This window comes from Homo sapiens, chromosome X, assembly GCF_000001405.40.
Source record: "Homo sapiens chromosome X, GRCh38.p14 Primary Assembly".
NCBI classification, from domain to species: Eukaryota; Metazoa; Chordata; class Mammalia; order Primates; family Hominidae; genus Homo; species Homo sapiens.
In genome coordinates, this window is record NC_000023.11 from 136,140,065 (window position 1) to 136,261,960 (window position 121,896).

Genomic DNA, 121,896 nt, shown 5'->3' on the forward strand with positions numbered 1-121,896 from the left:
TGTAATTTATGTACATATTTGCATTGCAGAGATGTATATAGAGTGATGAAAAACAGACTTACACGTGTAAAATATATTACATTAGTACAAAATTCTGTGAAAGAAGTGAAGGAGATATGACTTAAAGAAGAAAAAAGGAGCAATGTAAAATTTCCAACTGTTAATGAAGTTAATCATGTATAATATTTAAATGGCTAATGGTGGGTATGAAACAACTACTCTATTTAAATTTAATTGGATAGAATAAAAAAGTGATGTAATCATTTTAGAATGTCAGTATATACTATATGCCCCAAATAACTTCGTTTTGTAACTATTTAAACATTGGATGAAAAAGTTTAGATACCAGCTTGTAACGTGAATGGTAAGGTAAGTAAAATGTCTCACTCACTATTGTGTACCTAGTGCACCAAGCACAGGGCCTTTCTTATATTAGACAACCACATAAATTATTTCTAAACTGAATGGCGTGGGGGCACACAGGTTTTCAAAATTATTTTAGGGAGCATGTGAACAAAAATGTTTGAACACACCTGAGTTTATAACTTACCCTGGGCCACACCACCAACCAAGGCCAAGCTTAGACTTGAACCCATGTTTGCAAGATTCCAAGACTCCAAGACTCATGGTGCTTAGACTATACCTGAGGGAGATAAAGGATGCTATGAATGTTGGTCTTAATTATTAACTCCATTCTGCTTAGAAATAATTTATTTGGTTGTCTAATATGAGCAAGGCCCTGTGCTTGGTGCCACTAGGTATTAGGTTGGTGCAAAAGTAATTGCGGTTTTAATACGCAATAGTGAGTAAGCATTTTACTTACCCTCAAGAAGCTGAAAACTTTACATGAGAGATAAGCTGCCTTCATAAAATCTTTAATATAAGATTAAGTGTAATAAGGGCAAGAGACATTTATGATACGTACTACAGAAAAAGAGAGAGAAGAGAGGCATGGTGGTGCATGCCTCTGGTCCCAGCTATTCAGGAGGCTGAGGTGGGAGGATCACTTGAGCCTGGGAGGCTGAAGTTGCAGCGAGCCGAGATCGCGCCACTGAACTCCAACTGGGTGACAGAGTGAGACCCCGTCTCAAAAAAAAAAAAAAAAAAAAAAAAAGCAAAGAAAAGAAAAAGAGAGAGAGAGAGACAGAAGGGTTTGAGCAGGTTCCAACATCAGATAGACAGATCTTTGTAAAACAGGTAAAATTTGGACTGTGGTAGAAATGGGTGAAAGAAGGTAGAGAGAATTCATTCACCCATCCCTCCATTCACCCAAGAACCATTAATCAGAGACATAGCAACCAAATGTAATAAATGGGCCTTTAAAATTCGTGGCTGGCACAATGAGATGTCTCCTCACCCCAGTTAGAATGGCTATTATCAAAAGGACAAAAATAACAAATTCTGGGAAGGATGTAGGGAAAACTGAACTATTGTAGATGGTTGGTGGGAATGTAAATTAGTACAACTATTATGGAAAACGGTATAGAAGTTCCTCAAAAAGCTAAAAATAGAACTAGCCTATAATCCAGAAATCCCACTACTGGGTATATATCCAAAGGAAACAAAATCAATATGTCAAAGAGAAATGTGCACTCCCAAGTTTTATTGCACTATTCACAACAGCCACAATATGGAGTCAACCCGTGTCCATCAACAGATGAATGGATAAGGAAAATGTGATACACACACACACACACGCACACACACACACTGGAGTACTATTCAGCCATAAAACAAAAGAATGAAACCCTGTCATTCACAGCAACATTATGAGCTTGGAGGACATTATGTTAAGTGAAATAAGCCAAGAACAGAAAGACAAATACTGCATATTCTGACTCATATGTGGAAGTTAAAAACGTTAATCTCATGTAAGTACAGAGTAGAATAGTGGTTACTAGAGCCTGGGAAGGGTAAGGGGAAAGGTAGTAGTGATAAGATGGTTAATGCAAACAATGTTACAGCTAGATGGAAGGAATAAGTTCTGGTGTTGTATGGCACTGTAGGGTGACTATCGTTAACAATTATTGTATATTTTCAAAAATCTAGAAGAGCCAAATTGAATGTTCCCAACACAAAGAAATGATCAGGCCAGGCACAGTAGCTCACGCCTGTAATCCCAGCACTTTGGGAGGCCAAGGCGGGCGGATCACCTGAGGTCAGGAGTTCGAGATCAACCTGGCCAACATGGAGAAACCCCAAGTCTACTGAAAATACAAAATAATTAGCCAGGCATGGTGGTGTGTGCCTGTAATCCCAGTTACTCGGGAGGCTGAGGCAAGAGAATCACTTGAACCCAGGGGCAGAGGTTGCAGTGAGCTGAGATTGCGCCACTGCACTCCAGCCTGGGGACTCCGTCTCAAAAAAACAAAACAAAACAAAACAAAAAAAAGATCAGCATTTGAAGTGATGGGTATGCTAATTATCCTGATTTGATCATTACACATTGTATACATGTATTGAAATATCACACTGTACCCCATAAAGATGCACAATGATTATGTGTCAATTAAAAATAATAGTAAAAAAAAAGATTATTTCTTGACATGGAAAGATGCTTATCATTAAACAGATTACCAGGTCGCCAAAATAGAAATTGTTTGTATCAGGGGTCAACAAACATTTCCTGTGAAGAACCAGTAAATATCTTCAGCTTCGTGGGCCATATGATCTCTGTCACAACTACTCTGTTCTACTGTTGTACTGAGGAAGTAACCACAGATAATATGTAAACAAATGAATGTACTTGTGTTCCAATAACACTTTATTTCTTGACACTGAAATGTGAATTTCATATGAATTTTACATGTCACAAAAAATACCCTGCTTGAAATAAATGAACTGTAAAAACATTTGGGAGACATCTGGAGAATTCAGAATCCTGACTGGGTATTTTTTGGTATTAAGAAATTTTCGCTAACTGTTCCTAGGTGTGATGATGATATTGTTCTTATGTTCTAAAAAGGAGAAAAGCATCTTTATCTTTTAGCCATATGCACTTAAGTATTTCTGGATGGAATGATATGATGTTTTGCATTTGATTTAAAATAATCCGGTGTATGTGTGTTGGAGGGAATTGGTAGGAGAACTACAATTAAAACAAAATAAATCATGTGTTGATAATTTCTGAAGTTGGGTGTTGGGTGCATGGAAGTTCATTACATTATTTTCTCTATTATGTATATGTTTATATTTCACCACAATGAGTTTTCAACATGGCGAAACCCCATCTCTACTAAAAATACAAAAAATTAGCCAGGCGTGGTGGTGGGCTCCTGTAATCCCAGCTACTCGGAAGGCTGAGGCAGGAGAATCGCTTAAACCTGGTGGGTGGAGCTTGCAGTGAGCAGAGATCAGGCCACTTCACTCCAGCCTGGGCAAAAGAGTGAAACTCCATAACAACAACAACAACAATAACAACAAAACAACAACACTATTATAATTTAATGCTTACCATGTTCCAAGAAACTGGAAGTATAAACAAGGAAAATACATTGCTTGCCCTCAAGGAGCTTATGATCTGCTGGGGAAAACAGACACATGAAATGACCAGGTATGTCACGATTACCTATCGGCATGAACCAAATGACCAAATGCCACGGGAGAACTGGATTCTGCCTGAGTTGGTCAGGAACGGCTTCAAAGAGACGGTGAGGTTTCACTATTTCAGAAGTAGAATTTCTAGGACTTGATGACCTACGGGATGTGAAAAAGATGGAGTCAAAAGTAATAGCTTTTACTTTGCCCACGTGGGTGGGTGGTGTGCCATTAATGGAAACAGGAAATACGGGGGGGGGCGGGGAGGGGGCGGGAAGAAATAGATCAGGGTGGGGGCAGGCAGGGGAGAGTTCAGCCTTGGACCTACAGGAAGTTGTTGAAACTGCTCTAGGCAGAAGGTTACTTAGTTACCGCAGTAACTAAGGTTTCAAGAGGGGAATGCACAGGATGTTTTTGGAGATCCTTCTAGATCCCGGACTAAGAGCCTACAGGCTGGGGAGAGGCAGGAGGTAAGGCTGGCTGGAGAAGTAGATGTGTTCTCTGAGAGCTGTTTTGGGCTCCACCATTGACAGGACACGTGATGATCATGAAATGGAGCCACTGTTTCCCTGTGGATTCCATTGACAAAGTCAGATGAAGGTCTTAGCACCACTTTGGGGGAAAAATAACTAACCTGAAAGAAGCAGCCACTTTGGATGACTGTAATAAAAGTGATGAACAGTCTTTTTTCATTGTTTTGGAAGTGGAGTATACAGGTTTGGATTGTGGGCTCTGGAAATATGCTGCTTGGTTTTAAATCCTGGTTCCAAGGTTGCTTAAGCCTCGGTTTCCTCATCTGTAAAGTATCTCATATAAGAGTAAATAAAATGATGTATGCAAACTGTCCATTACATAATACATTTTCAATAACTTAGAATTATTAGTTCTAATGGTACTTTTTGAAGAGAATGTAAAGGACTTGATTACTTTGTGTGCTGATAAATGCTCCATATTTCCTTCCAAGGAAATTCTTGGAAATTCTTGCTTAAATTCTATTGAAATTGAAGGCCGTTTTCCTCGTGCTCTGTTCCTTGGAAAGGCAAGAAGGAAGAATGAATAAAGGAAGAGGGAGAAAGGAAGGAGTCTTGAGAAGAATGAATCACAACTAACACTGATTGAATGCCAAAGAATAGCCAGAAGTTTCCCTGAAAGAGGGTGCTCTGTCCAGAGCCTTCCATCATGGGTGCCTCTTGGCTGTTTCTTTTGGGCTGGGCTGTTTCTTTGGGCTGGTATGGGGTGGGGAGTTGTCTGTGGCCAAGCTAATTGTTCAATGCCTTTCCATGATGGAGTGGGGGCAGATTGGCTTCCTCTTCTCCTAGGCAGTGTAGCGGGACTTCTCTTGCCATCTAGAAGGACCAAACTTCAGTGCTTCTGAGGGCTTAGAAGGGGAAAAGAGAAAGCCCAGGCCCCTGGTGCTAGGAGCAGAGAAGGGTACTTTGTAAGCGCTTATGCTGCTGGTTCTCTGGTAAGGGAGACCACTAGCCAGTTTGTGCGACATGGGGCAAATAGGAATCATGAGGATCTATTTGCTAGATCTGTGTATACCACACCATCCCTACACCCGCCCCTGTCATCATCATCTACCTCCATGGTCTTCTGTACAGTGAAGAATGACTTTCGGCAGATGGAGGGCCAATTCTCCCCATGAATCCAGCCCTTATTCCATCTCACCTAGGCAGGGGACTTGACTCCTTTAGTAAACCCTCCTGTCATGCCTCACCAACCCCTCTCTACTGATTATCCCTAAACTGTTGACCAACAGGCTCTCATCTCTCAAATCACAAAGAGAGAAGAGAATCTTTGCTTGTCCCTACTCGCTCCTCCAGTTCTGCTCCATTTTTCTTCCCATTTACATTGGAAAGTCTCAAAACAGTTGTCTACCCTATGCTGTCTCTACTTCAACTCCAATTCCCTCTGCAACCCTGTTCCATCAAATCCTTCCACTTTCCTCCACTAGCACCACCCTAATCTAAACCACCATCAGCTTTGATAGGAACTATTGAGAAAGCCTCCTAACTAATCTCCCTATTTAAATTTTTAATCTCTTCTGAACCATTCTCCATATAGTAGTCAAGGTGGTCTTTTAAAAATGTAAACCAGATCTGGAATACTACTCAGCAATAAAAAAGAGCAAGCTATGGAAACACCCAACAACTTGGATGAATCTCAAGGGACTCAAAACCGAGTGAGAAAAGCCAATCTCAAAATGAATATTGTATGATTCATTTACAAAACATTCTCAAAATATCAAACTTACAGAAATGGAGGACGGATCAGTGGTTGCCAATGGTGAAAGACTTGGGGAACTGAGGAGATAGTTATTGCTGTTTTATAATTACAATACAACAGGTAAGATCCTTGCAATGATGAAACTGTTTTATAATTGACCATGGTAGTGGAAAGAGGCCACACGTGATAAAATTGTATAGAACACACACATACCAGACGTGCACGCGCGTACACACACACACAGTAGAAGTAAAACTGAAGAAATCAAAATAAGATTGGTAGATTGTATTAATGTCAATATTCTAGTTATCTTATAGTGTAGTCTTGCATTGGGGGAAATTGGGCAAGGGGGACCCCAGATCTCTCTGTATTATTTCTTACAAATGCATGTGAATCTACAATCATCCCAAAAGACAAAAGTTTAGTTAAAAGAAATATAAGTCAGACCGTGTCACGCCTTGGGGTTAAGCCACTCATTCAATGCCCTCCCATTGATTTTGGAATGAAGTGGCCTGCCCATGGACTGCACCTGCCCATGGACTAGTATGCAATCCACGATCTGGTCCCTGCCAACCTGTCCAGCCTTACTTTCTGGTACTCTCCCCAGCTTTCCTGGCGCCAATCATGATCACCACCTTTTAGTTCCAAAGCATCAAGATTTGGTCCCTCCTTCTGACTTGTTTTCTGGAAAGCTTTTTCCTGGCTCTTTCATATCTTTCAGGGTTCAGCTTAAATGTCACCTCCTCCTTTCCTAATCACACTATTTGTACTTTTCCTGCACAGGCTTTATCCAAATTTGATTATTTTCTCACTTCTTTATTGTCTGTCTCCCCCACTAGATTACAAGCTCCCAGGGCAGGGTGCGTACTGTCTGCAGACAACGCTGTTATCACCAGAGCCCGGCACTGAGCTTGGCACATGGCGAGGGCTCAGTAAACTGAATGCTGAGTGAATGAGACGCCACGCGCCGCTTTGCCATCGGTGCTTTCTGAGTGACGTTAAAACGCTCTGGATGGTGGCACTGGGATTATGGATGGGGCTTATTTAGCTCCCTCCGGCTTGCTACTAAGGGGAGGGGTCGTCGGTGGGCCTTTCGGCGCCGCTGCAAGCCACCGGGTTCCGAAGTCGGAGGCCGAAACGGCGTGGGCCCCGAAGCGGGGCCGCTTTTCAGGGAGTGCGCAGGTTAGCGAGGACCCCGGTGAGGCGAGACGCCACCCTCACTTGGCTGTCTTTGTTGCTCCCACCTCCCCAGCCCCAGCCGCCTGCAGTGATTCGTGACTCCCGCAGGCCTCTAAGGACCGCTGCGCGAGGGAGGGGGCCCGAGGCGCCCCCGGCCCGCCCTCCTCCCGGTCTTCGGATCCGAGCCGGTCCTCGGGAAAGAGCCTGCCACCGCGTCCCCGCAGCCACCCTCTCCGCGTGCCCGGCCCTCTCCAGTGGCGGGGGCACGTGGGCGCGCGGGGTGCGTGGCAAGCCGCCCCTCTCCCCACGCCCGTCCGGCCGTCTCCCGCGCGCGCGCCCCGCACACAGCCTCCGTGCAGTGGGCAGAGCCCGGCCCCGCGCGCGCCCCGCCCCGCCCCTGGCTAGCCGCGCCCGCCCCCGCGCTCCTGCTTCCTCCCCTCTTTCCCTCCCCGCCTCCCAGGCGCGCACCCCTCCCCTCGCGCCCCTCCCGCGCCCTACATCCACCGCCCGGCGGAGGGGGCTCAGTCCGCAGCCGCCGCCGCCACCGCCGCGCCTCGGCCTCGGTGCAGGCAGCGGCCGCCGCCGCCGAGACAGCTGCGCGGGCGAGCATCCCCACGCAGTAAGCCCGCTTTCTTTCCGCTTGTGCGCGCGTGTGTGCCTCCCGCCCGCCGGCGTCCTGGGTCCCGGGGGAGCGGCTGCCCTTCTGCCCCGCCGCCGCCGCCGCTCGGGGCTGGTCCCTGCGGTCCCGGCTGCCTGGCCTTCCAGGGCTGGGTACTGCGGCTTCGGCGGCCTCGCTGAGGCCGGGGGCCAGGGGCCGTCCCGGGCTGCGGGGTGCGGGACGAGGGACTGCGAGTGCGAGGTCCCCCCTGGTGCGTGCCTCGGCCTTCCCTGGGTTTTTGGCTCGATGGGGACTAAGAGGCAGTGGGGTGGAGGTGGGGGGGATCGGGAGTGAAATGGGGGCTCTCCATGTTTTCCTGTGCGGGGGATGGTGGGGAGTGAGGAGGGAGTGAAGGGGGGGCCCTGGTTTTGTCACCAAGGATGGCGGGCAGTGGGGGGTGGGGCGAGGTGGGGACACCTCTTGGTTCTTTCAGCCAGGATAGCTAGCAGGGGCTGTGGGGAGCGGGTGAGGATGAAGCGGTGGGTCGACTCCCTTGGTTTTCCCATCAAGGATGGCGGGGATCGTGGAGGGGGGAGATGGGAGACCTGCCTTGCTTCGCTCAACGAGGATGGCGGGGGTGGCGACGAGGAGTAGACGTGAGGGGGCCCGCCTCGGTTTTCTTGACTGGGATGCTTGTGGGGTGGTTGGAGGATGGGGGTGGGGTGCAGAATAAGGAGGGAGGGGGAGGGCCCGCTGTGGTTCTTCTGTCCAAGGGGGATGGCGCGGGTTTGGCGAATGGGGGTGGGGAGGGGGTATTTCAGCTCCAGCGTGGAATCTAGAGAAGCACGAGGAAGGTTCTATCACGGGGGTTGAGCCTTAGAAGGTGGGTTTTCAAAACTGCAGGGCGTGACCTCTCCCGCCTCGAAAAACGTGAAATCCTTACAAGGTGCCGTCTGTTCTAGGCTCTGGGACAGAGGTTTCTGCTTTCGAAGTTTCTCTTCCTTTCCTCTCTGCTCTTAGCGTCCAGGACTAGGTAAAGGTTAAAAAATCATCAAGGCTAAGCGACTGTTGTGTCGTTCGTGTTGAGCGCTGTATTATTTTCTGCATTTGGGAATGTGCGAGTTTCTCAGGTTTGTTTTGATTGCCTTTTACAATAAAAACCCCATACTAGGGAGATCCCTTAGGAAAAGAAAAGGACAAGGCTTATTAATGGGATGCCAGGTTTGGATTTTGAATTTCCTGAAGGGCAGGAGATACATCCTTGTAGCATTTCGCTTGGTTTTGAGAAGAGTAGAAGTAGTAGAATAAGCGTATGTATTTGCTGGAAGTCCCCTTGTATTCATTTAAATTATCCCTTCGGGATTATCCGAGCCCCCTTTGATTTGGGTTTGGAATAGATCCAGTTTTCCTAATTGGAGCCATCATCTTGTAATTGCTTGTAATTCTTCTCTGGGTTATCAAGTCTATGGCAAGCTTATAGAACAGCAGGAATAATTTTTTCCGTCATCTTAAGACAGTTTTAATGTAAACGTTACGGTGTTCCTTGCAAATGTGAACATTTGCAGAATAGCACAAGTTTAAATTATGGGCCCCCCTGGAATTTTGTAAAGCCTTTCCTGCCTCAGCTCATCTCCAAGAACCGGGCCCTCCCGATCCTTACACTGAAGAAGCAAGAGCTTCTGGGATGGTAGCTTTGCCTTTACAAACTCATGTTCATGTTTGCTTAAGAAGAATACGTATTAAGCAGGCATTTGCCTTTTATGTGGTGAGACTATAGTGTTTTCCCATTTTTGGTTACATAAGGTTCCGATCAAGTCTTTACCTTCAGTCTTTAAAAATGCTTATTTAACATTTTTAAGGGCAAATATAATCTTTATGCAACAGGAAATTGGTCAGATAGGCCATGATTTGTGCAAACCACCTCACGATAAGTACATAGTCTAAGACTATCATATAGATTCTGTAACCATATATGGTTTTTGAAATTCTAGGCTACCATTCCCATATTTAATTTTCAGAAAAGGAAAATATTTTTTTCAGCCAAGTCTAGATTTTTGAGTGAAACTAAGAAAAATTGTGTAAGATTTAAATTGATAAAATTCCTCCTGTATAATACCAGTGCATTGGAGGTAATTTAATATATATTAAATGAATCGACCGCTAAAACAAAATAATTATTTTTTTTCCTGGAAGTGTTAAACTGGAAATGTTTAAGGGGAAATAGATTTTTAGTCACAAAGACCGACAAAAATGCATTTATTTACACTATTGTATTATAATGTTAGTATGGTATTCATTCTGTGCCCCCAAATAGCAATTGAAAAAATAGCATATTTTTATAATAAAATTTAAGCATAATGTTTTTTTCTCTGAGGAGTAGAATGCAGAAAGTGGTAAAAAATCTTTTACAGAGAGAAGCATGTTGATAGGAAGTGGGCTTTAAGTTTCTCTCTGGACAGAAGGTGTAAATGGCGTATCTTTTACCTGGCTTTTTGAGAATCTGTTGCCCTCTAGGACATGAAAGACATTTCAGGAATTAACAGAAGTCGGATCAAATTCTCTTGCTAGATGTTCTTAAAGATTTTGCTGATACGCATTTGAAAATTTGTAAATCACGTTTTCATGTAAGAAATTAACCCTCACCTCTAAAGTTTGAGCATTAAAAAAGTTTGTTGAAGGCATGGAAGGTAATCTCCTGTGACTGAACCCTGTTTTCCCACTCTCCACCTCCTAGTTCCCTTCTTCCCCATGCCTCTCCTTTCTCCCCCGTCCGGTGCCAGCAACATTGGCTTTTATAACCTTATGGGAGTTGAACCAAATATTCCTGCTTGCTCGAACTTGAGGCCTTATCTTTTTGGCTGCTTTCCCCAGCTTTTGCCTACTGAACTTTTTTTTGTTAATTGAACTATCTAGTTGTTTGGATTTGGGGTAAAAGGGAGTAGACTGTAATTGTTTTTTCTTAAAAGATCTTTTCTTTTAGCTCCTGTGGGACAAGAGCAGAGAAAGGTTCTTTTTTGGTCAGTGGTGTACTTAATTAAGCAGAATATATGACTTTTCGTTTATTCAACAAACATTTGCCGAGTTACCTCCTCTGTTGGAGGCTCCATGCTAGGTGTGGAGTTATTTGGTTGATAAGAAATGGCTTCCACCTTTCTGGTGAAGTTATGAAAATGAAAAATAGACAGTGAATCTGTTGTGAGTAATCAAGAATTGTCTGGAGTTTTTTGGACAGACAAAAAAGATTTCTTGATGTTTACATTCAGCTTTGTATTACTGTATAGAGTAGGGAGAAGTGGATGGCCAGCATCCCTTCCTGCGACTTAATGCATCTCTGATGGCAAATTGGGCCTCCCCAAAATATTTTTCTGGGGTCAACTTTGAATTATGGATAGTAATGGATGATGGAGCCCAGAAGAGTGGATAGTCCTAAATAGTAGCTCGAATAAACCTTTGACCTTCTACAGGGTTGCTTCCTGAGTGCCTGGAGAAATCCCCTCTTTGTGGATAGTGCCACACTGGTGGTTTTCAGCCAGGGCGCTTTTGCCCCCCGGGGTCACTCAACAATTTTTGCTAGATGCACTCCACTGGCATCCAGTTGGTAGAGACAGGGATGCTGCTTAAATATCCAACAGCGCATAGGGCAGTGCCTGGCGGCAAACAAAATTATCCAGCCTGAAATGTCGATATGCCGAGGTTGATGTAATTTCCTCTACATAATGTAGCAGAACATAATTCCAGGAGAGTAGAGAACAATAACAGCGTCTTGAGGTGACTGAGTAGTTGGCGGAGCTCACTTTATTCGTCTCAAAAATGACTAGTTTCAGCCAGGTGCTGTGGTTCACGCCTGTAATCCCAGTACTTTGGGAGGCTGAGGCAAGCGGATCACTTGAGCCCAGGAGTTCGAGACCAGTCTGGCCAACATGGCAAAATCCTGTCTCTACTAAAAATACAAAGAATTAGCCGGGTGTGGTGGTGTGCGCCTGTAGTCCCAGCTACTTGGGAGGCTGAGGCACGAGAATCGCTTGGACCCAGGAGGCGGAGGTTGCTGTGAGCTGAGATTGCACCACTGCACTCCAGCCTGGGCGACAGAGTGAGACCCTGTCTCAAAAACATAAAATAAATAAATAAAAGTGACTAGTTCCTGCATACCAACCTGAAGAATTAAAGAAAATAACAGCTACCATTTATGGCACTTACTCTGTGCCAGAGGACTTGTATACATTATATATTCTCTTCATTTTATAAATGAGGAACCACACTCAGAGAGGTAGAAGATCTTGCCTGGAGCCTCACAGCTGGTCAAGGTTAGAAGTAGAAATCAAGATTAAGATTATTACTCCTTTTAAGTTCATGGTTTTAAGCACAACTATGCATTATCTCCCTTGCGGCATGCATCATTCAAAATCTTATGTAACAAAATGAAAATTACTATATGTCCTATATACCATTGGGCTTGCCTGAGAGTAATTAAAACCATGAATGCTAAATGTGATCATACTTGGAGTAAGTGACAAGGAGTAGGGGAAAAGGGAACCAACATTAATTGAACACCTACTAAAATTTCAGGAAGCACGCAAATTAAATATATACTCATTGTCTAATTTGATTCTCAGAGCAACTCTGCAGTTATGATGCACATTTTACAGATGAGAGTGGGAGATATTTGTTAAGTAACTTGTCTAAGATTGCACAACTAATAAGCAGCAAGGTTGGGATTTGAGATGATGTCCCACAACCAAGCCACTCTTTGCTGCTTACTCTAAAGGTAGGAAGTAAGTTGAGCCTCTTGGAGAAAGGAAGGTAACTGGCTCTGGGTAAAAAGTAACTTCAGGCAGAGCGCAGTGGCTTACGCCTGTAATCCCAGCACTTTGGGAGGCCAAGCCGGGCAGATCACCTGAGGTCAGGAGTTCAAGACCAGCCTGGCCAACATGGTGAAACCCCGTCATGGCTAAAACACAAAAATTAGCCAGGCGTGGTAGTGGGTGCCTGTAATCCCAGCTACTCGGGAGGCTGAGGCAGGAAGAATTGCTTGAATCCAGGAGTCGGAGGTTGCAGTGAGCCGAGATAGCGCCACTGTATTCCAGCCTGGGCGACAGAGCTAGACTCCATCTCAAAAAAAAAAAAAAAAAAAAAAGTAATTTGAGAGGTAACACGTAGTAGACGTTGGATTATATTCAGGTAGAGAATGGAGAGATGAATTGCTATACCTTCCTCATCTGATAAGAATCGAATTCTACCTGGAATTTGTTCTAGAGATCTACTCAAATTGAAACAGTGATTGTCATTTTGTCAAACTTCATTTTCTATCTCACCTGAATTTTCCAAGCTGTGCTTTGATAACCATGAACCTGGAAGTTATGGAAATCTGTGCTTAACCTTTCGGTAGCTCACCTTCCACCTTTCTTAGGGCTGTCCTGTAGAACTTAGGAGTGACAACATTTGGTTTTTGTCTTCTTTTTACACAATTTAAACATTTGTGCTTGCTATGGAAATTGTTTTTATAATACGCGGCATCAAATTCATTCTTGTGTTTTTCATATGGGGTTGTTTTGTTTTGACAACTAAATATTTACTTTAAGTTTTAACGTGTTTTGTTTCGGAGCACAAAAAGAGGAAACATTTAAAAAACAGCCCAATCACAATCATTTTGTCTGAAAAGCATTTTTTTGCGGGAGGTGGGGGGGGGCAGGAAAAGGACCACATGTTTAATTTCATTTGCTTCAATTGGAAAGGAATTTTAACCACGATTCTCAAGGGCCAGGATGCTGGAAAAAAATGTTATTTAGATAAAATGCCTGTTTTGATATCCACATAGAACTGTGAGCCATAGATTCTGATTATAATAATAATGTCCTGATTCTACTACAGCAATCAGCCACTTGAGTAATCAACCACTGTGTATAGACAGACATGCATGGTGGTACCATCTGATTTGTCCCATCACCCATTGATTCATTCTAGAGTAGACTTGAGAGATCTGATAGAACTTGCAAGAATGAATGATCCTTTTGAAAATCAAATTTTTCAATAAGAATGGTACATTTTATTGTAGGAAAATGCAGAAAATATAGAAAAGCTTCAAGAAGAAAACCAAAATCAGTCATAATCCACCACCCCAAAATTAATGACAATATTTTGTATGTCCTTTAAAAATGGAGTACTTTCTAAAAATGGTGGATTCAAGCCCATTGCAAAACCTCCAACTTATATAGTGTGTTATTTTTTTTTAAATGACTAGATTTTCTGAACGACTGCTACATCTCTAGATGGAAGTCATGGTCATAACCCATGAAAAGGGAAAGCTGACAGGTAGTTGGAGAACTATGCTATAGCCTCTTCCTGGCAGCTATGTAAAGAAGCTTAAGGGTAGCTCCTTCAAATTTCTCCTCTTCCAGCTTGAATGATCAAGTTTCAATGCTAAAAGAGGCTGTTAGTACCCACCCCCCATTATTTTACAGATGAGGAAACTGAGGCTCAAAGGGGTCAAGCACCTAATGTGCTAACGTCAGAGTTCCAGCTTGAATTTTTAGATTGTCTTCATAGGTAGGTAAATTTTTTATTTCCTAAAGATTCTTCACAGTCAAAAACTTTTTCATGGCCTGACCCTCAAAAGAACAAGCTATTGTGGTGGGAGTATACTATAAAGGATACTAAAAGGCCAAGTATAATAACTTGCTAATTTCAGAATATGTTCCGAACAGCTGTGGGCAGTACAGGAATTTTTCATGTTATTTGCTTTATTGTAATTGAACATTTAGTGATGGGGAACCTCTTGGATGGGTCTAGCTCTCAGTTTAATTTTCTCTAGCCTATGAGGCAAGTGCCAAGGCATATGAAGTATGCCTATAGGTACAAAAATGAAAGATGACATTGAAAGAGTCTTTAGACATGGTAGCCTGGAAGATCGCAATTAGGGCTTTTGCTCCATGAAAGTATTTTTTTCCTTTATAAAGGGAGATATCTGTTGAAATTGTGGGATAGAGATTTTAAAGATTGCATCTGCTTCCAAACTAAGGTCAAAAGTTAAATTGTAGTAAATGTGTGCAGTGTGGTATCATTAAACTGTACACACATACGTGAAATTGTTGTTTTAATCTGGCATCTTTTTTTTTTTTTTGAGATGGAGTCTCCCTGTGTCGCCCAGGCTGGAGTGCAGTGGCGCTCTCTCAGCTCACTGCAACCTCCGCCTCCTAGCATCAACCGATTCTCTTGCCTCAGCCTCCCTACTAGCTGGGATTACAGGCACGTGACACCACATCTTGCTAATGTTTGTATTTTTAGTAGAGACGGGGTTTCACCATGTTGGCCAGGCTGGTCTCAAACTCCTGACCTCAGGTGATCCACTCACCTCGGCCTCCCAAAGTGCTGGGATTACAGGCGTGAGCCACCACGCCCGGCCTTAATCTGGCATTCTTAAAAAAATCAGTTATTTAGCTTTCTTCCCCCTCTTCTCCTGCCCCATTTCATTTCTTTCTGTAGCTGTGAGGGTCATTCTCTCTTTGTATCTGTTTCACTCTCAGGGTGACTCTTTTTTCAGTCCACCTGACTGCACTCACTTTCCTTTTTCCAGGCTCTCCGTGGATCCATATCCTTCTATCACATTCATCTGCCACTGCATCTTGCCCTTGTCCCCGTTTGCCAGTGTTAACAATTACCCCACCCTGGGCTGGGCCAGGGCTGTTTTTCAGCTTAGGCCGGGCAGGGAAGCTGATCTCCAGGGCAGATGTGGAGTGAGAAGAGTTGTTGTCACTCTATACAGAAATGTCATTGACAGAATAGGATTAAACAAAATATGTACAGAGATTACATAGGCTATGTATACATGTAAACTTGTGAACACAAAATCATTCCTTCTTTACAGCTAGGGTCCCAGCAAATGCTACAGCTACATGAAATAATGAGTATGGATACCTATTGCCGAGGGCTTACTATTTGAACAAGTGAGAGAATTGTACTCTTGCCTAGGGGTGTATTTTTAAGTAGTTTTTGCTCCTGTTCCTTATTATTGCCTGCTAATGGATACGTATATTGTCAGTAAGTGACCAACTCTCCTAGCTTCCTGTAGTACACTGTATTTCTCTTCTGAAAATGGATTTTCCTCTGTATTTAAACCACAGATTTACTTGTGCCTCATTTTTGAACTACTATAGATAAAAACTCACAGATAGGAAATACCTGTGGACTGTTTGAAATGCAGTGAAACCTAGAAAAAAAAAAACAATCAAAATAATAAGTATCTCCTGTCGGCATTTTACTGCTTGTAGAATTGATATTCTATTTGCCCACATAAAATCTCTCTGGATGTTATTCCTATTGCAAGACATAGTAGCTTTTCTTCCTGTTCCTTATTATTGCCTGCTAATGGATATGTACATTGTCAGTAAGTGACCGGCTCTCCACAGCTTCCTATAGTACACTATTTCTCTTCTGAAAATGGATTCCTCTGTATTTAAACTACTGAGATTTATTTGTGCCTCATTTTTGAACTACTATAGATAAAAAAGGCACAGATAGGAAATACCTGTGGACTGTTTTTGAAATGCATTGAAACCTAGAAAAAGAAAATAACAATCAAAATAATAAATATCTCTTGTAAGCATTTTACTGTTTCTTTTTACCCACATAAAAACTGTCTGGATGTTATTCCTGTTGCAAGACATTAAATGTTCTATAGCCTTTTTTTTTTTTTTTTGAGACGGAGTTTCGCTCTTGTTGCCCAGGCTGGAGTGCAATGGTACAATCATGGCTCACTACAACCTCTGCCTCCGGGTTCAAGCGATTCTCCTGCCTCAGCCTCCCAAGTAGCTGGGACTACAGGCACCCACCACCATGCCCAGCTAATTTTTGTATTTTTGGTAGTGACGGGGTTTCACTGTGTTGGTCAGGCTGATCTCGAACTCCTGACATCAGGTGATCCGCCCTCCTCGGCCTCCCAAATTGCTGGGATTGCAGGCGTGAGCTGTTCTGTAGACTTTCTAATAACAAGAATTTGTAACAGTCACAAGGTTTTAAATTTCCTTTTCAGTACTAAGGAAATGATAGCTGGGAATGCAAAGGCTTTATTGGCAAGATTGTTTTGACAAGGATGGCACAAAACTAAATTTCTATACTTGATTAATTTATAAGTCTTGTCACTCACTTTTAGTTTTAGAGTGTGGATAAAGCTGTTTGATTCTTGTCAGATTTGAAATGTATGATTTATGAGACATTAAGGATTGGTTTTTCAGTGCACTCTGCCAGGTCTAGTTTTATGCGTCATTCTGGTTTGGGAAGCTGAGTGCAAGTCTGCCTACAGACATAATCAATCACCTGCACTTTCGGGTGGCCAGGTGGACTGAAGTAACAGGTTTCCCCCCAGGTTTCTCAGAGACTAAGGAATACACACACACACACACACACACACACACACATAGGCAGACCTGCAAATTATCGGTCCAAAAATATTTATATCACTAAGCCAGAGCAGTGGATTTAGACATTTGACTTAACAAAATTTGTTTTTCAACACGTTCTAGCAACTACCCTGTAAATGATCGTCATTTCACCTACAACAATGAAAAGATAAAGTCCTCAGCCGCATAGCTTCTAGAGGCTAAAGAGGCACGTTAAGTTGCTTGTCAAAGACTCCACACCTTCAGATGCCAGGGTCAACACAAGTTTTCAAACCCTAGACCCAATCCCTTCTAGGCCACAGAAGGTCTGCCTCTTGTAAGGAAGGAATTTTCCAATGCACTAAGCACAGCTAATCACACTAAGGAAAGAAACCAAGCAGCCAAACTAATATGAGGAAGTGAAAGTTTATACTTGCATCTTATAGCAGATGGCCTTTGTTAGAGCCACTTTTAAAATATCAACTTCACCGAGCATGATTTAGGTACAAAAACCGGCATCCAATTAAAGCCTCCAATTTGATGAGTTTAGACAGATGTATATACCCATGAAACCACTGCCCCAATCAGGATGTGGAATGTTTTTATCACCTCCACAAGTTTATCCTTGCCCCTTTTCCAGTAACATTCTTCCCCCAGCCCCTTTCCCCCAGATATCCCGTTATGCTTTTGTGTGAGAGCCACTTTCAAAACTCAGATTTGAAAGTTTGTGGATCTTCCTCTATAAAAAGACTATATTTATGTCCAAAATGCAATTGTCTTCTCTATGTTTAAAATAATACTACAGAGAAATTCTAGGTATTGATTTCCTAGAATCTTTCCCTCATCCTCTGCAAGTAAGCTACTTAGTAAATAGTTTCATTATGTACTTGAATTGAAGAGAAATTACAGCCAAGAGAAAAACAATTCTGATAGACAGAAAAGCAGTGTATGTTCTTCTCAAGTAGTTACAGTGAGGTGTTAAATCCCTCAAGAACCAGAGAAGTAAAATTTGAATTTTGCTTCGTACTTATTTGTAAAGTAAAAATGAAGACTGAGAATAAAGGTTTTATATGTATCTATCTGTCTAATCATTCATCCATCCACCCATCCCTCCAGCTAGTGTGTGTATATATGTTTCTGTATAAAATTACTATGTATTAATAACCCTATCCCTTGAGGATTACAAAAGATTTGAAGGCTTCAGAGGGAATTTTCTGTGCATGAAAGGTGTACTGTCTTTACACACTTAGGTGCAAAGCAAGCTTTTCATATGCTGTTATTACTCTCATTGATATATTTAATTGAACTAATAATTATTGAGCAATTTAAAGGCTGCTGCATTGAGATGGAGTTTGTCCCTTCGTTTGTCACCTTCTAGAAAAATCCAAGTGTCAAAAAATATCTCGCTGGCTCTCTGTTCTGTTGCTATTACTTCGGCATGCGTCGTCTCCTCTTGCCACTCTCGATTTCTACTGTTTCTGCCCTATCTTCCTTCCCTGATTTTCCTCCTCCATGTCTTTCCCGTATCCTGATGCCACTTCTCTTGCACTGCTCTGATTTCTCATGAGAAAGCCATTTTTATAAACATCTCCAGACCGAGAGGGCAGCAGACTAATTCCAATGTGTCAGATAGCATCTTGGAGGCTGTTTCTCCTGTGATCCAACACTTTTTTCACACTCCTTTCCAGTTTCGAGCTGTACTGGAAATTGGAGAGTTGTGAAAGGATGGTTTTTGGATAATCAAAGTTGAATATACTTGCTGGGCTGTGTTATGACCGTCTTTGAAGCCACGAATCATTAAAAATAAGTGAATAGTTTACATTATAATATTCCTAGGAAACTTCCTTTGATAATTGTAAAGCAATTAAAATTGTCCTGAGATAAGGTGATTTATTGTTTTTCAGAATGGGCCATAAAGATATTAAAGAACCCATTCAACATTTGTCAAAACCCATAAAATGCACAACGCAATGAATGAACCCTAATGTAAACCCTAGACTTTAGTTCATTATAATGTATTAACGTTGGCCCATCAATTGGGACAAATGTACCACATCAATACAAGATATTAATAATAGGGGAAACTGGGAGATGGATGCTAAGGAGGTATACAGAAACTCAGTACTTCCTGCTTAGTTTTTCTGTAAACCTAAAACTGCTAAAAAAAAAAAAAGTCTACTAATTAAAAAAAAAAACTCTTCAAATGTATGGGTTTCAGAAATACAAAGACTAGATCAGGAGCTTTTTATTATTACCGTGTGGATTAAAGTCTACTGTTTGTGGCCAGGTACAGTGGCTCATGCCTGTAATCCCAGCAATCTGGGAGGCTGAGGTGGGTGGATCACTTAAGGCCAGGAGTTTGAGACCAGCCTGGCCAACATGATGAAACCCTGTCTCTACTGAAAATACAAAAATTAGCCGGGTGTGGTGGCATGTGCCTGTATTCCCAGCTATTCGGGTGGTTGAGGTGGGAGAATCACTTAAACGCGGGAGGCAGAGGTTGCGGTGAACCGAGATCACGCCACTGTACTCCAACCTGGGAGACAGAGTGAGACCCTGTCTTAAATAAATACATAAATAAATAAATAAATTCCAGTGTTTGTTTTTCAGAATGAGTGAAATAAGAGATGTGTTTCTCCTTGAGTGATGTAACTTGTGGCACGAGCCCCTGAAAAGGGGAAGTATGAGGTTCCAGGAGAGCTGCCCAGTACCTCCAATGCTATGTCTAGTTGCACAATAGTCAGTAGATAGGTCAGTGGGAGCAGTGGGTTGGGACTTCGCTTGCCACCCTTGAAACATCATGCCATCTTTGCAGTGGAGTCCCAGATTTGGCAAATTCCCTGCCCTACAACCCAGTGGGCCCTCTTTTGACCCTTGCATTTGTGGTATCATTAGCAACAGTGACAGTTGGTGAACTTATGCCAACTCTGAGCCAATATCCAGGTCAGAGTTTGATTGCTTTGGGCCAAAGGCTATTATTGCATGGCTTGTAGAAGCATAGGCCCAATGCCAGAACTTCCATGCACTTACTCAGTATGGCCAGCTCTACAGTAAACGTGTGTGAAAAGATTCGGTTTTTATAGGCATTAATGTAAATAGTTTCTTTATATTGGACCTGGGTAACTATGATGGGCAATTACAAGTACCCATTGCTTTCCTGAGTTGGCTATGAGAACAGAACATTCTGTGGTACGTGGTAGTGGGGGTGAGGGGAGGATCAGGTCTAAGAGGGACATTGCAGCTGCAAAGGGAAAGAAAAAAACTGAGAAGCCATCAAGGATTAGAAGGCAAATGGGAGCCATCACTCAAGCACTGTGTATCTTGAAGTGGTTGTCTGTCAGGTCTGTGATAAGACCTGGGGTGAAAAACCTCATAGTTCATGTGATTATCTGAAAAATACCAATAAAGGGAAGAGTTGATTATAGAGTTCGCCTGTTTAGTTTTTTTGTTTGTTTGTTTGTTTTTTTTGAAACTGTGTCTTGCTCTGTCACACAGGCTGGAAAACAGTGACGATCGTGGCTCACTGCAGTCTTGACCTCCTGGGCGCAAACAATCCCTCTGCTTCAGCCTCCTGAGTAGCTGGGACTGCAGGTGTGCATCACCACACCCATCTAATGTTTTAGTTTCGTAGAGGCAGGGTCTCGCTATATTGTCCAGGCTGGTCTCAAACTCATGGCTTGTTTAGCTTATTAAACTTTATTTTGTATATTGGAAATAATTCTTTGTGTACAGATCTGTTAGGTGTCCTCATTGTTACATCTATTGTTAGACAGAATTTTATTTTTCTTAATTTCATTGGTTGCCTGAATTGACTATATATGTGGTACCACCTGTTAAAAGCAGATTTTGATGAGGAAGGGGAGAAAGAGGATAAAAATAACCTCTCCCTCAAGTCCCATTTCATGATGGAAGCTAGGATTCCAGTTCAGTGGCCAGGCTAAATGGTCACTTGATGCCAGTAGTGAGCTACTGCCACTGGATTTCTTTCAGTCAGCTTCACAATCGACACCAAATCCTGCAGCTGACGTGACTTTACTGCAATTCATGTTGATTGGAAAAATGGCAAAAGTCACCATCTAACCCAATCATAATATGTTTGTTTCCCAGATATAGACAGGCTGGGTTCGTCATTAGGCCTAGTGTAGTCATGCTCCCTAACTACTGTGAGTATCTGGAAGGATTGGGGAGGTATAGTGGCAGCGGCTTGTGGGACAGGCATGTGACAGCATCCTTTTGCCCCCTTGCTGCTCACCCACCTGCTTCTTGCCACCTATTGGCTCCTCTTTGTCTTCCCCTCATTCTGTCTTCTCTTTATCCTTAATCCAGTTACTTTTGAATTTTCTGTTAAGGAACCAGGAGAGCCTCAGCATGAAAATAATTGGCTTAAGTATTCAAAGTACCAGAGCAACATACTTTATAATTCTTGGACTGCCTGATTGTTACTGCTGCAGTGGTTTGTTGGGTATTAAATGAGACTTAGGGTATTTTGTAAACGTTTTCTGACATACAATTTGAAAGTTGAATTTTGTCACCTTACAAACTTAGTTATTCCTGCAACTTTTAAAACCCCCCTAAATTTTCCTTATGTGTTCATGATTATCCCCATAGCAGATAATGGCCACATGCGTGCTGATATGAAGGATTTGCTCCAGGGCTAATTGATGGGAGCAGAGCTGCCCAGTTGCTGAATTGTAAGGAAACAGTTCATGGAGCGCCAATGCCAATTTAGGAAAAGTATGGGGCTGAGTACTTAGTAAGATGAAATAAAAAAATATTTATCCAGTGCTTACTCTAAGGAGAAGGCACTTGGCTAGGTTTGCTAGATGCTGTGGGGAGCCTTAAAACAACAGTGATCTCTTCAAGGCCGGGCGTGGTGGCTCATGCCTGTAATCCCAGCACTTTGGGAGGCCGAGGCAGGCGGATCACTTGAGGTCAGGAGTTTGAGACCAGCATGGACAATATGGTGAAACCCCGTTTCTACTAAAAATACAAACATTAGCTGGGTGTGGTGGCATCTGCCTGTGGTCCCAGCTACTCAGGAGGCTGAGGCAGGAGGATCACTTGAACCTGGGATATGGAGGTGGCAGTGAGATGAGATTGTGCCACTCCACTCCAGCCTGGGCGACAGAGAGAGACCCTGTCTCAAAAAAAAAAAAAAAAAAAAAGTACTAGCGATCTCTTCAAGCAAAGAACGCCCATTCTAATTGGAGAAGCTGTTAAAGACACATGAAGGATGTGGTGGAAAGAGTATTGAACTGCATAGGGTGTGGGGAGAGAGTCAGGAGTTTTGAATCCTAGCCTGAGTTCTGCCACTAAGCATTGGAAACTCTGGGCAAATCATCTCCCCACTCTGGGTCTCAGTTTATAAAAAGGCAAATGAACGAGATCATCTCTAAGATATTCTGTAGATTGATTCATAAATGTGGAAGAGATTCTGGAAAACGGAAGCTTGAGCCCAGGAGTTCCAGACCAGCCTGGGCAACATGGTGAGACTCTGTCTCTACAAAAAATACAAAACATTAGCCTGGTGAGGTGATGTGTGTTTGTAGTCCCTGTTTCTCAGGAGGCTGAGGTGGGAGGATCACATGGGCCCAGGAGGCTGCAGTGAGCTATCACCTGGGAGCTTGTTAGAAATGCAACTTTCATGGGCCCCACTCCAGACCTAGGGAATCAGAAACGCTGGGGATGGGGCCCCGCCATCTGTGTCCTAACAAGGTCCTCTCTCAGGAGATTTTGAGGCACAATAAAGTCTGACAATTACAGGCTATAGGAATTTGGGTCAGTGGTTCTCAGCCTCTGCCATACAATAGATTCATCTGGGGGAACTTTGTTGGGGGTGGGGCGCTGACTTTGTTTGTGCTGCTGTAACAGAATATCTGAGACTGGATACCTTATAAAGAACAGAAATCTATTTCTCACGGTTCTGGAGACTGGGAAGTCCCAAGATCAAGGTGCAAACAGGTTCGATTGTTAAGGGCTGCTCTCTGCTTCCAAGATGACACTTTAGTTCTCCAGCCTCCAGAGGGGAGGAACGCCCTGCCCTCATGTGGCGGAAGGCAGAAGGGCAAGAGAGCCAAAGGCTCTGTTGAAGCTTTAATCCCATCCACCAGGGAGGAGCTCTCCCGGTTTAATCACCCCACCTCTTAGAGGCCCCACCTCTCAATACCATCACATTGTCCATTAAGATTCAACACCTGAATCTTGGACACATGAAAACCGTAGCAGGCACCCAGGCATCACTAGTTGCTTTGGCTCTCCAGGTGCCGCCAATTTTGAGAATCACTGGTTTAGGGGAAAGTGGCATGAACCAAGACTTCTGTCATTCTCTAGCTGCAATGAACGTCAGATGCAGGGAGTCAGCCAAAGCCAGAGGCTTGAATTTCACTCAAAGAAACTTGGCCTTTAGATTACAATGGAGAAAGGTTTTTGGCAATGGGAGTGATACATCCGAGGTGGAACATTTGAGAGATGATTCTGATGCTAGCTATGTGAAGAAGAGGGCATACCCATAGTTAAGAAATCTGATGAAATAGTCTGGTGTGAAGTGATAATGGGCCAAATTAGGACCTTAGAAATGAAATTATAAGGAAGAAAATGTATGAAAGCTCTTTTGCAGGAAAAATGGGCAGGGTTTGGCGATGGTTGCTGGGGTGACAGCAATGTTAGAATGTCTTTGGTTCAGGAGTACCTCTCAGACTTCTGGGAGGGCCAGTGCTCTCTAGATGCATCTGGCAAAATTGTCATGTATGGATCTGTACAATTCTTTGTTTTTTGTTGCTTTGATTTAGGAGTTATAATGCGGAGGTGACCCACAGCAAGTTATAGAAAAATACAGAATTACAGTCACCTCAAAAGCTACTCATGGTCATCATGTCAGAGGGAAAAAATGCTGTTTTTCTTTTAAGGAAAGAATGCTTGGAGTTGTGGGAAAGTTGTAGACTTGGCAATGAGTAATTCAAGCCTATCAGTCAATTAAGTGAGTTTTTATTTTATCATTTGTTTTATTTGGGAGCTGCTGTAATAGTCATTGAGAGGACATCAGTCTTCATATTTTTAAAACAAAACAAAAATACCATTGAACATTAGGGCAAAGGACAAGAATTTCAAGGTTTTTACCTTTTGACTTCAGCAAATATTTGCTGCTCCATTTTTCTTGCTAGATTTTGCCATTTGACTTGTGTTTTTCCTTTGTTCCAATTTGTTCTTTGTGCTTGATAACTGTAGTGTACTCTATTTTTTTTTTTTTGAGACACAGTCTTGCTCTTTTGCCCAGGTTGGAGTACAGTGGTGCAATCTCGGCTCACTGCAACCTCTGCCTCCTGGATTCAAGTGATTCTCGTGTCTCGGCCTCCCAAGTAGCTGGAATTACAGGCACGCACCACCATGTCTGGCTCATTTTTGTATTTTCAGTAGAGATGGGGCTTCACCATGTTGGCCAGGCTGGTCTCGACCTCCCAAAGTGCTGGGATTACAGGCGTGCATCACTGCTCCTTGCCTCTATTCTATTTTCGATGGCTTTTTTATTCATAAGTATTCTTAAGGTTTTAATATTCCAGTTAAAAAATAAATATATTTGTCCCTTTATGTTTTTCCCCAATATACTTATTCTTCCTTTATGACCAAAAATTATTCAAATTTGCATCCAGAAATGGCTCACAGAAAGAGCTCCTTGGTATTTATTTAGGGCATGGTGGGACCTTTTGTTAGTTTCTAGGTCATGCCACATCTGGAAGGAAAGACACCTTTTATTTACTAATTTGAAAATCTATGAAAGCAGACTCAGTATTTTACAGGGTTGCATATATTCCTATGCAAAGTTGCATATATTCCTATGCAAAGTTAAAAATGACTCACTACTCCAACTTTGGTAAATGTGTGCACTTTAGTTTTTGAAAGAAGTGCAAAAATCTGCAGAAAAATCTGGACTAATCATAACTTGAAATTTTTAGTATATCTGGTAGATAACTTTTAAAAATATAACCCATCTTTTCCCAAACTGGATAGGGATAATTCCTCTCTTTGCAAATTGTGAGGAATATTATGATTGTATCATATAAAATAAATATAGAAACGTGTAGAATAAATGATCTTCCAGAGTATATAGAGGATATCACCAGATAATACTCTGTACTAAATATAAGGACACAAAACTGGACTTTATTATATTTCTATAACTGGTAATATCCTTCCAGTTTTTGCTTGTTTATTAAATGAATATACTGTTAAAGATTTGGTTATGTTGTAGATCTTAATTATGTTGGAATTATTAAAAATGAGGCATCTTTAATCTGTACTGCTTATTTCCAATAAATTATTTTGCCGAATGAGAGCCAGTTTACCAGTTCTTTTGTTAAAGAAAATGAGCCAGTGGCTACCTCAGTTGTATTTATCATTGCCTTTTATGGTAAACATTTAAAATGTGTTTTTAATGGTGCACATGCCGATGTTTCTGACCTCTATAGTAGCATAAGTATTTGAATAAAAGTGAGGTAAATGAGAAGTCTGTGCCACCCAGTCTCATCACAAGTGTACCTAATTAAGAAGATGTTTGGAATTCACTGTTCTTTGATTTCTTGGGTGGGAGAGAATATTCTGAAGGCTGTGATTAAGGAATCGTTACCATGACAATCACATTCAAAGAATTGAGAGGAGACAATGAGTCTGTGGGGGATCATCTCTTTTGATTGATTTGACTCTTCTTTTAAGTTCTTTCAAACAGCTGTTGTCACTGGATTTTCTTTTCCACGTAATTCACACAATTGATTGGTGATGTGGGGATCATTGAAGCTTGGTTGTCAGTAGTGATAAGGGTCAGCAGTGTCCATGACCACAATACTTTTGCTAAACCTGGAGAGTGATTGTATGTGTTAAATGTCACTAAAAAGTAACTCTTGGCTTCTTTCTGGAATAATATATGTGGTTTGTCTATTTTCACTTATTAATTTTGTCAGGGTGGGATATGATTATCATGATCTCTTTGAAAGCATGACTAACTCTAAAGTGTTTGAGCTTTATTTTGGATTACTTTGCTGTCATCTTACCCAGTGTTTTGTGTGCTGTTTTGTTTTTATTCTTTAACTTGCACAATGTTGTCAACGTAATTTATATGATGTTCTGGTCAGAGACACAGTTACACGCTGCAGATTGAAAAGTACACACAAATATACCCACCATGAGTGCTTCAGCCTCACGACCCCAGCTCATGTTAAGTGGGACATGCTAGTACAGATGATAAAGTGAAATGGAGATACAAAGGCAGTTCAGATCTGACTGTCAATTTTTCTCCTTTGTGGACTAATTCTGGGTGGTGAAACCATGAACTATGGAACGAAGACTGCTCCAGCATGAGTCTGAGTTGAATCCCATGTGAGAGCTTTGCCTCCTCAGCCTTTGGGCCTTTCTTTCTTCTGCCCTCTGGAGGGTGTCAGAGAACATGAAATGCAAGGACTTTCTGGAAAGGATAGCCAGGGTTTGGTCTGGTAACTAGAAGACACTTTCCCTGCCCCTTCCCCACCACCCCCTCCAAGCCGGAACATGTAGAGGTGAGGAGCAGACAGAGAGATGGCAGGGAAGCCATTGGCAAGGTGGGAATCTTAGGAAGGAAGTGATTCCGGTTCTTGAAAAAGACAACCGGATTCCATTAAGTAGAATCGGTATGAATTGTACTCATCTCTAGGAAAAATCAATTCCAGAAGGGTGAGTAAGATGAAATATGATAAGACTAGTGTGTGACAGATTCAGGTTTGAAGCTTAAGGTGGATGGAATCGAAAGAAAGGTATATTTGGTGTCAAGTGTTTGTGGCGGCATGTGAAATCATTATCCACGTTTGATAACAGTTTGACTCTTTGCCTGCTATAATAATAGTAGTAAGTATGTATTTAACATTCAATGCGTACCTTGTGTGGGGGAGGCACTGCTAAATGCTTTGCATGGACGTACCTCCTTACCTCTATGAGGTAGGTGGCCATTATGATGCTCATAGAGGCTGGACAGCTAATATGAGGCGGAGCCTGTATTTGGGCTCAGGCAGTCTGACTCTGGTGCCCCTGCTGTGAAGAGCTGTGCCCTGCTGCATTCCTCCTGTAGCTGCACGAAAGGGTGTGGAATCTTCTAGAAACAGTGAGTTCTATATGAGTGGAGTGTGGTGGTGGGAGAATAGATGGAGTAAAGCCTTTTGTGTAAACATACCATGCTAAGTACTGGGAGATAGAAACGAAATGAGAGATTTTTTTGTTTTGTTTTTTGAGATGGAGTCTTGCTCTGTCGCTCAGGCTGGAGTGCAGTGGTGCGATCTCAGATCACCGCAACCTCCACCTTCCAGGTTCAAGCAATTCTCCTGCCTCAGCCTCCTGAGTACCTGGGACTACAGACACACGCCACCACGCCGGCTAATTTTTGTATTTTTTTGGTAGAGACGGGGTTTCATCATGTTGGCCAGGATGGTCTTGATCTCATGACCTCGTGATCCACCCACCGCAGCCTCCCAAAGTGCTGGGATTACAGGTGCCAGCCACCACACCCAGCCAAAATAAGACATTTCTTTGCCCCTGCCACCAAGATATTTAACATCTTACAGGACTAACAAAACCTAACATGAACCAGTCCAGATTCATATGATAGAATATGAAAATGTTTTCTGGAAAGAATAGCCAGAGTCCCAGTCTGGTTACTAGAAGACACTTTCCCTGTCCTTTCCCCACCTGTAGCCCTTCCAAGCTGGAATGTGCAGAGGTGAGGAACAGACAGAGAGATGGCAGGGAAGCTATTGGCAAGGTGGGAATCTTAGGAAGGAAGTGATTCCGGTTCTTGAAAAAGAGAACCGGATTCCGTCAAGTAGAATCGGTATGAATTGTACCCATCTCTAGGAAACATCAATTCCAGAAGGGTGAATTAGATGAAATATGATAAGACTAGTGTGTGACAGATTCAGGTTTGACGCTTCAGTTGGATTGAATCGAAAGAGAGGTATATTTGGTATCAGGCGTTTGTGGTGGCATGTGAAATCATTATCCACGTTTGATAACAGTTTGACTTTTTGCCTGCTGTAATAATAGTAGTAAGTATGTATTTAACATTCAATGGGTACCTTGTGTGGGGGAGGCCCTGCTAAATGCTTTACATGGACGTACGTCCTTACCTCTATGAGGTAGGTGGCCATTATGATGCTCATAGAGGCTGGACAGCTAATATGAGGCGGAGCCGGTATTTGAGCTCAGGCAGTCTGACTCTGGTGCCCCTGCTGTGAAGAGCTGTGCCCTGCTGCATTCCTCCTGTAGCTGCACGAAAGGGTGTGGAATCTTCTAGAAGCAGTGAGTTCTATATGAGTGGAGTGTGGTGGTGGGAGATGAGATGGAGTAAAGCCTTTGGTGTAAACATACCATGCTAAATACTAGGAGATAGAAATGAAATAAGAAATATTTCTTCCTGACACCAAGATACTTAACATTTTACCGGACAAAGAAAACCTAACATGAAACAATCCAGATTCATATGATAGAATATGAAGATACTGTCTCTACTTAAGTACAGGTGGGAGGAAGACTGGAAGATGTTCCTTTGAATTAAGTCACTTTAAAACATTTGCTTTCAAATGTTAGCGCTTCACCATGGGCACAAAATTTGTCTTCCTCCAGGCTTTTGGCCTGGCAAACAAGAACCCTGTCCCTATAGTCAGCAGATTCATCCATTTTGAGTTGGGAAGCATTATCTTCAGCCTTTTCTTCCTGACAACGATCCTGACAATCGTCGTCAGGATCTCTAAAGAGATGAACTCATTAGCCTAGTGAACCAACAGTCTCAGCTGTTTATTTACCAGCACATTAACAGTTTTTCCATTTATATCCACTGCCTGTGTGACGATCAGCCTGGAAATGGTTTGAGCATAGGGTGGGAGGGGTGGTTACACACCTGGTTGTAATCCTTGGTTTATTTTTGCCCTGTTTCCATCTATACTTCTTGAGAGCTTCCTGTGTTACAGGCACTGACCTGGGTGTTGGGGCAGAGTAGTGAAAAAACAGACTGGGTCCCCCGCCCAAGGCACTGTCTTTTCCTCAGATTTCATTCGCTCATGTACATTTTCATAGTTGATCTAAAAGCGGCATTTGGTGTGAATTCTAGGATTTCACACTTTTAGGATAATACAGTGATCACACTCCCTTTCTCCTTTGCCCCAGCCAGTCCTTTCTGAATAAAGGTCGAGGGATTGGGGGAGGAAGGCAGTGATGCGAATGGGCCTGTGGGGAGGTCGCACGGGCTTGAGGAGGGCAGCATGTCGTAGCGGGCCATATTTGTGTCAGGGTTGGGAACGGCACAAGGCACACCTGTTTCCTAGTGCTGCAGAACCCTCGTCCTGGGATGAGCCTGCCCGCTAGTCTGCATCCTAATCCTGCTGTTGATTGGAGATAACTTCAGCGGTCACAGGGCACCTCGTCTCCATGGCAACCCCTCTAAATATTCCTCTAGTGACTTGTGCTCTACATTCTGGCTGGATCAGAGCCCTCCTGTGGCAAAATATTCTAAAGATGTTAAAAGAGAGAGAGAGAAAAAAAAAGGCTCAACTAATAAATCTATTCTAAACGACTGAGTCATTTGTTTTGATTACCCGGGTGATTGCCAAATGTTAATTTAAAACTGAAATAGGCCATGAGCTCACTCCCCTAACAATGCTGAGTGTTTGAGCTAATACGGCTTGATAATGAGGGAGCCAGATCCACTGCCAGTGCTCATGTTATATGATAAACAGACATTTGGAGAAGTATGCAGAACATCTTGGCAGTTTTCCTTTAACTCTAAGGGTTGTAAATACAAAGTAGAATGTGTTACCATGAGCCATTTCATAGGAAGTTGACTTTATTTTTTTAGAATTCAGAACTTTGCTTCTAAAAAGGTAACTTTGCCTCTTGATTCTCATTTTTTTCCCTAACTTAGGCACCTTGGAAGTTGTTTTCAACCATATCCAGCCTTTGCCGAATACATCCTATCTGCCACACATCCAGCGTGAGGTAAGTTTTACTAATTGCCACAAATTCTTACACTGATCTCCAACCTTCTAAGTTGTGGTATTAGGGGCGGCATTGTACAAAGGGCTTTATTTGTACCAGGAGGTTTCAGAAGGTTCATTTTAATTGACTCAACCAATGTCACTGCTTACCCTAAATATTAGCTCTCGGGGGCAATGTCTTTTCAAGGGAAAATCTCATTTGCTTTCAACTTGGGCATATGAAAAGGGAATTTGCCAGGCACAACAGAACTATTTGAATGTCTGCTTTAAAGTAAAGATCTGCTCATGTCGTTGCACGAACAGTAGGGAGCAGGAAAGCTGCATGGAGCAAATGCTGGGATGGGACAGAGGAGACTCCTGCTGCCAGCCACGAGAAGGTTAGGCTGACCTGATCAGCTATTAGGAATCTTTCTCCCTGGGTGGAAGGAGCCAAGGTGCAGGACTGGCATTGCAAAATCTGGTGATAGAAGGCCAAAGAGTGCTTCTGCTCGGTGACATTAATAGGGTCCAGGAGATTTTCTTCTGATTTGCCCTCAAGTTCAGAACAACCTGTGGGAAGCCAGTGTAAGAATGCTTATACTGGATAAGCGTTCTCTGTCCTCTTCATTTAGCCACAGTGGCTTGTTTATACTCTGTGATGACTCAGGGTTCCTCAATTTTCTCTTTGAGAGAGGGACATTGACCTTTGAAAATAATGAAGGAATCTAAGAGAAGGCTCATCCAGGCACGATACAGTAATGGTCCCTCCTTTTTGGTGCCCCGGTCTCTGTGCGCTCACAAGAGGGAATGTAACCTTTGCCAGCACCATACCTGTCAGGCTTTGCCATTTCATCCCTCAAAAGGTTGCTGCGTTTTTGCCTTCACCTTCACCCTGCCCACCCCTGCATGCAGCCACATGGTCAGTGTAGGTACTTAGATTTCAGTTAGGGTACATGCTCAGCAGGTGACAAGAATTGCCTTTGTTATGTCTACTTGCTACAGAATTCTCCCCAGGTTTTAAAATATATATCTTCAAATACCTAAATGTATTAAACCTTAAAGAGTAAAAAGCATAGGACAAACTTTTAGAAATGCTAAACCTGAATTTTATCCATTTCATCAATTATGGTGGTAGTCGGAAGTCCTTCCAAGGCCCTCGGGCTTGAAGCAAGCTCGGTGATACAAGCTTTCAGCAGCTTCCCTCTGCTGCTGGAGATGGAATCTTCATTTCTGGGTCTAAATCCTGCCATAGCTCTCATTCATAGCCTTTACCTATAATGGTTGTTTTCAAACTTAAAAAAAATGATAGAAACCTATCTTCAAAAAATACAAATCTTTAGATCTAACCCCAATAGAGAAAACCAAAGCTGAACTGCTTTGGCTCAAGTAGGAGGCTGTGACTCTCTGTCACCCTCCTCTAAGGGTGAACCCTATTGAAAGAGCAGAGATTTTAGCTCTGTGCCCTTTCCCAGCTCTTATTTTTATTTTCCCACAGAAGAGGCTAGATTCTTTAAGGAGATATAAAGAAGGGAGAGAGAAAGATATAAAGATTCTTTAAGGAGATACAAAGACATCCTCTCATCAGCTGGAAATGCCAGCTAGGTGAGACCTGACTATGCATATGCATTGTTTGCCCTTAGTAATTCCATAGCAATCTGCAAATTCAATCAGCTTCATCAGCAGAAAACTTTGATAGAAACCATGTGTAAAAGGGCTGTGTTCTTAAAGTGGAACATTTAAATCGAAGTTTTTCAAGCACACATTTCAAGTGGTTTTATGATACCAAGCACACCCCAGTGACATCTTTACATTGACCAAAACTTGGTATCCTTGGGTTTTCTTTTAAAGCACTGAGTTTCTCAGGTGTGTCAGTTGAATAGAATCTGCTAAATTCTGTTTTTTTTATTTTTTTAAATTTTTTATTGATTTATTTTTTTTTATGGAGTCTTGCTTTGTCGCTCAGGCTGGAGTGCAGTGGTGCAAGTGCAGTGGTGCGATCTGGCTCAGTGCAACCTCCGTCTCCCAGGTTCAAGCAATTCTCCTGCCTCAGCCTCCCAAATACCTGGGATTACAAGCGTCTCTACATCAACATGCCTGGCTAATTTTTGTAATTTTAGTAGAGACAGGGTTTCATCATGTTGGCTAGGCTGGTCTCAAACTCCTGGCCTCAAGCGATCCGCCCTCCTTGGCCTCCCAAAGTGCTGGGATTACAGGCGTGAGCCACTGCGCCCGGCCAAATCTGTTAAATTCTGTTTCCATGTAACAGAAATATATAGGATTACACAACTGCATCTGGTGTTCTTTCTTCCTTTCTTTTATTCATTCATTCAGCCCTACTATGGGCCAGGGCAGGAATGTAGTGGTGAGCACAAAAACAACAAAAAAATACCTTTTGGGTTTGATATTCTTCAAGGGTGGGACATGCCTAGATTATTTTCTCTTTTGCAGACAAGGAAACTGAAAATTGCTTTGCTTTTCTCAATTACATTGCCCAGTATTCAGTAGACAGGTATGGATGCAGGGGTACAGTTCCAAGTCCCCATCTCTACTCTATTCTTTGAGCCTATGATTTATGCCACTTCCATATAAGCATGTGCAAATAAAGTATTCAGTAATTGCCATGGATGCAGCTGTCCCTGGGACCCGAAGGCCCTAAAATGAAAATAAATGTAAACTGTGCGTTTCACACTCTATTTTTAAAACGTTTGTTTGGAATAATTGAATAGTTTAGTAAAATGGGCTTTGCTGTTTCCACATGAGGATATCTTGTTCTTTTATTTTTTATTTTTTTTGAGACGGAGTCTCACTCTGTCGCCCAGGCTGGAGTGCAGTGGTGCAATCTCGGCTCACTGCAATCTGTACCTCCCAGGTTCAAGCGATTCTCCTGCCTCAGCCTCCCAAGTAGCTGGGATTACAGATGCGTGCCACCATGCCTAGCTAATTTTTGTATTTTTAGTGGAGACGGGGTTTCACCATGTTGGCCAGGCTGGTCTCGAACTCCTTACCTCAAGTGATCCGCCTGCTTTGGCCTCCCAAAGTGCTGGGATTACAGGCGTGAGCCACCATGCCCGGCCTATTTTGTTCTTTTAAGTGATGGTGTGTCCCCTTTTAATACAGTATTTATCATAGATAAACTTTATTATTCAGAAACTTAGAATTATTCCATTTGGCTGCCTTTTAGTTTACAGAATTATTTGGAACACAAGCTTGAACACATAATTCTTAACACATACGTGAACTGGGCTAAATTTGAGTATTTGTACCATAGTAGTGACAATATTGTTAATTAAACATGTGTTTCACATGTAGGAGATATTTGTATCACTGACATATGGTCATTTTCATTATTGATTTGGCAGTTTTTTAATATTCACAAAACACAAAATTTTGAAATACAGTAGTCAAAGTGATTTGATCTGTGCCATTTGTATTGATGTAACCTCTCTTCTTGGTGCACTAGCAATAAGAAGGAGAATCAGCACAGATGGGTTACACAGACTTAGAGGATTTGGAAACCATCACTTTAGAGCCAAGGTCTCAAACTGATGGGCTGGATCTGGCACACAGAGGTGTTCTTTTAAAATTTTAATTGCCAGCATTTAAAAATTGAAAGGTTTCATATTTTTTGAAGTCCAAATTTTTCAGCTTCTCTTGAAATATCAGAAGATCTGGCAATATTGAGCCCTCACTCCTGTTTGGCTACACTAGGCTGGAGCCAAATGGCTGCTGTTTCTTTTCTTTTTTTTTTTTTTTTTCCTGAGATGGAGTCTCGCTCTGTCACCCAGGCTGGAGTGCAGTGGCGTGATCTCCGCTCATTATAAGCTCTGCCTCCCAGGTTCACGCCATTCTCCTGCCTCAGCCTCCCCAGTAGCTGGGACTATAGGTGCCCGCACCACGCCCGGCTAATTTTTTGTATTTTTTAGTAGAGACGGGGTTTCACCATGTTAGCCAGAATAGTCTGGATCTCCTGACCTTGTGATCCGCCCACTTCGGCCTCCCAAAGTGCTAGGATTACAGGCGTGAGCCCCCGCACCTAGCCAGCTGCTGTTTCTTTAGCTAGAGCATGAACTCTGAAGTTTGCCACAGTCTCTGGCAGTATCTGTAATCTCCTTGACACTAAGGACAAGGGTTGGTTGCCATTATCTGAATGTTTAACCCCTATAGACATGTGAGTTTTCAATCCCAGGTCTAGATAAAATTGAGGTTGCAAACTTAAGGTCATCCTTTTTCTCAAGATATCAGCTTGCTAATTTTCAGGGGCACGACATAGGGTGACAGTCATATTAAGGAGGTGCTTTAAAAGGGTTGAGGGCAAACATTTCAGAGGAAGGTTACTTTCTGATGATGGTACCTGATTAAGAAAAGGATACATCGACAGGTACGGGTGATTTATTTTATTCTGGCAGATTCCTGTAGTCTACTTTGGTGCTTCTCACACTTTAATGTGCAGATTCTGATGCAGCAGGTCTAGAGTAGGGCCTGAGATCCTGCATTTCCAACAAGCGCCAGGTTATACCACTGCTGATCTGAGGACCTCCCTCTCTTTGAGTAGCAAGGGGACTCTAAAAGCAATCCTAAGAAAAATCAGTCAGGCAGTGATGGTGCTAATGTTTAGAACATTCACTTTTCTCTAGCCTGAGAAAGAAAAAGAGATACGAACCAGGGTATTTTGGGTTGAATCTTCCCAGATAAATCTGGATCTACTTTGAGTTGGAGCAGAGGAGATGAAAAATCAATTATTTTCAATACAGTATAGCACATGGGAAAGATAAATCTAACTCTGATTTTAAAATTTGTTTTAAATTAAGTGCTTCTGGTAAAAAAAAAGCTAGATATGCTCAGGAATCATGAAATGTAGGGATTAGAGCTTTTAATTTTAGGAAAATATGGGGCTGTTAGCAAACTTGTAAATCAGACCACAGAAAATAGGATAATTATCAAATCCCTGGTTATATGATAACCTTGTAAGCTATAAAATGATTTTAAAAAGTTGGAAAGAAAGAAATCAACAGTTTCAAATATATACAGTCCTATATTGAAAAGTATAATTAAAATGAAAAAGCACACCAGGAAAAATCTGTGGCACAGATGACAAGATACATAATTTCTATATCATGCACAGACCTCATACAGATTGTAAGAAAGGTGCGCACAGGCCTAGCACGTGGTAGGTGCTTCCTAACTGTTGGCTGAATGAATTATCCAATTGATAGATGGGTAAAAGACACTCAAGTTATATCACAATGTAAAGAAATGCATGGAAAACACTCAGCCTCACTGGTATGCAAAGATAAGCATATTTGAACGTCAGCAAGGCACACTTTTACTAAGTTAGCAGAATTACAAAAAGAAAACACAATGTTAATATGGTTAACTTGAAATGGATATGCACTTATTCACTGCTGGTAGCAAAGTAAGTTGGTACAAAGCCTTTTGGAACATTGTTTGGCAATATATGCCTAAAGGCACAAAGATTGGTACCCTTTAATCTAGTAATCATACTTTGGGAAATGTGTTCTGAGAAACAAATTATTCTAAGAAAAGAAAAAAAGCTGTGTAAGCATTCATCACAGTGTTATTTGTGAGGACAAAAAGAAAGAATTTAAATGTCTAATGTGAAAAAAATAGTTCATTTATTCAATAAATAGTTTTGATTGAGTAGATTATGATACATCTATGCAGTGGAATTTCATGAATCTGTTAATTATAATTTTCACACTTACATTAGCAATATGAAAGAATTTGTATAATACAGTCTTACTAAAAAATGCAGGATGCAAAATTGTATATATGCTGTGATTGTAACTTGCAAAGTGATATGTACCTGTGGACAAGAACTAGAAGGCACAAGGAAAAAATGTAAGTATCACTTTATTTGAAGTTGTATTCATGTTGTGATGTTGTTTGTACATTTTGCTATTACTTAGATGTTGAGAATCTTCCACTTTTATGTACTTAACTCCATATCACAAGCCGGATATTCTAATCTATCACAGAGTGCTTAGTAAGTAACCAAGAAACATGAGGACTCCTGTCTAGAGCCTAAACATGGGGTTCCAGTGCTCTAGTTCCTTCTCGCTTGTTGTGTTTCATCATCCAGAGCCCCCATTTCTCTTTCTTCCGTATTTGGTGGTTGGTAGAGGCATCTTGGTATATACCACATGACACCAAGTATAAATATTTGTTTCAGAGCTTTTAATGAATGTCTAGCAGTGCCAGGCAGGGAATGAATTTTCATGTTTAAAGGTCCAGTGTCCACTTAAGGAACATCTTAATGGAGCTACAGCTCAAGAGCAAGCCCATTTCATCTTCTGATTTCCATTAGATAAGCAACAAAAATTGGCTTTAAGGTCATGAGCCTCCTTACAGCAGTCCCTCTCACCTTCAGCTGTATTCCCTATTTCAGATATACTTGTTTCTCTGCTGTAAGTACACTTTTCTTTTCTAATTAGGTCAGTTACTTCATGTCTGTTTTTCTTTTTTGACATGGTTTCTTCTGGCTTTGGCACCACATATTTTCCCCATATGTCATTGCCTCTGGAGCTTCATGTTGCAATAGTTTTTCAAGGGGAACGGAGAGCACATTGCTAAGGGTGGGGGATGGCTTTTGCCTCTTTTGCCTGCCCTTTGCTTCAGTGAGTGTTCGTATTTCTGTTGGGCCTAGTTCTGTTTGGTTTTGTAGTCTTCAGAGTCAGTTATGTTTGGACTGAAAGATACTTAAGTAAAAATAATGGCAAGTCAGAGATATGTCTGGCAAAGGTGCAGCACATTTGTTAAGGTTACTGGTTTATTTATCTCCCTTGTCTCTATGGTGACTAAATCTGGGTCTGGGATTTAATGGACTTAGTTTTGACCTCTTGTAACATCTCCTAACTTTTCCCAGCCTCTGATTTAGAAAGAATTCATTTTCACTTGAGGAGAGAAACTGTCTCACTTAGAAAAGGGGTCCTAACTGGACTCTCGAAAAGTGGAATCTCTAGTCTTTGATTCTTACACAGTCTTCAACCAGAGTACCCATTGTGGTTGTAAAGAAAGCTAAGAAGTCATGTAGAAATACACACACACACACACACACACACACACACACATAATGTCTCAAGGAAATACTTTTCTTTTTAGTGAAATAAAGTATTATTTAGTTAATGTGAATGAACTGTCTGTAAAGAGAACCTTTTGTCAGAATACCAAATCAATGGAACCATTGACTGGACATTATGTTTTTATTTTTTAAAAGTATCTCCTTTACCCATTACAGGATTATAAATTTGCACACATATAAATGTTTGAACCATATTTCAGAGTTCAAGTGTATTAAATTGTGCCATGGAAGTCCACAATAAAGATTGGGTTTGACCAGGATTCTCATGGAAGAAGTCAGATTTGGACAGCTAAGTTCAAATCTAGTGTTCCATCTTCACAATTGATGTGAAATGAGGACATAGATATCTGATCTCTAAGGTAGGTAGAGTCAAACCATCTTGGACTTCAGTTGGTTCAAATGAGCCTTTAAAACTTTTTCTCTTCTCCTGTATGGTGCTTTGAGACTTATAAAAACATTCCAGCTGTAAGAATTTACTAATTTGTTCATCTGTTTACAGGTCTTTTCAGCTTCTCTAAGAATAAGCTCACATGTGAATTTTCTTTGAAACCCCAAAACAAAGGAGTCAGTAAATGATTGATTATCAAGTATTGCACAGAGACTGAGGCAAGGGAAGTGACAAAAGTCCTCTTCTGTCCTTACTCCCCAAGTATAAAATATTAGAGTTCAGATCTGTCATCAAGTTTAGTTCAAGCCCAATAGGAACTTGTGATTACTTAGTAAGGTTTTTGAACATCATAAAAGTTCAGTGCATATGGAAGTTGTTGTAAGATTTTGTCCATCATGAACGCTCCTATTAATAGGCAAAGATTTGAGAAGCCAACAACAGATGCTCACTTGTAAGAGAGAACCATGCCTGGGAGATGAATGTTGGATGCTCCTTAACTTCTGAGTTTGAAACCTTGACTCACTTGTCTTATAACCGTGGACGTAGAATATTTGTTAGATTAAGGTCATAGCTAAGTCATACAAATTTTATTATGATCAGTACAGTAAGCATAGCTGGGGTCAAAGCTTTTATGGAAATCACAATGTTAAGGCCTGAAGTCCTTAATAATGCTTGAGAAAGAATGGCACTTTTATCATCATCATTATCATTGTCATCATCATTATTATCATATCAACCTTATATCACATGTTGAAAGCCCAGTGTGGTGAACTGTGCTAATAATTGTTATAATTTATGTATTTCATTATTGATATTTCAATTTTGTTTGAACAACTGTAGGGATCAATTTAAAATAAAAAGGAGGAAATATATAAAAATGTATTTAGAATAGTAGCCTCATTGTCTTGTCTTATCAGCCAGATAAGCTTTGTGCTTTGTAGAGCATCTCTCACTGAAGGATACCTAATTATTGGATAAACAATTAGTTCTTTAACAGTTCTTAGGCTGGGTGCAGTGGCTCACGCCTGTAGTCCCAGCTACTCAGGAGGCTGAGGCATGAGAATCGCTTGATCCCAGGAGGCAGAGGGTGCAGGGTGCAGAGATCGCACGACTACACTCCAACCTGGGTGATAGAGTGAGACTCTGTCAAAAAAACAAACAGACAAAACAACAACAACAACAACAACAAAACCCAAACCAAAGAACAGTTCTTCACCTAAGTAGAAAAGCAGAAAAACAATGGTTTGAGGTCTTTGTGAGTCTGTGGACATCTCTTAAACCATGTGTGAGAGGACCATTTCTTTTTCTATTCTTTTTTTTTTTTTTTGAGACATAGTCTCACTCTGTTGCCCAGGCTGGTGTGCAATGACGTGATCTTGCCTCACTGCAACCTCTTGCTCCTGGGTTCAAATGGTTCTTGTGCCTCAGCCTCCCGATTAGCTGGGACTATAGGCGTGTGCCACCAGGCCTGGATAATTTTTTGGTATTTTTAGTAGAGACGGGGTTTCACCATGTTGGCTAGGCTGGCCTCGAACTCCTGACTTCAAGTGATCCACCCGCCTTGGACTCCCAAAGTGCTGGGATTACAAGCATGAGCCACTGTGCCCAGCCGATAGGACCATTTCTGTACACATTCATTAGGGCTACAAATTCATAATTTCCATAAGGTACTCTCTGTGTTTCTTTCCCAGGACCGGTAGAGTTTTTCCTATGGGTGGTGGTGAGAGTTTGTGTACATAATTGTCAGCGTGCACAGGCATAGGGATTTATAATCCAGAGGGTCTTTTGCTCCCTACAGTGGTTCAAATGGAAACTAATTGGAGAGGGTGAGTTCCACCCTTTGCATTGGGCTCATGGGACAGGTTTGAACTGGAAAACAGTACAACATGCTCCAGTATTTTTAGCCTATCCCTTATGTTCCCAGCTCTGCCGTTTGAACTGTCAGTTCTCATAGACTTCACATAGGATCTTGACCTGACTTTTGGTCCTCTCGTGGGTGTTTTCCATTTTCCTTACTGGGGCAATCTAAGGCACAAAGAGTAAAGGATTTGGTCAGAGTTACTGTCTTAAATTGTACTCTGCTTTCTCCAGGAAACTGGAAGCTTCTGAGGAGCAAGAAGCCTGATGTTTCCTCTTATGTCCTTTGTATCATTTATTATTTAGTGCCAGAGACTTAGTAGGCATTTGCTAGAGATACAATTAATTGAATGAAAGGCATTATGTAAATTACAAACCATAGCATTACCGTGGTATTACACAGGACTGTCTTAGGATCCCTGTTCCTCTAATATCCATATTCCTGAATTGTTGGAGGATATGCTTGAATAGAACAATCCCTTTTCCTTCACTGTAGCATGACATTATTTCTTCCCGGCCTGTTATCAGCAAGTTTTTCGAACAGAAAAGTTGAAATTATACAGTGAACGCTCCTATTCCTACCACCTAGAGTCAGCAATTAAACATTTTACTATATTTGCTTTATCAAATATCCACCATTTACCCATCTTAATTTTTGGATGCATTTCAGAGTACGCTGAAGGCATCTGTACGCTTTACCCCTAAACACTTCAGCTTTATCATTATGTGGTTTCAATTTTGACTTTCTTAGAGCTGCTTTCAAATTTGTTGAGATCCTGACATTTATTTTGGTGGTGGCTAAGAAGACGTAGTAACTCAAATGTGCAATATGCTCAGTTTTCAGACCCTGGGAGTTTCTCTTTGTTTGTAACTACCAGCAAGTATACGGACACATACATATCGCTGTCCCTTCCCCGCTTCGTTATATGGTCACATTATTTGTATTGTTGAAATTTGGAAAGCCAGCCTAGGAAATGCAGTTGAGGGGCTTGTGGATATGAATGAAATCAAAGAATTGGGGTTGAGAATAGTAGGGCAAAAGGTTAGAGTTAGCTACTATAAAGGGAGGATAGAGTTGGGTATAAGGAGTGGGGAAGAGATTCAGATCAGGAAGTTATCAGCATGATACCACTTTCATATATGAAGTCTAGAGAGGGTTTGGTGGCTGTTCATATGACCTAAAGGTCATGGATTGAATAAACACTAAGAGTGCAAATAGTCCTTCCAGTCTAGTGGTTTTCATATTGTATTCCATGGAACCCTAGAATTTATAGACATGTCTCAGAGGTTTTACCAACATTTGAATTATACTTTCGCAAGTATATTGAACTATTTTTAAAAACACTAATAAGAAAACCCAACAAAAACACTTGACTGTGTTTTATAGAAAATTTTATCATCCTGGAGAACACATACTGATTGACTTTATTTTATTTTATTTTATTTATTATTTTTTTGAGACAGAGTCTCACTCTCTCGCCCAGGCTGGAGTGCAAAGGCGTGATCTCGGCTCACTGCAACCTCTGTCTCCCAGGTTGAAGCGATTCTCCTGCCTCAGCTTCCTGAGTAGCTGGAATTACAGGCGCTTACCACTACGCCTGGCTAATTTTTGTATTTTTAGTAGAGACGGGGTTTTGCCATGTTGGCCAGGCTGGTCGTGAACTCCTGACTTGAGGTGACCCCACCCGCCTTGGTCCCCCAAAGTGCTGGGATTACAGGCGTGAGCCACCGCGCCCGGCCCTGATTGACTTTAACATAAGTAAAGGTTATTAATGTCAACCTAAAATAAAGTTTTGACTAACACTTATCTGTCATCCATCAAAGTCGGGGTAGTATTTCTATGTGGGAATAAAGACAAAAGGTCCACAGCAGGACCATTACACTAAAGCCATGGGTGTTAAGGCATTGGCCTGCAAAAGCTGAAGTTACGTTTTGGTTTCCAGTTACCATGAGCACTTATCCATCTGTTATATTTAGATTTTTTTTTCTAGTACCTTTAGGAATCTGCAAACAGACGAGTATCTGCTTTAAACTTGAAACGACCATAAAAGGAGAGAGATGGTTAGGATGCCGGAGGCTGGCTACACTGTCATCCTTCAGATGGGCCTGTGTGAATGGATTAGGGAACCTTCAAAAAGGTCTCTCTTCTGGCCCAAACTGCTCAACCTGGTCTGAAAATGTATGTGTGCAATATTGCACTTCATGATGAGATGTGATGTTCAGGGCTTCTTTAATAATGCCTAGAAAAACCTTAAAATGGGCTTGGCAGATTTCTTTCATTTGGAGGCTGTGGTACTCAACTTTGGTGTTTTTCATTCCAGACTGTACCACATTCTGTGCCCATAGTTTGAAAAACATTTTGGAAGCCAATACCTGCTTGTGTGTAGCTGCAGTCAGTTTTTAAAGGTTTTGCTGATGTATATTTTATTTTCCCCTAACCTTTATTAAGATCTTCAAAGTTGAAATGACTTTGCAGTGGCCATCTTTATCCCCATCATCAACAGGCTGCCATTAATAGCATTTTATTCTACCTGTTTTATTACTATCTATCCATCCCTCCATCCATCAGTCTATCTTATTTTTGGATGCATTTCAAAGTGAATGTAGCAGATTTCACCAGTTAACTTCATAATATTTTATACACTTGAAGTCTAGCTTTTTGAACAGTACACAAATGTGACTAAATTGCTATAGAATGCTGTTAAAGAAGGTATAAAATAAATGCCCCAGTTTTGGAAAAAATTTAGGAGCCTTATTTTAAAAGTAACAGGTATTCTGGAATCCTGGCATGGAGTTGGAAAAAAATATACTAATTTTTAAATTGGAACTTTTTTGTAACTCTGACATTGCTGACCCCTAAAAAAGAGGGGATACACTTGTAAATTTTATTTTCATCCCAGGCAGGAGTTAAGTAACTTCCCGTTCTTATAGAGAGGCAAGATCATCTTGAAAAGTGTTATAGACATAGAATGTTGGTTACGCCCACAGAATCAATTGCATTTGGAAGGCAGAGGAACAGTTAACTGAGGACTAAGTTGATCTATGCAGGGTCTGAGTCCAAACCCTGGTGTCAAGGTGTTAAGTGCAAATTATTATTATTATTTTTTAAAGAAAACACTCTTGTTACAATTTGGACAGAGAGAATGGTATGGAGATGAAAGGTTCTCGTGTATGGCTTTTGCTCCTATTTATGTGGAAAGCACGCCCTACATTCTTTCAAAGCTGTGTTGTTCCCTTTATTCTCAGTCCCCAGAATTGTGTGCAAACACACTCTCTTGGCCCAGGGGTTTGGCTGGGTGTGTTTCCTTCTGGAAGTCTTCACTAGCACTCTTGAGTTAGCTGGCAGGAGATCCCTTAAAACCATTTCCAAGCAGTTTTTCTCACTTCCCTATAGGGGCTAATCCTGTACTTTCCACTTCAGTTCCAGCTGCTGTTGCTTGGGAAGAAACAAATTTCTGCTGTGTTCTCAATCTCCAGACGGTCCATGAAAATTTAATGTATAAGAACAAAGAGGCTGGGCGCAGTGGCTAACGCCTGTAATACCTGCACTTTGGGAGGCTGAGGTGGGTGGATCACCTGAGGTCAGAAGTTCGAGAGCAGCCTAGCCAACATGGCGAAACCCTGTCTCTACTAAAAATACAAAAATTAGCTGAACGTGATGGTGGGCGCCTGTAATCCCAGCTACTTGGGAGGCTGAGGCAGGAGAATCGCTTGAACTCGGGAGGCAGAGGTTGCAGTGAGCCAAGATTGCGCCACTGCACTCCAGCCTGGGCGACAGAGCGAGACTGTCTCAAAAAAAAAAAAAACAAAAAACAAACAAACAAAAAAAAAACAGAAAATATATTTTGGGCAGAGATTAGTTGGGGGATGTGGGTGGGAAACCTGGTGATTAGATATATTTAAACGTGTCATGTCAGTATAGAGCGTGAATTAAAAATAAATTATATTTGGAGAGTTGTAAGAAATTTACCAGTCCCTTCAGACAGACACATGACCCTTTAAAACTCATTAAAACTCCTTGGCACAATGGAATAACATGCACTTTGGTCTTGGAAGAAACCATTAGGTTGCAATGTTTTTGATTTCTCTACCACTGACTTGCTCTTTGATCTTGGAAAGTGACTGACTTGTCCTGTGATTGTTTCATAATCACCCATAATAAAACTGACTTACTGTATATAGTGAATAGTTAAGTTTAAAACTATATCTAGTTTCCGTTATAGCTCAAGTTTATGTATTATTTTATTAGCGTTTAGATGTTAACATTAAGCTTTCAAATCAGATGAAATTTAATTTGAAAAAAGTTTTCGTGTATGAATACTTTATATTCTGCAGTTCATACATGCAGTACCACCCTTAATTAAATGATATTTCCACAAATCAGTTTGGAAGATTTTCTTCCTGCAAAATGTATGTTTAAAATACATAAAAATTGATGGGACCATGTACTTATGGCTAGTCGGAAAGTGGAAAGTTTTTTAGATTTATGCTTAGGACAGGTGATAGTACTTGAGCTTCTATTCTTAGTTTGACCTTGCCTCCCCCACCCCCTTAAAGCAAGACACTTAATCTCTTTAATGTCTCAGTTTATTCATCTTTAACACCTGTATTCTTATTTCATGAAAACAATACCTGGTTTATATTTGGTAGCATTTAAGGACTTGATATAGAAGGTGGTATGGAAGTTCAAATTATATAGAAAGTATTTGTATGCTGAATGATAATCTTGACAAATTACTGATTACTACATTTAGAAAGTTACAACTCTGGAGGGAATTGATATTTGATATTGTTTTCCTGTGTGTTCTAAGTTACCACCATAACAGTAGGAAAATAAACCCTATCCTGGCTGTGTTACAAAGGGATTAACTCACTTCTTCAAGTTGTTACTAAATCTCCAGCCCTTTAAACAACAGAAATAAAAAGTGTTCCTTATTTTAATTTTTCCGAAATGAAAGTCCTATAACTAACCTTGGCTTAATTTTTTCTTTTGTTGAGGGCTTTCCAAGTTATTTTCTTTGTGAGGAATGGAGGCTAAACCATGTCAGTTGCTTGAAGCAACTAAAAATACCCCGTACAAATATGCAGAGGAGTATGCTTTTGATTTTTAGATCAAAACGAAGAAGCAAGATTTTATGGAGCTTGCTTATTATACATTTATTATACTGAGCTACTTGTGCCTTTTCAAATAATTAAATATTAACTAAATACAAGAGGATTAAATAGCTAGACTTTAAATAAAACTAAAATAGCCATATTAGTATTTTCTAAATTCTGTATCATTGAAAGTTTAGGCTGATATGAAAGAGAGGGAATTCCTATCATGGGGATTGCCAGTCTTTTCACAAAGACCTGCCACTAGATTTTGTAGTATATGATAAATGTGTGTGTGTTTATTGTGAAAATTGTGTGAGTCATATGAAAAATTAAGTCTACTTGAAAAATCAAAAGACATTACCTACTTGGGTACAAAGCCTGATTTATATATATATTTCTTTAATGACCATATTATGTTATGTTAAAGTTTGTATAGTACTTGGACATATATTATTTAATTTCATTCCTAAAACAATTCAATAGGGAAAGCAAGACAGATATTAATATTCCCATTTCATAGATGAGGAAGAAAAAATAACTTGGCTTGTAAGCAATTCAGCAGAGTCAGAGATTGCATTTGAGATTTTTGATTCTAAGTCTAGTGTGCTTTCCTTGGGTTACAACACAATAAAGTCAAAAACATTTACTGTTATTTTCATTAATTGAAAGCTTAAAATCAATTTAAAATTCTAACAGTATAAAATTTAACAGTATAAAAATATTGTTAATTTAATTTTATGACGTTAATTTTTAAATTGATTTTTGAATTTGCTAAAAGTGTTTTAAAATCAGTATCCTGTTTCACAATTCCTGAATTAATCTCTTCTCTGTACATTTCCTGTTCCAGTATGATAATTTATATAGGCTTTAGCATTTACTTATGGTATTAAATGAGTAGACAGTTGGAAGGGAATTAAAATTAATTAGGTCTTGCAGTTCTTATAATACTCCTGGTTTGCCACACTGAATTGCCATGACGTGGCTGGGGATCCCTGTTTTAACATCTAACAAAGATAGCTGCCAGTGTACTTAATTTTAAAACGGTCTCATCTATTAAGCTGCTTTATAAACATCAGCCCCTTTTCTGAAGTCCGAAGTTAGTTTTTTAAAATATTCACTGATAATGGAGTGGGGGTGCTGGTGACGTTTCTCTTTCTTGTTTATCTGTAAAGACAGGGAGGTGCAATCTAAGTTAGGAAATTGGTGACAAATAGTCATAGAACATGGGTCACCTGGCTTCAATTAGTTATGTGACCTTTAAGAAAACAAGTGCCCGTTTCAGAAAAGACTGACCTTTGAGGCTAGAGACATCAAGCTACTCCTCTACTTTTAGGAAAAAACAATGACAGGGTTAATTTAAAACTCTGATGCAGACAGAGTTGAAAAATCCATGACAGATTTATATAACGAACGTGGATGGTGTTTTGTTTTCCCAGAATGCAGTTTTAAGGTCAGACCTATGACTCAGAGCTGTGCACTTCCCTGGTGGTATGCATCAGTGACATGTTGCCAGTCTAATCGTCCAGAAGGGCTTGTGCCCAGCTCGGCTTGCTCCATTATAATCCCCAGCTGAGAAGCCACCTTTCATTTTTTTTAAATAGATAAGGAAGACAGCATGAACATTTGAAACTCAAATACTATATGTAGTTTATAACTTTTCAGCCTGAAGACTTGATGCACACTAAGTTGCCTCTTTAATTTTGAGAAGTATAATCTCCATTGCCACTAATCCATCATGGTGTGGCACTGCATGAGGATATGTTGTGTGCATTGTCAGTATCGGCGTTTTGCTGAGTTTACTGTTTTTTAGTTCATTGGCAAGGCATCGTGGGTTTTGGTGCAAAGAGCATGGATTTGGAATCAAAAGCCACTTCCTCTCTGGGTGGCTGATTAGCTGAGGGTAACCTTCATATAGCTGGCATGGGATTTCCAGATGGCATCCTCTCTGCATGAACAAAAACAATGTGCCATTTCAGTAAACTTTGGTGGGTGCTCCCTCATCCACTCCAGATCTTTTCATCTCTTTCCTTTTATTCCCTCCCTTTCCTTGTAAATCAAAACTCCCATTCCTTTAGTGCTGCTGATCTCTTTTGGGGGTTAGAAGAAAGCAGTCTGATTAAACTAACTTACTACTGTTTTTAGTTGGTTCATCCTATCTTTAAAAAATGTATATATTTCAAGGCTGGGTGCAGTGGCTCACATCTGTACTACCCAGCACTTTGGGAGACCGAGGTGGGTGGGTCAGGAGTTCGAGAGCAGCCTGGCCAACATGGTGAAACTCTTTTCTCTACTAAAAGTACAAAAATTAGCTGGGCATGGTGGCACGCACCTTTAGTTCCAGCTACTCAGGAGGCTGAGGCAGGAGAATCGCTTGAGCCCGGGAGGCAGAGGTTGCAGTGAGCCGAGATCGCACCATTGCACTCCAGCCTGGGCGACAGAGCGAGACTCCATCTCAAAAAAAAAAAAATATATATATATATATAGATAGATAGATAGATAGATAGATAGATAGATAGATAGATTTCTTACAGCATTGTGATAACAAATATTTGTCAATAAGAGACTAACTGTGGTATAGCTTTACAATTGGATACTATGTACATGTTCAAAAAGTAGAAGCTCTTTACGTACTGACAAGGAAAATTCTCTGAATATAAATAAATAGAACTAGCAATAGAATTAATAGAAAAAGCAAGGTGCAGAGGAGTATGTATAGTATACCACTATTTATGTTTTTTTTTTTAAAAGAGGAAAAAGAAAAAATATATAGCTGCCTATCTTTTATAAGCCCAGTATCTCCAGAAGCATAAAGAAGACACTGGTATCATTGGTTATCAGTGGAGAGGGGGAAGTAGATGTCTGGGGATAGATAGGGGGAAGAATACTTTTCACTATGTATTCTTTCATACTTCTTCAAAAATACATCTTTGGAAATAAACCCATGCAAAAAAAAGAATGTTCACAGCAGTATTATAGTGGCTAAAAAGTGGAAATAACCCAAATGTCCATTACCTGATGAATGGTTGAACAATATGTGGTGTATCTGTACAATGGACTATTATTCAGCCATAAAGAGAACTGAAGTACTGATGCATGCTATAGCATGAATGAACCTCGAAAACATTATACTAAGGGAAAGAAATCTGCCACAAAAAGCTGCATATTGTGTGATTCCATTTTTATGAAAGCATTATGCTAAGTGAAAGAAATCAGCCACAGAAGGCCATATATTGTATGATTCCATTGCCAGAAGTGGCACATCCATAAAGACAGAAAGTAGGTTAGTGGTTCCCACGGGGTGGGGGTGGGGTATGCAGAGTGATGGCTAAGAGGTCCAGGATTTCTTTGGGGGTGATGAAAATGCAGAATCAGATGGTGGTAATGATTGATATACATTATGAATATACTAAAAGCTGCTGAATTGTACACTTTATAAAGGTGAATTTTATGATATATAAATTATTTTAAATTTTACTTAGAGATGGGGATCTCACTATGTTGCCCAGGCTAGTCTTGAACTCCTGGCTTCAAGCAATCCTTCTGCCTTGGCCTCCCAAAGCACAGGCATGTAAATTATATCTCAATAAATAAAATAACATAGCAAAACAACTTGAAGTCATGAACATGGAAACTTAAAGAATCACTGTGAACATATAAAACAAAAGTTTTCACCTAAGAAATGTTTTTATTCTAAAATATTTTACATATTATCTCTATAATGACAAAGGACTTCATGTTCTTTAGCTACCTTCACTCACACTCACCTGGAATTATTTCATTTTATAAGTGAAGATTGTTAACCCAAATGAAGCCCTGATTGATAAAATTTTGGGTAAAATAACTAAAGAAAGAATGTGTGATTATCTGGAATTGAGATGTTGTAGCTGCAGGCCTTGCCCAGGCTGTGCCAGTAGGAGAGGAGGTACGGAGCCTCAGAGAATCTTTTGGACCAGTGTGCCCTTTCTCTCCTCACAGCTCATCCCAGAGCTGTCCCTGCCTCCTTAGGCTGATATGCCCCTGTTCCCTTCCTTGTGTTCTCCTGCAGTGAGCTGAGGCACAGGGTTTAGGGAGCCTATTATGATAGGAGGAGATTAACTTTGGGGTTCTGGGATGAGATCTGTGGACCTGAAAATATAGCCTCTCTGATCCTAGTCACTAACTGCTCATGCATGGAGAGTGACAGCTAAGAGGTCCGGGGTTTCTTTTGGGTGGGGATGTGAGGTGCTGGGTCATTATGGACATACGGCAATGGTCTGTCTACACAATGGTCAGATAATAGTCTTCTTACAGTCATCCCAACTCTAGATGCTTTAGCCGGAGTTCATCTTGGGGTGGGTATGGGGGATTGACCACAACGTGTTTTTGGTCAAGAGTCGGGTAGATGGTGCATATTTTGGTTCTGCCACCCCTGGGACCTTGGGCATTGCTGTACTCACCCAAGCTATGTCTCGGCACAAACAGCCTCATCTCCTGAGCTGTAGAGTCATTTCTGTAAGTGGCTTGATGAGATAGGGTCTTTTAGATCCATGTCCTTGGCATTTATTCAGAATTAACTCACATAATATGATGCTAATCTGCATTCTGGCTGGAGCTGCATATAGGTAGCCTCTTTTCATTGTTGGCCTTTATAGCCAACTTAAGCTCAGAGATGTGAATCAAGGGTGGCCTGCCTGATGAATTAGTGCTTATAAGGTAAACCCTTATTTGTTGTGTTGGAAAGTTTATTGACTCTAGCCAGAAAAGGTCTAATTAGCCACTGGGCCCTTTCCTGGCAGGGAGGATGTAGGGAAGACCCTCTGCAGCTCAAGACTGGACAGGTGACCTAGACCTATTGGGTATTTATTTCATTAGAGGATCAATAGAGCAGAGATTTGTTCTCCCCAGGTCTCCATCATCTGTTCATAAACCCTCCTGACCCATGTTGAGTCCACAGCTGTCTCCACTGGGCTGTCAAGCTGCTGAGGCCAATTCCTCTGAGTCCCTAGGACTTTGAGTTTTGCTCTCTGCTGCCCCAGTCATTCTCAGGCCCATGGTCCTTGCAGCTGGGCTCTTGGCCAACATCCTGAGCCCTTATCTCTTTTCCACATATTCCCTGTGAATTAGTAAACTTGATAAATTCTATTTGTAGGAATCTGCTGCTTGGGTCGGCCACATTTTTAGCGTGTAGTTGAATTAATAATATATAGTGCTTACTGTGTGCCAGCCACTGCTCTAAATGTTGCAAATATTTACTGCTGTATTTCTCACAATGACCCTTTTACATAGGTACTATTATCATCCCCATTTTACAGATGGGCAAATTTAGTCACAGAGAAGTTAAGTGAAACTTGCCAATGTCATACAACCAGTAAGTGATAGAGGCAGGATTCGAATTTAGATATTCTGGCTTCAGTCTGTGCTCTTAGCCACTGCACTATATTCTCTTGAATCATTATAAAATAGATATACTAATCTCAGGGCAAATTTCCTACTATTTGTCTTGGAACTAACCATGTTAATTGTTCAACCAATCTCATATAAAGTTAAGCCTTAAATTTCTTTCATGGAAGCCTTCAAAAATAGTTATGGTCCAGTCTAAACCGTTTTACCTGAATTTCATTGAATGCAATAGGACAATCACTCCTTGTTTCACTCTCTGTACCTTAGATAATCTGGTCTTATTTATACCAGTTAGGTACCTACTTCCCATGTTTGTTCTTGTTGATTATCATTGGAAATGAGCAAGAAGGGTGGGGATGTGAGGTGAATGGGGTGTGATCTTTCCACGTACATGTCCTTTGATGGCTTCTGCTCCTCTAGCTGCAGACTCTCCTTGCGTTCTCCTTTCTGGACTTCGTGTTCCTGTCATTCTGTTTCATGTACTTGCTGCCTGGCATGGTGAACTTGTTGTTTGACTTCAAGGGCTTTGAAATCACTCACTCTTGTTCCTTAAGTGTCAGCTGTTTAGGTAGAGCCTCTGCTTCCGCATCCAACCTAGTCCATATCTCTCTCAGCTCTGCGTCAACTACTGCTTCCAAGTTAGCCAAAGTTTATCCATAAACTTTGTTTTTCTTTTTAAGTTTAATAGGGTTTAATTGAGCAAAGAACGATTCGCGAATCAGGCGGCCTCTCGAACCAGAGTAGGCTAAGAGACTCCAGCATTAACCATTAACTGTGGCTGAGATAACTTGACTGGACTCTTGCTGCTGCATGAGAGAATCTGCAAAATGTGTCATCTACACACACAACTGTCCCTTAGTCTCAGGGTCTGTGACCCAGCTTAACCTCTGTTGATGAATATAAAGTCAAGGGATAACAAACCCCCTTTACCATACATAGCATTCCTAAGGTTTACATTGTCATGAGTAAAGATCCCTTGCTAATACGGTACAAGGAATAGTGCCTTCGGAGTCCAGACACTCAGCTTCTAGACCTGGAGCAGCTGTTAACTCAGGGAAGCAGGTGATCTCTCCATCTCTGGGCCTCAGCTTTTCCATCTATAAAATGAGGTGATTGGATTAGGTGGTATCTAAGACCATTTCCAACTCTATCATGCCATTTTTATGAAGCTGGAGACACCCTCAGACCTGGCCCACTTTATCTTCAGGTCCGCCAATCCTCTCCAACTTGTGGAGGAGCCTATACTCTGTCCTTACCATGCACAGGTTGACGAACAGGGAAGACAAGCTGCCATTGAGGGTGGTAATCTAATGGCAGACCACACACCAACAGGATCACTCTGGTTCTGCAGCTGAGTTTTCACAAAACAGTGCCTGTCCTGGCACAACAGAAGAGCTCCTTCCACAGAAAGTTATTCCTATTTGCTCTCTCAGATACGAATCACTGTGGGCCACCGCGCTCCTCTGTCCACCTGTGGTTACTCCTGCATTGAATCTGAATCAAGACACTGCTCAGGCAGTCAAATGTTGGCCTTCGGGGAAACTTGGCAGATGGGAGCCAAGTGAGCTTTCACTTTATGTACTTTCAGTCCTCTGGAAATCTGGATTTCCCCTGCTATCAAAATAGACAATGCTATTGCCTAACAAAATATAGACTTCCTGAGTGACATCCAGGTCACGGCTTGATCTCTTTCCTCCTGCTGTGTTCATGCTTCCACTTCCGTGCACCATGTTAGGTTCAGATGATCTACTGACCAAACCCCAGAGAACCACTCATGAGTCTTTTCAACCTTTACCTTGAATTCTAGGGCTATCTTCTATTTGGGGTTTGAAAACACCAGTGCATAATAAAGTAATGTATTAATTATAGTTTTTTGGTAAATAAAGATAGATCGTATGTTACTAGCCTTGATGTTTCACACAATGAAGCAGAGCTCATGAATTATTATAACATCCCTGATCAAGGCAGTTGATCTCAGTTATCAGCATTAAGAATAAAGGTATGGATGGAAGCTTATTTGATTTGTTCTTCTTTCCTATTATGGATATTAACCAGCTGGGTAAATTATAGAATAGGGTCATGGAATGTTTAGCCCTCAAGCATTTATCAGAGGCTTAAAATGTTCATAAAAGGTGGGCTTGGTGAATGCCAGGACTTAGCATGGTTGAAAGGGTGTTTTGAGTCATGGTACATGGCAATATGGAAATAAAACAGATATGTCACAAGTAGGTGGTAGAAATAAACTGGAAGAGAATTTTAACATCTAAAATGTGACAAAGATTTATCCTTACCAGCTTCTCAGTTTCCTGAAACATTTATTTTCCTTTGATTTTAGATTCTGTATTTATGTTATATATCTCTTTCTAAAACATTTTCTTGTTTCTGTTTTCTTTACTTCTTTTACTTTTTTGCCACTTCTGTTTTTTGAAAAATATCATCCTAGGCATGCTCTGAAAGTCATTTGTTCGGTGTTTTCCTGATAGTGATTTCTGGTTATAGGCCCATAAAGTATCTGTAGGATGTGGTTAGGATAGTTCCTACCTCTTGGTAAAAGTCTAGTAGTAACACAGGAAGGGCACAGACTTTGGGGACAAGAGACATTTAAAACTGTTACTGATCATGACATTACCAAAAATCAAAAGACAGGGGCCATGGCTCATGCTTCGTAATCTCTCTGTGAATATTATAAGGAAAATTCTAAGCCCTGGTCAACTGTGAAATGAACAGGTCTTCAGTGGAGTTAATTAGCATTTTCCAGGTGCTTTGCTGTTTACAGTGTCCTTTATTTCATGTATCTTCTCATTTGTTACAGGTCTTCTTTCATACCTTTTCCTTTTCTCTGAGATTCAGAGACCCTTTGGGGAGGCTGAATTTCAGGTTTGTTTTCATTAGGACCTTACATGACCAAATCCCCCCTCTTGGGGTTCCAGGGGTGCTCCTTCATTTTACTCTCTGATGGGTATGCCATGAATTGTGACATTTAAGCAGTGACTTTGCAAAATTGGACGTGTCAGTAGGAAAAAGTACTCTTCCCACCTTAAAGATTGACAGGAACATGAGATGGCTGAAGCTGTTCTGAGCTTTTTTCTGGCAAGAGTACATAGGACAAGAAATACTCTGGAGAGCTCAACATTGAATCACATCATATCATAGTGCATGACTAGTTGCCTTAATCTTGCAGTTGGACTCACTCAGGAGAAATTGTTGGCAGAGGGATTAAGTAGCCTGACAAAATTATATTGAGAAAAAAACTTGCAGTCTATTAATTTATTAGTAGTAGATATGAGGGAAAGAAGAGTCATGTAAAAAAAAAAAAAAACAACTGGACATGAAACCACGGAGAAATCCACAAAGACTCCATTACAGTTTGTTATCAGCCTCTTGCCCCTGGCCATGACTAATGGCCAGTAATTGTCTGAATAAGTTTTTAACCATTTGGAAATTTCTTCAGGAAAAGAAAAATCTAGTAAAGGGAGAAGGGTGACCACAAGTCAAGCTGTGAATGAGGAAGTCCTGAAATGTGGGCTAAGTGGGTCACTGAATTTGCCGTGTTTGATTCTTCGGTTGCACCACTTTGAACTTTTGAAGTTTGATCCTCCCAGTGGTGTTTCTGAGGTAGAGAGGCTAGGATTAGATTGCAGTGTGAGAAATCCCACAAACGTGATTCTACTGTAATCTTACTGTTCTCTCTCGCTCCTTGATAACTGGGATCCCATTAAAGGGGGTTCATTATTGACATCTCAGAAGAAACTCATTGTGAAGTCTAAAATAAAGTGCCATTCTTCCCTACACCAGCTCTGCCTCCCATATTCCCCATTATTTTCCCAGTCACCCAGAGTCACAACCTCAGAGAGATCCTTGGCTCCTTCCCCTTCTTTCAGTTCTTGTAGCCCTGTCACAGTGTCCCTTATATCTAGTTTTTCCTTTCCATGCCCATTGCCCCTGCCTCTCATTCTTTCAGTCTTTCCTTGCATCTCAGTGGACAATTGCATTACCCTGTGCTGTCTTCCCTGCCTCCTCTCTTCTCTGAGATCTGCTCTTCTTATCACTGCTTGCATGACTCCATCTCATTCTCCCCTTGCACCAGTTGCAGAAAGATCCTCCGTGTGTGGCTTTCCCTCCTCTCTAGCTTTCGGTCCTACTACTTCCTTATCTTGTGCTTCTGTCACACCCCAACCCCCCCCAGCTGCATCCTGCTTCTTGAACACGTCCTGTGTTTTTCTCATACCTTAGGTGACATGGTACCATTTTCTTGGAACACTCCCTCCCCCTTGTCTGCATGCCAAAGTCTTAATCATTCTTCAGGGACCAGGTCAAATGCCGTGACATCCATCAAGTCTTTTCTCATCTCCAAACCAGATGTGATCTCTCCCTGTGATAAATGTCAGTAACACTTTATACCTTTCTTGTAATACTTGTAAGGCTCTGCCTTGCATAGTAGTCATTTGCATATTTATCTTGTTACACTTGAAAGTAAGGACTGTATTTTATTCTTTGTGACCAGTAAAATACCTTGCACCACATAGTAGGGCATCTGTCCAATAAATGCTTGTCATATACAATAAAGCAATGGCTGGGGCGGCATTATCTACAGGTTAACCCAATAATAGGTCATAATGTATCTGCAGATAGTAGGACCATAAGGATGTGTAGATAAACCCTGAAGTAAATGATTCGCAGAGGGTCACATGGAAGGGAAACAGGGAGTTTGATACCTAGCACTCACTGAAAAAAGCGTCCGGATACTGCTAGAGTGTGAGACTAGAAGGCCTGAAATGTAACCATCATACACCAAAGAGAGTTGCTCCCAAACACCAGCCAACTCCACCAATAGTATATAAAGGTGCGTTGTAAACAGTACAGTGATTCTTAAAGATATTATTAAACATCATACTGTTAATATATAACAAGATTGACTAATATGCCAATGAAACCCGTGACTCCAGGTACCTGTGAAATAGCCAGCAAGGGTTCTGAGCCACTGATCCAAGACAGGACAAAGTTACCAACTATTCTTCCTAAGAAATTGTTTCTCATCATGCAAGGGGCTGTTTCTGTCTTGGTTTTGTGGAAGGTCTAATTCTGTGGCTTGAGGACATCTGCAGTAGGGCCAGATGTCAGAGCAGGTAGTGGTCATGCTTCATGAAGTTTTTAGGAGGGCACAGTTACCTGGTTGATGCAAATGGAAGTAACTGGAATAAATGCTATTGTTGCAGGCCCAAGCTCCCAGTCCATCCTGGCTGGTCATAGTTGACTAATTCATGGTGGTCAAAAAGTGATTCTCTTGTCTTTGAATTTTCTCTTGTATTTTAGGCAAAACAGATTTGTTTTTTGATACTTTCATAAAGCTGTCTATCCATATTCTGTTGTCACTTTTCAAAATGATCAGAAACCTAAAGAACTACCATACTTGCCTAAAAGAAGACACTTCCTGATGCATAGCTTGAAACAGGAATTGACTTCCTAAAGGAAAGTATTTGGCACACCAAGCCTATTGTTCACAGCGCTGCAAGAGAGGCATTTCAACATACATGGGCTCTTCCTAAAAATATAACTTGCTAAAATAAAAAATTCAGGGTTCATTAAGGTTAATCATCTAATAAAGTAAGAGAATTTCCTCTAGGTGAAAAGTTTCAGTTTATTTTAGGGGTGTGGTGTTGTTACAACTGGCTAATCTCCGCACCATAATTTAATCAGGCTGGATGAGAAAGAGACTAGAAAGGCGTGGAGCCAGAGCACAGTGTAGCTTCTCTTCTTTTCCCAGGCTTATTTTTTTCCTCTAACATGTAATAAATTTACTCGTAACAACCTGGCTTTTATTGTGTCATTTTCTAGCTAACTGGGAGTTACTGATGTCAGTTGTCTTTTAGAATAACTTTTCCTTAAACATTTGAAGATCGTAAGAATTGGGGAACTCATTCATTCATTTATTCATGGAGCATTTACTGCTCACCTACTGTGTGCTATAGGAACATGAAGACAAGCAAAGCACTGCCCTGGCCCTCAACCTGGTAGGGGAGATGTGTGAATAGGGCCAAAACCACTTAAACAAGACAGTGGCTATAAAGGTGTCTGTACCAGCGAGAAGGTCAGCTGCCTTCCTTGAAGTTGAGTGGCCAAAACCACTTTCAGGATTGCAGGTGGGACTATGTTTTGGAGGCTTGATGGATTTTTCAGTTATTTAGTTCATTCTTTCAAGGAATAGTTATTGAGAGCCTCCTGGGAGCTGGGCAGTGTTCTAGGCTCTGGGGCCACTGCAGTGAGCTCCAGTACTAAATCCCTGCCTTCATGGAGCAAAGCAGGAGATCAGACAGCAAGGAGAGAAATCAGTGCAATACCAGCAGACTTGAAGTAGGGAAAGGAACAACCATGACTCTGGGCACAGGGGACAGTGAGGAGGCCAGTGAGGTGGGAGTGAGGGAAAGGGGGCTAAGGGTAAGGCCAGAGAAGGAATGTGGAAGAAGGTCCTGGAGGGACTTGGGGGCTTTCTTTTCCTAGAACATGCTCCTAATAGCCAGCCCCCAGACATCTGATGGCCTGTTGAGCTATTACAACATTTTAGGTTGATGTCTTCATTTTCATTCATGTTTTTCCTTTTATTGTCCCTGATGCTGAAAAACAAGAGGTTGAGTTTGTGAGACAAAATGTCTTCATTGTGTGTGTGATGGGGATAGGCATAGTCTCCCCATCTTGTTCTGTGCTGTCTGCCGTTAAGGAGGTGGGGAGATTACGATCACTCTCCTTTCCTGTACAGTAATCTGCTGATCTCTGGAACATACTAAGGAGGACATAGAGTGACAACATCTATAATCCCCTTAATCTCTATATTCATACTGTCTAATCTCCTTGAGTTACACTGGTAACATAAGTCTATCTCTTAGAGTTACTTTTATCATTAACAGCACAAAAATGTATTATTTACAGGGCCAAATGCAAGCTCTTGAGGCATATAAAGTGGATTAATAAGGTTGGCTCAGCGTTAAGCTATGCCAGAGCCGAGTCCAAATTTTATTCCGGTACAGGGATGACTTTCTATGTGGCCTCTCTGGCTCTGGAGCTAATTTGGATGCTGAGTAGCCCCGCAGGTATTTATATGTAGCGTTTGGTATTTTTACTGGGTCCTATTCTTCTCCCTTGGATCACCTAAAATGGTTAAGAATTTTCTAGTGGGATTAAGGTTGTGATCTCTGGGGAGGGGTGGGACATCTGCTCTCGGTTATTTTTGTGTTAGCCGCTTCCCCTTAAATGTATGTTCACAAATGAGCCACAGCCTTATCAGCTGGGGTTGAGGGAAGACTGGTCTAGGTGCTGCTCCTGAACTTGGTCTCTGAGCCATGGCTTCCCATAGACACTCAGGTAAAACTTCATGCTCTTTATCTTATATTGAGCACAGTTTTGTTAGGGCAGTGAATCCGTCATTGGGCTAAAAGATGGTTTTTGATGAAATGATTTTAGTCTTGTCTGAATAGTAAATAAATTATAGCTTGTCTCTGTTTTGCCTTTGCCTTTCATGCTATTTCAAAGACAAAATATTGTTCAAGTACAATGAACAGTTTGAGTGATTTATTTTAAAAAGAAGTATATAAACATGTTACCACTATATTTTTACCTTTTTCAGGACATCTCATGAAACTATAAGAGATTGTGGGAGGAAAGGTTTTTCTGGTTAGGAATTTTTGGCTTTCTTTTTTATAAGATACAATTCTTCATCTTGACAGTGCTTTACATCCAAGGTGTTTGGAGAAGGTAAATCGAATGTGGAGCTGAAAGGAGGAACATTTGTAACTAAGAAAGTCCATAATGACCTAGCACATCTTCCCTTTTGCTGACAATGTTTTAAATCTTCCCGAAGTAACAGCTATGTTCCTTTTGATATGCTAAGTATGTTATTAATTGTTTTTAGCAGAAAAAGGGGCACATTTTGGACTCCTTGGGACATGAGCATTTTCTTCTGGTTTTGTAACCTTACAATTAAGGAAGCCCTTTGGCCATCGACAAGAAATCTATGAACTAGGGGCTGAGGGGCCAAAAGCCCAGTTATTTGAAGCCAGGAGGGTGGCTGTGGCCCTGTGGCCCTCTGCCTAAGTAACGGTTCCCTTTCTTGGGGCTGGTAAAGTCAGACGGTTAGATATAAAGAAGGCACTTCATCCTGTCTCCCAGCTTTCAGATTAAGGGATGTCATTATCTATGTTTTTTTTTTTTTTTGAAAAATCATTTTTTAAAACTCATTGCCTGTCAATATTTAAACAATGGAAATACTTTAGGAAATTTCTCTTTTTGGGGTTTTAAATATGCTGCAATGGAATGCCCTACCTTAATGAATTAATATGTAATGTCTTCCCTGTTCCCAAGTGTTCAAAAGTTGTCTGGTTTTTTTTTTTTTCCAACCCTCAGGAGCTGTTTCACAAACATGGTACCAAATGCTTGAGATTGTGGTTATCAGCCAAGATACACATTCTCTGGGTGTAGGCAAACTAGTCAGCTGTGCTAGTTGTCCTGATGAACCTTAAATGCATGTTACCTGGTAGAATAACTCTCATTTTGTTTACTAATTAAGTGACAGAATAGTGACAGAAAGTTTAAAAGTTTAAATAGTGACAGAAAGTTTATAGCATACCCAACCTTGGGTTTTAAATTGCACCAAATTCTTATGTCGTTCTTGTGTATGTAAGTCTGGAGGCTCTAATAACTGTGGCTAAATGGGACCAATTATTTATACCTTTTAGATGATTTTTGAATTCAGGAAATTGCATTTTGTATTGCATTAGGTTAATAGATTCATGAAAGCAGAGAAGAATCAGTCCATGAGACAGAGAAGTCCTCATAGAAAATCAGTGTTGCCCTGAAACGGGCTCAGTATGGGCAAAATAGAAGCTAGGATAATTGGATCCAAATCCATTTTTAGTGACTATCCATATACTGAGAGGACATTTCAAGGACAAAAACAATGTATACTCTTGACATTGAAGACTTTCTGTCTGCAAAATTATGTAGATTCAATTTCTTTAGCCTTTGGCCTTTCAAGTCGAAAACCAGGTTTGGGGTGTGGAGGGGGATCAGGTCACTTGCCATATTACACAGCCATCGATTCCCTTCACCAGCTGCTGCTCAGTGGGCCGCACAAGCCCGCCAGTCTTTTCTCAGGGCAGGGATGGAAAATGAGAGGGTAGGATGAGAGGAAAGTAATCCAACTGGATTGGCTTCTTAAAATACAGAAGATTTGAGTGAGAGTGAAACTGAACATTTTGTGCTTTTGATGACCACCAAATGACTACCTACTACTTCACCACAGCTGGAGAAACTAAAAACACATGCTCTTTTGCTGCCGGGTCAGAAATGCTTTTTTTCCCATATGAAAGAGGGGCTGTGTTGCACGTAATCTGTGCAACATTATGAAAAATCTTCATATACAGACAAAATGGTACTAGAATTGAATCTGGACTGCAGGAAGTTCAGTGGCACATAATTTTTCTTTTAATAATCTATATCGAACCCTCCTGACACCCGATATAATCTAAAATGGCATTAGTTATACATCAGTGACCCAAAAAAGATTTGTTTTTTTTCTAAATGCAGCATACCAGTGAAGTTGCTAATTACATTGAATCATTCTGTACACGTTCTATTTTGAAGGGAAAAAACACTTTCTGATTTTTGTATGAAATTGTATGAAAGACTACTTTTCAGCCGTGACTCATGAGCTCCGTCTCATTGCAGCTACTTAGGTATTTATTCCCAAATGTCTGACGACACCTCCAGGTGCATTAGCATGTCTATTACACAAGTGTCCTATTCATTGGCTAAGGCTTTGCTCCATCTGTTGAATGTTCTGAGGAAAGCATTATACCCTTTCTTTAGAAGCCAGTGTTTATATGTGGAGTCACTAATGTACTGGTAGGTTGGATTTAGTGAAGAACAGATCTGAAATAACCTGATTTTTTTCCATTTGGGTTGTTGTTCATTGTTTACACTGTACATTACACCCTTCATGGAAAACACATAGAAAAATGCTACCTACTCATGATATTCACATTCTCCTTAAATATTCATAGTTTGAGCAACTCAGGCATGAGGGAGAAGATGAACAATAGGAAGAAATACATGAGAAAATACATGTAAAAACACAAGCAAGATTTATTAAATACAAATCGACTGTAATGAGAGGTTTATAGTAAAAAAGAAAAAAGAAAAAAACAAATGTTGTAATGTTATATTACTTGTATGTGTACATGATTAAATTGAAAGCCAAAACTTTTAATTAAGATACTGAGGTTTATTTAGGCACCTCTCAGCATGTTGGATGTAGTTCAAGAATTTTCTGAAAAAGGAAGCTTGTTTATTAAGTGAAAATGATGTGTCTTTTGAAGCAGGCATAGAAAGTCAGGCTACCCTTTTGGAATAAATGTCTAAAATTTTATCACCCAGCCACATTTCTAACTGTATTCTAAGCTTGTAAAACTTTAATTTAGTTAATTTTTAATTAAATTATTTAATAATGATGCTTTCTGTCTTAGAAAATCAGGGGACATTTATGTGGACCTAAGGTGTAGGTTAGACTTCAGCACCTTACACGTCATATAAGATGATTTTTAAAATCAGGAAATAGTATGTCATATTGCATTAGGTTCATAAGTCCATGAAAGCAGAGGAGAATAGGCCCAAGAAAGAAGTCCTTACAGAAAGGAAATCAGTGTGGTCCTGAAATAGGGTTGGTATGGACAAAATAGAGGCTCAGATAATTGGATCAGAAGCCACTTTCAGTGACTATCCACATACCAAAGTTTTAGAAACTTAGTTGTGGTAACATATCTCCATCTGTCAATCAACAGGCATATACTGAGTGATTCCTGTATACAAAGCCCTGGATTAGGTACTGGGGCCCCCTAGTGTATGAGCAGAACTTTCTGTCATAGAGAAACCCCACTTGTTAGCACTAGGGAATGTATCCAAGTCACTCGGCACCAAAGTATGTTAGCAGCGGGGAATCTGTGGGTCTGTAGCAACCTCATTTCTTGCCTCCTCAAGGAAGAACAAGGCAGAGGGAGAAGCCAAGGCAACTTTTAGAGCAGGAGTGAAAGTTTATTAAAAACTTTTAGAGCAGGAGGCCGGGCACGGTGGCTCATGCCTGTAATGCCAGCACTTTGGGAGGCTGAGGCGGGTGGATTACTTGAGGTCAGGAGTTGGAGACCAGCCTGGTCAACATGCTGAAACTCTGTCTCTACTAAAAATACAAAAATTAGCCAGGCTTGGTGGTGCACGCATGTAATCCCAGCTACTTGGGAGGCTGAGGCAGGAGAATTGCTTGAACCTGGGAGGCGGAAGTTACAGTGAACAGAGATTGCACCATTGCACTGCAGCCTGGGTGACAAAGTGAGACTCCGTCTCAAAAAATAAAATAAAGTTTCAGAGCAGGAATGAAAGTAAAGTACATTTAGAAGATGACCAAGCAGGCTACTTGAGAGATTCAAAAAGTGCATGGTTTGACCTTTGACCTGGGCTTTTATATGTTGGCATGATTCGGGTGTTATATTACTTCTCTCCTGATTCTTCCCTTGGGGTGGGCTGTCCGCATGCCCAGTGGCCTGCCAGCACTTGGGAAGTGCCGCATGCGTGGTGTTTACTGAAGTTGTGTGCATGCTTACTTTAAGCGATTTTTCCCTTAGCAGTAGAGCATTCCCAGAGGTAGGTCTTATACCAGTTAAACACCGCAATTTTGCCTCTTAGTGCACATGCTTGAGCCCAATTACCCACCTCCTGAGATCTCATGGGGACGTGGCTGAGCATCAGTTTCAGGTGTTTCTGTCTATTAGGGACCGTGTTTCCTTGGTGCCAGCTGCAACCAATTATTATTTTAGCGAGAGATAGTTTAACAACCATCTGACCTTCACCTGATGGCCGCCTGACATTCCTGGTTGGGTGGGGGGCCCTCTCTTGCCCTGCTCATGTCTAATACCTACTCTGGCATCCCTACTATGTACAGATGAGGGCTACACCGAGACATTAAAATTAGTCAAAGAGCTGCCCGAGGGCAAACATGCCCTCCACAAAGACAAGTGGTAAGGGAAGAAGCATGGTGATGATGTGTAGCAATTGTTTCCTTCAATGATGGCTGACACTCCCATTCCCGGATAACAGCAATAGGTCAAGGCAGACATATCTAGAAGTTCTGGAAGATTAAAGGCCTTCACATTTCATGTACTTAGAAATAGCTAAGGGGATAAAAAATTATTCCCTAAGAAATAAATGCCTAAGTACATGTAATTCTGTAAGGTTGAAGAGAGCCCAAAAGAAGAGGTAAAATGCTGGCTGGGCATGGTGGCTCATGCCTGCAATCCCATCAAGTTGGGAGGCCGAGGTGGGCAGATCACTTGAGGTCAGGAGTTCAAGACCAGCCTGCCCGACATGGCGAAACCCCGTCTCTACTAAAAATACAAAAATTAGCCAGGCGTGGTGGCATTCACCTATAGTCCTAGCTACTCAGGAGGCTAAGGTAGGAGAATTGCTTGAACCCAGGAGGTGGAGGTTGCAGTGAGCCAGGATAGCACCACTGCACTTCAGCCTGGGTGACAGAGCGAGACCCTGTCTCAACAACAACAAAGAGGTAAAATGCTATCTTCATTTTTCCCTATTCTCTCATTTCAAACAAAAGAAAGTGCAAGCTGGGATGGACGCGGTGGCTCATGCCTGTAACCCCTGTAATCTCAGGTGCGGTGGCTCACGCCTGTAAAATGCACTTTGGGAGGCCAAGGCAGGTGGATCATGAGGTCAGGAGATCGAGACCATCCTGGCCAACATGGTGAAACCCTGTCTCTACTAAAAATACAAAAATTAGCTGGGTGTGGTGTCACATGCCTGTAGTTCCAGCTACTCGGGAGGCTGAGGCAGGAGAATCACTTGAACCCAGGAGGCAGAGGTTACAGTGATCCAAGATTGCGCCACTGCACTCCAGCCTGGTGACAGAGCGAGACTCCGTCTAAAATAAAAAAGAAAGAAAGAAAGAGCAAGCTTTTCTCTCCTCATGAAGTCAAAGCTTGATAGTAGCTCAGACTCAGGGAGCCCACACTCAGGATCTTTGCATGTGTGTCTCAGCATTGTCATTTATAAGCTGGCTTTTTAGAGTTGTTTTGGTCTTGTGCACATCAGCACATCATTCATATTTTATACAAAATTGTGACGTGATCAGTATCTCCTCCAACTTCATCCTGAGCACACTGCGTGCATGAGGGTTTGAAATTGTTTTGTAACAAATAATCATAAATTTAGAAGTACGTGACGTAAGCTAATTCAGGTTGCCCAGAGTTCCACTTAATTTGATTTATTGCAAAACAAATACGAAAGTTCATGAATTTGACATAGACATTGTTAACATACTTTAAGTATTTCTAGCCTGTTTACTTATTATGCAACAAATCCAACATTCCTAGAAGTGCCTATTTTATCTAGACTAATTGTTTCCACACACATTAAAAGGACTCAAGTGAATTGTAGAAATGTATTCTAAAAGAATATGCCCTTTGAAATGATTCTCCATCTGGATACAGACTGCAGGTTTAAGTATAGAGTGGTGGGGAATCTAAGGTGTAAGGTGACCCTAGAGTTTTCAAACTCAGAGTGAAAAAATCTTGCCTAAAGCTAGGATTCAAAAATACCAAGAGATGAAACTCTTCTTATGGGTACTATTAACTTGGGGTTGATTCATTTAATTTTCCTTTTGCTTGGTTTAAGACCATGTACTATAGGAATGATACAGTGGCCAGTGACTTCATTGTCTGACATTTTCAACACCCTTTGTTACTTCTATCTTCACTGGTGAGCTGTGGATTATTTTATCATCTGGATGCTTAGAACTCTGAGCAAGTCATGTTCTAGAACTATGAGACTAAACAATGAAGAACTTTGCACTGGTAATATCAAAGTACTGAAAGTGTGTGGTTTTAAAGTGTGAAAAACATGGCAGTTAAGATCTCTCAGGTACTTTGAACCATAATGCAGTTTTCCTTCTCTTCAAAACCTCTACTTCTAAATGGCATTCATTGTGTTTTCTAGTGTTTTTTCTTTGGTATGACACTAGTTAACCTGTATTTCTTACCATAAAGCTAGGACTCAAATACTAAGAGGTTTGACTCACCTTAGGTGGAACTTTATATAGTACTTTAACTTAGAAATATTTGGAATCAATTTCTGCTTATAAAGGTATCAAAAGCAAGTGATACTAAAACGAGTAGGTTCAAAGTTGTATACTAAATAGAGACCTTGGTAAGAGAGAATGAGGGATTTTCAAATATGGTCCAGAAGATAGTCTCTGAAAGGCTAAACCAGCAATGGTTACTAGCCATGCAGGAAGCCAGTGCTGTCTAATCTTACAAATTCTGTTTTCCTGCCAAATGGCATTTAGGAGCAACTGATAATTTATTTCTTGCCACTTGCCGTTACTGGAGATTTATTTGGTTTCTCAACTCAGCCCTTAACAAGAAAGCAAGTCTTTGTTGAGGGCACAATATTATCAGTATGGCAAAGCTAAGACGAGGCTTCTGTGTGACACTGGAAAGACCAACAAGAATGGATTAAAGAGAGTGATTTTCCATATGCTGTCACTGGGACAGGTACTTTTCTCTGTAGACACACAGGCTAAAAGCAGTTTAAAAGCTTCCTTACCTAAACAGTACATAGTTCAAGGAGATAGGCCCTGTGTCCATTGCGTCTCTAGTTTTTGTTTCTAACCCATTATATAAAGAAACATCCCAGTTTGCTTTTTAGAGAAAAGTTCAAGTTAGAACCATTCTCTGGTCTTGCTAAGTCTCTTAATTGTGACACAACTGTCCTAAGCAACTGTCCTTGCACAAGAATGTCACTCATCTGCTTCATCTGCCAGCTCCTTAGAGATGAGGGGGGTCTGTGTGTCAGCAGGAGGCAGAAGGCCCTGTGGCTCATCCAGTGGCCTGATTTCCTTTGTTTGGAGGCTTGGTTCTGAGTGAGAGTTCAACAGCCTTTGCCCAGGCGGCTTCTCAAACACAGGGTGTGGTTTCCTTAGCTCACTCTCTGCTGTTTGGTTGCTCATGGCAACAAGATCCAAATAACTTGGACATGTGTTTGTATAAAAAAAACCTGGGAATGGAACCCAAAGTGAGACTTTGGGGCTTTCAGTTAGTGGAAGAGCTGCGGTGAGTACCAGGCAACTGCTCATTTATTTTCTCTCATTCTTTCTCTCTAAATTACGCTGGAAGTTTGCTAGCACAATAACCATGTTTGTGGATAGTTTTAGAAAGTAGTCTCAATTCTTGTATTTCCTGCACAAATGAAATAATTGCTATCTATTTACCCGTGCAAATTTCTTTTTCGGGGGAGAGGAACAAATTAGCATATGTTTAAAGAAGTTGAAAGCTAATAGAAACTCATATTTGGTACCTTTTGGGTGGCAGGATTCTATAGGAAATGCCTTGGCAAAGGGAGCTGCAGAGTGCCTTAGTAATGCTTGGGATTGCAGGCGTGTTGTCTAGGGCCACAGCCGGGGAGGGGACCAGGGAGGGAAGAGGGGTTGTTCATACGGAGGGAGTGGAAGGGATTCTTGGAATAATTTTTTCCAGACTCTATTTTAAGATTATAATTTTTAAGACAGCAAATATCCCAAATGGTAATACTGGTTACACTTCTATGAGCATATTGATTCTCACTTGCTTGACTCAAGGGAGGGTTTGATTTTGGTCACAAAGCCACCCGTGACTATGACAGATAATTCAAGGTTGCCAAACTTGCCTGTGCCAATTGACAAAGCCATTTATATAAGTCCTCTCTTGCTATATTGCTCTGGCCTCAAAAGGCAGTAAACTCTCTTGGACAAAACTCTTTAGGATCTATTCAGGGATTTAACACTTTTCTGCTAAATTGCAAGTAAATTTAAACATTTTAAACAAATTAACAAGGATTGCTTAGGTACCTGGTGTGGTACAGAATGAGCTGTCAGTTTCTATTCTGATGAATAGAATTTTATAGATAGGAGGAACGGGAGGCCTCCAGAGGATACTACCCTCCCTAAAAAGAGACGGAGGAAGAGCTGAAAGCGGGCAGAGAGGCTTCTTGATGACAACGTGGTGGGCTTAGAGAAGCTGCTGCCTGCAGGCGGGGCCCCTGCTTTCCTGCACCCCTTTGAGCCTCTGCCCCACACTCTTCCTTTGTATAAAACAACTGCTTCTTGCCTGCCTGCCCCATCACACCCCTCCACTCCATCGGGTCACTGCTCAATGGCACAATAGCACTGCTCAGCCATACCTCCCAGCATCCTGTCCCCTATCTGGTGACTTGGCCAACACAGGCTCTGATCCACTTGCCCCGCTCCGCATCTTTTGTGAATCAGCACAGTTGATATATCTGAGCAGGGGCTTCTACCATCTCCCCAGGGAATCACTAGCCATCGGCCATCTGGCCCCGCGGGGTGCTTTTGTTCCTGGAATCATAGTGAAGTATCTGTTGTCTTGGTGCCTGGTAGTCAGCTCGGCTGAAGGGGAAGCTGGGTCTTGGTCCTCAGACCCCATGGACTCCAAGGCAGCATTGTGCAGGTGCCTCTGGGAGCCACTGCTCAGGGTGCTGGGGCATTTCCTGTGGTCATTTGTCCTGTCTGCTTGCCCCCGCAGGTCCCTCCAGCTACAAGGTGGGCACCATGGCGGAGAAGTTTGACTGCCACTACTGCAGGGATCCCTTGCAGGGGAAGAAGTATGTGCAAAAGGATGGCCACCACTGCTGCCTGAAATGCTTTGACAAGTTCTGTGCCAACACCTGTGTGGAATGCCGCAAGCCCATCGGTGCGGACTCCAAGGTAACGGGCATCCCCATGTGCCAATGGGAAGGGCTGGGTTTTGGAGTGTCCTTTGCCCACAACCATGGCAGCAGCAGCTGGCTGTTAGGATTTCCCAGCATCACTGCAGCCACCTTGAGGCCTCAAGGAAGCCTCCTCCACTCCCCAGGCCACAGTGGCCCGAGCTGTTTAATGTGGGGCTTGACTGGATGGGCGCCAGCGCCCTTGCCAGCTCTTTTGATTGCATTCTAAATATTTCAAGAATTGTGAGATTTTTATCCTCACCTCAGCGTCCCTCCTATAAGAATAGTCACTGTGGGGCAGTCCCAGGTGTAAGGGACTGTGTCATCTCAGTGGTCAGTCCCAGGGAAATCAGCCTTATGGGAGGGCTCCTGCCACCACCCCCAGCACCCCTCATGGTGGCCCACCCTGTCTGCTTGGTTTCCAGGAGGTGCACTATAAGAACCGCTTCTGGCATGACACCTGCTTCCGCTGTGCCAAGTGCCTTCACCCCTTGGCCAATGAGACCTTTGTGGCCAAGGACAACAAGATCCTGTGCAACAAGTGCACCACTCGGGAGGACTCCCCCAAGTGCAAGGGGTGCTTCAAGGCCATTGTGGCAGGTACTGCCTCCTTCCCACCCCGGGTTCCCAGGGAGGAGGCCCTGAGGGCAGACGTGATGTGGGCTTGCTTATCATGGTGGGGCTAACGTTGCTCTGAGCTGCTTTGAGATCTTAGCATATATATGTACACATATACATACACGTATATATGCGTACACATATATGCTCGCACACACGCACACACTCGGAGACTAAAGAACACTGGCGAGAACAGCCTGTGGCAACAGAATGAAGTGAACAGTATGTAGCGCTTTCTCATTTGGGCGTAGTAAGTGATGAAAGCATGCTTCTTCCTCAGGGTGTCATTCTGGGCCAGGCAGTCCCTGATTTAATGTCTAAGTGCACGCAGGGTATAGAGGTGGGGGAGTGGGGGATTCAGGCACTGGATCCTAAAATAATAATGCTGGGGTCCCCACCCATGACAGAAATCCTGGGTTGGCACAAGCACAAGTAGAACACAGGTAGGTTAGTTGGAGGTGTGAGGCCAGTAACTGCAGGGCCTGCATCCCCTCACCTCTGGAGGGCCTGGGGAGGGGAGCTGAGTGGATGCAGCCCCCTGCAGAGCCTGTCAGTGGGGCTATCCAATTGCTTCCCTCTGCAGGAGATCAAAACGTGGAGTACAAGGGGACCGTCTGGCACAAAGACTGCTTCACCTGTAGTAACTGCAAGCAAGTCATCGGGACTGGAAGCTTCTTCCCTAAAGGGGAGGACTTCTACTGCGTGACTTGCCATGAGACCAAGTTTGCCAAGCATTGCGTGAAGTGCAACAAGGTATGCTTTCAAGGGAGTTCTGCATTGACCGTTGTTTCTAGAAGTGTTTGACAGTTTGCAGAGCACTTCCACACACACTATCCCATTCCATCCTCACGACAGCCCTGTGACGTAGGAATTATTATTCCCGTTTTACAGATGAGGAGATCGTGGATTAGGAAGCAGTGCCACAGCCAAGTCAGGCTGTCAGTACGCATCCTCAGCCTGGTGGTGCGGGTGGCCCGTATGGCATGCTGAGCTGGGCAGCCCTGGCTCTAGAAGCCTGCCTCCACCACTTAGGGGCTGTGTAACCTCACATAGGGGCTCACCTTCTCCGAGCCTTGGTGTCTTCATCTGTAAAGTGGGGATAATAATAGCCCCTGCCTCCCATGGCTGTTGTGGAGATTAAATGAGATATTGTATACCAAAGCGCCCAGCACAGTGCCTGGCACGCAGTAGGCATTCAACAAAATGGTTGTTGAATCTGAATCCGGTGCTACACTCCCTGGTCTAGGCCATCACATCTGGAGGAATCACTTACCAGGATCAGCCCTGGCATGCCGATTGCTTTGTGTGTGTTACCTGCTCTAAGAAGCTGGCTGGGCAGCGTTTCACCGCTGTGGAGGACCAGTATTACTGCGTGGATTGCTACAAGAACTTTGTGGCCAAGAAGTGTGCTGGATGCAAGAACCCCATCACTGGTAGGCTAAAGAGTCCTTGCTAAGTCTGCCAGGCTAGGTTTTGCGCATGGTAACCATCTCTCATTTTCCTGTCGTCGGTTTCATCCACAAAGGCCCCCAGAGAATGCCCTTCTCCCCCTGCTATTGTGGTCCCAAAGGCCCCCCAAGAGTTTGGATTCGTCCCCAGGCCAGGTTAGCCTTTGCAATACAGAACACTTCCTGACTGTTGACTAACAATGCTGAGAGTTCACAAGCCTGAGACCTGCCAGCCAACACCGGCAGGCACTGCCACTTTGCAGGGGGATTCTGGGGGGAGGGGTGGGAGGAGGGTAGAAAGAAGGGGGTGGGGGAGGGTGGGGAAGGGGTAAGGGAGGCCGAAGAGTGATAACCCGGGATTGTAATACCCCATAGCTGAAGGCTAGTTCAGAGATGCCTGTTGGCAGGGTTTCTTTTTTTTTTGGTTTGCTGTTTATTTGTTTTTGCGATCAGCAAAGCTAATCACTTCATTCCTCATCTCGCGGCCGCGATCCACGTGCCCTGGGCCCTTTCCCTTGCCTCCAATTTTCCCATCTTCCCGGGGAGCCTTGAAATGTACATTTGAGAAGACTTTTGCCATCCTCAGGGAAAAGGACTGTGTCAAGAGTGAGCCACCCAGTCTCTAAAGCTAGGAAGCCCCCAGTGTGCCACGGGAAACGCTTGCCTCTCACCCTGTTTCCCAGCGCCAACCTCCGGGGCAGGCATCCGGGTGGAGAGAGGACTTGTCCCTCGTGGGTGGTGGTTCTTTATAGAAAAAATCGAAGCTTAGCAGCTCCTCGAGGCCCGGTAAGTGCACACCCCACGAACAGCCCAAGTTTGCCTCCTGGTGGCCACTTTGATGTCATGGCCCTGACCTAAATCAAAGAAACTGGTTATGCTGGGAGGTCGGTGCGCGTCACAGGGCAATAGCGTGGTGGCATGGGAACGTGGGGTCTTTACATCAGGGAAGCCCTTGGCCGGGCTTCAGCATCTTCTCAGGTCCTTGAGAGCCACAGCAGGGTTGCGGCGGCATGGGGGACAATGGCGGCGTGGGGGACTGTGCACGATGGAGTGGAGGAGGGGGTCTGGGAGCCAGGCAGACCTGGCTCTTGCGTGCTTGTCGGTCTGTGAGTGGGGCAGGTCGTCATTTTATCTCTCTGAATCGTGGTTTCCTCACCTGTATTCATTCAGCTGTTTCTCTTGTTTTCTTTTCTTTTCTTTTTTTTTCCCCCCAGGGTTTGGTAAAGGCTCCAGTGTGGTGGCCTATGAAGGACAATCCTGGCACGACTACTGCTTCCACTGCAAAAAATGCTCCGTGAATCTGGCCAACAAGCGCTTTGTTTTCCACCAGGAGCAAGTGTATTGTCCCGACTGTGCCAAAAAGCTGTAAACTGACAGGGGCTCCTGTCCTGTAAAATGGCATTTGAATCTCGTTCTTTGTGTCCTTACTTTCTGCCCTATACCATCAATAGGGGAAGAGTGGTCCTTCCCTTCTTTAAAGTTCTCCTTCCGTCTTTTCTCCCATTTTACAGTATTACTCAAATAAGGGCACACAGTGATCATATTAGCATTTAGCAAAAAGCAACCCTGCAGCAAAGTGAATTTCTGTCCGGCTGCAATTTAAAAATGAAAACTTAGGTAGATTGACTCTTCTGCATGTTTCTCATAGAGCAGAAAAGTGCTAATCATTTAGCCACTTAGTGATGTAAGCAAGAAGCATAGGAGATAAAACCCCCACTGAGATGCCTCTCATGCCTCAGCTGGGACCCACCGTGTAGACACACGACATGCAAGAGTTGCAGCGGCTGCTCCAACTCACTGCTCACCCTCTTCTGTGAGCAGGAAAAGAACCCTACTGACATGCATGGTTTAACTTCCTCATCAGAACTCTGCCCTTCCTTCTGTTCTTTTGTGCTTTCAAATAACTAACACGAACTTCCAGAAAATTAACATTTGAACTTAGCTGTAATTCTAAACTGACCTTTCCCCGTACTAACGTTTGGTTTCCCCGTGTGGCATGTTTTCTGAGCGTTCCTACTTTAAAGCATGGAACATGCAGGTGATTTGGGAAGTGTAGAAAGACCTGAGAAAACGAGCCTGTTTCAGAGGAACATCGTCACAACGAATACTTCTGGAAGCTTAACAAAACTAACCCTGCTGTCCTTTTTATTGTTTTTAATTAATATTTTTGTTTTAATTGATAGCAAAATAGTTTATGGGTTTGGAAACTTGCATGAAAATATTTTAGCCCCCTCAGATGTTCCTGCAGTGCTGAAATTCATCCTACGGAAGTAACCGCAAAACTCTAGAGGGGGAGTTGAGCAGGCGCCAGGGCTGTCATCAACATGGATATGACATTTCACAACAGTGACTAGTTGAATCCCTTGTAACGTAGTAGTTGTCTGCTCTTTGTCCATGTGTTAATGAGGACTGCAAAGTCCCTTCTGTTGTGATTCCTAGGACTTTTCCTCAAGAGGAAATCTGGATTTCCACCTACCGCTTACCTGAAATGCAGGATCACCTACTTACTGTATTCTACATTATTATATGACATAGTATAATGAGACAATATCAAAAGTAAACATGTAATGACAATACATACTAACATTCTTGTAGGAGTGGTTAGAGAAGCTGATGCCTCATTTCTACATTCTGTCATTAGCTATTATCATCTAACGTTTCAGTGTATCCTTACAGAAATAAAGCAGCATATGAATAACCTGCCTCCTGTCTTTTCATTCTGCCTGGTGGAATCGCTATAAGGTGATACTCCTAATCCAGAAACCTAAATGACTTATTTTCCTTCCAGGATATACTCACTTTAGTGCAGGCGCACAGAACATAGGAATTATAAACAAACCTGTAAAAACCACACTTGATTGATAAATAAATAATTAAAAACAAACAGAAACCACTCTGACCTAAAATAGTATTTCCCAGATTTTCACATCCCTGAAAAAGAAAGAAAACGATGAATTGGTTTGATTTGGCCAGGGGATTAGGGAGGGAATCCCTGATGAAGCATGGCACTGAGAAGCCATCTTGGTCCCTGTTTGTTGGGTGCTTCCTCGGTGTGCCTTTCCCCTTGTGCCCTCTGGAGCCTGGGGTCCAGGTTGAACGTGACCATCTCAACTGCGGCTGCCTCCACCTGCCAGCTGAATGACACCCTCGCTCCTTCTTGTGGATGTGGCTCACTAAGGAAGCTGCCCATTTGGGCCCATGCACTTCAGTTAGGGGGAACATGCAGGGATGCCGTGGGCAGAGGCAGGGGGTTGGCCTGGCATTGAGGCTCCCCAGTTGCCGCTGCTTCTAGACTAGCACCACACACCAGTGTCTTTTGTTCACCTCTGAGGCTCGTGTTCTTGGGTCATCCAACCTGCCCACACCCATGTGGCCCTTACGGCACAGCACAAGAGGCCCCATGCGACAGGTGTCTGCTGCACTCTCCTGGTGGAAGAGGCTTCAGACCATAAGGGCCCCTCGTCAAAGTACAAGCAGAACTGGGTGGGAGGAGGGGGTGTTAGTCTTAACTGGGCCACATGCTGAGGGTGATAAAAGCAAAGGACAGAAGCCCTTTGGTGCTAACGTTTGCCTTCTGAGAAGGGAACTGAACCTGTCAGCAAGAAACCATGAGCACTTTTAGGAATGTGGCACATCCCCTTGTGTGTGTTTCCTTACAGAAATTAGCCATGAAAACCTTGAAACCAATGAAGTCTGTCCAGTCATGTGGGGCCCCAGGGACAGTGAGGCTGGCTCAGGGGATGGGGAGTGGCTGCCCTCACTGCTCCCAAGGGAGTGGGCTGAGTTCCTGAGGCTGCAGCAAGGAAAGGAGCCCCACGGGGAGAGGGGACAGAAGACAGGCCTGGGATGGAGAGGGGGCCCCATCTGCCTTCACTAAGGGCTTTGGCCCCGGCTTATGCTCTCAATCCATTTCGGCTGAGCCCTGGGCCTTCAGCATCCAGACGCATGCTCTCCTTCCTACCCACGTGCTCTTTCCCATTCCGGAACTCCTCCTCACTGCGACAGTTCCTTTCCCTCCAGTCCTCGGTCCACCCTCCTTCTCAGCCCCTTCCCACCCTAATGCCCCTCCGCATCTGCCCTACATTCTATGGTTTGCACTTCACTCGTTTCCCTCCTCACTCCTGTTATCCCTTTGCCCTTCTAGCCTGCTTGGCCTGCAAAACCTGAGTGGATGGCTTGAGCTCTGTTGAGGAAAAGCACCCTGGCCTAAAATTCCCCGTCCCACTACTCTGCCACTTGGCCCAAAGTCCCAAGACCGCCTCCACCACCTTCCTCACCCGGGAGACTGAGGTCTATCCGGAGTCAGCTTCTAACTATTGCTTGCTTCGTGATGCCTGCCTGCCGTTCACACTTCAGCATCTTGTGAAGCACCTACACGCATCACAGCTGACACGCACCATCACTCCCGTTTCCCAGATGAGAAAACAGGTTAAGAAGCTTGCCTAAGGTCACACAGCTAATAAGTGACAAGCCACACCCTAGACACACCTCTAGCATATCACTCATGACACTAAATTGTCGTAAAAAATAGACACATCACAATAAAACCATCGTGCACAGTGCTCAGTACTTAGAAGGCATTTGTTTGTTGAATATGCGATTTTAAGAGTGACACCCCTAAGGCTCAGGAGAAATGAGGGTAAATTTCCCCTTAACAATTTGTCAGCAGAGAAACATTTTCTCCCTCATAATTAATGGGATCAGAATATCAAGAACCTCTCTGCTTGTGGTTAACAGGGTGGGCTCTGGCACCAGGCTACCAGGGTTCAAATCCTGGCTGCTCTGCCACTTTGTAGTCATGAGACTGTGGGCAAGTTAACCTCTCTGAGCTTGATCCTTCACCTGTGAGACGTAAAATTTCTACTTTGCAGAATCCCATGTGGGAGACATAATGCAGGTGCTTAGTGAGGGGACTGGCACCCAGTAAACACACTAAATGCCAACAAACATTTCATTCCCAGCACCAAAGACACTGCTCTGGTGTCTGTGACATACCCTGCAAGCCTCAAGACACTATGTCCACTCCCAAAGCAGTGTGGGGTGTTAGTTTGAGGGACAAACTTGGGTTTGAATATCAGCTCTGTCTCTTTCCAGCTGTGTGACCTGGAACAAATGCTGCTCTCCACAAATTTCAGTGTCCTCATAGGCATAAATGAATACCCACACCTCATAGAGTTGTTGTGAGCATTGAAAATGCCTGGCTGGGCACGGTGGCTCATGCCTGTAATCCCAGCACTTTGGGAGGCTGAGGCAGGCAGATCACCTGAGGTCAGGAGTTCGAGACCAGCCTGGCCAACATGGTGAAACCCTGTCTCTACTAAAAATACACAAATTAGCCAAGTGTTGTGGTGTGTGCCTGTAGTCCCAGCTACTCAGGAGGCTGAGGCAGATGAACCCCTTAAACCTGGGAGGCAGAGGTTGCAGTGAGTCAAGATCACGCCACTGCATTCCAGCCTGGGCAACAGAGCGAGACTCCATCTCAAAAAAACAAAAAGAAAATGCCTATCAAGTACCTTGCATATTGCACATGTAAACCTAACTGCAATGATTACAATACAGTTGGGGAAATTAGAATCAGATGGGTGCCTAGGACCCATCTGGAAACACTGTAACTGGACTGGTAAGGAGACCAAAGGCAAGGAGGCTGTTTCGGGGCCTGTTTTGACCAACCAGGCCGGCCAGGCACTGGAGGGGTGGGGTCACTGAAAATGACAGGGAATTGCCCCCTGACATGATAAAATGTCATGCACAGTCCGCCTCCACGCTCTGGCTCCTTGGCCATCGCTGCTGTTTTATGCCTCCTGATCCCTCTTGCTCTGGCTCCAAGGAGTTAGAGGTGTTTGAGAACAGTGGAGTCTCAAAACTGAAAAGGCTGCAGAGATTGTAGCACAGCCCCCTCATTTGACAGACAAGGAACAGGGATCAGAGAAGAGCAACAACGTGCACAATGTCACACGTGAGCTAGCAGCCCTCTCAGCTGGGTTCAGGTCTTCAGGGGCCTGTCTGGCATTCTTTATGGTATTTCACACTGCATTCTTGTGGTTTTTAGGGATTGGAGCTGTTAAAAAACTTCATTCCACATGCAGTGTCCACAATGACACAGGCGTAGAAAATGCGCTGATCTGCAGAATCTGCTGGTAGAGGCCAGGGGTCTGTCCCTCCGGGTAGAGGATACCAGGAAGGGAAATGCGAGGCAGCAATGCGTGAGGGGAAAGCTAGGTCAGTGTCCATCACCTTGGCCTTGTAAACAGGAACATCCTGGTAGACAGTTTCAATGGATGGATCAACAGGACCTGGCGCCAGACTTGGCAGTGAAGAGTTTCCAGCTCAGATGAGACACAAGGAGGAATGGGATTTCTGGAATTTGACAGGAATGGGATGTGTCTAGTTCGTGCTGATTTAAAAGTATATAGAATGCTCTAGCATGTTCAGTGGGGAATGGCTACCACCATTCTCATAAGCACCAGACCCCAAAGACTTGGGATAAACAAGGACCTTGCCTTATCAAAAACAAAACCTAGTAAAGCAGAGGTCCCCAACCCTTGGGCCACGGACTGGTGCTGGTCTGTGACCTGTTAGGAACTGGGTCACAGAGCAGGAGGTGAGTGGCAGGAGAGCAAATCTTCATCTGTATTTACTGTGGCTCCCCATCACTTGCATTGTTGCCTGAGCTCGGCCTCCTGTCAGAGCAGTGGTGGCATTAGATTCTCATAGAAGTGAGAACCCTATTGTGAACCACGCATGTGAGGGATCTAGGTTGTGTGCTTCTCATGAGAGTCTAATGTCTGACGGTCTGTCACTGTCTCCCATCACCCCCAGATGGGACCGTCTAGTTGCAGGAAAACAAGCTCAGGGCTCCCACTGATTCTACATTATGGTGAGTTGTATAATTACTTCATTATATATTACAATGTAATAATAGAAATGAAGTGCACAATAAATGTAATGCACTTGAGTCATCCTAAAACCACCACACCATCCCCACCAAAGGTTCATGGAAAATTTGTCTTCCACAAAACCAGTTCCTGGTGCCAAAAAGGTTGGGGACTGCTGGAGTAAAGCATGACTTAAGATTGGAAACTAAACACTCACAGGCAGATCAGAACATTTGTTTTGCCACTCACAGTAACAGTGATGTCATTAAGAGATGAGTATAAAAGAGCACAATTAACTGCCCAGACTTTTCAAAGCAAGAGGGTTTTCCTCATCCAAGGTGAGCACTGAATGTGAGAATTAAAGGGGCAAGGGGAGGAGGGAAAGGGGAGTGACTGCTTAAAGGACACAGATTTTCTTTTCAGGGTGATGAAAATGTTCCAGAACTAGACAGTGGGGATAGCTGCACAGCCTTGTGAATATACACTTTAAAATGGTTACTTTTAGGTTATATGATTTTTATTGGGATTAAAAAAAGCAAGATCAGCACCATAAACCAGGGCAAGAAAGAAAAAACAAAATATTTTTTTTAAAAAAATCAAAAGATACTGCAGTAATAAGCCTCAACTTATACAACAGAACCATCACAGGGAAGAGTAACAAGCACTGAAATAGTTGCAGGAAGACAACCAGAGCTTGAAAACTCACATCTAGGCTGGGTGTGGTGGCTCATGCCTGTAATCCCAGCACTTTTGGAGGCTGAGGCAGGAAGATCACTTGAGGCCAGGAGTGCAAGACCAGCCTAGGCAACATAGCAAGACCCTATCTCTAAAAAAAAAAAAAAAAAAAAAAGAAAAAAAGAGAAGAAGAAAGAAGAAGAAGAAGAAAGAAGAAAGAAGAAAGAAGACGAAGAGAAAAAAAAAAAAGCCAGGTATGGTGCCATGACTGTGGTCCCAGCTACTCAGGAGGCTAAGGTGGGAGGATTGCATGAACCTCAGAGTTTGAGGCTGCAGTGAGCTATGATCGTGCCACTGTACTCCAGCCTTGGCCACAGAGTGAGACCTTGTCTCTAAAACAAACAAACAAACAAAAAAACTCACATCTTTCTATTCCAGAAGTGGAACTCTGCCAAATCACCAACTGGATGAAGAGGGAAATCAGGGGATTTGATCCCTGTTCATTCAATTTGCTGGCTGCCTGTGTTCATAGCTCAGCCAACAATTGGTGTTGCCTTTATACCACCACCAGTACACTTTTTTTAGTATTATAATGAAAAAACCCTTGTTTTATCTCCAAAGTTTATTTTATATAGCACACATTTATATGGAACTGTAACAGTGTTTCAACACAAGACATTTGTGCAGAAAAATAACAGGAACTCTTTTGTTAGGATGATTGTCTCTGTTTTATACATGAAAGAGCTAGTATATAAAAATAGTTTTTAAACCAAAGGTAACCTTCTCTATTCTATATCAAAAGTACAATACTCTGAGTGGCAAAGAACCAGGGAATCTGAAAGAATTACCTCCTTTTACTAATCCAAGACTGGCAGCCAAAAGGAACACTGGCCTGCTTCAGACTATTTACGATTCAACACTGAAAACTCATTAGGAGAATTAATCTGCATTTGAATTTTATGGAATCATATACTGTGTGTGCATACATACGTGTATGTACATCTGTGTGCATTTCTGTGTGCCCATCACACGAACTCACTGGCAGCCAGTGGCTAGAGAAAGGCAAGCAAATTTTGGTTGTATCTCAAGCCTGAGTGTATACTCAACGACAGAACTGGAGAGTACAGGCAGAAAAGTACTTTAAACATTTAGAGGAATTAAACATACCCCACGGGACAACAGCCATATACTCCTTTATGTACACAATAAAAATAATATATGTTTCTGTAGATAAACACCAATATGTCCTTCAAAAGGAAACACTGACAAGAGCATGAAAGGTGCTGACTGTTCCAAGATGGGGCTTTACAGGACTCCCAGCATTTCAGGTTATTAGTGCCTGTGTACTCACTGGCACAGATGGGTAGAGTTAAAAATATACATATATCACAGTAAAATACAATTTGCTGGATTTTGCAACCTTTGGTATTTTTATATTAGAAACAATCTGACAGCTCTTGTGAGCGATCCTGCGGCCCTTGCATAATCTATTCTGTTCTCTACAAGATCAACTGTGAGTTTTTAGCTGTCAAAATTGTCACTGGTACACAGAAAAAGCATTACTTGGCTGGGTGCAGTGGCTCACACCTGTAATCCCAACACTTTGGGAGGCCAAGACGGGTGGATCTCTTGAGGCCAGGATTTCGAGACTAGCCTGGTGAACATGGTAAAACCCTATCTCTACTAAAATACAAAAAAATTAGCCAGGTGTGGTGGCACATGCCTGTAATCCCAGCTACTGGGGAGGCTGAGACAGGAGAATTGCTTGAGATGAGGAGGCGGAGGTTGCAGTGAGCCGAGATTGTGCCACTGCACTGCAGCCTGGGCGACAGGGCAAGACTCCGTCTCAAAAAAAAAAAAAAGAAAAAGAAAAAGAAAAAGCATTACTTTAAGATTTCAAATATATACTGAAAGAGAATTAGTTCTGCAATCAGATTCTTCTAGAAACTCCACAGTTACAGTTTCAGGAAAGCATCCTTGATGCACTCACTCCAGCAAACACATTGGTGGGACAACACAAGAATGAGAGACAATGATGATTTTCCAAAGAAAACAAAAACCACTCTTTACTTAGAACTCTTGCTTAGACACAAGAGAATAAGATGACTTTAACATCTGAGATATACATCAAAGTGGCCTTTTGACAGTTTCTTTCAATTTTTCGGTGTCACTTCCTTTACCAGGTTCAAGTCAGAAGCAGAAAAATTTGAGGACTGATGGGCCCAGGAGTTGAGTTATCCAGAGTGGAAGATGTATTCATCTCCCAGGCTGAGTAAGGTTTACATATCTGACCAGAGGGAAAAGTAAAAGAAAGATCAGTAGAGAAGATGCTAGTCTCACAGCAACTTGTCCCTGGCCTCCCTTCAGGGCACACGCCCAGGACTCTCAGCAGCCCCTCTGGAGTTGCTGACACACTGGTCCTATAAATGTCCTTCACTTCCCCAGTCCCCAACCAGGCCCAAGGTGCTTCTCAATTTCAAAGAGAACTTCTCAAGGAAAGAAAAACAAGAGGCTTCTGGTTTTGGAAACAGGTTGAGGCTTATTCCGAAGACCTCCCTAATCTTCTGCCCTAAGCAACTGTCTGTGTGCTTGCCAAGCAACCAGCAGACCAGGAGCTCAGAGGAGTCTGAGATGCAAGCTTGAAAAGATCATTTTTTTTTTTGAGACAGAGTCTTGTTCTGTCACCCAGGCTAGAGTGCAGTGGCAGGATCTCGGCTCACTGCAACCTCCGCCTCCTGGGTTCAAGTGATTCTCCTGCCTCAGCCTCCAAAGTAGCCGGGATTACAGGCATGCATTACCACACCCGGCTAATTTTTGTATTTTTAGTAGAGACAGGGTTTCACCATGTTGGCCAGGCTGGTCTCAAACTCCTGACCTCAAGTGATCTGCCCGCCTTGGCCTCCCAAAGTGCTGGGATTACAGGCGTAAGCCACTGCACCTGGCCAGAACTTATTTTTTATATCCGGCCTGAAATGTGGTACATAAAAATTAGAATCAAGTCATCTACTCTCTACTTTCTCAAAACCAACTTAATGGAAGACTCTCACATCATTCCTGCAGACCCACAACTGTCTTCTCCTTCTCTTCCAAAGCTATATGGTGCAAAGACTGCCCTGGAATGGCTAGAAGGAGGGGAGCGGGTTCAGGGTCAATTGCCTTTCAAGAAAAAGGTAGATGAGATGAGGACTTACCCAAATGAGGAGAAACAGGTTTGCTTCTTCTCTTATTGTCTAAAGGTGTCTGAGGACTTTGGCAAGATGTCATGGAATCCTTCAGATTTTGTTTGTGCCTGTCAGGAGAAAAATGTGACAAAGATAGTTCTGTGTGACTTAAACAATGTTGGTGATCTTGTCACAGATACGCTGCTGCTCATAATTCATACTAACAGAGGATCTGCTGGTGGTGTTGGTTTCATCCGCCTTTCTGGTTTTCGTTGTGTGACTGGTCATTCTTTTGGAAGATGGTCTGGAAAGAGACAGTTTGGTTAGAATCCCAATTATTCCCAAACCAAGGCTCTGGCCTAAAAGAAGCTTTGTCCTTTAATTAACTTCTAAGAAATGCCTTGGAATTAAAAAACATTTCAGAATCATAGAACAGGATGACTGAAAGGAACCCTAGAGATCACAGGACACACTGATTTTCAAACTGTATTCCAGAAAGCCCTAGGTCCCACGGAAGCACCAGGAGTAGGAGCAGCTAAGCACGCAGGACTCCAGAAACCATGCCCCTCCCTTACATTGGTCAAGGATGCGGCCAGTGAGGTGTAGTAACAGAATTGGTACAGGTCCTCTAGCTCTAATGCTCCTTCCACATCATCACACCTCTCAGCAGACTCCTGTTCCTGTGGGCCTTGCAGGTGAATGTCTTCTCAGGCAATTGCCCATGTAGCATTCCTTTCCATGAATCAGTTCCTGCTCTCCTGACCTAACTTTTGACCTTGTTTCCTTACATTGACAATGAGCATATTATGGCCGGGTGTGGTGGCTTACGCCTGTAATCCCAGCACTTTGGGAGGCCGAGGTGGGCAGATCACTTGAGCCAAGGAGGTTCAAGACCAGCCTGGCCAACATGGTGAAACCTCAACTCTTAAAAAAAAAATGAAAAATAAAAAAATAATAAAATGAGGATATTACTGTCACACTCACAGTTGTGATGATAATTGAAATAGGTAATATAAAATGCCTGGTATATAGCAATCACTCAATAAATGTCTTCTTGCCCAACTTTATGAGATAACATTAACCAATGTGAACAAAAGTAAAGTTTGGAGCCAGATGTATCTGGAATTGAATTTGGGCTCTGCCCTTTAATAGCAGGATATTGGGCAAATAAAGCCCCTAGCCTCTCTGACCCTCAGTCTCCTTGTCTTTATACATGGGGATGATGATCCTTACCTAGCAAGGCTGTTGTGGGGATGAGTTTATTTCCGTTAAGTCAAATATGTGACATGGTGTTTGGTACAAACTAAGAGCACAAGAGATCATATTTATCTAGCATTCTAAGATTGTCAATCATAATCCTGCCAAGTTTATTTAGATAAGCTGGCTAAGTGACTCACCTTGAAACTACTTCCTGTATTGAAGTGTCTTTCATGCTTTTTTGTCTGAAGTTTTTCAAATCGCCATTAAAATATGTTTTTGGCTCTTTACGGACCTGGCTGGTACCATCTTCTAGAAATACCAGCTTGTGTGTCATTTTCTTGGCATTGTTGAACGGCATTTTAAATTTGGTAGGTGAGCCTGTGCCATTTAGAATGGCTAGGAAAAAAAATTACACAATTAAATATGGAGTTTCAATAAAGAATTCAAGAAAAAGTGAAGGCTATGATCCTGATGGGATGGGGAGTGGGTACTGCCTGCCTGAAGGCAGGAAGAGTCAAGCAGCAGTACTCCTGGGAGGCAGGCCCAGCAGTCACAGAGTTTCCCAAGCCATGTCCCAGGCCACTGCTCAGCACACACACTCACCCTGCCCTTGAGGCACCAAGAGGCTACGTTTAAGGAATCTGTCCTTTTTCCTTTGCTAGGAAAGAATAATGACCAGAGATAAGACTGCTCCAGATTTTCACCCCTCCCCTGATCACTCACCTAGACAATTCTGTTTGTGCATTTCGTCTTACCTCTAATTTTTCTTTTTTTTGAGACGGGAATCTCGCTCTGTTGCCCAGGCTGGAGTGCAGTGGCACGATCTCCACTCACTGCAAGCTCCACCTCCAGGGTTCACGCCATTCTCCTGCCTCAGCTTCCCAAGTAGCTGGGACTACAGGCGCCCGCCACCACGCCTGGCTAATTTTTTGTATTTTTAGTAGAGACGGGGTTTCACCGTGTTAGCCAGGATGGTCTCGATTTCCTGACCTCGTGATCCGCCCACCTCGGCCTCCCAAAGTGCTGGGATTACAGGCGTGAGCCACTGCCCTGCCTCATCTTACCTCTAATATTACCTTCTATCTTCGGCTTTCCTCAATGCCCTAAGGCAGACTGAGGGGCTCTTACTGCTATGTTCTCATTGTATTTTCACCAAACTTCTTTCAACCCAATCATCTTGTGGCAGTATTATGGTTTGCTCATATGTTTGTCTTCCCACTGGCTATGGCTCCTTCAAGCTGAGGCCATGTCTTTTCACCCCTTCATCCCCAGCACCTAGTAGAGGACCTGACTTTCCTGTTCAACATCCACTGGCAGGAAAAATATGGACAAATAGTGTTTTCTCAAATGGCAATTACTGCTACTACAAAGTGGTTCCTACTTGTAAGGGAGTCAATGATACATTTGAGAAAGCATTCTTATTATGACATGGTTTCAATTTTTCTTAATGAAGTGGAAAGTGGAATTCCACCTGTGGTCAACATGGATGCCTTGAGGAGCTGAGCTATGAAATGCTGGCAATCCTCACATTCAACTGAGAAAGAGCTGCTGTCTACAGTCCATTAGCATGGTCTTTAAAATAATAAGCAGCAGCAGCTGATATTTATTGAGAGTTTATGTGTGAGACACTGTTTTTAGCATTACATGGATTTACCTCACTGAAATCTCATATCCACTCTAGGAAAAGGACATTAGCTTCCCCTTTTTCAGATGGGAAAAACTCAGCACAGAAAGGTTAAGTGACCTGCCCAAAGCCACACAGCTCAAAAGCAGAGGAGCCCCTGGATATGAACCTAAGCAGTCTAGCTCCTAAATGGTGACTAACCTGATGGAAACATTTCATTCAATGAGTCCTTGTCGCTTTCTTCGTTGTCAGCCTCAGCCTCTTCATATATGTCATGGCTGGATGTTTCTGTGACCTACGATTAAAAAAGGAAATCTTGATTATGCCTAATATTCAATCATCCTGGTTTAGAATTTCAACAAAGTCTGACTTCAAAGCTGGACTGATGGCTAATTTTTGTCATTTCAACGAAAAGGTAAAAAAATATAACCTCTTTTAACTGGCCCCAAGAATCTACGGGGGATAGGGACAGGTGCCCGTAGCTGCGTCTTTTAGCTAGGAAGACATTCAAGAATGAAAGATTTCCCTGGGCAGGAGCCAAGGGAATATAACTTTGGGTTGGCATTTGTTCTCTGCCTGCTCAGAACCTTAACTAAGGCGGGATGGGACTAGTCAGTGAATAGCTAAAAAGTTTTTGACTGTTTTTTTTTTTTTTTTTGGGAGAGGGGAGGACAAAGCCTCACTCTGTTGCCCAAGATGGAGTGCAGTGGCACGATCATAGCTCACTGCAGCCTCAGACTTTTGGACTCGAGTGATCTCCCGTCTCAGCCTCCCAAGTAGCTGGGACTATAGGCATGTGCCAACACACCTGGCTAATTTTTAAACTGTTTTATAGAGACAAGGTCTCACTGTGTTGTTCAGGCTGGTCTTGAGCTCCTGGGCTCAAGAGATCCTCCTGCCTTGGCCTCCCAAAGTGCTGGGATTACCAGCGTGAGCCACCGCACCCAGCCTTTGGTTGCTGCTTGAGGGAAAACTCCCAATGAGTTGAATGAACTTTGACATGATGACTCCCAGCGCTTTTTGAAAATGGCATTTCTACTCTAAATTCTCATGTCATTTAATGCAAATGACCACAACTGGGTAATTACAAACAGACAAAATATCAGTCTTGTAGCATAGAATGTAAAAAGCACAGAATCTGGAGGAAAAAGGCCTTGAATACATGTGCTCCATCAAAAGACATGACATTGGGGTAAGCAAATAATGATGAAACAGACCACAAAGACACTCACCATAAGGGAAAAAATGATAAATTTGAACTTGTTAAAATGAAGAACTTCTGTCTGGTTCATCAATAGACATTAGGAGAGTGTGAGGCAAACTATGGCATGGAAGAAGATACCTGCAATATATATATCCAAAGGACTCCTAACCAGTGTAGGTAAAAATACCTACAATTCAATCAGAAAAAGGCAGGTGACAAAATAGGAAAATGGGCAAATGACTTGAAAAGGTACTTCACCAAAGCAAATCTCCAACAGGCCACTAAGCATTTATGAAAAGGTGCCTAACTTCATTAGTCATCAGAAAATACTGGTAAATTCAAGAACATTAAAATCAGAATGCAGGGTGTGGTGGCTCAAGCCTGCAATCCCAGCACTTTGGGTGGCTGAAGCGGGTGCATCACTTGAGCCCAGGAGTTCAAGGCCAGCCTAGACAACATGGCAAAATCCTGTTTCTACAAAAAAATAAATAAATAAAAAATAAAAAATTAGCCAGGTGTGGTGGCATGCACCTGTAGTCTCAGCTACTTGGAAGGGTGAGATGGGTGGATTGCTTGAGCTTGGGAGGTGGAGGCTGCAGTGAGCCATGATTGCGCCACTGTGTTCCTGCCTGGGTGACAGAGCAAGACTCTTATCTCAAAAAAAAAAAAAAAAAAAAAAAAAGCTTCTATCCAGAAGAAGACAACATTAAGAAAAGATAAACTGGCTGGGCATGGTGGCTCACACCTGTAATCCTAGCACTTTGGGAGGCTAAGGCAGGTGGATAACCTAAGGTCAGGATTTCGAGACCAGTCTGGCCAACATGTTGAAACCCTGTCTCTAATAGTAATACAAAAATAGCTAGGCATGGTGGTGCATGCCTGTAATCCCAGTTACTCAGGAGGCTGAGGCAGGAGAATCACTTGAACCCAGGAGGTGGAGGTTGCAGTGAGCCGAGATCACACCACTACACTCTGGCCTGGGTGACAGAGCGGGACTCTGTCTCAAAAAAAAAAAGAGAGAAATGATCAGCGTTTGAGGTGATGGATTTGCTAATTATCCTGATTTGATCATTACACATTGTATACAAAAAAAAAAAAGAAAAAAAGAAAAAGAAAAGATAAGCTGTAAACTGGGAGAAGGTATCTGCAACACATAACCAAAAAAGAAGCAGTATCTATAACATTTAAAGAACCACAATGAGACAAATCAACCCAAAAGTCTTGGGCAAAAGATAAAAAAAAACATTTCACACAAAAGAAATATGAGAGCTAACTAAAGATATGAAAACATGGTCAACCTTGTTGATAATCAGGGAAATGCAAATGTAATACTTTATTTCATTACCACCAGATTGGGTAAAGTGAAAAACTCGGCAATAATGTGAAACAAGAGGCATTCTTATACACTGCTGGTAGGAGTATGGAGACTACCTTTGAGGCATTCACATCTGTCTTTCTTGTCCGCTTCATAATTTCTTCTATTCTCTATTTAAAGGAAAATAAAAATTCAAACATGAAAACAGATTAGAAACCAAACAGTTGTCCTAAAGGAGTTGATTATCCCCATTTCACAGAGGTGCACAATGGCAGTGATTGCTCCAAAACCACAAATATTACCAACAAAAGGCTTACGGTGGCAGTTGAGTCCCCTATCCCAATCCCAGTTTCAGCTATAAAATGCCCTGAATGATGACCGCTGTATTTGTTATAACACAAACATTCAAATGACAACATCTCACTCCTAATTTTGCATATGCAGAAATTCATTAGACTAAGCATATATTATTGCGAACCAATTAGAGCTTTTAACATAATTTTAGTCTTTAGTCTTCAGCTGATTCCTGAAGCCAATGTTAATGAAAATAATACACCTCAATGATGCCACACTGTTTTGTGTTAATGAAGAGAGAAGATAGGAGGTGGAGGAGAAATATATTTCTAGGGAAGGACAGGAATTCTCTCTCCTGTGCACACTTCTTTCCCTGCAGTGAGGAGAGTTGCAGCTCCCTGGCCCCCTCAAGGTGACCAATCTACTACCAGATAGGCCTTGCAGCAACTCAGCCTGGACCAGGGCTGCAGATGAGCTCACATGTGGCCCTACCTTAAAAATAGCCTGCACCTTGGCCTCTCAAAGAGGCCTACAGTTTGTGCTTCTCCCCATGTAGTTGCTGCAATTTCCAGCCAGTTTAGAAGAAAGTCTTAACTTCTACCAACCCCTACCATGACTGGAGTCCTTCTGCTCAGAGAAGTTTTGTTACCAGAGGTTTGATATAGTGAGGCATCACTGTAATGGCCAATGGCCACCAAGGGTCCATGAGAGGGAGGCATGATCAGTAAGAGGACAGCCCTCTATGTAGGAGAAGTCAGATCCTTGGATAAGGAAGAGAATCGAGTGGGAAAACCACCAGGAACTAGCATATATCAGATTTGTGATTTTTAAAAACATGCTGATATCAGGTGCCCAACATTGTTTTAAACACAGAATCAAGTCCCCCCAAACAGAGAGCGAGTACCTTTTTCCTTTCTAACCGTTCTTGTAAATTTTGTAACATAATTCTCTCGTGTTCTTTCTTGCGTTTGTCAGCTTCCTCTTGAGCTTTTATTTTGGCGTCCCCTTTCTAGGAAATTTGCATAAAAATATCATTCAATCTCAAGATACCTGAGTGACATCAGAGAACTCTAGTTTAAAAATTTCAATGGTAAATGTTATCTAGTATAACAAAAGAGTGTAACCTTTTGAATGAGGGTTCCTATATCATGATATTTGCGGATTGTCAATTTTCAAAGCACTAGTTAGAATGCACAAAGCTAGGCTAAATGTTATCCTGAGGATTCAGGACCACAGGGTCATTGTTATGAACATCACACCATCCTAATTCAAAGTATGTGACTGTGGAGCTATCCATTAACACAGTAACAGGAGCCAACAGCCTGACATTTCTCAAAAGCACTGAGAGGATTCTTGAAGGCACCCTCCTGAGAAATGCAAGCATAAACAATCATATATAAAACATATGACCAATGCTGGTGAATAATACACTAAAAACTGGAAATATAAATTGGGCTATGGTAATAATTCAAACTGAGTATAGTCTGAGCTCAGTTTGGGCATTTATTTACCCAGTGACTTGACTTTAGATAGATGAGACATTCTTCAGTTAATGATTTTAAACTTGTAGAAGTATGTATGGTTTATCTTATCTGTTACAGGGGTGTAAGGTCCAGTTGATGGAGTTGTATATGGTACCACAGAATGCAAGATGGGGGAAACCAATGTAGGATGTGGAATCTGTTAAAGCAATTTGGATTTCAAATTAAGGACTACTAATCTACAATTTGCTGTTTTCTGCTTATTTCACTAGGAAAACATTCTATGGTTTTCTGAGGGTGGCTGACAATGACCTGCAGTGGTACTGGGTAATAGAGACTGTAACATAAAAATGCAGCCAGAGGTTGGGCGCAGTGGCTTACACCTGTAATCCTAGCACTTTGGGAAGCTGAGGCGGGCGGATCACCTGAGGTCAGGAGTTCAAGACCAGCCTGGCCAACATGGTAAAACCCCATCTCTACCAAAAATACAAAACTGAGCTGAGCGTGGTGTCAGATGCCTGTAATCCCAGCTACTTGGGAGGCTGAGGCAGGAGAATGGCTTGAACCTGGGAGGCAGAGGTTGCAGTGAGCCAAGATTGTGCCATTGCACTCCAGCCTGGCTGAGAAGAGTGAAACTCCATCTCAAAATTAATAAATAAATAAATAAAATAAAAAATAAAATGCAGCCAGAGAATCTGCTCATGTCTTCTTTCTCAGAGACAGAGATTTTTGCTCTGGGTTCCATCTGAACTTTATAATCTGGTTCTCATCCCCTGATAAAGTGTCAAGTCAGCAAACCTGCAGTGGTGCTTCCTGGTCTTCCTGATCCAGCCATCCTTTCTTCTTTTTAGTCTCATTTTGTTGCTGCCCATCTTTGAGTTTCAAGTGGTCTTCTGCTTGGCCTCCAACTGCTTCCTTTGCCATGTCTTTTGATTTCTTAATGACCCTGAGAGTATTTAAATAATTGTTAGTATTTATCTTGATTGCTATCATACTCAGCTTGCACTAGTGAGTTTTTATAGTGAAACTTCCTGTGTATAGTAATATAATTTATATCCACACCAGAGTCACTACATCTTCTGTGTTGTTACTATATAGGAATTACACAATTCCACCCCTTTTTAAAGAGAAAAACTAGCCCTCGGGAGCAGAAAAATATTTCAATCAAGTAATAGATTACTTTGCTTGTTAAAAAACACACATACGTGAGAGGAACTCATTCCTTAACTGTCTTTGAGACATGACATCCCCTAAAAGGCCTTCTTTACACGTGCTCACACCCAATCTCTCGTGGGGGTAACAGAGATAATTTAGAGGAGAGTCTGGTGGTTCCCTAGTATTCAGCACTTTCAAATGCTAAATCAGCTCTGTTTATATGAAGCGATGAATAATATTCTTCAAGTTAGAGGTTTTTTTTGTAATTCATAATATTCCCTTCTTTTTCCCAAGCCCATATAAGCATATGGAAAATGTGTGATTATTTCAAATAACACTAAATACTTAAAAGCAAATTCAGTACTGTTGTTATTCCCTGCAGCCAGTGGACAGAGGTTTACATTATAAGGCCCGACATAAAATAGTCCTCAAGATGGAGGAACAAGAAACCTTTGCTAGAATTTGAATGCACACAACTGTACATGAGATTTGCTGCCCACAAAGGAAATCCTTCTAGCAATGACTCACTGGCCTGATGAGACACAGGTGTCACAAAGATCACAGAAAAAGTAAAACATGAGTAAGTATAATTTTCAGGTTTAAAAATCCTGATGTTACAAGTCTTTTAAATAAAGGGCTGACACTAGTGAACACGAACTGATCTGTTCTTATATACCACTCTGGTGCTGAGAGATCAAATCCTGAATGTGAGTTTGGTCTCTGTGCATCCTCCTAGCACACCTTAATGGCACATGATGTATGGAGGCTAAAAAGGACTGTGCCATTTATCCACATACCAGGGTCCTTAGCCATTTACAAGGGCTTGAAATGCTTCCTATGCAGGCAATGAGGCACTTCTGATCCTCACTGAAGAAAGTCAATTGTTCTTTGAGAATTTATAACTTGAGGGTAAAATTTTGACTTTCAAAAATTTGGGCCCCACTCAAGATTTATAGTATAGGAAGGAAGACTTTGTGCTGACCTTTGCTGCATTTCTTCCCGTTGTCTTTCTTCTTCCTCTTTTTCTCTTTGTTCACGAGCAAGGCGGCGCAATTCTGTCAAAATTTTTGTTGCCGCCTCGGCATTCATAATACCTGCAGTACTCTTATTACCAGACTCTAGTTTAAATAAATATGTGCAACAGTTAAGAGAGCTAATCAACTCTCACTCCAACAAAGAAGTGCAACACAATCCAAAACATTAAAATATATATATATGTGCGTAGTCCAAAATTTATAAATCACAAGCAAACTATAGGTGATTATCTAACAGATTTTGTTCAAACTGCACCCCCAACAACAGCAGAAGCATTTTGTTTCTTTTTAACACCTACTTGTTCCAAAATGAAATAATGTACTTCTACTTTCGTTTTAGTGGTTTTGAGATAACTGAATCAACTGACCCCATGGGAAAAGAGTAAGAAATACTGAATATAGAGGAAGACAAGCTTATGCTCGGTCCAAACAAAGGGTACAAATATCTTAAATACTCAAACAAATATGTATCTGGTATACATTTGAGATCTGTGCATCATTTTTACTATATGATTACTATTTAGCTAAACCTTGATAATAGTGTATACATTTGGTTGATCATAGAGTAGCTAACTGTAGATAACAAAACCAAGACTATCAGTAAAATAAGGTGAGTACACAGAGGCATATGATGATATTTTGGTCTATATAACTACTAATTTATTTTAAATAAATCATATGAAAATGAGAAGACATATCAGGAATGAATAATCTGTAATTAAAAGATTGTTTCTGTTACAAAAAATTCACTGTGGAATTCCGTAAAAGAGCAAAATTCCCCAGTGTGTTTTTGAAATTAAGTAATGTCCATGGGTATTAAGAATGCACGTAACAGGCAAAATAGCAATATGGCACTTTCAGGAATACTACACAAATCAAGGGACACCACATTATGGCCTATATATAAAAACGAACCTAAATCTTAGGAAAAACCTGCTCATCCACGAGTGGATGTGCTCTCTCCAAGAACCATCACTATCAGAGCTAGAAGGGATCTCAGGAATCACCTAGACCAAACCTCTCATCCGACCTGTGCTTTTTTTTGATATGGGGTCTCGCTCTCTCATCCAGACTAGAGTGTAAAGGCACTATCACGGCTCACTGCAGCCTCCACCTCCTGGTCTCAGGCAATCCTCCTACCTCAGCCTCCCTACTAGCTGGGACTACAGATGTGTACCACCTTAAGCTAGGTGGTTATGGTATAATATGGCTTACTCTTATCCTCAACCCCCTAACCGAATATATAGCCTACCCTTTCCACATCGGGCTAATTTTTTTTTTTGTGTGTGTATATATATATATATATATATATATATATATTTTTTTTTTTTTTGTAGAAACAGGGGTCTCTCTCCTATGTTGCCTGGGCTGGTCTCAAACTCCTTGGCTCAAGCAATCCTCTCACCTCAGCCTCCCAAAGTGCTGGGATTATAGGCGTGAGCTACCATGCTTGGCCAGACCTATGCTTTTAAAAGCAGTTCCAAAAATGGATTTTTCAAAACAAAGGGGTGAGAAGAAAGCTTTGGCAAGGACAAACAAACAGAGAAGATACATTCCAATGTACCAGAGATTGGTTAGATTCTCTCTTTCTAAAAGGAAAATAATTCCCTAAAGTTCTCTCAATTGGGGAATAAAATGAAGTGAACCTTTCCCAGAATACAGTAAGATTTTCTGTGTTGCTAAGATAAACTTCTTAGTGAAAGAACTTACCTTCATAGATCATATGCCTTTGGCTCAAAGCCTCACATCTGTTAGTGGTTTTAGAAACTGTTTCTTTTTTCTTTTTGACAGTACTTGATGCACTTTGCACAGACAGGGTGTGTTGAATAGGCATTATTTTATAAGGAAAAGAAGTCTGTGGTGACTGTTTTGAAATAAGTGGTAATGGTGATGGAGGGCAGTTCTTTTGGATTTGCCTGCTGAGAAAAAGTAATACACATTTGCTAATTAATTTTCAGTGTACAATTTCATAAAATATAAGATGCTATTATGAGATGACATTATAATCAGGGAATTTTTCTGAAAAATAAATCCCTTTTTACAGGCTTTTTTCCCTTTACATTTGTGTTACCATGCATACTATATTATTTCACTCATCAAACATTGACATGGAATTTGTTCTAGTAAAACGCCTATCAGGAACAGTTGCGAATAAGCTGCTTACTTAGTGCTGATGGGAGACGGCAGACCACAAGCATTTTCAGGAGATGATGACCATTTATAACACTCAGTGTATGATGATAGACGCTTCTTGGCAATAGGGATTAAGGCCTGTTTGTCCATTTCTGATTTCTGAACAGATAAACACAGTATGGTAAATTACTAACAAACAATTCTTTTACTGCAGCTGGCTTTTTTTTTTTTTTTGAAGAGAAAAACATTCTGAATAAAACACAATTAGAATTCTTTAAACTGCAATTTTCTTTTAGAGTATGAGAATCAGGACATTGATATTTGCTTCTGGACTAACAATTTACATTACACAATTCCAGGAGATCACAGAAATAACAGGTTTAAAAGAAATATTATCCTTCAAAACCAAACTCAATTTCCAAATCCTAACTCAGGGTTTAAAACATTTCTCAAAAAACATTTCTTCAGAGTTTAGAAACAGAGTTCATATAAACTTACATTTTCTCCCTTCTAATAAAAACTCACTAATATTTCAGCTTTGGAGGAAAAGTGGTACAATGAACATCAGAGAATTTTAAATTCCTAGTTTAAGTGAGTTAACCTATTTTATTAATTATATTGCAGAATATTGTAAATAATATGCTGGTTATGTTGTAAAATCTGACCTATCGTGAACTATACAACAAAATATACATATTTTAATAGAAAATTTGTCAATAACAGGCACTTGACAAACCTTTGGAGCGTCTCTCGCTTTTGCCTTGGGAGATGCTTCCATGCTTGCTTCAAGGGATGTCTTGGGGGATGCTTTCACCATCGCCTCAGGAGATGCCTCCATGCTCTCCTTGGGTGACCCTTTCACACTCTCCTTGGGGGCTACTTCTGCGCTCCCCTTGGGAGGTGCTTCCAGGCTCCCCTCTGGGGCTGCTTCCACGCTCACCTCTGGCAGTGCTTCCAGACTCACTTCCGGGGGTGCTTCCAGGCTCGCCTCCGGGGATGCTACTATGCTCACCTTGGGAACTGTTTCCAGGTCCACCTTCGGGAGTGCTTCTATGCTCAACTCGGGGGATGCGTCCATGCTCATCTCAGAATCATATGTGCTCACCACAGGCGACACGTCCACGCTCACCACAGGGAATGAGTCCGTGCTCACCTCAGGGGCCATGCCCACACCTGCCTTGGGGGACGCTTCCATGCTTGTGTTGCAGAATACTTCCACATTCACCTGGGGGGGTGCATCCACACTTGCCTTGGGAGGTGTCTCTACTTTCTCCAAGGGAGACTCTTCTACTTTTGTTTGAGGAGGTATTTTCATTGTCGACATGGGAAACATAACAGCCCTCAATTCGTCGCTAGTACATTTACGCAAGGGTACAGTGACATACTGCATTACATAATTGGTGACGCCTGTAACTGAATGAGGACAGAGCATGAAATTCCCTAAGTTAGAAATCTGACAAGAAAAGGATGCACCAGGTACACAGTATAAGAACAGGAACACAGAAAAGAGATTGTTTATTAGGAAAGCACAGGGATTACACACAACACAGGAAATGCTTAGTGAAATGGATGACAGACACAGGACAGAACTATCACAAAGTCACTACTTCGGAAGCAACATTAACAACAGTCGTTGTAAAGGCAATAGTCTATTACAGATGAAAATAAGATGCTTCTCCAAAGTTGATGTTTGCAATAAGCTGTTTCTATTTTAATCATACTATATTTCAGAATAATTTTCACAAAAAATTACAAGATCTTCAACCCTTTCTAAAAGTAATCTAAACATCTTCGCCAGGGCTAGAGATCTTACCATTATAGGTGATTATGTAAGATACTCCATATTTTAATGTTTTAGAATAGAATGTAAGAAAGAGCATTTTCTCACCCATACTAAAAACTTAATAAGACATTAATCAGAGTGGGTTGGATCTCCAAGGTCCTTTCCACCTTTAACAATCTAATTTTATTTTTCCTATGAAACGGACGAAAATGATAATATTTGGTGCCAGGTAAGATGGAAGAAAGCGATTAATACCAATGTTTGGAACCAGGCAACCTCATCACAACTGGTGGGAGTATAGATTTGTATATTTTCCCTGGGGAGCATAAAAAGTACATACTGTTTGTTCCAGCAATTCTACTTCTAGGTTTACCCTTAGGAAAAAAAAAATTACATAAATATATAAAAATGCATGTATAAAGTTGCTAATTACTGCACTGTTTATAATACTGAAACAATTGAAAATACCATCCAAATGTTCCAAAGGAAATGTAGACCATATTAAGGCAGTCACTAAGAGCAATAATATGAAATATTTTGGACATAGAAGATGGAAAGCAGGTTATTTCATTTTGTGAAAAAAAATAAATGCAAAGAAAAATATGAAGTTACCAGTGAGCACAGGGATAATGGGGGATTAGATTAAAAACATCTTCTACACGAAATATTTATTGCTTAAACGATTAATTTTTTTTTTTTTTTGAGATGGAGTCTCGCTCTATCACCCAGGCTGGAGTGCAGTGGCGCAATCTTGGCTCACTGCAACCTCCGCCTCCCAGGTTCAAGCAATTCTCCTGCCTCAGACTCCCAAGTAGCTGGGATTACAGACATGTGCCACCACACCCGGAAAATTTTGTATTTTTAGTAGAGACGGGGTTTCACCATGTTGGCCAGTCTGGTCTTGAACTCTTGACCTCAAGTGATCCACCTGCCTCAGCCTCCCAAAGTGCTGGCATTACAGGCGTGAGACACCGCACCTGGCCTAATTAAACATTTTTCAAAAGGTATTTGGAGGTGGCTTCCTTAAGACCTGGTAAATTAAACTAAAAAAAAAAAAAAAAAAAAAAAAAAAAAGACCTGGTTAAATTTATCTGCCATCTCATCTTTAAGTATGGGTGGCAAATTTTCACCTAATCTTACCCCAAATTACCAAAGATAGACTACTTATGAATAAAGCTTTTAGTTAAATTAAATGTTATCTTTTAGTCCCTCACTTTTAGTGGAGAAAGCATTTTATTTACATATCTACATGTGCCTAAACAGTCACATTACACCAACAGTTTGTGCTACAGAAAATATAGTATGACTGGATTTGTATTAGCTATAAACTTTTAAGACAAAATATTGAGATTTTTTGGATGGTGGTAATAGAAATATCTCACCATAGATTGGTGGGAAAGGGAGACTGGCAGAAAATAACCTGACATACACATAATTGGGCATAAAAAAGTCAGGAATTAGAACAAAAGAAATAAGGCTGCAGTACAAGAAAGTCTGTGATAGCATTTAGATGTGTTTTACTAATCATATAAATACTAACAGAGAAAAAGCAAAGGGAGTGGGATATATACTGGAAAGGAAAAAGTGAAGGGGAAAAAAAAGAAAAAAAATCATAGGAACAATGCATTAGTCCTTTCCATTACTGGGTGGGGGGGGTGGTCTTGCTATCCAAAGGCAAGTCTAATGCTATATGTAAACTATAAATGAGAAAGTCCACACAACTCTGAAGATGTTTCATGTTAAGAACAATCTTTAGGTCTCTAACTAAAAGCTGAAGGGTGGCTCTATGCTATTCTTCCATATTTTAGGTGAAAAAAGGAAGGTAGAGTAGGAAACTTTCTCCCTTGAAATGAGTGAAGGTTTTCTATATTTTTAAAACCCATAGAACTTTAAAATTTAACAAACACCTTCAAAGTTAGCTATCTCATCCTACAAATTACCTGTCTCCCATATAACTGCCCTATCATGTTAGAAGTCATAAAATAAATATGCAACATCAAATGCTGGGTAAAATCACTAATATGGTAACTACGGATTCAAACTATTTTGATGCCTAAATGCAACAAATTCAGTGATGAAGCCTGCTTTGAAATGCAAACACTTAACACCTCCTGGCTTTCCACCATATGCCTGTTACCTGGATCATCTTTTCCAGGGCTGGATAATGAAGCAGCACTTCTGCTTCTGGCTAATGACGCTTTTGTTGGGCTGAACAGACAACTGATTAAATTATTCTCTTGAGAACTGATATATGAGCAACGAGATATATGATGAGAACAAATCCAAAGGATTCCATTGGAGGTCTCACAAATGCAAAGCAAGAAAGAGCAATGCAAACTGCTCTCAACAGCAGCTTTCCCAGCAACACAAAACACTGAACACAGTCATCTGACTGGACTGCACTGTCAAAGAAGAGATCCTCAGAATAAAAGGAGAAAGGCCACAGCATACATACCAAAATAACTCTAAGGAAAGAATCTAGGTAACATTTCAAACAGAGCCATTCCCCACCGTATGAAATTTATGGAGGAACTCACACTTGAGGAAAAAAGTTGCACATGGCAAAACAACTTTGAGAAAGATTCCTACAGATAGACAGCACTGAAAATCATAATGGTCAAGTCCACTGCCAAAGGCTCCAAGGAAGTGAATAAACACTTTTGTTAAAAGTAAATTTTGTTGTAAATATCTTGCTCCAATAAATCTTCATGTTCATAAAGATCCCTGTGTCAATGACATTTGTTCTAATAGGATTTGACCTGAATCAATTAGGTGGAAGGTCTTCTGTAAAGGAATGGTTTGGTATGAAACAAAAAGCAACAAATACACGTGAAAGGAAAATGCTAGGGAAAGGTGTTAGAAAGAAACTACTTTATGGCCAGGCGCGGTGGCTCACACCTGTAATCCCAGCACTTTGGGAGGCTGAGACAGGCGGATCATCTGAGGTCAGGAGTTCAAGACCAGCCTGACCAACATGGCAAAACCCCATTTCTACTAAAAATACAAAAATTAGCCAGGCGTGGTGGCAGGCGCCTATAATCCCAGCTACTCGGGAAGCTGAGGCGGGAGAATCGCTTGAACCCGGGAGGTGGAGGTTGCAGTGAGCTGAGATGGCGCCACTGCCCTCCAGCCTGGGCAACAGAGCGAGACTCTATTTCAAAAAAAAAAGAAAGAAAGAAAGAAAAGAAACTACTTTATGTAAAGAAGTACTTTAGTAATCACTGTGAAATTCTGTGAATAATCAGCAGTGAAAATATGCACAAAGGATATATGTGGGTAATGCTATGAAGCAAGGGCAAAGCTTTGAAGTTCGAAATGTGGCCGGGTATTTAAACTTCCAAATACAAATTAATGAAATACTGGAAGTGAATCAAATCCTCCAGTACACTCCTATCTATACCAATATTCTGTGATTTATTTCCCCAGCTGCATTATCCACCCCTTGTCAGATGATGGCAGGAATTATATACTTCATTTAAAGACAGATTTTTCTGGCTTTAGCCAAATAAGCATGGCACCAAAGCACATTTTTTCAGTCTAAGAAGGAATATTTTGGCTTCCAATTTTGGGAATGATTTTTCAAGCAATTCAATGTTGACATAAAATACCTCTTTTAAATCACTATTTAAAATTTGTATTTAGAAGTAACTAACCACGTGGCTTCCTTTCGGCTTGTTCTTTATCAGTAGACGAATGTAGGTTACTATCTCTTCTATTTAAAGATGAGCTTCTCTCCTTGTCTGTTTTCCCTAGAGAGCAAGTACAAAAGGAATATTAGTTTTCATAAACTACTAATTATCTCAGGAGTGAGATACTCCTTTTTCAAACATTTTTTATGTTCTCTACCTTGCTTATAAGACTTAATTTCAAATATTATGCAGAGATTCTATATCCCCAAGCTTAAAATGAGTTTATTCTTTATCTGAAATGAAAAAAAATTTAGAAAATGGTAAAAATTAAGAGGTAAAATATCTGACACTATCTGACATCAAAGTTCCCAAATTATAAACATACAACCCTTTAGACATGATGCCTAATACTTAAAAGTAATTTACACTTTAGTTATAACTAGTATTTTTGTTATATATGCATATATTTAAAAAAGATATATACGTATACACACATGTACACACACATGTGCACACACCAGTATAAAATGATGAAAACATGAAACTCCAATATCAATCATTTAGATAAAAAGATATTTGTTCTTAACATAAAGAAAACAAATTATCTGAGTTATACATGTATCAACTTGTAGGCTCTAACAGACTGTCAGTGTTTTACCCTGCGGAGCCATTCTTTTGATATCAGGTGTAAAGTTATTGATAGCTGTAGCATCTGATTTCTGCATCATGGCCAAAAAGTGGCTTTCAGAGGCTCAGGTCCTGGACCTTACAAGTTAAATAGTTATAACTAGTATTTTTAAAATAAAAATGAATATTAACAATTGGTATAAATGCCACGATTTAAGCAAACCAAGGAGAAATAATCTGCTTCCATGTAGACACTTTCATTTCACTTGAGATACCCTCGCTCAGAATACTGAGAAATGTCTGTTTAAAAAATAATTTCTCTTTTGGGGATTTGTAAACTAAAGTACATGTTGACAACACAGTATCATCGGAAAATTCCTTGAATTAATAATGTGATTGAGCAGCATGAACCACAGAGGTGGTTAGATCATGTGATTAAGTCGGTATCCTTCATTAGCATACTGCAAAAAATGACAAAATGGTGTGAGCAGTTATTATGAATCAGCAATGAGTAGAAAAAAATAGACTACTTGAATCAACCCAGATTTAAAATAGTTACTTAAAATATTACAGGTTAGATTATGAACTTCATCTGAGTTTAAAATGTTGATCTCTCTGGATTGACCAGGTTTCATTTCAAGTTAAAGGTAAGACATTGTCAATATGGATTTTATTTCCTAGAAATCATTAATTATAGCATTCATCATTTCAGAGTGTGCAACATACTGTACCTTTAAGAAAATATTTCACAAAGTGTCTTCCACACATACCTTCTTGTATTAAAAGCTAATAAAGAAATCATTTTAAAAGTTTTATTTGGAATTGCTCCTTCACAGTACAATTTAACTAATTATTATCTTGAAGTCATAATCTGTCCCTTCTCTTTTTTTTATTATACTTTAAGTTTTAGGGTACATGTGCACAATGTGCAGGTTTGTGACATATGTATACATGTGCCATGTTGGTGTGCTGCACCCATTAACTCATCATTTAACATTAGGTATATCTCCTAATGCCATCCCTCCCCCCTCCCCACACCCCACAACAGGCCCCGGTGTGTGATGTTCCCCTTCCTGTGTCCATGTGTTCTCCTTGCTCAATTCCCACCTATGAGTGAGAACATGCATTGTTTGGTTTTTTGTCCTTGCGATAGTTTGCTGAGAATGATGGTTTCCAGTTTCATCCATGTTCCTACAAAGGACATGAACTCATCATTTTTTATGGCTGCATAGTATTCCATGGTGTATATGTGCCACATTTTCTTAATCCAGTCTATCATTGATGGACATTTGGGTTGGTTCCAAGTCTTTGCTATTGTGAATAGTGCCGCAATAAAAATACGTGTGCATGTGTCTTTATAGCAGCATGATTTATAATCCTTTGGGTATATACCCAGTAATGGGATGGCTGGGTCAAATGGTGTTTCTAGTTCTAGATTCCTGAGGAATCGCCACACTGACTACATGTCTCATTAATAAGGCTTTTGCTCATTATACTAAATATGTAATAAATGTCTATGAGATAAATCTTTGCTAATTCCTGAAAGCAATTAGATAGTAAAACAGAGTCAATGCTTGTGGAACAATTAAGATATATTAAAATGAAAGTACATAAACATGGCATTGCAATTAATGTTATCTAATTTTTCTAAAGGATTTAGTTGGTGAATAATAAATTAATTTTACCATATTATAAGCAAGGTGCCAGAGAAAATCTTCCCATATTAATCTATGAACAAACCCAGACTATATATAAAAGTGCTTTGGGAAAGCACATTGAGGGTGGAGGTGGTAAGTGGATGAACTTTTCTCAGACCAATACAAGAGAAAATGTGATATACTCAGACTGACAATAAAAGACCTCTCAAGCTCATCACTGAAATTTTAAGAGTCCTAAAAGTACAAATAACATAATGTAAGTTGGAACAAAAATCCTTTCGCCCTAGAAATCCTTTTCAACATATTAAAAACTATATTGTTTTAGGCAAAAATGGAAATCTTTTCCATAAGGTTAACTACTGCTACAATTAATTATACTTTAAATTGTATCCAAAATCTTTTGCTGTACTGGAATTGTATAGCAATCAGCATTGCTCAAAAATTGTCGAGATACCTAATAATGCAAAACAAACATTTTAAAATTCAAACTATAATTATGCCTTATTCAATTCACAAGGCACAAAAGCCATCTTTCCTCATCATTTTTACTGGCTAAGTTTAAGGGAATGATGTGGAATTTGTGCTCTTTTTCCTCTCAAGAACATTCCTTTTTTTCCTCTAGAAAGAAAAGGGATCTTTTTTTTGGATTGATGGGTATAGTTGCCTAATCCATTTCAATTATCAGTGAGAGGCACCATGTGCTACAAGCCAGACATGGTTATTGACACACACTTGGGTATAGATTTTTCTTTTAATAAGGAACACTAATTAAAAGGACAAACACCAGAAACAAAAAGACATTTGAATTATTCATAGTAGATAACTTCACTGTATTTGAAACAACTCTGTATTGCCATTAGGAAGAGTTGTAAAGTGGAACTTGGCAATACGTCTATCATTAAACATCATTATCACATTATTTGCTTTTGGGGGAAAACATTGACTTATAAATGAAAGGTACAACTTAAATATCATGATCCATCTATCAAATGACCAAAATATAAACCACAGAAAAGGATGTTAGAGTAGAAATCACTGAATTTCTTGGAGTCTTAACTATAAAACAAGGAAGGCAATTATACTTGTCTGTCAATTTTCTAAGATAATTGTGAATAACAAATATGATATATGTAATGCAGATCAACCTGTCCACTGCTATATATATGCTATTATTTTTCTAAAATGAGGTAATATTCACAATACTTAATGGAAATTGAATAACTGTCTAACCAGTCTGTAGAAAACACAATTTCATTTATATGTTGGTAGAATATGAACTAATCTTCAAATAAATAATTATGCCACTTAATGGCAGTGTCTTTTGACCAAAATATGTTTCAGTTTCAGCTACTGAGGTCCAATAATCCCATCTGATATGATTAACACAAACATCATGAAACAAGTATATTGATGAAAATACAAGGCCAGGCATGGTGGCTCACGCCTGTAATCCCAGCACTTTGGGAGGCCGAGGAAGGTGGATCACTTGAGGTCAGGAGTTCAAGACCAGCCTGGCCAACATGGTGAAACCCCGTCTCTACCAAAAGTACAAAAGTTAGCTGGGCGTGGTGATGCAGGTCTGTAATTCCAGCTACTTGGGAGGCTGAGGCACGAGAATCGCTTGAGCCCACGAGGCAGAGGTTGCAGTGAGCCAAGATCATGCCACTGCACTCCAGTATGGGCAACAGAGTGAGACTCTGTCTCAAAAAAAAAAAAAAAAAAGTATGACTATCTCTCTCCCTCTGCTGTAAAATAACATGGGACTCTTCTGAAATAAACATAAATGTTCCACAATCTAAATAGGTGGTACTGTAAAAATATAAAGAACTGATTTCATTTAATAGAAATTCAGTAGAATACATGAAATAACTACTTACTTTTGGCAACGGAATTTTGAAGGCCTGCAGATGACAAAGGCATTTGTCTGATTAAAGCAGAAGTACCCTGTTCAAGTTTTTCAGTAGATGCAGATCGTTTATTGGCTGAGAAAAGACATAATACTTACTGTAATCATATTTCAAGGAGGAAAGAATCATTAACTGAAAAAAAAATGAGTTTTCATGATATAGTTCTATGGAGCACAGACTTACATTACTCAAGTTCACAATATCACTGCCCGTCAATCCTTTTTTTTTAGTAGAGACGGGGCTTCACCATGTTGGCCAGGCGGGTCTTGAACTCTTGACCTCAAGTGATCTGCTCGCCTTGGCCTCTCAAAGTGCTGGGACTACAGGTGTGAGCCACGGCAACTGGCCAATCCTTCTAAACTACATAAATTTTACTTTTGTTTTCTGAAATTGTGTAGAATTATGTGCATATAAGAAAATTTACACTAAATCAATAGTAGACAAGGCAGACTTATTTTTAAAAATATGCATTTGATAAGCTGTGTAAAGCTTAGTCATTATTCAGCATTTTTCTGCTGATTATAAGTTTAAATAAGATTTTAGGTATATTGAGCTAAATAAAATCTACTATAACATTTCACCTGTTTCTTTTGCAATGGCATATGACAGAAATTTAAATTTACTATATACAGTATTTTTGTTTAGGATACAAACACTAAAATCTTGCTGTAAATGCAAGCTTCTACTCATAGCCAATATTTAAACAAGAACATAAACAAACTTAAAATTTAATGGGTGTATTAATTACCAGTTTTGCTCTCAGAATTCGCCATTGCAGAGCCTCCCCATGACCATCTTTTTTGCTGATAATCATCAGCAAGTCTCCTCCGTTCCAAAGTACGATAAAGAATGGCTGTAAATTTTTCCTATTTAAAATAAAAGCCAACATATTTTTACATATTCATCAAATTAGTATAATTTTGATCTGTGGTTTATAAAATAAACCATAACCAAATTTCTGTCTCAGGTAAAAGTTTAAAATAATTGGAGATATGTCTCAGCTATCAATCAATACCAGTGCTTCTCCTAAATAACTCATTTTTTTTTATCTTATGGACCTTGCATTAAGAAAATGACCATGCTTTCCTCTTTGTTTGTATCATTAGGAAATTTAGAGCCAAATGTGTAGCCTCTTTCTAGCAACTGTACAAAGACTGATTGGTATACTTTTGTGCATGCTAATCATACCTTATGTTTTATTTGCCTATGTTAGTTTTCCCCTCTGCTTGATTCCCCCAACCATTTATTTTTATCATCTGGTGTGGTATGTATTTTTAAGTCACCTTAAATTCTTTGTAGAATGAGGCAGGGGAAAAATCAGCACACATATAAGTTAAATTTATACCAGAATCATCTAGTATACTCACATCTGTAACAGCTAAAATTCTGGTGTTAACTAATAAAAATAAAGTTTCAAAAAAGATAATCAATATATTTGTCTTGACCTCAACTTTAGCTGGTCAAGACAACAGCTATACAAAGTAAATACCATGCTGCAGCAAAACAACTCCACTTCCAGAAATGAGCTCTTCTCTCAAATATTTCTCATCCTTGTACTGTGCCATACCATGAACTCAGGTAAGCAAATCAACTTTTAGGACCAGAGATCTTCTATTTTTCCCTAACAACAACCGTTTCATAGCAAACACCATCCTTACAAAGCCTCTACTGTTTCTACCAATGGCAAAGATAAACGTACTAGGAAAATGGAGATGAGCCATATCTTCTGAGAAGAAAAGCAACCGCAATTCTTAAAATAAAGTTGATACAATGGGCAACATTTGAAAATTATATTTTCTAACAGAAAGGCAGTTGTTCTGAATTACTTAGAAACCCTGAAACTATAATAGACTAAAAACAAAGATTAACTTTGTATTATTAAACTATTTCTGATTCTATTCCACTGTTTCCAAATGCATTACCTACTGTGCTCTCTTCCAGGTCCCTTCTCACATCGTGGCCACCCAGGGCTCACATAGAAGTTCCTATCCCATTTCATATACACCTCCTGTCCACACTCATCCCTCCTCAGCACCACTGAGTCTGGGTTTTTTTTTTCTGCTCTCCAGAATTCCTCTCTTTTGCTATATGTAGCCTACTTACAGTGTCCCATGTCCCCTGTTCTGTCTGGGACTCTCCCGCACTAGCTATCTGGGGTTTTCTTTTGCCCCTTCTCCTGCCATGTCTGTGGCTCCCTTTCTGTCTGCAGTGTCATTTTGCTGCATTCTCTTCTATTCTCTGTGTTCTCTCTGGCAGCTTCCTCTTTCTCTAAGATAGTCTTTATTTTTTGGTCTCAGTCCCTGTGACTTGTCTCTCTCCTCCATGGACTCCCACTCACTCTACACACAGTTTGTATTTCACTTTCTTTGGTTCTTTACTTAGTTCTTGGTTCTTTCTTCGTTTATCATTACTTAGTTCATTCTCTCTCTTTCTCTGGCCTTCATCTCTTTACCACAGAAAAGTAAAATAAGAGAGATGTTTCAAGAAGATGATGGAAAGTGACAGAAATTCTGAATGAGAGTCTACCAAATACTAGAGCATGAAACAGAGCATAAACAACCACAGAAAAGGGTTCAGAAAGGGAGAGATATAGTACACCATGGATGGGGAAAAAGTGGCACAAGAAGTGTCCTAGAATCAGGAAGCTCTCCAGATAGGGTGCAGGGCTGGAGAGGAAGCACGTACAAGAGCAAAGGTATGGATGAGGAGGGAGGAAACTGAGCACCGCAGAGAAAGACAAGAGGAAGCTTCATGGGAGAAATGGAACCAAAGAGAAAAGGAGAGAAAAAGAAATGCAAATATTAGAGTGACAGAAAATAAGAGAGGGAAATAAAAATACAACACACTGAGAGAATGGCAGGCAGAGGATATAAAGATGGGGAAAAACAGACAGAAGCTAAGACAAAGACAGAATAAAGAAAATCAAGCTGCCTCAGGCAGAAAAAGGCCAGAGTCAGAGACCAAAAGACAGACTAAGGCTTATTTAGGGACACTTAAGAATCCCTATAATAGGCTGGGCACAGTGGCTCACGCCTGTAATCCCAGCACTTTGGGAGGCCAAGGAGGGTGGATCACGAGGTCAGGAGTTCAAGACCAGCCTGGCCAAGATAGTGAACCCCCATCTCTACTAAAAACACAAAAATTAGCCAGGCGTGGCGGTAGGCGCCTGCAATCCCAGCTACTTGGGAGGCTGAGGTAGGAGAATTGCTTGAACCGGGGGGGCAGAAGTTGCAGTGAGCCAAGATCACGCCACTATACTCCAGCCTGGGCGACAGAGTGAGACTCTGTCTCAAAGAAAAAAAAAAAATCCCTGGAATAAAGAGAAAGAGAGAATGCCAGGAAGATAGAGGACAGTGTCACAGCGACCACGCTAGATTCAGAAGGAGTGAAGCATACTCCAAGTCAAGTAGTGAAATGACCTACAAGAGAAAAATTTGGTGTCAGAGAGAATCATACGGAATGAGACAGGTAGCCAGATGCCCAGTACCACAAAAGACAAACTGAAGAAAGACAGAAGTGAAAAAGAGAGGGCATAACAAAGCCACAGACTCATCCCAACAGAGTGCCAAAGACACCAAAAGAGAATCCAGAAAGGAAAAGAGAGGAGCAGTGCCACAAAACAAGAGCAAGAATGCTGACTCTGAACCACACATCCAGAGGGGCCCTGTCAGGAAAGGGAATGTGAGGAACACGGAGACAGAGGGTAGAGAGGGAGAGAGTGTGAGTGTGCACCAGAGGGAGCCAGGGAAGCTGAAAAGGAGAGCGAATGCCCTGATTTGGCTGGGGAGTCACACTTTTAAAGGAGTTGTGAGAAATCGGTCAGATGAGGGCACGTCAGGGAGGGTCAGACAGTGGGGTCTGCCCCTATTCTGTAGGCAATGAGACAACAGTGAATACTTTTTGGTAGTAAACAGAGCCACTCAGAACAAACCCCAGGCCACAGGTACCTCATGTGCCAAGTCCTGAAGGTGGATGGGGCTTTGTTCCTGGATTTGGAAGTCTCCCCATTCCCTAGGCTAGTGGGTCTCAGCTCCTGGCATCTTATCAGGACATGGGTAAAAGCCTATATAATGCTGAGGGGAAGAGGAAGCGAAGAAGAAAGAGCTGGGATTGGTTCCCTTTCTACAGGGCAAGTAAGGCAGAGAAGGCCTGAGAAAACAATATTCTAGACTCAGGCAACACAGTTTATCCTCTCATGCACAGGCTGCAAAATTATGTACCTTTTGTGCTTCATCCTTCTGGTGTCTTTTTTCTTCTGCAGCTATTCTCCGTTGTTCTTCTTTCTCTTTTCGCTCCTTCAGCTTTCTCTGTCTTTCCTCCATCTGTTTTTCATATTGGAGCTTGGTCTTTCTTTCTTTTTCAAGTAGTTGTGTTTCTTTATTGGCTGAAATATTCCAAATACATTTTCAAGGTGTAAGAGCCAAGAAAATATTTAGGTTTTCCACATTACACACACAGAAGGAAAAAGTTAACACATCTCATTCACTTTCTTAAAATAACACAACCTGTGCTAGTAACTAAAGATTTATTATAAAAGTGAACAGAGGTAGCCACTGCAGAACCATTTTCACTGAGTATTCATTTAACTCTGGAGAACTGGATTGTCTGTGCCAAATGACTCTCATCCTGTCCAAACTACAATTCCAAATTAAGAAAAAATATTTTCTTTCATGTGATATTTCTGCTGATTTGAGCTAAAGTCAAACCCTACCATATTAATATGCTGTACATTAAAATACTAATTATTAAAAACTGCATGGCCAGGATACATGTTTTGTTCCCTTCTACTAGGAAACTTCTTTCAAAGTCCTCATCTATACAGACCATATTAAACATGCCAGTTTTACATTAATGGACTTAACCATATACCATATTACAGGAGAGCAAAATTTTTCCTATATTCAAATTTTCCCTCACTAAATGCTTCTGAAGTGTGACTCTGTATAAATTAGGATCTAAAAGGATAATCTTTTTACAACTTGGTAACATGCTTTTCATCTTATCTATGTTAGGATTATTGGCAATTTATTTTCATTTTTAGAATAACTTTTACTGGCCAGGCGCGGTGGCTCACGCCTGTAATCCCAGCACTTTGGAAGGCCGAGGTGGGTGGATCACGAGGTCAGGAGATCAAGACCACCCGGGCTAACACGATGAAACCCCGTCTCTACCAAAAATACAAAAAATTAGCCGGGTGTGGTGGCGGGTGACTGTAGTCCCAGTTACTCGGGAGGCTGAGGCAGGAGAATGGCATGAACCCGGGAGGCGGAGGCTGCAGTGAGCTGAGATCGCGCCACTGAACTCCAGCTTGGGTGACAGAGTAAGACTCCGCCTCAAAACAAAACAAAAAAAAAAGAATCACTTTTACTGAAATCCCATTCTGATTGTTTTTACAAATATTGAAGAAATTTCCAGACCTTAGTTTTCAGAAAATCAAAGCTAAGATAAACTACTCCTTCAAAAATTAAACAATTTAATCAAAGAATTTTCATGGGCCTTCTTGCCTGATTTAGTAAAAGGATTTAATCCAAAATAATACATAATATAAAAATTATACTCTATCATATAAACAAATTAGGAGGAATAAGTTAAAAACACTTTGCAATATATAACACAATTCATTTTGATTTTTGAAAAAAGGTCTAAAATATACCGTCTTGCTGTCTCCTTTTCTCCTCTCTGCGCTCTCTTGCTAATCTTTGTTTTATGTCATTTTTAAGCATGGATCCATCGATTACTAAAAAAAAAAGAATATAGTTAGATATTAATAGGATATCAAATTTTAAAGATATGACACTTTGACATCTATCAAAGCATCAGAGAAATTATACCTGGTTTAAATGTCGATCTTATATTTGAGGAATGGGTTGCAACACGATTAACCACATCTTGCTTCCTCCTTTCCTTAGCAATCTCGTTTGCTGCAGCAACTAAAATACAGGGAGATAAAAGGATTAGATGTTAAGAATACGGATAGCTAACACAGGAGTCAGCAAACCACGGCCAATTGTATTTGATGATAAAGGATAGGATCACTTCTATAAATCATGACTGATTTCATCTGGGTCAACAACAAAGATATATTGAACACCTATGATCTTCAACAACACTTTAACAAAGAATTTAAAGTGTTTACTATGATGGGCCAGGGTATTTGTAGACATAAAGATAATTGAGTTGTTAGTGGCGGTGGCAGCATAAGTTTGTGGATGAGTAGGAGCCAATGATTAATAGGTTTTAAAAATGTCTCAAACAAAACATTACACCAAGTGTTAGAAATACTGAGCTGGCGAGGAATTGGGAAAATTAAGTTTCACCATAAATTGGGAATTCAGAAGATAACAGGTTAAGAATTTATGGATCTGAATTGGGAAGCAAAGTGTTAACAGTGAAATACTCAGTGAAAGATCAGGCCCAACCAATGTTAAGGAGTACATTTATAAATTACCTAAATTAGGGGCTTTCTATCCTGGTTGCACACTGGAATCACCTAACTCACTTTTAGAAAATCAGCAATGCCTGCCTGCCCGCTCCCCATCACCAGTCTCTGGCTGTGGGGCCCAGGCATCTACAATTGTTGAGCTCTATTCTGATGCATATTGAAGGTGGAGAAATAAATATTCTTTTAGAAGAAGTAATCTCCAATGAGATGGTATCATTCTAGGTAGATGTCAAGCAAACAAATATAAATTATACAAGGTGCAAACAAACGTGTAAACAGGCAGAAAAGTGATAAACTTCAATAAGGGTGAAGTGTAAGATTAGGAAAGCACAGTATGAGGAAAAGTAAGAAAACTAAAATTCCAGGATGACACACATGAGTTATTATAGGGGAATCCCTGAACCCTTTAATTCCACACATGGCTATATCTAAAATGTCCCACAATACTGAGCATCTTCAGAAAGAGTATTGAAAATAACACTGAAAACTAACTCTGTTCTTCTTTTGTAGAAAAGCACAGGAAGTAAGCCCCTGTGATGCTGCATACAAGTCTGGTTTCTATGTATTGAGAAAAATGTAACAGTTGAAGATGGGCAGTTAAAGTAACTGAGGGAATAGAGGGGCTGTCCTTGGACTTATAAAATGAATGAACTCTGAGGTGTTAATTGCTACTGAGGGAGTTATTTTACAGCATAATCTTGAAAATGACATCACAATTGCTGCCGTAAGGATCACCATTTTTTTTTTTTTTTTTTACCCCAGAGGCCGAACAGCCCAGATAATATATGACCTAGCTTAATTTGAGGATTAGACTCTTCTCAGCTTCCTTAATAATTTAAGTACTGGCAATTCCATGGACCACAATTATTTTCTGAATTTGAGCACTAGTATATTAACAAAAATTCTTGGTCTATAGACACTCCTATATACCCACTTGCAACATTTTTATGTGAGTGCAGAGAAAACAATAAAGTACTTGTAGTATTGTTTTTACACATTCAGTTCTCCTGCTTAGAAGTCCCAAGGATAGTCCGTATTTGACACTATTTAGCTGATAATTTCCCTCAAAATCTACATTTTTGGCCCAGAGTGGTGGCTCATGCCTGTAATCCCAGCACTTTGGGAGGCCAAGGCAAGTGGATCACTTGAGGTCAGGAGTTTGGAACCAGCCTGGCCAACATGGCAAACTCCCATCTCTAAAAATACAAAAATTAGCTGGGTGTGGTGGTGCATGCCTGTAGTCTCAGCTACTCAGGAGGCTGAGCCCAAGAGTTTGAGGCTGCAGTGAGCCTTTAGCATCCCACTGCACTCCAGCCTGGGCAACCCTGTCTCAAAAAAAGTATACTTTTACCAGGCTAATTAAAAATCTTATTAAACAGAAATAACCTTAGAAGTAGCTGTGGTGAGAATAATGAACCGAATCATATAAAGGTTAATGTGGTAGTAGTATCAAATCTGATTTTTAGACCTTTGTATCCAAATTCCTACTGGTAAGAAATACATTAACAGAAAGGACAGGGTTTAAAAATTATTTAAAATGTCCAGAAAATGGGATAACACCTTTATGTCTGGATATAATAAAGTCAACATTTTATTCAACTTCATTGAATGAAAGAATTTACTTAACATGCATTTAAATGAATGAGGGAATTTACTTAATATTCAGTTAAAAGTAACAGCAAGGTATTTCTGTAGTCCTTATACTAATTCTAAATCCAAAATTAAAGTAAAAGTTATATTTTGCCCAGAGATTAAATAAGAAAATGTGTAGTGTATTACTAAAACTGAATTATGAATCTTAATCTGTATTTATAGAACTTTTCTAAAAACTTCCATAACACATATTATATACCATTTCACCATTTACAAAGTTCATTTGTATTACTTCATGTAATTCTTACAACAATCCTATAAAGTGGACGTAATTATTTTCCCCAATTTTTTTTATAGTTGAAAAAACTGAAGCTAAACATAACTTTCCCAGTTCACACAGGTAGTAAGTGGTGAAGCCAGAACTTGATTTAACTGTAAATTTCAAAGCAACTTTATTTTGAAATATTAAGAAAAAATAACAGGAAAAGAAATCTGCCATCAGAGAACCATAAAAATCAGGCAGATTCACAGAATTTTGCCTCAAATAGCAAAAGCCAAAGTCATAGGGCTGAGACTTTCAGAAGACCTCCAAGTTCAAACCAAAGATAGCATGTCTTGAAGACAAAACTGGAGACAATTTTCTACCATTTAGAGCTGTCTACAATGGAATGGCTACTTGGAAAAATATTAAGCTCCTCATGAGAGTGCCCATTCAAGTGGCAGAAGTGCCCCAGGATTTTACAGCTGGGACTCTGGATGCCTGACAAGATCATCTTAAGGTTTCTCCAACTCTAAAATTCTATGATAATCTAGCTGTCAATCTCCGTAGCTTTTTCTGCATTGGTAGAAATTATTCTTTGAAAAAGTTATTCTAAACTGAGAAACACTGGTGAATTTAGAAAAACAAGAAGGGAAAGGTGATACGTCAGTGGCAAGTTTCTTATGCTCATCTGGTTGAAATATTCAAATAAATTTTTATTTTAAAACAATTCTGCATAAAAATATAAACACGTGTTTTGTTAAATATTTGGTATGCTACAACCTCAGCACAGTGCTATGCACAGAAAACATCACTCAACAAATATATATTTACACTTTATATGTAACACATATATATATACATGTATCTATTGCATGCATACATAAATGTATAAAATAAATGTATTTTGACTGTGCTATGCATTTATATGTTATGTATTCAAGACAGTTTTAACTCTTGCTGCCAGACTGCCAGCAGAAGATGAAAACAACATTTTAGCAAAAACATCTGTCTCCTTGACCCCTTCAGGAAAACGCTGAGATCTAAAGGGCAGTTCTGGTCAAGTTGGTGCTCTGTGAAAAAAGTCTAACATGCGATATTTACAATTCCTAACATGAAGTGGGCAGCAAGGTTTTAAACCAGGGTCCTAGGTTAAGACTTTTACATGGCTCTTAAGTTTTTGGTTTGAAATGCTGTGAATTCCAGTATCTGTCCCATATATAATTTTAAAACACTTTCCAACATCTGATATACAAATGCTTTTAGGGGTTTATCCGGTTCACAGCTTCTTCACCATATTGGAGTAATGCTGGTTAATCTAAATCACTGAAATAAACCAGTGCCTGAGAGCCACAGGTACCAATAAGCAACACAATTTATTGGAGACTGTCTTTCTAGGTGAACCATAAGTATAGACACGGAAGGAAGATTCTTTTCTCCCTAATGAATGGTGAAAGTGTATGTAGTATATGCTTCTGACACAGTCTTTGGAGAGCTGATTCAAAGTCTTCTCAAGTAACATATAGCTTCCCAATCGTAAACAATCTAACTTTTTAATTGCAAATGCAAAAAAACCCCTAAGAAATTCAATTAAAATTAATAAAATCGTTTTATTCGCGCTCATAGCAGAGGGAACTAGTCTAACAGGCTAAAAGCAACCTCCTGAAAGGAAGAAATCCTATCTCAGGTAGTGGAGCAGTCTCCTGGACCAAGCAATGTGCTGTCAAATTGTATAAGATTAACGGTTTTCGAGGAGGGAAAAACGTTTTGGCGATGGGACTAGTTGAGGAAAAAGCACTCTGAAGTGCTGATTCCCGTTCAGTTCAGCCTAGAGACTGCAAGATGTCCCACAGAAGATGACATCTTGTTGAAGTCATGTGCTACAGCAGGCAAATCAGGAGATGCAAAGAGCCAAGTTTCATCCCAACTTTTAAAGCAACTTTTAAGCATCCCCACCCTCACCCAGCTTCCTCCCTGGACCTTGACCGGGAGGGTGCAGGAGGTAAGCCTTTGGGAGAGGCAAGGACTGCGACAGTAAAAGCGCCTAAACTCGCCCACGACCCGGGCTGGGGGATAACTCAAACTTTCCGTGCCTGGAAAGGCTGCCTGGCGGCGGAGGCGGCGCCGGCGCGCGGAGTCCCTGCGGGCGCCCGCACATCCCAGGCAGCTGTGCGTTCGTTGGGGCGGTTGCGCGGGCGGCCACCGCCCCCCAAGGGCAGATGGGGCACGGGGCGGTCCGCGGGGTCCGGCTTCCAGCCGCCCCCGCCCCGCCCGTCGAAGCAGAGCCCGTGAGTTGCCTCGCGCCGCGTCCGCGGGGCTCAGACCGTTGGCAGCGGCAGTTCGACCGTTGGCGGCGGGACTCAGGCGGCTCGCGGCGTCGGCTGACAATTTCAACCCCCCGCCCCCGCCCCTGTCCCATCCCAGGGCACTCCGGCGGGGGTGAGGGGAGGACCAGATAGCACGAGGCGACTCCAGGGAAAAGTTTTGTGGCGCCCGCTGCGCCGCTCCGACGGCCCGGGGACTGCGGGAACCCTGCCTCCCACGCGGGCCCGAACCACCCCCGGGAGCCACCCGCCCGCTCACCCATCCGTGCCCGCAGCTCTCTCAAGGATGGGCTGCCGCCAGCGCCAGCTGCGGCGCCGTCCGCCATCATCGGAGTCGGGACCGGAGGCGGTGGTGGCTCTCCGCATACATTGCGCAGGCGTCGGCGCGGCCTCCGCTTGGGTCGTGGCCGGGCTGCCGGTGGGCGGGGCGGGGCGGGGCGGGGCGGGGCGGGGCCCGAAGGGCCACCGCGCCCGCCTCGGACCTGCGAACCGGGCAGGATTGCCCCTTGCGTCCCACGTCCTGACCGGCTGGGCAGCGACTACCTGGTCTAAAGAAACCCTCTCCTATGTTCCGTGCTCTGCCCCTACTGCATTGTGAGGACTAGCCAATCAGCACCCAGCTTGGCCCCCCCAACATTCCTTTCTTCACCTTTACCTAGCAACACAGTAACATTCCTTCCTCATTCATTCATTCATTTAAAGAACATTTACGGCGTGCCTCCTGGGTGCGCTTGTATCATGAGTTTACTAGTCCTTGAAACATTACACAAAGAAAGACCCAAGTTGGGGGAAGAAGCCTAGGGAGAGGTTGGGAGTCGCAGGCTTGCTTTGAGGTGCTAGGGGCCCCATCATGAGTAGGCTTCCCTAAACTGTTGCACAATAAATCATGACACATAGGTCTCAAAGTTGGGTGAAATATCTTTAAGATGTTTGTGAGTCTTCAAAGAGAGGCAGAGGACTTATTGGCATCAATCTCTCCGGATTTTGGGAGAGACTCTACCAGGTTGCAGAATGTTTTTCCCATTCACAAGGAAAACCGTCATTGGCCTGAGGCTCCTTTAAGGGGCAGACCTCACTTCATGGGGGCTTGCCCTTATGAGGTGGAGTCACCACTGTTGTGAGTGTGTGTGTAGTGACATAGTTGTAGGCACGCAGTTTATGGTTGGGGCCATTAAGTGTGGTGCAGGAGATCCCAAAATGGGGCTGGACCACTTGTGAGATGGGCACTTTGGCGAGACCACTGAGTCTCCAAATGACATGGGAGCTGTAAAATGGAAGAAGCTAATAATAGCATATATTACATATGTTAGCAATGATAGCATAAGTTACATATATTAATATATAATATATATAATATGTAATATGGGGCAGGCACGGTGGCTCATGCCTGTAATCCTAGCATTTTGGGAGGCTGAGGTGGGTGGATCATTTGAGGTCAGGAGTTCGAGACTAGCCTGGCCAACATGGTGAAACTCCGACTCTACTAAAAATACAAAAATTAGCCGGGCATGGTGGTGGGTGCCTGTAATCCCAGCTACTTGGGAGGCTGAGGCAGGAGAATCGCTTGAACCCGGGAGGTGGAGTTTGCAGTGAGCCATGATAGCACCACTGCACTCCAGCCTGGGTGACAGAGCGAGACTCTGTCTCAAAAAAAAAAAAAAAAAAAAAAAGAAAAGAAAAGAAAAAGAAAAAAAAGACATTACGTTGCACCTACAATTTTAACAAAAATTAAAACGTGGTCAATAAGTGTTTGCGATGATGTAGATTAATACAAGTGGGGGGCCAGGCACGGTGGTTCACACCTGTAATCCCAGCCCCAGCACTTTGGGAGGCCCAGGCAGGTGGATAACCTGAAGTCAGGAGTTCAAGATCAGCCTGGCCAGCATGGGGAAACCCCGTCTCTAGTAAAAATACAAAAATTAGCTGGGCGTCGTGGCGGGCCCCTGTAATCCCAGCTGCTCGGGAGGCTGAGGCAGGAGAATCGCTTGAACCCGGGAGGTGGAGGTTGCAGTGAGCCGAGAGCTGCCACTGCACTCCAGCCTGGGCAACAGAGCGAGACTCTGTCTCGAAGAAAAAAAAAACTAGTGGCAAAAATAAACAGTTTGGCATTATAACTCCCGAAGCTCTGCTTCTAAGTAAATACAGAGACCAATGCTTTGCATGATATCCAGGATGGTAGCCATTCATGATTATTAATACGACACACATATGATTAGGGTGCCCACAAAACACACACACATACACAAACACAAGTTCAGCTTTCATGACCTTATCTGGAACTCCGCAAACAGAAAATTTAGCAAAACACATCAGCTTTGTAGTTTCTTGCAAAAATGTTGAACCCAAATCTAATAATGAAGAAACATTCAGACAGAGATAGAGACTGTGATATAGTCCACAAAATAACTGGCCCCAATGCTTCAAAATATTAGTGTCATGAAAGACTAACAACAAAAATCAGAGAAGTGTTCCAGATCACAGGAGGCTAAAGAGACCACATGCAATGTATGATCCTTGATTACAACCCTAATTTTTAAAAGAAGCTTGAAAGGGCATACGTTACTGGCATAATTAGAAAATTTGAATATGAACTGTATGGTACATGATATTGTATCAAGGTCAAATTTCTTGGGTGTGGGAATGATGTTGTAGTCACCTAGGAAAATGCACTTCTTCTTAAGAAATAAATAGTCACGCCTGTAATCCCAGCACTTTGGGAGGCTGAGGCCGGCACATTGCTTGAGCTCAGGAGTTCCAGACCAGCCTGGCCCAACATGGCGAAACACCATCTCTAGAAAAAAATAAAAACACAAGACAAAAACCCAAAAATTACCTGGGTGTAGTGGCACATGCCTGTAATTCCAGCTACTCGGGAGGCTAAGGCAAGAGAATCGCTTGAACCCAGGAGGCGGAGGTTGCAGTGAGCTGAGATTGCCTGCTGCACTCCAGCCTGGGAGACAGAATGAGACTTTGTCTCACGAACACAAAAAAAGACATAAATATTGAAGAATGTAGGGGTAAAGATTTGAGGTTTTTCCAAATAAGAAGTTAGATAATTTTTTCTTTATTTTTTGAGATGGAGTCTCACTCTATCACCCAGGCTGGAGTGCAGTGGTACAGTCCTGGCTCACTGCAACCTCCGCCTCCTGGGTTCAAGCGATTCTCCTGCCTCAGCCTCCCAAGTAGCAGGAATTACAGACCTGCACCCCCACGCCCGGCTAATTTTTGTATTTTTAGTAGAGACGGGGTTTTGCCATGTTGACCAGTCTAGTCTCCAACTCCTGAGGTCAAGTGATTCACCCTCCTTGGCATCCCAGAGTGCTGGGATTACAGATGTGAACCACTGCGCCCAGCCGAGTTTTTTTCAATCTAGAAGTTTGTCTTCAACTTATTTGTAAACACTGTCACTTTGAAAAATAAAATTTGATTGGGAATTACACATGGGGAGGCACCCTACTAGTCTTTTCAGTGTTTAGAGCCTCTAAAGGCCTCAGTCCAGCCAGGGTGTAGGAGGAAGAGGGGAGATAAGACATCCAGGAATAACCACATACAGGTGGCATGAGTAGGATTTAGGCGAGTAACTGAAACGGCTTCCAAGGGCTAAGGGATGAGAAATCAGTCCTGTTTGGAGTGATCAGAGAAGTCTTTGTGGAAGAATTAGCACTTATTCTGGGCCTGAGATGGGGACTGTGGGAACCACCTCCAAAAGCGAGTAACCACGTCTTAATTCCAGCCCATGGTCGCTGAGTGGGCAGATGGGCCCATCTGTGGCCAGATATTCCCACTTTTCAAAATAAACTCGAAATCTGGATCTTAATGTAAAATCTATTTTTAAATGATGACATTAAAAGTAAAAACAAAAACAAAAACAAACAAACAACAAAAACAAACAAACAAAAAAAACGGCTGGGTGCGGTGGCTCACACCTGTAATCCCAGCACTTTGGAAGGCCAATGCGAGCAGATCACCTGAGGTCAGGATTCCCAGACCAGCCTGGCCAACATGGTGAAGCTCCATCTCTACTAAAAAATACAAAAATTAGCTGGGCGTGGTGGCACGCGCCTGTAATCCTAGGTACTAGGAGGCGGAGGCAGGAGGATCACTTGAACCTGGGAGGCCGAGGTTGTGGTGAGCTGAGATCGTGCTATTGCACTCCAGCCTGGGCAACAAGAGCAAAACTCTGTCTCAAAAACAAACAAACAAAAAAAAGCAAATAAAAAAAGAAAAAACATGGTGCAGGGCAGTGTTCAAATTTCCAAATTGCCTCATTTAAAAAATCTTTGAATAAAAATTCAAACAAGGTCCATACATTGCATTATTTGATATGCCTTTTAATCTGTAGATATAACTTCTTTCTCTCTAACATCATTGGTAGATTACTGTGAGATTTAGTATTCATTTAGTAGGTAAATTATTCAATTAATCTTTTATTAACCACCTACTCTGTGACTAGCAGTGTGGGGACAAATACATATGGAAGGAAGCCCTGCCCTCTAGGGTCCCCAATCTCATTGACTCTAAACTAATGACTTACATCAGGGTCCCTTTAGATGTTTCCTTGGGGCTACAGAAGCTCACCAAGGAGCTCCCACGAGACTGTACATTTCTGAGAAAAAAATATTGGAACTGAAAGCTATCAGCTTGGGGACAGTGGAGTTTATTCTGGAGCCAAAACAGACTCAGAGCTGGGAAAGAACCCAGGCGGCTCCTCTCCTCTCCTCTCCTCCCCGTATTTGGAAAGCATGTGTTCCCCAGCGAGCAGAGAAGAACTGGAATCCTGCTCGCTTTTTCTTCCTTCTAGGCTATTTTTTCCCCTTAAACCTTACACCCTTGGGAAAAACATTCAGAAACCACAGTCATAACAGGTCTAGAAATTGCCACATTTGTTTCTATTAAAAGATGAAGTTTTTTAAAAAATTGAACTTACATATAATAAACATTTAGTGAGCTTACCAATCTAGCGAATTTGCATGCAAACTGCCACCACCACAGTCCTGTACTATGAGTTTTAAGCTTACCAGCCATGCGATGGCTTTTTCTCTCCATTCTTAACGACCTGTTAGATTCCTTGTCATATACACAGTTGAGACAAGGCTCTGGTTTTGTGTTCTTTCTCCTCTCGTCGCTCACTCTTGTCCTGCATCTGTTGTAGCTTGACTGTGATGCCCGGGAAGAGTGATGTTTCCTTCTGGACTCATCTCTTGCCAAATCTACTCACATTTTCCTTCCTTTTCCCACATCTGCGCTTTCTTCCCTCCTAAGTTACAGACTTACCTCGGGGGCTGGTCATGTCTCACTTGGTTGATGGCAGCCTTCTCAGCTCTGGAATTCCCACTGCAGCACTGCTCCCCCACCAACAACTGACACTTCAGTACCCCTCCTTCCTGTGGCACAGAGGACCAGGGTGACCCTGCTGTCTAATTTCAACAGGCTGCTCTGTACCATTTCCTTTTAGGTCTTCCCTGGGGTGGAGGCGCTGATTTTCATAGCCTGAGCTCACCAGGGAGGGGGCAGTGAACTTCTGAGGAGAGGAAAAAGAGGCTCCCACTGCCATTTCCCTCCAAAGTGGGAATGTAGACGAACCTCAGAGAGGAAGGGTGTGGCAGTGGGGGCAATTTGCTTGGAGTAGTACATAAGCCGAGGAAACTGCCTGGTTGATAGTAAGAGCCATCATTTGCCGGTTGCCTACTCAGTGGGAGGCCCAGTGCAAAAGGGTCGACATGGATTATTTCGTGTAATCTTCACCACAACTTTATGAGCTAGCTTCTATTCCCATCCTCATTTTACAGATGAGGAAGCAGGCCCAGGGAGGTTAACTAACCTGCCCAGATGGGAAGTCGCAGAGTTGAGATTCAAGCCCACATGTATCTGACTCCAGAGCTCGTCCGCCTTCCACTGGGCCTCCCAATTTCTTTTTCCTTTATTTTCTGAGATGGAGTCTCGCTCTGTCACCCAGGCTGGAGTGCAGTGGTGCAATCGTGGCTCACTGCAACCTGCATCTCCCGACTTCAAGCGATTGTCTTGCCTCAGCCTCCTCAGTAGCTGGGACTACATGCGTGCCCCACCACACCCAATTTTTTTTTTTTTTTTTTGGTATTTTTCATAGAGACGGGGTTTCACCATGTTGCCCAGGCTGGTCAAACTCCTTACCTCAAATGATCCACCCGCCTTGCCCTCCCAAGTTGCTGGGATTACAGGTGTGAGTCACTGTGCCTGGTTCCTCCCAATTTCCAGTTGACAAGCCCTTGGACACTATTAATTCCTCACCCTTGTCTTCCACTTCTTCCTTGATCCAATCCTCACACTCTGGCTACAGAGCCTTTTGAAAGTTACACTTTCTAATTGGTAAGGTCTCCCACAACTACATCTCCTAACATGAGTGTTGGTACAGCTGTCTGTTAAGCCTCTAATGAAATCGACTCAAACTATTGAAGAAGAAAGCATTGAAAATGGGTGTTTAGTTGATGGTTACAATAAAAGCCCAGACACTTCACCACTACAAAACTGCACTTGTACCCCTTAAAGTTATACAGATTAAAAAAAATGGGTGTTTAATGTATATCTTGCAAGGGAGATAGATATGACTCCTTTTAAGCAGGCTTCCTTCTAGAAAGGCTCAGAAGAGTCAATAAATGCTGAGTACATGGGACTGATTTCAAAATACATGTATAAAGGAAGATGTGCCACATTTATCATGCTGTGTATCCTGTAAAGAATATTTATGGAATGAATAAAAGAGAGTACTAGAAGCCCCCTGGGTACTGAAGGAGGAAGAAATGAAAATGCTTTGGATGGCCACCCCAGTGTTGAAAAGATCTAGACTTAAAATTATTAAAGGGCAAGAAAATGTCCTCATTTTTTTTTCTTGACTTCAAATAAAGTACAGCAAACATGGGCTGTGCCTCCTCATTCCAAATACAGGCCTGCAATATAAGGGAAGCTTCAGAGGATGCCAAAAAGCAGAAAGTATCAAGGGATGCCCTTTAAAGACACTTTGGAATTTCTAATAGAGCTAAAAATTGGTAAAATCCAGATAGGAAAAAATGAGAAGAAAATAGGAGTTAACATAGATTTCTGGGCCCCATTCCCAGAGTTTCTGATTCTATAAGTGTTATTATTTATATGACATCCATTCCTGAGTATACTGAACAATGTCTTGTGTGATGACAATTACTGCTGAGTATTTAATACCATTACACTTTGATAATGGAAAATATTAGAGATTCTAATACAGATCTAGTATTGTGTACATTGTGGAATATATATATGTATATATATGTATATGTATACGTATATGTGTGTGTATATATACATATATTTTTTTTAACTCAGAGCAGGCAGATGCTTTGCCCTGGGTTACATTGAAAGCCAAGGTAGCACCATGACATTACCAGCGAGCATGACAAGGCAGGGAAGCACATCACAATACAGACAGGTGGAGGTGGTGGTGTACGTCACCTATAGGGAGATGCAGCAGAGATGCCTGATGGCATTTCATATCACAATGCACTGTGCCAGAGTCTGATACAACGCACTGCATACACGATTTTCTCTTTTCCCCACAAAGGACAGTACACGCACAAAGCCAACTACATTTTAAAATGAGCTAGCTAGATGAATGAAGGAGAAGTAAAAACATCCAGATCACACACAGAAAGTGAGACACAGAAGAAACTCTTCTCCTATAAACTGAGAGAGATGTTTCCCCGGGAAAATTGGTCAGATTCAGAGTAGACCATGTCCCCTCATCCACTGCACTCAGCCCCCAGTTTTTCATGCTGCAAACTCAGATGTCTCTGTGGCAGAGGGAATGGTTTGTTGCTTTGAGTGTTGATCTAGACATCTGGAAGCTCTGTGGCTGGGAGGAATCTCATCCATACTTATGTATTGTACTTCATTAATCATCAAGTCCTATCTGGGGCTACATGGTGTTCTAAAGTCTTAGATTATAAACACTTTGAGATTCAACCTGAAGGCATTTTCACTGGTTAAAAATCTGTTCTTGCTGTGGTTCTTCTTGAGAGAATGTCCCTTTGCAAAACTCAGTTGTCAATGGGCTGATACAGTTGTGTAGCTGAAAGCCTTCACTGTAAACCTCATTGTTTTTTTCATGGCCAGTTCACAGCCCTATTTAAAGAATGTGTACTTTGGGAGAAAAAGGGCCTGAGAATATAAAGGGACCTGTGTGGGCAATCTCCAGGGCATGTGGGTCTATTGGCATGCACGCATGGGTAGCCAAGAGTCAAAGCAAGTTTTGCCAATGGATTCCCATCATCTTTGCATGCAGGTCAGGTGAAGGACTCAGCAAAAACAGAGCAAAAGTTCTGAGGCTCAGGTTAACCCAACAGCAAACACTTCAAGGCCCACAAGGAGAGTATTCAGGAAGAGACTTGAGGTAGATGAGGAGAAGAAAAAAAGTGCAGGTTATCCCTGAGGCCAATGGGTAAATAGACCATTTTCCTCTGTTCTCATGAAAGACACATACACTTGGATTTTGCTTTTCTTTAGTTTCCAGATGTTACTGTTGAGAACATATCAAGGATGTCAGAACTAGGAACAACTGTCAAGGCCACCTACTTTAGTCCTTTTACTTTCCTCCGAGGCTCAGAGAGAGGTGTTGACTCAACTTCCTGTGGCTGGAACCGAAGTCTCCTGACACCCTATCTAATGAATGTTCTTTCCTCTACGCACACGTGAAAGGCTGCCTAAACAATCTTTTGGGAGGAAAAAAAAAAAAGTGAGAATTGCTGATCCAATGCTGGGAACCATTATGTAATCCAGCTGGAATTTGGCCTATATCCTCCCAATGAAACTGAAAAGGGGATAGGAGGGAATTAAATGGAGATGTTGCAAAGTTTTGAAAGATGTACTGTTTGACAACTTGTTCTTTTTGTAAAGGTTCCTGTGAATTGGCCTTTACCTGCTGTTCCAGACTCATTCCTCACTACTTTCTCCCAGGAACTCTTTTTTGCACAGGTGAAACCAGGACGTCTCCTGAGCCTACAAGGGCCTCTGCTTTGATCTTTGCTCTTCCCCCACCTCACCGAGGCATGATTCAAATTCAGGATAATCTGATTCCAGAGCTCGCAAGCTTTCCATCAGTAGGAGGAGTCAGAGGAAGAGAGGGCCACTAAAAATGTTGCCTGGGAGCCTATGCCAAAGGCCAAACGAGCAGCCACATCAAATTTCCATCTGAATCTGGGAGTTAGGATGGGAATGGGGGAAATGGCCAAGCTCTAGTGTACCTGAGTGGCTTCATGGAAGAAATGGCTATTTCTTGAATGGTGAGTTTTTTTATATGTTGTCCTCAGAGCTTAGGACAAGGCAGGGAATCGCATCACAATACAGGGAGGTGAGCGACACATCACCAACAGGGAGGTGCAACAGGGATGCTGATGGCATTTTACCACAATGCCCTTCTTTAATACTGTGTAGAAGGTTTGTGTTCAATAAGTTTTGTTGTTGATCATGATGACATTTATTATTATGCCTGGGGATAATTAATTCAACTGAAACATACTCAGGAGGAACTGTTTCGTTTTTTGGTACTAACCAGTTCTTTTCTTTCTCTCTCCTTTTGCTGGGGGCGGGGGAGAGATATGTGCACCCAATTCCGGGATACTGCAGAAAAGGCTGATGTAAGAAGGGAGGTGTGAGAAATAAAGTACTGACTTCAATTTTGGTTCTGTAGAAATATTTGGGTAGCCGGCTTGGTGGTGTTTTCATGATTAAAAATGACCCAGTGTGTGTGCTTGACAGGAACATGGACCACAGCATGCCTGACATATGCTTTTTACCATCTCCATATGTCTCATTTATATCTTAATCCACAGCCTGCTGGGAAATAGCAGGGTAAGACAGCACTTGGGGGACCTCTGTTAGTTGGTCTCATGCTATTTTCTTAGCCTATGGTATTCACACATCCTCCACTCTGAGCTGGAATTTGGCCCTGGGCCTGTGCAATTGCCATAGGGCTGACTGCAGGGAAAAGAAAATTTGAAATGTGAAATGACTTTGTTCAAATATGAGTCAAGGATGTGTTCAGTCTGTTTATAGAAGGAGGAAATGACATTTGAAGAAAATTGGTTCAGGGAGAAATGCTGTCATTATATAAGCATTCATAGTTTAGTAACAGACTGGTGAAGAGAGTAACTGATTGGCTAACTTGCGAACCCCCTGAAAGTGTCCTTTATCCACTGCAGTGTGGTGAGGGGCTTTGGAACTGAACACATCTGGGCCTGGGTCCCAGTTCTGCCACTTAAGGACTTTGTGACCTTGAGCCTCAGTTTTCTCATCTGTAACATGAGCATAATGACAATTTCTTATAACTGCTCCATTATTATTCAAATCAGGTGATATAAAAGATCAGATACAGTGCCCAATGTACAGTACAGGCTCAATAAAAAAAAGATTGTTAGTAGTAATAATAGCTAATAGTTTGAAGGAATTTACCGTGTGTCAGGCACCGAGTCATACACTTTATTTACATTGCAGCCTCACTTATTCCTGACAATAATGCTATGAGGCCGGGCGCAGTGGCTCACGCCTGTAATCTCAGCATTTTGGGAGGCCAAGACTGGCAGATGGCTTGAGCCTAGGAGTTCGAGACCAGCCTGGGCAACATAGTGAGACCTCTTCTCTACAAAAAATCAAGAAATGAGGCAGGAGGATATCTTGAGCCCAGGAGGTCGAGGCTGCAATGACCCATGATTGCACCACTGCATCACTCCAGCCTGGGGGACCCTGCCTCACAAAAAAAAAATGCTATGAAGTCAGTAGAATTATCCCCTCAAATGCTGTTACTATTAATAATGATAATAATATACATACCACGTAGCTCAGACTGCAATAGATAATTCCATGCTTCCTGATCCTGTCCCAACTCAAAAGTTACCTGAAAGCCTTTTCTTTTTCTTCTCCCTTCACCTTTA

At 41.7% G+C, this 121,896-nt stretch overlaps 2 protein-coding genes across 25 annotated transcripts, besides 3 other annotated features; one reads left to right on the top strand and one right to left on the bottom strand.

Annotated features, from left to right (window-relative positions):
* Positions 3,328-4,527: an enhancer, noted in NCBI's record as "BRD4-independent group 4 enhancer chrX:135225551-135226750 (GRCh37/hg19 assembly coordinates)". NCBI's record gives its function as "activates an origin of replication core promoter dependent on BRD2, P300/CBP, MED14 and CDK7 cofactors, and independent of BRD4, by STARR-seq in HCT116 cells {active_cell/tissue: HCT116}" and the evidence as "EXISTENCE:reporter gene assay evidence [ECO:0000049][PMID:35650434]".
* Positions 6,638-71,295, top strand: FHL1 (four and a half LIM domains 1). 22 transcript variants are annotated; one of them, XM_047441926.1, is made up of 8 exons: positions 6,638-6,948; positions 29,843-29,916; positions 66,343-66,524; positions 66,952-67,126; positions 67,728-67,897; positions 68,391-68,577; positions 69,179-69,378; positions 69,807-71,295. In XM_047441926.1, the coding sequence occupies exons 3-8, from the start codon at positions 66,369-66,371 to the stop codon at positions 69,888-69,890; spliced, it is 972 nt and encodes a 323-aa protein (XP_047297882.1). In that variant the 5' UTR covers positions 6,638-6,948; positions 29,843-29,916; positions 66,343-66,368; the 3' UTR covers positions 69,891-71,295. The 22 variants fall into 22 exon arrangements, 21 of the variants coding, with proteins under 21 accessions (XP_047297882.1, NP_001153174.1, NP_001440.2 ...); NM_001159702.3 differs by lacking the exon at positions 6,638-6,948 and adding an exon at positions 7,469-7,564 and having other exon boundaries at positions 69,807-71,290; NM_001369326.1 differs by lacking the exon at positions 6,638-6,948 and adding an exon at positions 7,588-7,814 and having other exon boundaries at positions 69,807-71,290.
* On the bottom strand, positions 73,156-116,418 carry MAP7D3 (MAP7 domain containing 3). 3 transcript variants are annotated; one of them, NM_001173516.1, is made up of 19 exons: positions 116,240-116,418; positions 106,179-106,277; positions 106,001-106,084; positions 104,568-104,731; positions 101,096-101,213; positions 100,318-100,422; positions 96,180-96,275; positions 91,480-92,156; positions 90,775-90,902; positions 90,321-90,529; positions 88,559-88,694; positions 87,220-87,367; positions 85,845-85,949; positions 84,763-84,816; positions 82,329-82,422; positions 80,701-80,899; positions 79,529-79,607; positions 79,334-79,431; positions 76,750-78,429 (listed from the first exon to the last, which is right to left on the bottom strand). In NM_001173516.1, the coding sequence occupies exons 1-18, from the start codon at positions 116,253-116,255 to the stop codon at positions 79,366-79,368; spliced, it is 2,577 nt and encodes an 858-aa protein (NP_001166987.1). In that variant the 5' UTR covers positions 116,256-116,418; the 3' UTR covers positions 76,750-78,429; positions 79,334-79,365. The 3 variants fall into 3 exon arrangements, with proteins under 3 accessions (NP_001166988.1, NP_001166987.1, NP_078873.2); NM_024597.4 differs by lacking the exon at positions 116,240-116,418 and adding an exon at positions 111,225-111,336; NM_001173517.2 differs by lacking the exons at positions 76,750-78,429; positions 100,318-100,422; positions 116,240-116,418 and adding exons at positions 73,156-74,949; positions 111,225-111,336.
* Positions 74,446-74,740: a silencer, noted in NCBI's record as "tiled region #1893; K562 Repressive non-DNase unmatched - State 23:Low". NCBI's record gives its function as "represses a minimal TATA promoter and a strong SV40 promoter by Sharpr-MPRA in K562 cells {active_cell/tissue: K562}" and the evidence as "EXISTENCE:reporter gene assay evidence [ECO:0000049][PMID:27701403]".
* Positions 111,053-111,442: a silencer, noted in NCBI's record as "silent region_21026". NCBI's record gives its function as "represses an Ori minimal core promoter by ATAC-STARR-seq in GM12878 lymphoblastoid cells {active_cell/tissue: GM12878}" and the evidence as "EXISTENCE:reporter gene assay evidence [ECO:0000049][PMID:35858748]".

Coding starts and splice junctions, on each gene's coding strand:
- FHL1 (NM_001440769.1), top strand. CDS start 57,049: ATGGCTTCCCATAGACACTCAG. Junction 66,525..66,951: donor CCATCGGTGCGGACTCCAAG/GTAACGGGCATC, acceptor CTTGGTTTCCAG/GAGGTGCACTATAAGAACCG. Junction 68,578..69,178: donor ATGCAAGAACCCCATCACTG/GTAGGCTAAAGA, acceptor TGCCATCCTCAG/GGAAAAGGACTGTGTCAAGA.
- MAP7D3 (NM_024597.4), bottom strand. CDS start 111,294: ATGATGGCGGACGGCGCCGCAGCTGGCGCTGGCGGCAGCCCATCCTTG. Junction 88,695..90,320: donor AAGGCATATGATCTATGAAG/GTAAGTTCTTTC, acceptor TATTTAAACTAG/AGTCTGGTAATAAGAGTACT. Junction 84,817..85,844: donor AACGGTTAGAAAGGAAAAAG/GTACTCGCTCTC, acceptor TCCTTTAAATAG/AGAATAGAAGAAATTATGAA.